The 118,425-nt window shown below is 34.2% G+C and overlaps 12 protein-coding genes across 22 annotated transcripts; 5 read left to right on the top strand and 7 right to left on the bottom strand.

Moving 5' to 3' along the window:
* Positions 1-1,207: 1,207 nt before the first annotated feature.
* On the bottom strand, positions 1,208-5,015 carry LOC105178131 (Leucine-rich receptor-like protein kinase family protein). Its single transcript, XM_011101504.3, has one exon. It carries the CDS (start codon positions 4,734-4,736, stop codon positions 1,410-1,412), a length of 3,327 nt encoding a protein of 1,108 aa, XP_011099806.1. The 5' UTR covers positions 4,737-5,015; the 3' UTR covers positions 1,208-1,409.
* Positions 5,016-11,955: 6,940 nt separating this feature from the next.
* On the top strand, positions 11,956-19,885 carry LOC105178130 (Chaperone DnaJ-domain superfamily protein). The gene is made up of 7 exons (XM_011101503.3): positions 11,956-12,278; positions 13,677-13,706; positions 14,964-15,062; positions 16,001-16,103; positions 17,706-17,991; positions 18,124-18,178; positions 19,580-19,885. Exons 1-7 carry the CDS (start codon positions 12,138-12,140, stop codon positions 19,652-19,654), a joined length of 789 nt encoding a protein of 262 aa, XP_011099805.1. The 5' UTR covers positions 11,956-12,137; the 3' UTR covers positions 19,655-19,885.
* Positions 19,886-25,564: 5,679 nt separating this feature from the next.
* Positions 25,565-26,359, bottom strand: LOC105178129 (uncharacterized). Its single transcript, XM_011101502.3, has one exon. It carries the CDS (start codon positions 26,280-26,282, stop codon positions 25,707-25,709), a length of 576 nt encoding a protein of 191 aa, XP_011099804.1. The 5' UTR covers positions 26,283-26,359; the 3' UTR covers positions 25,565-25,706.
* A 2,447-nt stretch (positions 26,360-28,806) lies between these two features.
* Positions 28,807-31,439, bottom strand: LOC105178128 (trihelix transcription factor DF1). Its single transcript, XM_011101501.3, has 2 exons — positions 30,888-31,439; positions 28,807-30,489 (listed from the first exon to the last, which is right to left on the bottom strand). Exons 1-2 carry the CDS (start codon positions 31,130-31,132, stop codon positions 29,160-29,162), a joined length of 1,575 nt encoding a protein of 524 aa, XP_011099803.1. The 5' UTR covers positions 31,133-31,439; the 3' UTR covers positions 28,807-29,159.
* Positions 31,440-36,499: 5,060 nt separating this feature from the next.
* LOC105178127 (BolA-like family protein) lies at positions 36,500-38,321 on the top strand. The gene is made up of 3 exons (XM_011101500.3): positions 36,500-36,659; positions 37,818-37,840; positions 37,927-38,321. Exons 1-3 carry the CDS (start codon positions 36,597-36,599, stop codon positions 38,117-38,119), a joined length of 279 nt encoding a protein of 92 aa, XP_011099802.1. The 5' UTR covers positions 36,500-36,596; the 3' UTR covers positions 38,120-38,321.
* Positions 38,322-38,857: 536 nt separating this feature from the next.
* Positions 38,858-41,333, top strand: LOC105178126 (Plastid-lipid associated protein PAP / fibrillin family protein). Of its 2 annotated transcripts, none has more exons than XR_016067441.1 (7): positions 38,858-39,304; positions 39,676-39,791; positions 39,855-39,977; positions 40,284-40,382; positions 40,478-40,534; positions 40,706-40,779; positions 41,090-41,108. XR_016067441.1 is itself a non-coding variant. In XM_011101499.3 (7 exons), the coding sequence occupies exons 1-7, from the start codon at positions 39,034-39,036 to the stop codon at positions 41,172-41,174; spliced, it is 813 nt and encodes a 270-aa protein (XP_011099801.1). In that variant the 5' UTR covers positions 38,868-39,033; the 3' UTR covers positions 41,175-41,333. The 2 variants fall into 2 exon arrangements, 1 of the variants encoding a protein (XP_011099801.1); XM_011101499.3 differs by having other exon boundaries at positions 38,868-39,304; positions 40,478-40,522; positions 41,090-41,333.
* Positions 41,334-44,305: 2,972 nt separating this feature from the next.
* LOC105178384 (pre-mRNA-splicing factor ISY1-like protein) lies at positions 44,306-47,668 on the bottom strand. Of its 3 annotated transcripts, XR_016067163.1 has the most exons (5): positions 47,081-47,668; positions 46,157-46,598; positions 45,031-45,130; positions 44,825-44,888; positions 44,306-44,749 (listed from the first exon to the last, which is right to left on the bottom strand). XR_016067163.1 is itself a non-coding variant. In XM_020699144.2 (3 exons), the coding sequence occupies exons 1-2, from the start codon at positions 47,542-47,544 to the stop codon at positions 46,160-46,162; spliced, it is 903 nt and encodes a 300-aa protein (XP_020554803.2). In that variant the 5' UTR covers positions 47,545-47,665; the 3' UTR covers positions 44,306-44,749; positions 46,157-46,159. The 3 variants fall into 3 exon arrangements, 1 of the variants encoding a protein (XP_020554803.2); XR_016067164.1 differs by lacking the exon at positions 45,031-45,130; XM_020699144.2 differs by lacking the exons at positions 44,825-44,888; positions 45,031-45,130 and having other exon boundaries at positions 47,081-47,665.
* Positions 47,669-50,566: 2,898 nt separating this feature from the next.
* Positions 50,567-56,027, top strand: CARA (carbamoyl phosphate synthetase A). The gene is made up of 10 exons (XM_011101497.3): positions 50,567-50,795; positions 50,956-51,088; positions 53,213-53,301; positions 53,380-53,440; positions 53,662-53,729; positions 53,826-53,954; positions 54,047-54,156; positions 54,255-54,602; positions 54,883-55,048; positions 55,603-56,027. Exons 1-10 carry the CDS (start codon positions 50,666-50,668, stop codon positions 55,650-55,652), a joined length of 1,284 nt encoding a protein of 427 aa, XP_011099799.1. The 5' UTR covers positions 50,567-50,665; the 3' UTR covers positions 55,653-56,027.
* Positions 56,028-57,885: 1,858 nt separating this feature from the next.
* LOC105178124 (actin-1) lies at positions 57,886-60,680 on the bottom strand. The gene is made up of 5 exons (XM_011101496.3): positions 60,461-60,680; positions 59,699-59,768; positions 59,209-59,602; positions 58,504-59,117; positions 57,886-58,407 (listed from the first exon to the last, which is right to left on the bottom strand). The coding sequence occupies exons 2-5, from the start codon at positions 59,756-59,758 to the stop codon at positions 58,342-58,344; spliced, it is 1,134 nt and encodes a 377-aa protein (XP_011099798.1). The 5' UTR covers positions 59,759-59,768; positions 60,461-60,680; the 3' UTR covers positions 57,886-58,341.
* Positions 60,681-65,669: 4,989 nt separating this feature from the next.
* On the top strand, positions 65,670-83,380 carry LOC105178123 (Trimeric LpxA-like enzyme). Its single transcript, XM_011101495.3, has 15 exons — positions 65,670-65,971; positions 66,523-66,753; positions 67,270-67,584; positions 69,573-69,680; positions 71,743-71,932; positions 72,879-73,141; positions 74,042-74,171; positions 75,918-75,997; positions 77,005-77,250; positions 77,332-77,408; positions 78,037-78,128; positions 78,963-79,045; positions 79,510-79,581; positions 82,708-82,833; positions 83,003-83,380. Exons 1-15 carry the CDS (start codon positions 65,831-65,833, stop codon positions 83,030-83,032), a joined length of 2,184 nt encoding a protein of 727 aa, XP_011099797.1. The 5' UTR covers positions 65,670-65,830; the 3' UTR covers positions 83,033-83,380.
* Positions 83,381-83,642: 262 nt separating this feature from the next.
* UBP26 (ubiquitin-specific protease 26) lies at positions 83,643-99,391 on the bottom strand. Of its 3 annotated transcripts, none has more exons than XM_011101494.3 (14): positions 99,000-99,336; positions 97,872-98,468; positions 96,602-96,857; positions 95,294-96,048; positions 94,733-94,841; positions 92,892-93,073; positions 91,944-92,228; positions 91,655-91,859; positions 91,252-91,323; positions 90,746-90,973; positions 89,853-90,116; positions 87,370-87,511; positions 86,225-86,403; positions 83,643-84,100 (listed from the first exon to the last, which is right to left on the bottom strand). In XM_011101494.3, the coding sequence occupies exons 1-13, from the start codon at positions 99,083-99,085 to the stop codon at positions 86,291-86,293; spliced, it is 3,294 nt and encodes a 1,097-aa protein (XP_011099796.2). In that variant the 5' UTR covers positions 99,086-99,336; the 3' UTR covers positions 83,643-84,100; positions 86,225-86,290. The 3 variants fall into 3 exon arrangements, with proteins under 3 accessions (XP_011099796.2, XP_011099795.2, XP_020554752.2); XM_011101493.3 differs by lacking the exon at positions 83,643-84,100 and adding an exon at positions 84,867-85,157 and having other exon boundaries at positions 99,000-99,337; XM_020699093.2 differs by lacking the exons at positions 83,643-84,100; positions 86,225-86,403 and adding an exon at positions 88,817-88,928 and having other exon boundaries at positions 87,376-87,511; positions 99,000-99,391.
* A 2,048-nt stretch (positions 99,392-101,439) lies between these two features.
* Positions 101,440-109,111, bottom strand: LOC105178120 (Autophagy-related protein 13). 6 transcript variants are annotated; one of them, XR_016067362.1, is made up of 4 exons: positions 107,159-109,110; positions 106,895-107,079; positions 103,984-104,089; positions 102,052-102,188 (listed from the first exon to the last, which is right to left on the bottom strand). XR_016067362.1 is itself a non-coding variant. In XM_011101491.3 (3 exons), exons 1-3 carry the CDS (start codon positions 108,548-108,550, stop codon positions 101,839-101,841), a joined length of 1,932 nt encoding a protein of 643 aa, XP_011099793.1. In that variant the 5' UTR covers positions 108,551-109,107; the 3' UTR covers positions 101,440-101,838. The 6 variants fall into 6 exon arrangements, 4 of the variants coding, with proteins under 4 accessions (XP_011099793.1, XP_088741109.1, XP_020554653.1 ...); XR_849103.3 differs by having other exon boundaries at positions 102,060-102,193; XM_011101491.3 differs by lacking the exon at positions 103,984-104,089 and having other exon boundaries at positions 101,440-102,193; positions 107,159-109,107.
* Between the last annotated feature and the right edge of the window lie 9,314 nt (positions 109,112-118,425).

Consider the following 118,425-nt stretch of genomic DNA (forward strand, 5'->3'; position numbering starts at 1 on the left):
CTTTCTGTCTAGAAATTACATAATTATTTTTTATTAAAAAAATATTTATAATTATATCAAATTTTAAAAAATGTAGATGTAATTTACCCTTAATCAATATTAGGGCAAAAGATTACAAATTGAAATTTTAGGGCCAAAGTTTTAGGAAAAAACACAAGCCCTAAAACCTTTATAAACAGTAGGGAGATGCTAACCTATTTTGCTTCAAAAAAACTCCAATACTTTAAAGGATAAATCTCTATTATTTAGGGGTAAGTCATAAGTTAGTTATTTGTAGAGGACCATATTACTTTAAAACAACTACTAACTATCAATTAAAATTTCATATAAATTAAATTTTGAAATAATCTCATTAAAGATAAGATTAAATACACTCTGTACATTGGAATTATGATCATTGTTGTAAATACATCTTGAACTATGAAATGTAATAAAATGGCCCTCATCATCCCCATCTACTACGGCAATGGGGTTTGCGTGTTTTTTATTCTTGCACTAGTTATTGACTATTATAAATTATAAGGGTAAATTACAATAAACTCCATGACTAGACATATTTTGAATAAGGTAAAAAATAAAATACAAATATTTTTCTATATTTTGTTTGGGGAAATTTCAATGTTATTCATGTCATCCATCAAGTTTGGAATCTGCATGCAAAATTAATGTGGTAATTGGAGCAGGCATGATCCTGAGACAAAATTTGTTGGTGTGTTGTAAAGGTAGTAATTAAGGGATTCAATGTATATTTAACACAAAAATAGATAAATAAACATGAATCAAGAAAGCAGCATATTACATGAAACTGGCCATCAAAAGGACCCCTTCATTCGGCATGCCGTCCTCACACTGTCCCCCTCACTCAGCAATCATTGATGATCTCCGACACACAGAGAGGAGAGAGAGGGGGGGGGGGGGGGGCTGACCTACAGCATTAACGGCTACTTTTTGAGTACCCCAAAAGATGCCCCCACTCCACTTTCAACCATTAAACAGTGTGCAGCCACGTGACTCCACCACATCACTGCCTGAAACTGTAGATCTTGTCCGAATCATTGACTCAAAGCTACTCTCTTTCCACTCTTCATTACTACATCAAAAGTCTGAACACATTTACTTCACTCTCCCCCATGCTCAGCAAACACCCCGCCCGGCACGCCCACTCATCTAACTACCATCAAGATCAGAACATGAAAACGCCAAAGTATATACTCCAAAGACAAATAATCTTTTTCCAAAGAAAAAAGAAAATAAATCAAACACTGGGAGACCAATGCATCCGGCGAGCTAATTAACCGGTCTAAAAAAAGAACTGTTTTCTTGATTTTTTTCACTTTTTTGGTTCCTAACAAGAAATGGAAACAAAATGACTGTAAACAAGCTCCGGTTTACTAATTCGGGTTGGTGGGTCAGGCGGGAGAAGGCTGGGATGTGGGATCGGCGGATGAGGGGATGTCCGGCCCTACCCTGCAGCCCTCCAGCATGAACACAATATCAGCCATTGTGGGCCGGTCTAGCGGGTCGGGTGCAGTGCAGAGCAACCCCACTTTGATCCCCAGCAAGAACTCTTCCCATTCTGATGATTCAGGGTCCAGTTCAAGAAGCCCGGGCTCCAGCAGCTCCGAGATTTGACCTCTTTGTAATTGCCTTTTCACCCATTTTACGATGTCTTCGTCTTGAGTGAACATGACTGGCTTTTTCCCAGTTAGGAGTTCTAGTAGAACGATCCCGAAGCTGTAGACATCTGATTCTCTTGTGACTTCGTGCGTTAGCATTGCTTCCGGTGATATATAGCCTAGAGTTCCGACTGATCTTGAGGTTGATGGTTCAGCCGGGGCAGCCACTGTGAGCTTGTCTAGCCCAAAATCAGATAAATGGGCTTCAAAGTCTGCGTCGAAGAGCACATTTTGGGGCTTAACATCACCGTGCACCATTGAGGCTGCATGGAGGAAAGCTAGGCCACGAGCAATGCCAAGCGCGATGAGGTGACGCATTGGCCAGTTCAGGATATGGCCATCTTGGTGCGATGCTTCTTGCAACAATGTAGCAAGGTTTCCGTTGGGCATGTAGTCATAGACGAGGAGTCTAAGGTCCGGTGGTCCAGCATAGTATCCACGAAGAACCGTTAAGTTTCTGTGCTTCACTCGGCCCAGCGATTCGGCTTCTTTTCTAAATGTGTTCAAGTTTAGAGAACCATTAGGAAGCCTGAGGATTGCTAGCACCATTCCGTCATTGTAACACGCCTTGAAGACTACACCATGTCGGGTTCTGCTTAGCACGTTCTCTTCATCAAACTGCCTCGTTGCGTCGATTGTTTCTGCTAATGTGATCTTGTTGTTGAACATAATAAGCTTTGGTCCCCCATTTTCGCTGCTGCCACGGCCTCCACTGGTCCTTGAACTGGCCCGAGCAGGACTCTGCTTCTTTTCCCCTGCAGTGCTTTTTTGCACCTTCTCACGCCACCTCAAGAAGCTATAAGTGTAGAAGCAGCAACATGATAGCATAAGAAGAATTCCACTAGCAGATACAGCAATGAACAGGATCAGCCTGTTTCTCCGGTTTTCATTACCGATTTCCTCGCATTTTCTGTCTAATGGCTTCCCACACAAGCCCTGATTACCAATGAAAGATGATTGATTGTTGAACCTAGAGCCTAAGACTATTGGAATTTCACCTTCTAAATTGTTGTTAGACACATTGAAGCTGACCAAACTAGAAATTGAAGACAGAGTAGCAGGAATCGTTCCCTTCAAATGGTTTGAGTCGAGTGAAAGAGAAGTTAAAGAGGAACAATTGGAAAGTTCTTCTGGAATTTGACCTGTGAGATTGTTCCTCCCCAAATCAAGCACCCTCAAACGCAAGAGGCGCGAAAGATCAACAGGAATTTGGCCACTCAAAGAATTCGAGTGAAGATCTATAACTCCAAGAGACGAACAATTCCCTAGCTCTGGAGGAACAGAGCCAGATATGTGATTATTAGACAAAGACAGAACATCTAATGACTTCAAGAAGCCAAACGTCGGCGATATGTGACCGGAAAATGAATTGAAAGAAAGATTCAAATACCGCAGCCCCAATAAGCTACTCAAACCTTCAGGAACTTCCCCCGACAACATGTTCTCCTGCAATCCAATCACTTGCAGATTAGGCAAGCCCACAAGATTAGAAGGTAATTCCCCCGATAGATTCTGTTTACTCAAGTCAAGAGCTGTCAGCATAAACAAACTCCCAATATTTTCCGGGATAGCACCCGAAAATCCATTGCCACTAAGATTCAAGACTGTGAGGTGCTTCAAATTCCCAATGCTTGTTGGAATAGCCCCAGAAAGCTTGTTTCCACTTAGATCCAATGTACTTAAATTGCTCAAAACCATCAATTCCTCGGGCAAGATTCCAGTCAACCCATTGCCTTTCAAATTCAGGCTTTCAAGTGCTGTTAGATTCCCAAAACTCGGCATAACAGGACCCGAAAAGTTATTCCCACCAAGAGATAAAACCTTCAAATTGATCAGCTCGATCATAAATGCAGGAATCACACCAGAGAATAAATTTCCCTCCAGATCAAGAATTGTTAAATTCCTACAGTTCTTGATGTCAGCTGGAACTAATCCACTGAATGAATTGTTTGCCAATTTCAGCTCTTCCAATTGCTGCAAATTCCCAATCTCACTCGGAATCGTACCAGAAAACAAATTTCCAGAAAGATCAATCGATGTTAATGTAGAAACATTAGTCAAAAACAATGGAAACCCACCAGAAATATGATTGTTCTGAAGATCCAAATCCTGCATTACACTAAAACACATAACAGACTTGGGCATACCAATGCCCGTGAAAGCATTGAAACCCAGCTGAACTATCCGAATCGATGGCGGATAATCAGATACGTTACAAAACAAAGACCCGGGCACCGGCCCGGATAAATTATTGTGCGATAAAGAAACAACCTGAAGCTTCGGCAGCGCGCCAATCGCGGCCGGCACCACTCCACCGATTTTATTGCCCTCGGCGCTGAAATGCACGAGCGAAGTACAGTCCGCCAGAGCAGATGGCAATGTGCCTTCTAAACTGTTGTAGTCTAACCACAGATACTCAAGATTCGCAAGCTCCCCTAGAGTTGGGGGAATCTCGCCGGAAATCTGGTTATACGACAGGTTGATGAGTTGCAACTGGGACCCACTCGAAATGTTTCTTGGTATTTCGCCGGAAAATGCGTTCGACGAAAGGTCCAAGAACCGGAGATTCTGGGGCAGGTCTCCGGGGATTTCTCCGGAGAGGCGGTTGCTGGCGACATTAAAGACTAAAAGGCTAGTAAGATTGGAGATCTCCGGAGAGAGGCTTCCGGAAAATGAGTTATACTGGAGAAAAACCGAGTGGAGGAGCGTGCACCGGAAGAGGGACGAAGGGATGGTGCCATTGATGAAATTGGAGCGGAGGTTGAGCTTCCGCAGCATGCGCAGATTACCAATTTGGGGAGACAGACTGCCGCTGAGCTGGAGGTGAGGGAGCCGAAGCTCGCTGACCCGACCGCCATAGCAGCCGACACCCCTCCAGTCGCAGGGAGCCGACGGCGTGGAAGTGTCCCAGCCGCTAAACACGCCAAGCGGGTCGTGAAGGCTCATCTTAATATTAGTCAAGGCTTGGATCTCAGCTTCAGTATCTGCGTTCAGCTCCCCCCACGTTAACAAGGGCGCGGCGGAGATTAACACCAGGAACAAGAAAGCAGCGGCGGCCATTTACACCTATCCAACAAAGTCCAAATGCAACAAACAGTATCTCATATTAGTCTAATGGCTGGTAGCGGTGGAGCTTACGGAGACTGCGCCAGAACAGCAAGTCAACGAGGGGCAGCAAGAACTGATAGCAGAGGAGGAGGAGAGAGGGACTGCCATAAGGAGCGCCACTGTTGGGAGGCCAGTAGTCAGTGTAAGTATAGAAGGAGTGTGTGTTGTGTGTGAAAACAGTTGGGGGGAGGGGGGGTGGAACACTTTCCGAAGGAGGGGGCATATGGGGGATGGGCTGGCAACTTTTAACCTTATTACACTACATATGCGTTTAATCATTGGCCCTCTCTTTAGTTTATCTTTGACCCCTCTCTCTCTCTCCTCTTCAATCTCTTTTTTCCCCCCATTTCCTCCTACTCTACTTTTTAGGGTTTCTGATGAATTTTGGATTGTTGATTTAGGGTTGTAAAATAATTTATTTTGTAAAAATGAAAAAAAAAATTCCTATCCAAACAAAATTTTCAATCAATTTTGGAAAAGGATAAACATTATTAATAATCAAAATAATTGTGTAAATAATTAAATACATCTAGTAACCGTAGATGTTCATATTCATATTTTATTTCGTTTGTGTTTTTATTTTTGATTTTTAATTTTTGAAACAGTGATTAGAATGCAAACATATTTGTCATTCTTATTGAAATTATTTAATTCAACACAACAGTTCATTTTAAACACAATCTTATTACTAATCGAAACCTACTCTCATTTTAAATAAAAATCTATACAAAATTAAAAATACATAATTTTCACTAAAAACTGAAAAATGAATATGTATATTAACTGACAATTTTTTTTTATCTCGTCGCTGTATCGATTTTTATAGTTTTAATAGTGCGACATACATCTGCATAAAAATTGTCAGAAGCAATAATTAATGAGAAAAAATGGGCAAAATATTTTTTTAGTCCCGTAAAATAAGGGTAGAATTTATTTTGGTACCACAACTATGGCAGGTATCGCTTTTAGCTCCATCAAACTCATAATCACGTATTTTTAGTCCCAAAAAATCAAATGCGTTGTGGTTTTGGGACTAAAAAAGGTGTTGTTTGGAATTAAAAATGCTTTGTAATTTTGGGAGTAAAAAGATGTGATTTTGAGTTTTATATAACTAAAAGCATCACCTGTCATAATTGTGGTATTAAAAAAAATTTATCCTTTCTTTATGGGACTAAATAAATATTTATACATAAAAGATTATGTTATAACCGTTGCTATTAAATGATTAACGACACATGTATAGTAAACAAATTAGCGACAATGAATATAATTATCACTATATTTGTGTTATATGTGAGTTGTTACTGTAAATGTATCATTTTAATTATCAATACCATAATTTTATATCCAATTTTGTCACTAATTATTATAATATAATGAATCAAAATTATTATTATCATTATTTAATAATAATTTTAAAATAATTTTATTAGAAACACGACGTATAGATTTCGACAACTACAGTTGATACTTTAATTGCGACAACTTCATAACAACAAAGAATAAAGGAAAAAGCCCAAGTTTGATGCTGACAAAGATTTTGAGTCAACATTTGTGCATCTCTTCCCCAGTCAAATATAAGAGGTTGATTTGATTGTACTCTTTTCTGCAAAACCAATCTCACAAACAAACTATTAGACTGCATTGAACAAAAGGATTTGTATTTGAGGGGAAAAAATAATGTTGCATTTATAGTTTCAGGGGTGTCATCGGCACGGATTTGGGTGGATTTGGGATCCGTCTTGCCAACTAGGGAGGGATCCAGAATCCGCCCCACTCCAATTATTTTTAAGCCCTGCCCATCTCGTTCGGTCCCGGTACAATGCCCATCAGAGTAGGTCTAATCCGATAGATTCAGTTATTTTTATTTTTTTATTTGTTCTATAAATATATATAAAAAAATTAACAATCAATTATAAATAAAATTATTCATGACCTAATTCAAATATTTAAATCCAAATATTTAACTCAAATACAAATAAAATTATTCATAACGAAACAATCCAAACAATTCATACAAATAAAAATGATGGTTATTTGTTGGCTTCTTGGGTCTATAAGTCAAACAAAAGGGAAAACTTGGGTGTAACAATCCACACACAATTCAAATTGCTGGACCATCAAATTTAAATATTGGACCCAATCACGTGATGCCAAATGTGACCAGTTCTTTTTTTTTAAAACATTATTGTTATTATATTTTTATAGACAAAGATGAGGATTTTTTATTTATTTCTTTCGGCGGCAGCACGCTTCTCTACTTGGTGACATATTTAAAATGTGTTGCACAATCCAAAGTTGAAAACTTTTCAAATTGTATTTTAGTTGAAGAATTTGAGAGTTCAAAATTTGAATTTATTATAAAGTTTGTTGAGTTGAATTGGATGGGATGCTCATTAAATAGGTTAAATTTGTGTTTCGAATTAAATTTTTTTTTTTCAGAGAAAACGATGATATTTAAATAATTTATGAAAATTTAGTTTAACAACATTAGCACAAGTATTGCGAAACCAAGTTAAGATCTGATCATTCTTACCAATCCATTTTCTGAAAGATCTGATCATTCTTCATCTTCTCCGTCTTTCTTGGAAAGTTTTGGAATCTCAGCGGTAACAATTCGCTATAATAGCCTCCCTTTCAAGAAACTATAAATTTTTTGTTCGATAAATATAAATTTGTGCCCATAAATCATAGTTTGACCCATCAAATATCACGTTAATGGATTTAGGAGTATTTTCAATAGAATTCATAGCAAACGATGAAATGCAGCTACCTTTGTAGACCCATGGAGTGAATTTGGTTTGCATATAACTTGGAATGAGATAGGCTAAGGAGGCAAGGGACCCCTACAATTGAAGTGGATTTCCCCGTTTCCAATCCGCCACCCAAAACCAGCTACCAACAGCTCCCTTGTATGCTGAAGGAAGCGCCAAGTGAAAGATGGGGACTGGCCCCTCTCTGCTGCCAAAAAAACCCAAGTTTGAGAAGGATTTTTTCTGAAAGATTCTGTGAAGCAGACTATTAGGGTGCATACCTACTATGAGCGTCATTGAAAAATTTAAAATTTATTATAATAAATGATCAATTGAAATTATAATAAGGAAAAGTATTATTTTAATCCGCTAAGTATGCCTAATTTTAATTTTAGTCCAATAACTATGTCTATTTTTTTTAGATCCAGTAACTTACGAAATTGCTTATTTTTAATCATTTGGCATATTTTCGGACAATTTTACCCATATGAGTGCATATGGACTAAAATGGGCATTTCAAAAGTTGCATAGGGGTAAAATTGTCCGAAATCTGCCAGAGGACTAGAAGTATACTTCATAAGTTACTGGACCTAAACAAAAATGGACATAATTATTGGACTAAAATTAAAATTAAGCATACTTAGCGGACTAAAATAATACTTCTCCCATTATAATATATTGAAACTTGAACAGAGTAAATTAGAGCCCATTATAGTATTTAAGAGCAATTTATATTAATTAAGAAATTAAGTACGTAATAGTAATTGTCAAAATGATTAAATAAACTAGAAAAAAGAAAAAAAAAGGATAAAAGAAGGGGGATAGCATGTGGCCACCCTCATGACAGCTTCAACTCCATCTCTTATATATATATATATATATATATATATATATATGTGTGTGTGTGTGTGTGTGTATGTTACCTCACAAATCGTACAAACCAATTTCACACATCTGCACATATTTTCGGCGAAGAACGGTGGTAACGAATTTAATTTATATAAATATATTATCTAATTAATTTATTTATTAAAATAATTTATATTGATCGATTATATATACATGCAAAATAAATACTATTATGTTATTCTAATTAACAATAAGCTTAGATAAAATTGGATTAAATTTAATTTTTGAGTTCATATAATTGCATGAAATTAATTTTCTAAAGAAATTTGATTGAGTAGTTAATTTAACACAAGTTGGAAAATTGAAGGGTATTTTTTTTTTTTTTGGTATTATAATTTGGTGTAGTGGTTTTATAATAATTCTAAAGAAGTTGTGGCTAAGGAGAGTGGGTAAAATTGAATTAACTTAAAAAGTATTTTAGTGAAACATAATTTTTGATATAAATGATATAAAAATCACCTTTTTATATCTATAAGTCTACTTCTCTTTATAATTAACAGCATATATGAAGTTGGCTATGTCAATTTTTATAGAGGCAAATTGAATTTAGCCCTAAATTTAACCATGTGGACAAGACATCATCTATGATCCAAATATTATGCTAAACATAATCAGAATATTAATCAAGAGAAAAGCATTCATGTATTTAAAATACAAAAACTAATTAATACGTACCAAAATTCAAAAATTTATATCTATACTGTTACCAAAAAAAAAAAAAAAAATTTGTCGTACTAATTTTTGAATACATAAATTTACCCTATAATTCATTTCCTCCCTTCAAAGAAAAAATTGGTCAAAATAATAATTTCAATATCTTTTCAATAGTCTCACAATTGTAATTTTGGTTCCCTTAAACGCTCCTCTCACCTCACTTTACGTTTTTTTTGGTCTCACAAACTTCTTTCTTTCTCATCTCCTCACACCACGATTGTTTATCTTTACAAATTTCATTTTCTCTTCACCTCACACACGACAACAATTCGTATAGTAAAAAGAAATAAAATTTATCGAATCCCTGACCATTGCTTTCATTAAAAAAAATGTAAAAAGAAAACTTGGAATATCACAATATCAACGAGTATACCACTCAAGCCACATACTCATAATAAACCCTAAAACTAAACCTCATGGACATGCTCCGACCGAGGCCGAACGAGAGGTTCCTCCAAATCCGAGTTCTTGGCATGGTGTGGCTTCAAACACCCAATCCACTTAGCCCAAATCGCCACCATCACAAAATAAGCTGCAAAGCCGACCACGGCGAATGTGACCCTCAACATATCCACAGTTACTTCGTCGGAGATAGCCGTCATCTCCACTCCAACCAGCACCATCCACGCCGAAAGGAGGCAGGCGATCGTAAGAAAGATGAGAACGATCATTTCGAGTACCATTTTCCCACACTCTGGCTCTGATAACCCTAATTGTTTCTCCATGTCTGGCTAGCTGGATGTTGTGTTTTTCTGAAAGATGTATGACGGCGTGATCAGTTTGACGTATATGTAGGGAGAGGAAGAGGGTTTTGGGTGGCGAGTTTGAGTTACGTTGTTGTTGTTGAAGTTGGGATGGGGTTTTACTTTGAAAATTTGCATATAGTTGGAATCCTTTTGTTTTTTTTTTTAGGGATAATATGAGATTTTGAATTAGGGGTAAAAAGGGATCTGCACAATAATTTAATTTAATAAAATATTTATTTATTTTGAGTTTTAGCTGAAGAAAAAAAAATATTTATCTATTAGTTTGGTTGTTCACACAATTAATGGACACATACGTTGCGTATGTACTTGTCATCTATTTTTCACTGAAACTTGAATTTCACACTAAATGTGTCGATTTTTTTTGACTGATTAAAAGTATTAAAGCCCCATCCCATAAGATTAAAAATGAAAATTTACAATTAAAATATCAATTAAGTTAATTATTTTATACTTAGAATTAATTTTAATAAAATTTTAAATACAAAAAAAATGTAATTGATAATGAATATATCAGTATTATACTTGTCAATTGGGCGTGAACCCTCCAAATTCGGAGCAAGAAGGGGAATTGGATGTTTGTTTTTCAAAATACTAAGATTCCTATGTCGATTTTATAGAAGCAAATTGAATTTAACCTTTCTTTAGCACTATTTATATGAATAAGGCATTTTATGTTATTAAGGTTGAAAAATAAATTAAATTATTCAATATTCGAATTAAAATTGATCAATAAAAGATTTTTTAAACTTAATTTAATTTGTTAAATTTAATAAATTAAACTTGAACAAAATTTTATATTTAATAAACTCAATTGTTTGATTATGTTTGTGTGGAAACAATAAAAATATAGCTAAAAACATCAAATAAATTATTCGAGTTCAGCTCTCATTTGATCCAATTAAAACTCGTTTGAACTCGATTAAATCAATAACTAAATTAAATTAAAATATAATTTCTAAAACTTGACGACACTGTTTCAAACAAATTTGAACAATTATATATTTGACTCCACTTGAATCATTTACAGCCCTATATATATGCAATCCAACCCAAGTATCAAGAACAACTTATTTAATTATGCTACCACAACAAACATAATCAAAAAGAAAGTAAAAACCAAAAAAGGAAAAAGCCCACTACGAATATCATAATATCAACGACTACTACTCAAACCACATACTCAAAAACCCTAAAACTAGACCTCTTGGACGTGCTCCGGCTGTGGTTGAACGAGATGTTCCTCCAAATCCGGCGTGTTCTTGGCATCGCCCGGGTTCACCGTATCAAGCTTGTTATAATCAGCAAAAGCTATCAACTCAAGAAGAGACAAGGTTACGATCACGTAGTACAGCACCCTCAACATAACCATAGTTGCGCTGAGTCTGTGTGTTCTCATCCTCCACTCGATCACCATTTCCCACACCGTAATGACGTTGAGCATCCCGAAAAGGACGAGAGGGAGTGCTTGACCTGCCACTAGTTGTAAACGTCTCGGCCATTTTGGTAACTCTGTTTTCTCCATGTCTGGCTGTGCTGTTACCGCTGGTATATAGAAAGAGGAATAGGGTTTGAAGAGTCGTAGTTGGGCCATAGGGTATTGTCGTTGTGAACTTCTATCACAATTACACAACCTATATATCCTTTCTTTTAGGATAATATGAAATTTCAAACTAAATAATTTTATTAGAAAAATTACATATTAGATTTTTGTTAAGGAAAAAAAAAAAAGTTCCACTTCAAGTAAGAAAAAATTCTATAATTATATTAATATAATTTTTACTAATCATTCACGACATATTATTATTAATGTATTAAAAATAATTATATTAATATATTTTTTTTTTACTAATAAAAAAATAAATAACTCGCGCTTTAATCCTATAAATAGTTTATACCAATCGGTTTATTGGATCCGAATGCAATCCAACCCACTCAATTGATCCAATGAAAAAATGGGCAAAAACCCAATTCGCCCAACCCGACCGCTCGCCAAGCCTGGCTCGTTGCGAAGAGGCCAGTTAACCCAAAATATTTTCCATTTCTGGTGAATAACCAAAAGATCGCCCCTTTCTCCGCAGTTCTCTGCTCTTCCCAATTCTCTCCTCCGTCCACTATATATATATGCCCCGTAGTTGGAAATTCACTGATCAATATTACATTTTTCATCTTTTTGTTGTCTGCTTATCTATATCGGCGGTGTAGATTCTATTATGCAAGTTTTACCGAGATGGCGAAACGTTTTGATCCTCAAGAACACCATTGCTCAATCGACAAGTATAATGACAACCCATATGGCTTCGTTCCATTCAACTGATGCTGTCTTTGAGAAATGGAAAAACAAGTTCAGCTTTGTAAGATTCTTTTCTTGGTTTTGCTTTCGCCCCTGTTTTTCTTAAGTTATATAAATGTTGGATATATATATATGTGTGTATGTATGTTTGAACTTGCTTGTTTTAATATTTTGCAGATTTTCTTTCTTGTGTATGTATACTTTGGGTCTTGTTTGTTTTTGTAATTTCGGATTGTAGTAATCTCGAAGGAAATCGGTTGTTATGGTTGGTGGAATGTTATAGATGTTGGCATGATATGCCAGGCACTTTTGGGGAACATTTGATTTATATTAACAAGAAATAATCTTGGGTAGTAAGAATGAACTAAATCTATATGGTTGAGGAATGCTATTTAATGGTTTATAGTGAGGTGTTTGTAAAGCCCTTTTTAGCTTGGCGCTGGAGTTACAATTGGGACATTGCTATTTGGAAATTGTTTGTATATTGAAGTAATTGACTGAAACGCTATTGGTTTTAATGATATTTAGTTGAAAAAGAGAAGCAATATATTGTCTAACTGTGATAGAAGTGTATGGTGGATACACATGGGAGGTAGTGAAAGGATTTTGGTGTTTATTGATATTCATTGAGAACTGATTACAGAATGATTTGGCATTTTTCCTAGTTGTGTTATGTCAAAGTTATTCTACTTGCAAGTACATGATGTGTTGTTGATTCAATTAAAACAAATTCAAAATTAAGCAAGTGCTTGACTCAATTTGGATGTAGGCGAAGCCTGTTTTATACAGTACACTTTAACATGCCAGTTACCATGTTGACCACTGGCAACCACAGAGTCAATTAGTCTTTGACTCTTTGGCCTACAAATGATAATGTAGTCTTGATCTATCAAATATTCCTTCTAGTGACAGGGGTATTGTTAAAGCTGAAATGACAAGAGATCTCATTATTACATTTTCTTGTGTTTGTATAGTTTTGCTTAATCATAAATTAAAAGGCGGACGAGGTGCAGCACGTAGCATTGGGGGCATGATGATAGGATTCTATGCCACAGCGGGGTGTTTGTGTTTGTATAAGTATGATAAGTTTTAGAACCTTGTATATTTCCATCATCAGTTTTTATTACTGAATGTCTTTCATATAGTCCAAAGAGCTGTGTTCCCATTCGTTTCCCCAACCCCCCCACCCAGGGAAAAGGAAACAAAAAGAATAATACATATACATAACTCTTGTATGGTTAAGATATGGTTCTTCATTTGACATGCAACGTCGAACAAATCATTCTGAAACATTGTCAATAGTGGGAACTTTTCTGGAATTTATTAGTCTTGTGAAACTTTGTGATGACAATATCGAGTTTATTCTTGCTTGTGATGGTTATTTGGTAGTTGATCCTTTTGGGCTGTTATACATGTTTGTTTCTAAATGTAGCGGTTTAACAACTGAAACGTGCTGCAGGATGTAAGAGGAGAGCAACAACCATCAAAGGTAAAGAAGTTACATTAATTTTTTTATATTGATTGTATTACTGAACGTTGCTTGTGGAGTAAGTGTTTGTTGCACAATCCCACGTTAAACACAGCTAAGACTTTGTAAAACTTGTCCTTGGTGGTTTCCATAAATCCTCCCCTACCCCTTTGCTTTGTTGAGTGGCATTTCTCAAGTAAAATAGTTTAATAACCTTATTCCATATGATTTTCATCACCTTTTTCCTGAGAGTTCGCCATTTCATATTTATATTAATTGTCAATTGTCTTTACTGGGCCCCATCTTGTAGAAAATAGACATGTAATATTATCTGGTTTAAAGATGCTCCCACTCTCGTTCTTGCTCCTAATAATTCGTATCTCTCTCAAACTCCTGAATTTGTGTTTGGCAATGGTTTCCTTCTAGATTCATCACTAAAACAGCATTCTTGAAGTACATACAGTCTTTCAGAGAAATAAGTTGCTTGTGTAGTCACTATTCTAGGCATAAATGTAAATTGATTCTACAAGCTCTAAGTTGTCTCTCAATTGATCTCTCACAGTGAATTGTTTGTTGATTCTTTCGCTTAATATCTTGACAATTAGTGCAATTGCAAATATGTCAACCTTGTATTTGTGAAAACCAACCAACTTGTCTGATATATTCTTGACTGAACTGATTTCTCTGATGATTCTTTTGCAGCTAAGAACTCCAACTTATCCAAAACACTTGTACACCTCAAGCGCAATCCATTTGCTCAAAAGGCCTTATCATGTTGTTTTATCTCTCTTTAAACTTCATCTTCCTCTGGAACATAATTTTATGAAAGACCAAAGATGTCCCTAGTCTTCCTAAAGTTTAGCGACTTCCTCTACCCCAGTACTTCTGCTATGCTCTTCACTAAATTGCATCTGCACCTCTCTTTAACCTGCCTGTCCTAATTAACACTTTGCTGGGGTAGGTTGTGTTGTTACTTGTTTGTACTCTAACGTCACCCATTCTGTCTGGAGCAGAATACTCGTTATATCTCAATTGATACGAGTTTAGTTGAATTCAGACTGATAAAGGCAAAACTTGCTCTGAATCCCCATTGTGGACATGATTCTTACATTTTTCTGCTAACCTTAGACTATAGTTGATGATGTGTATATCGTATTTTGTAGTTTTCTGATGACACATAACTCTTTGTAGTCTGTGAAACAATTGCATACATTTAAGATAAATTTGCTTTATTGCTAAACCTTATGGAAGTTTTCTGACATCGGAATATTCATTCAGAATTATATAAGATATGCAGTACGGCAGAAGCGCGCTGACACTAAGAGAGCTCTTAAAAGCATACTCTTCAACGGGGGGTGCTCAACATCAAGAGATGAGGTCTGCATTTACTATGTCTATATTTGGATACATGGGTGACTTCTTGCAGCATTTTATTTTCTGGTGTGCTATATTTGTATGTAAACGTAAATGTATGCATACTCATGTGCAGATCTACATTTGCACCATGTACATTGTGCTCATGGATTTCTTTTTGTACAATTTAAACTTGATCCTAACTCCAGATTGTTAATGAGCATTAATTACTTCTGTTTTCTCTCCAAGCTGTAGGGGTCTAGACAATGAGAGCTTGCTGTGAAATCAAGTTATCTTCATTTCAATCAGTAATAGTTGTACTACTGAACACACTTCAAAAAAACAAAACATCTTTCTCTTCCATGAGGTGTACCCAGATTCGGAGTTCACCATCAAAACAGTTTGTGCTTTTCCCTTGTTTCCAAGTTTCCCTACTGATCAGCTGCATGTGTCAACCAATGAAATAAATAATTTAACAACTCTACTGAACATAAAGTGTATTTTTCAGGGGTTACACCGATTATACAAGGCCCACGAGAAACACAGTGGAGTATTAAAGAATGAATATTACATTTGTTTTTTTTCTTTTTCTCTCCCTTCTTAACATGAAGCCTAAGCTTTAGAGGTAGCTGATTATACCTCTGTAGTTCTGCTTCATTTTTTCTGATTGATTTATGTTGTCTTTGTCATATATACGAAAGGAGTATATGCAGTGAATATTGGAATTTTTAACTGTTGAGATGCTCCAAAACATAGCCTTCTTCTTCACAGGCTTTCCTAATTCCCTTAATTTCATGGTTGTTCTGATGTTGATGGAAATATTTGAAGTCAGTTCTGTTGATTTTGAAGTTTCCATTATAAATCGTTCTTGTTAGATATAGCTTTCTATTTATTGTTCCCTCCCTCCCCCATTTTGGATTACTAACACGTGCTGTTTTGCCTTATCCATTGTCTACATGTAGTCATTTGCAAAGATAGAAGCAGACTACGCAGATCAGTTAAACAAGAAGTCTCGAATAAAGTCTGCTCGTCAAGCTAAGAGAGCTTGCCACAAGAAATTGAAACGTAAGTTTCTCTTCAAAGCTTGAATTCTTGCAACCAAAATCTCTTTTTCATATAATCTGCACTGTGTTGCCTGCTAAGTCCATCTCCTTGCAATTTCAAAGGTCACGGCTTTAGAAAACAAAAAGAAATCCTTTTGTTTGTTCCCTTTCTGAACATTTGTGAAATCACATTGAAAGATCAACTTCTTAAAGTTTGTTGCCTAAGATGTAAAGGAGAGTAATTATGTTGAAAACTGAGTCATTTCCATCTGAGTATGAAATGTGCCACTTAGATTATCATGTATCCTTATTTTGTTTTCTTTGCAATGTACTACTAAAAAAAATGTGTTTAAGCGACTCCATATTCTAATTAGCTTTAATTAGAATATTTATTCTTCTTTTTGAGGGAAAACTTGAACATATAACTTTTGGCATTTGAAAGGAGTGGCGAAGGTCATAACTTGCAGGAATGTATCTCAGTGAGTTTGTTCCATTTCTTTAACCCCATTGGGCACTAAGGTCATCCTAGTTTGGAAACTTCTACTGGGAAAGTTGGGTTTCGGCAAGCTATAGCCTGAGAGGAAGGAGAAAAGGTATCTTGAGACCTTGAGTGAGTCGATGAGTTTTTGAAGCTTGGGATCATAATTCTCTGAACAAAGCCAGTTAGACTTGGGGATGTGTGTGTACATCTTTCAGATGTCTAAAGAATTCAGAAAATAGAGAAAGAATTGGGAGAAATTAAACAAGAATGGTTTTGTCACGTTCATCCCTATGGTCAAGTTTGGAAGTTATATTGTTTAAAGATGATCACAAAGCATATTAGCAATTTGTTGGATAAATGTTATAATCTCCTTAATAGAAATTTGTAGAAAATGCCCCACAGAATGATATTAGTTGTTTTCAAATGATATATATAAGATTTACTTCACCTGCTGCTAATATTTATTCAAAATGTATGGAAGGATGATGATTTACAATCTGTTTTCTTTTTATGTGGTGGTTTATTAGTTACAAGGCTTCTTAATAGTAGAGCACTGAGAGCAGGTAACTTATATATGAAATCATAGACCTGCCAGCAAGAAGGGGTCAATCAATTTACACACTGCGTCATACATTAGTTAGTGAAACAAGATAACCATTGCTCTTAAGGCTTATGTATTTTGAATTGTATAATTTGCATACTGGAATCGCATATAACTTGCACATAAAATCGCACAGTTGCCAGGAAGAAATGGGCAATTCAACTTAAGACATCTTTTCGAATTTTACTTTTCATTTATTCTTAGTCATGGCTGCAAAGTGCAACCTGTGATGATCTATTTTTCTGAAGATGCCATACCCATGAATCCGTGCATATGTTTTCAATTCCATGCCACATTGTGCATTGGTTGGAATTACCAATTTTATCATCATCATCATAGTTGCCCAGTAGTTGTTTTAATCCATTTTAGAATCCAAAAGTTAACAAACTGATACTATCACTGAAATGCTTATTTCTCTGCTGCATGTTCTTGGTATAATGAAGTCAAATTTCCTCTATTGTGATGATTTTACCTTATCATCCTCCGAATATTTTTCCTGGAACATTAATATTTTGGTCTCTTCTTTTTGGGCTGAATTTCAGGTAAGCATCGGAAAGAGAATATGTTTGAAGATTATGATGAGAATCCTGAGAGAATATTTCGTGCTACATTTGGGAAACAGGGCTTCACTTGGACATTCAGGCCGTCGGAAATGGGATTTGATTGGACAGGAAATTTTGGTTGGGGTGGTTGTAGATTTAACGAACAGGACAGTAAAAGTAGGACAGAATCTGATGCAGGGTCTTTCATTCTAGGAACATATGCTGATAGAAAAATCCTTGGTTTACCAACAGCTGGTCCTTTGAAAATTGAAGACGTCAAGGCTGCGTAAGTACTTTTCTGGCTTGCTTGTTGTATATAACCATTAAATATGTAGGATGGTGGTCGATTAGAAAGCTTGCAATCATGATAGCTAATCTTCTTGATGTAACAACTGATGGCAATTGTCTTCCGCTGCAGCTTTCGCTTGTCAGCGTTGAAGTGGCATCCTGATAAGCATCAAGGTTCTTCACGGGTAAGTTATTTCCCTTTTAATTTCTCCTCTAATTAACTGGTGTTTCTGTCATCACGGTCATGGTAACAATCAGTTGCATATTAACACTGTAATAAGCACTTGATGCAGCTTCATGTTAAGTTTATTAGTTCAGGACTTCGTGTATATTTTTTTCATCTCAACAATGTTTGGACCTTGCCCATTAGTGGATGTTTGATTCCTCTTTCATAGTTTTGACAGTCAAACAGATGGTAAAATGACAATGGATATCTTTTTGTTGGATTTGAGCAGAAAAGTAGAACGTTGAGAAGATCCAAATCTGATGAGTAAATCACGTGCTATTTTGCTGAGTGATGTTTCTTAGTTTGTGGTTAAGTTTGGTAATTTGACTTCTACGAGTATCCTCACTAGTTGGTCCATGTTTTTTATGTTACCACAATTCACCATAGGGCAGAAAGGAAACGAGATAGTCTTCTTTAATTACTCAGTCTATGGAAATAATTGTGGAATTGTTCAGAATACAAAAGAGCTGAAGCAGCACATTTTATAATGAAAATCGAAACAGGATACAATTCCATCTGAAATAGAAAATGGTGCAGTTAGATCTGTGATCCCTTCCATTTTCATTCCATCTCAATTTCAAGAGTCTCTTTTGTGACCACAGTAGTGTGATTTTAGTTTACTTACCTCTTCTCTTTCTTGTAGCTTCCCTATTGAATATTGAGAACAACAGTTTCAACAGTGAAAAGAAAAAAAATAATTGTTTTATATCAAGGCACAACTTCCAAAAATACAGTTTTGTCCATTTTGCATCGCATGCAATACCTATTGAGTTACGTCGTTATTCAGTTTGCATCTGTTTTCAGGAATTGAATTCTCAAGAACTCAAATTCTTGTAATTGTACAAGAAAAGCTCAGTGTCTTTTTGCTTCTTATCACATAACTGATAGATATACTTGCTTTAAGAGATCTTAGTGCCTTGAACAATATTAATCTTTTTGAGATTATGAATAGTTGGCGTGTCAAACCCATTTAAATTTTGGAACCCATTCCACCATGTTTTCATTTGCTACAATATTCGTATATTCTTGCTCTACTCCCTCAATTGTAACATCTTAAATCTTCTTTGCTCAAAATATCTTCTACATAAAATGGTCATTCTTTGGTCAAGTTTTATACATACTTAAGCTGTGAAATCAAATGTCTTTAGTTCATGTGAACTACAAGTTAACATACTTGCTTGAGTCGCTTCCATCTACATTTGTTATAACGTATTGTAAATGCTCATGTTTTGTTTAATATTATGTCAATACTCTTGATATGAGTGGATTTTGGTATTTAAACCCATGGGTTTCACCCCCATTCATATTCTATAATTCAAGGAAACCCGCTTTTGCTTGACATGTAATTTTGATTTTACAGGCAGATGCTGAGGAGAAATTCAAGCATTGCGTCAACGCATACAAATCACTGTGCGATGCTTTTTCTACGTCTTAGCTTATCTTTCTTTTAACATCAGGAATCAATATTCTTTCTGCAGATGTCAACTTTCTTATCCTCCTCTACCATGTTTTAGGGTTTTCTTACTCTACTGTAAATTTTTCTGTCTAAAAACATGTATTTCATTGTTGGATACACACACCATTATAATACAGTTTAATGATGTCTGCCGAAAAATGGTAAGAAAGGAAACAGCAAAGCAAGAAAACTGTGCTCATCTTATCCTAATTTTGTCTACTTCAAAAGCAAACTTCAGTTTCAGCTTTCTTTTCATACGCATCCCTTCCTATTCATGTGCACAGGATTAGGATTCAAACCCGAGATTCAGGTCTGTCTGTTTATGCTTTATATTTTTCGTTATTAGTTTCGGATGCAGTAATTAAAGTCAAAATATGTTTGTTTATACAGATTTTCATTGTAAAAATATACTGGCTTGACACAACAGTTCAATGTAAAATACAATTTTATTGCTTAATCCAACCATATTCTCATTTTTGGGTATTGTACTTTTCAATTTGTCAATCTGATAAATATGCGTTTATGATCGCTTTTTGGTGTTTGGAACTCGAAATATCAGTAGTAATAGAATGTAAATAGTCGTTTAAAATTTAGTTTTGCAAAATACAATTGAAAAAGACAACATTTTCATCGTAGAAGTTTGTCTTACAACCCTTTACGGAAAGATGGAAGAAATATGTCAAAGTTGAGAGAACTTGCAAAGGAAACTTGTCGAGGCATAACCGAAATTGGGTTAAATACAATTTACCTCTTCTAAAATTAGAAAAATGTAGGAAGAAATAAAAATTACAGAAAACTTCCTTGATATTGAAGTCGTCTCGGAGGGTCATTTTTTAAATGTCATGTGGTTTTTTTATATCTTTTTTAATTTCACAAGGTAATTGCATTCAACCCACAGGAAAATTTACCCAAAGGTTTCATGACAAGCAATAGAGTGATGTCTGGGACATGAAGAGATGACCAGTTATTTGTACTAGTATTCAGACACACTCCTTGTCTGTGCAAAATTTAGAAAAAATAGTATTTATATCTTCGGTTATAATTAATAATATATTTATGAAGAAAAAGTTTATTATGTTTATCAAAATCAATGTACTTCTTTAAAACTAGGGTAAATTATATTTTGTCATTTTAACTATGTCCACTTTTATATTGTGGCGTCTGAACCTTTTTTTTGTGTCAACTTACCATTTCAATTTTGTGAAATTTGCACTTTATCATATATGATCATTTTTTCTATTTTTTCTGAAAAAAAATCACATGCTGCGCATATATGAAAAATATTACATCATAACCCTTAAATATCACATGTGCACTACATTTGAGGAAATAATATGGTAAAAAAATAGTTATAAATGGCAAAGTGCAAAATATCATAAAGCTGAAATGGTAAATTGATTCAAAAAAAAAAAAATTAGATGCCAAAATATAAAAACAATCATAGTTCGGATGACAAAATATAATTAACCTTTAAAGTTATTAAATTTCTAATTTTATACATTATCATGAACGAGATAAAAAAAAGAGAGAGAGAGAGAGAGAAAAGGAATTAAAATTTTAAAAGATGTGAAACGACAAATAAAAATAAAAAAATAAAAATATATCTGAATGATTGCAGTAACATGTTAATTAAATTACCTCTTGAATCTTTATGATCTAAAAGAAGAATTTGAGTATGGATGGTTGAAATTACATAAAAATATCTTTTATAATTTTAAAAAATTGGTGTCGTGGTATAAGTAACTACTATTTGTGAGTAAAAATAGATTTTTTTTTTGTTACTAGCCGTTGTGGCATGTCCTCCCTGCATGAATATAATAAATAATTGTTTATACTTTAAATATATTATAAATAAGAATAAAATATATAAACCAATACATCACATTTAAAAAATAAATAAAAATATACTAATTGAGCTAAATTTGGTAGCTAATTGCATGCGGAAAGTCAACAAAATGGATAGCTACCAAATAGAGTAATTATAATTAAAGTTGTGACTTTAATTATGATTAAGTGAAAGTTAAGGCAATGGTTATCAATAATATAATCAAAAAAATTCAAAATTTTGTACAGATTAATTAATTATAATTTAAATTACATTTAAAAAATTAACTATGCGTAAAATTTCGATTCAATGATTTCGAATTATTAATTTTTTAATTTATTTATGCATTTATTTACATAATTAAATAGTTTTATATGTATCATCATCTCAGTTGCAAGAAAATAAAAAGAAATAACACTACCAACTAATATTAAAAATATATGATTACCTATAGTCGATTTTCAATTTAAATATAAAATTCATTTAGAAATGATAATAAATAGGGGATGTAATTTAAATATGTCAAATGCATTGAAAGTTATAACATATGAAATTAATGCCTACTTACCAAACAGAGTATATTTATAATTAAAAAAATTCAAAATTCTAAGAATTCAGAATTTGGTCAAAATTGCTCGATTTTAATCCCTTCAAATATATATATATATATTAACAAAAATATCCAACTCATCAAAAAAATTAATTACAATAAATAACCATATGTTAAAATTGAAAAATGAATAATTTGAGGGTAGAGGGGTTCCCTACAAAGCATTCATAATAATTATCAACACCAAACATTTATTACACTATCAATACTTTGTTGTATTATTATCCACAATCAATAAAGTGTCACACCTCATCCTATCAATTTCAATTACTCATATTCTAAAAATCTCCGCAAAAAAATATATATATAAAGAAAGAAATAATTGCAATACTCAAAATTTGGCTTCAATTAGTTCTGAAAATGTAATTTTGGTATTTTGGTATTTTTATCTTTATTTTCTTAGGATTGCAAAATAATCTTGTAATATTTTAACATTTCGTAATTTTGGTCCTTTAAGTGCCGGATTTTGCAAAAATCACTGAAACAAAAATGTCAGAGTCGCAAGGGCCACATGATTTATTCTGACAATTTTTGCAAAATTCGGCACGAAAAAATAAAAATAGCGAAATATCTAAAAGTTATAGAACTAGTTGGAAAATTTCTACATATTCATGATTGTTCAAAATCAATTTCTACTAAAATAATTGTGTGTGCAAAAGTAATGAATCACAATCAATGGATCCCTACAGAATCATTTAGTTCTGAATGTAATGTTGAAACAAATTGTTCTACGGGGTAAAGTATTGGATCCACACTCGTTGGATATGAATTGTATTTCTAATGGCTGTAAATTAAAATTTGTGCTAAATAATTATTATTAATTATGATAAAATAAAATGAATGCAAAAATTTACTTGTCCATCATGAAAAATTCATTTTATTATTATATTTTAATATTCATTTGTAATTTTTTAAAAATTCAAAATATTTTATACATTTATTTGGGAGTATATATTTATACCAAGGTTATGTTATGCGTAAGTACTTAATAAATTTATGTACATTTTCTATATGTATATTAATTATGTTACCACTAAACTAATATTAGACATATGATAAAAATAATATTAAGTTGTATATTCCTAACATAGTAATTTCATGTAAATTTATGCTTTGTAATTTTATAATTAATTAATTATTATTATCATTATTATTATATATTCTTATTTTTATATTAGTAATTGATTTTTTAATATTATCTAATAATTAAAGAAAATTAGGATTATTTTTTATCATATGCAAAATAATTTGCATTTGTCAATCTAACATAATTAATAAATATTCTAAAATAATTATTATTTTAATCATTAACAAAAAAATATTTCTTTTAACAAGTTCGAACTTGAAATTATGTACTCGAGCTCGAGCTCAAGGCTGAAATTTTTTGCCGAGCTCGACTTGAATTCGACTTATTTATACCACTATTGAACATGCGTAAAAAAATAAAAATTTTAATATATTTATTCGATTAAATAACAAAAAAGTAAGATAAATTTAATAATCAATCAAAATTAATAAAATAAATTACCTTAATGTACATAAATAAGAAATTAATAGTAAAAATATATTTAAGGGCATTTTAGATAATTAAATTTTTTCAATTATAGTAGTTATTTGGAGCCAAATCTCGGTGAAGTTATTTTAAAAATGCAGAAAAAAAAATTAGAGATTTGATGTTGTTGGAAAAGTTTTAAAACTCTAAGTGGCACCGCGTTTTGTTAACGCGGTGCCATAATTTTGATTTAAATTTTTTTTTATGTCACCGCCATAATGAACTGCGGTGACATGTTTTTATTTTCTTGGTGTTTTAATTATATGGATACAACTTTATCCATATGACGTTTTTTTTGTTTTCAACATGTCACCGCAGTTTATTACCGCGGTGACATAAAAAAAAATTAAATCACAATTGTGGCACCGCATAAACAAAATGCAGTGCCACTTAGATTTTTTAAAACTTTTCCAACAACATCAAATCTCTAATTTTCTTTTTTTTCGCATTTTTAAAATAATTTTACCCTTAGCGCAGTGTCACAGACAATAAAAGCGCTGAAAAGTCGACTGTCACCGCGCTTCTTCAACGCAGTGTGACAGTCAATTATTTTTTTTAATATGAGCCACACCGGTGGCTCATTCTTTTTTTTTTTAAATATAGTGAGCCACCGTGGTCAGCAATCGCGGTGGCTCATTACAAAAAAAAAAAAAATTTAAAAATTATGTCACCGCGATTTATTACTGCAGTGACATATTAATTTTTTTTTAAAAACAAAATATAAGGCACCGCGTTTCGTAAATGCGATGCCACTTAGATTTTTAAGAATTCCACAACAGCACCAAATTTCTAATATATTTGTTTTTCATATTTTTTAAATAATTTCCCCCCAAATCTCTCTTTAATAAATAATATAGACAAACTACTTAGTTGGAACTTTTTTAAGACCAATAAATATAATTCATTTGTTATATAAATCATCAATATTCTTTAACCACACACTAATATATATATTTTTTTTTCCGTTTAATTAGGTCAAATCCAATCAGACCCAATTTAAGTAGTATTTGCAGAAACTTCTACTTTTGGAAAAGTAATTTTTATAAAAAAAGTTGAAAGTTGTAGAAGAATCAAAAGTGGATAGTGTTGGTCGAAAAAATAAAAAGTAGACAAAAACTATATTAGATAGTGTTTGAAAAAAAATCACTTTTTTAAAATAAACTTAATTGATTAAAAACCATTAAAATCACTTTTGCTTATATGGGTATTTGTTATTTGTCAATAATAATAATTTTTTCAAAAGAAATAATAAATTTTATTTTAATTAGTTTAGTTCATATTTAATTTTTCTGAAACATTAATAGAAAAAGTGAATATTTAGCTTAATAATGATCCCACTAATTAAGTAATATAATTGTTGATTAATAGACAACAATTAAACTTGCACAAATGCAAACAAAAAAAATCATTTTATTAATTAATCATAGCCATCTAATTTATATTTTCTAATAATAAACGAATAATATAATTAGATAATATAGCAAATAAAGTATAAAATTATAAAATATTTAATATGTGAAAATATAAATTTGATTATTGTTAAATTATTTTAAAATTTCAATATCAACTTTTAAATATAAAATTATAAAAAAAATAATAAAATTGAATTAAAATTAATATAATGAGGATAAAATAATAAAAAATAAAAAATGAATTTATTTACAAAAATAGTAATCTTTTGATCTAAAAGCATTTTTTTTTAACAATTTCAAAAATAAAAATCCACATTTCAAACACCTTAACAGTATTTTTTTAGAATTAGAAGCTAAAAAGTGCTTTTATGAAACAGTCCTATTATACTTGTACTGTGAACCCAACAACCAATAGGAAAATTCCCACAATTAAATCTACAATCTCATTTTTTACTTCAAGAAGCGCATATAAACAAGACAAGAAAAGGAATTAAAATAAAAATATTTTCTTCAAAAAATGAAGAACCCATCACCGTAAAAGCACGAAAATCATGAACAAATCAAAAGATCCACTACAAACCCACCAAGAATTTGAAAAAAAAAAAAAAAGAATATACCAAATCTGATTTCTACTAGAAACAGAGAAGAACAACAGAGGAGGAGACCATGAACCCGTAAATCAAGATCAAGAACCCAAAATACAGAGCCCAATTCCTCTTGAACTTACCGAAATAGCTCTCCGGCGGCTCCTGATAATGAATCTCCAGCTCCTCCCCCATCTCATCCACCACGCCCCCGCTGCTCAGCCGCACCTTCAGCTGCCTCAGCCTCTCCGTCGCCAGCCCTAGGGTTAGCTTGTGGCAGCGCCGCTGGTACTTGAACCCGTTGATGCAGCGGAGGGTTTGAGCCACCGACACGTAGAAGATGAGGTGGGCCAGTGAGAGCAGCCCAATCGGAACCCAGCAATGGCGGCACTGCAGCCGAGGAGACTGCGTCTGCCCCAAAAACACCAGGGCCAGGAAGAGGAAGAAGAGATGGAAGAGCTTCCATAGCTCCTTTTTTTGGAGGTCGACAGCTCGTTTTTTCTCCAGGGTTTTCTCGAAATGGAGCTGGATTATGGTGTTGAGGGCTTGGAGGGCGGTTTCCTTGGGGATCAAGTTGTGGTGGTGGTGGTGGTGGCTGGTGGCGGGGTGGTCGTACTCCGCCATTGGAGTGCGTGAACTCCGGAGTAGAAGTGACAGTGGTAGCAGAGTAGAGAGAGAGAGAGAGAGAGAGAGAGGGTTTTTAAATTGGGATGGTACTAATTTCCAAATAATATATATTTTAATATAAAATATTATATCATATAACAGCTTTTCTATTTAAATTTGGATTTTTCTTGGAACAAATATACTTAAATTCCTTTCTCTCAATTATTTTTTTTATTTTTCTTGGACATTTTTAAATAACAAAAAATATGAAAATTTTATGGTTTGTATTTTATCCAAGGGGCAATTTGGTCAAAACAAAAAAAGGTAAATTTCACACAATTTTATTTAGGGATAATTACACCCATCTTCTCAGATTTGATGTAATTGCGCATAAACTCCATGTGATTTGAGAAATTATATTTAGCATCCATGAAGTTTGCTTGTATCTAACAAATTAGTTTCTACGTTAGTCAAAATTTATTAAACTTGTTAATATTAATAAAAAAAACTAAATAATTTTTTTTATTATTATTTTGATAATTTTTAGCAAATTCAATGAATTTTGACTAATTGATGGACTTATTTATTTGACGAAAACAAATCTCAGGGCTGCTAGATGTAATTTCTCAAATTACAAAAAATTTACATATAATTATACCGATCTTTATAAAATGGGATTGTAATTATCCCTTTTATATGTGAAGAAAATATAATGCATGATCATTAAACATTTAGAATTTGAAAAGGAAGTATTTGCATGCGAAGCAGTCCATCTTTTAAGAGATTGGGAAGGAAATTTCATTACAATTAGCATTGGATATGCCATGAACAATAAGGCTCAATTTTGGGTTCGTCTTTAAATTGCACAAACACATGAAATATGTGATCTTGCAATTGAATCTAATTCCATCTCTCTAATGTATTGACGTGACAGTTTCTGAATTGAGCAAACTTAAATTTTGGAGAATTTCTTCGAAATTGTCAGAAATTTTTGTCGCAAATTGATTGAATTGACATCACTCTCCTTGATAAATGAGAGAGATCGAATTCAAAATCAATTTATCCTCGACCCCTACTCCCATTGTACTAAAAGAAAAATAAATATGGAATATACCTAATATAATAGTCATTACATAGGTCCGGATCTAACATGTCTCTTGAATCAATGGATCCCTCGACCTGAATACATTGTATCAATCCCAATGTTCTAAATGGGGTTGGAACCTGACCTTTTTTTGTGTGTGGACGTATTTTTATTTGAATGCACCTGAAATTAAGTGGAATATGCATAAAACAATAGGATGCATATTAAAATAAGAAGCATTAAACTTGAACACCATCTTCAAAAGTTGTACAGTCCAGCAAGATGGGCCCTAATAACAGTGGTAAAGGGAGCACATTTAGATTAAAGAATTTAAACTCTATCAGCCCAACTCACTTGGACTTTACCATCTCCACAAGTAATTTATCCTCTGGGAGGGAGTGGGGTAGTGGATGCACCTTATTTTACGTGTGGTTTTAATTGATTTTTAGAAATTAAGTATTATTTTTACATTTAAATATATATAGTATTTGTAATAATATATATTTTTATTAAATATAATATAAAAATATCATTTCACTTCATTTATTTCTTATATATGTATTGACTTCATTTAGTGTTTAAATAAATATGAATAACAATTGTGTTCACTTTACCCCATATATGGAAAGTAATAAAAGTACAAAACAATTATTAATTTTTTCATTCATAAACGGTTACTTTTGTTCAATGATTATAATTCGAAAATAATTTTTCATTACAATTAGATCATTTTGATCGTGTATATATATATATAACACTATCCCTACCCCTTATAAGTATAATTATATGGGAATGTTAAATGATGGTAAAAAATAGAAACTTATATAACTTTTTTGCTAACGAACATTTTTTCTAACCATAATGAAAGCAGGTCAGATATAAACAAAGAATTGTTGGAGAAGGTCTAAATATAATATTGAAACTTCTTCGGAACAAAATGTAATTTCGTATTTTCAGAGGAATCTAGGTGTAACTAACCATTTCTTTTGTTGAATTGATTATTTAATGAATTATCAACAACCACCTAAATCAGCATTTCTTAGCTAGTAATAATTTATTTATTCAATTGAATTATTGTTACTTAAATTAATCGGACATGCCCAAACAGATCAGGGAATTATTCAATTTTTGTTGATTTCATAAATCAATTAGCACCATTTTCACATTTGGTCTGATCCATCTTACAAAACCTTTAGATGCCTGATGCCTCCATATCCATCCTCTGTTGAAATTCAAGGGGCTGGACTTTCTCCCTGACAGTTGATCAGCGTATGAAAACTCCACCCAATACACATACTCAGAATGAAAAAGGAGAGATAAAAAATGATTACCAGGAACATGGGCTGAAGAATCAAACAGAGATATGTAACCAGAAGTCAAGAATTCAACCATGCTTCATAGGAATAATGCAACGACAAAGGCGGAAAAATTTAGCAATCTCAGTTTACTCCAGGCATATAAATGAATTTATCCAAGTCACCCTTTATTCAGATATAATTACTGATGATGATTTATCATTATTAGTACAAGCAAACTCAACAAACAGCTAGTAACTATAACAAACAGTGTGAATCAAACCGGTATCAAAAGCGAAAAAGGGGCGATATAATTCTCCGCACGACTATTTCCAGAGCCAGCATCAGTTGAAGATACGCATTGGGTTGGTGCTGCTTCAAATGCTGAGCTTTATGTATCATATGTATCCCTCACTCATTGCACAAAAATCTGACCTCCATTTCTTAGGAAACCTTGAATAATTTCCAAGATATCATCCACTTTCGAGTTCAAGAAAGAACTTCAGGATTATCTCCTCACTCCAGGGTAGCCACCGAAGACAGGTTATTAGCAACAATCTGGTAACCATCTCCACTGTCATCATCTTGTTCATCCTCTGCATCATCTTCTTGGTTTTGATGATCACTGTCTCCATATTCTCCTATCGACTGTTGTGGTTGTTGCTGCTGTTGGTGTTGGCCCATCATTTGCATCAAAATTTGTTCGGGCTGCAGGTTACAACCACCATTATCTGAGTTGTGTTCAGATTTCTTGGACTTCTTTGCATAAAGAGACTCGAGCATGTTAAAATATGGGCATGTTTTCGAATCCTGGGGCCTCTTCTTGTTGCTCTCTCTTACTCTCTTATAGTACTTGTTTATATTCTCCCATTTTTCTTTACACCGCTTAGCACTTCTATCGTAACCAAGCTTCTTCATACAAGTTGAGACTTCCTCCCACAATGGCCCTTTTGGTCCACTATCTTGGTATTTCAAATCAAGATCAGTTTTAAGCATAATCAAAGCTTCAACTTCTGCTTTCGGCCATCGTGAAGAACTCGTCTGAATAGCAATCTCACCAGCACTATGATCTTGTTTGTCAGCGTGCATAGAAGTTTCGCCAACACCATTATCTTGTGAATAACCTTGTTGTTTCTCCAAAATATTTTCTTGTTTATCAGAAGGTTTGTCAAACAATGGAGTCAGAATTTCTGACATCTGCAATGGGAGCGTCTGCTGTGTTATCTTTTGCAAGAAAGCAAGCACCGCTGCATCCTTAGCCGCTGTAATTGCTCTTTCTTGGGCTAAAAACTCTTGTTCTCTCTTTATTCTAGCCATTTCTTGCACTTTCCATGCTTCTTCTCTAGCTATTCGATCTTTCTCACATTTTTCTATGGCTTCTAAAAACTTGTTTTGCAAATCCTCTTGCTTTTGCAAGACATCCTTCATCAACCTCTCAAAATAGTCTACTAGTTTCCTCTTTTTCCTAACACTCCCTTCGGAATCTTTCCCCGAGGAGGACGCAGTGGATGTGGAGGCAGACATGAATTCAGCATTGGGATCTTGATTTGAACAAGGAATAGTAAAATCTTGACTAGAACTTATGGGCTTCGCCATCACTGATGTTGTCGGAGTTGACGTTGCTATTGCTGCCGTTTCCATTGCATATGAAGGAATTTGGTTCAAGGGAGTTGATGGAACCGAGAAGTGGCCATCCAAAAGCTCTAATTGCTCAAAAAACCTATAGTTTTTTCCATTCTGCCGACTGGATCTGCCATCTTTGGTTCTCTTGTGATACTTATAGATGTTTTCGAATTTCTCTTTGCATTTCTTGGCGCTTCGATGGAATCCAAGCTCACCTAATTTCCTGATAACAACAAATCATAAACTACATTGACTCTCCTCTTCTCGGCTTTAGCTAATCCATAAATGAGATCAATAGAAGTACAACACACAGATGCTTTGAACAACCCATCCATTTCAATTAAACAAAGAAAATTGGCCAAAACCCACAAATCGAAAAGGCCAGCCAACTCAAGTAATACAAGTGAAGTCAACAAAATTACCACAGATACAATGAATCAAACAGCTGAAAGGCAAAAACCAAATCACTCAACCTTTACAGCAAAGCTAGTTGTTTAATACCATAACTGCCAATTCAAAACATGAAAAGCAAATTCAACCAAAACAGAAATTAAACCAGAAGAAGGAAAAAAGAAAAAAAACCAAAAGGGGTGACAAGAAAAAGCGAAATGAAAACGACACCTGGAAACTTCATCCCAGAGAGGAGCTTTAAGAGTGGAATCACGAAATGCTAGGTCCATATCAGACCTTATCTTCAGCAAAGCTAAAGTTTCCTCACGCGGCCACCGATTCCCAGCTGAATTCCGGTCACCCTCATCACCAGCACCGGCGCTGCCGCCCTCATTCCTGAGCTCCACCGCCACCCCATCTGAACCTGAGCCACCACCACCGCCAGAATTCTCCAAGAAAACTGAACTATCCAACATCACTTCAACAACTTAACTCGCCCAGTAAAGCTCAAAAATCCTCCAAGGTGAAAACTGAAATCCAACTTTTCAAACTTTTCATTTATTTTTATCCCACCAAATTTCTTTGGTGAAGAATTTTTTCTTTTTTAGCAGTTAAGGTAAAAATATTGTCTGGGTTTTTTTCTTGTTTGGGACTGGTTTGAATTTCTGAGTTTTAGTTTTTTCTTTCCCAATTTAACCACATTTTTTTATGGATTCTTTTATTCTTTTCAGTCTCTGTCTCTCTCTCCTCTGTCTCTCTCTCTTCCCCATCAAAAATATGAAATATTTAAACAAAAAGTGGGGTGGTGAAGTTAGGGTTTCTTTGGGTGGGATAAAGATAAGAGAGGGCAATGTTCAAGTAGGGTCCAAGATAGATAACACCAATGACATGTAACAAATCTATTGGTCCAAAAAGTGCAATTTTCAAATTCTCATTTATTTGACTTTTCATCCAGCCAATCAAATCTTCAAGTATGGAAGCAACTTTCGTGTGACCATTTTGGGATATTAGGAAAAGTTGAAGGTCAAAAAAGAGAGGTTGGAAATTGGACATGGATTTTAGGCTTTCAACCATATAAGACGTCGGCAATAGCTCCTATTTTTGTGACGAAAATAAATTATAAAAAAAGTCATAGTTCAATAATAGTAAAAATTAGTAGTATTTAAAAATAGAAAGAACACAAAAAACAATATAAAAAATATTTCAATATTTATAATTTTATCAGAATTTGATAAAGAGTTATTTAACTTTTTCTTATTTAAATTAGCTTAATTTAGACGGTAAAAATATAATACTCGTAAATTAAAAATAATTTCTTCAATATCGGTGAGCCCTAACTCAATCGTCAAAAGTTGAAGCCCCAAAACTATTTACGGACTATTATTCTATTTCAATAATAGTTGTTATGTTATTTTAATAGTAGATATTATTAAATAACATTATCTCGTATTAATATTTAATATATAATATTATAATTATTAATAATTATTATAAATTTATTTTTAAAAAAATAATTCATAAATTTCAATATAAAAACTTATTTTGAATAATAAAATAATTATAATAAAGGGTTGCAAATTCACCCTGAAAAGGATAGAGATGATAAATAGTAGCAAGTTGTAATTTGTATGGTTGTGTTTGAAAGCTAATATTAAATTCCAATGTTTGGCCCACAATTCAATTTTCAAAGTTTTCTTTTTGTATTTTCCCACTAGCTATGTTTTGTTTGCCTCTTTTTTGCTATAACCAAATTTCAAATTCAAAAAATTCAAAAAAAAAAAAATGAATTGTATCTGCACTTCGGCATCAATTAAAAGAATCGGTATGGCTCGAGATTTGGCAAAAATATAATAAAAGCGTAAAAATAAATATATTTAAATTCTTAATTGAAAGGAAAATAGTATCATAATTAATTTTAGAAAAATGATTATAGTGTTTGAATTTAGAATTTTATAATTAAATCTTGAAATTAATCTTATCCTTAACGTCGACGAATGAATTAAGAAATTATTTGACAAGCGCGATGGATAATAAGATGAAAAATAATTAAAAATAATATTACAAACTACATATCCTATAGTTTTTTTCAAAACGTGATTTCGATAAAATTTAATTCCGAAAGAAATTATCAAAAATTGGATCAAATGGTACAAAAAATTAAACTCATTATAGAATTAAACGTTTTTTTATTCATTAGATATATATATATATACGCATATTTTTTTATTCATTAGATATATATATATACGCATACCACGAATATCCCACGCACCCCGCAATTTTCATTACCAATGCAGGTATTAATACAACAATAAGTAAGTAACAATCTACAAATAATTATGGCATATCAAACAATTATTCTGTCATTATTAATTTTAAAAAGAGGCATATTCATGTGTTTTGTAAATTCTTTTTAATGAAATAATTAAAATATATGAATGCATCATACGTGAATTAATAATTAGCACCACAAAATTGGTTGGTTGGTAGGTGAATAACAATTATTTTGGTAAATCAAAGTTTGTACTTACATGGAATTATTAATTTAAAATACTAATTTTTGAGATCTGAGATCTAAATCTTTAGGTTAAGCTTTAAAAAATTAGTACTCAACCACATTTGTTGGGGTCTAAGTCACAAATGTGCATTTAACCTCTTCATATTTTAAACCCACCTGATATGGAGATCAGATTTATCAAATGTGTGGATATTTGTCTTACTTTATGTAAATTTTATTATAATTTATTTTATAATTCTTTATTTCGATGATGTATTGTTATCGTTTCTACTCAAAAATCAATTTCATCTTCTGTTCAGTTAACGTATAAAAACTACGGACGCAACAGGCTTTTTTAAAATGGAATAAATGATGTAATATTTATAAGCACGACATGCACATATCGAACGAAATAAAAGATACAATAAAATTTGAAATAAAAAATTTCGATAAGCCAAATATGTAATCCCAGAAAAGAAATGATTATCTCGATACCAAAAATTTATACAAAATCATTATTTAATTTATGAGTGAACGTCGATTCAACTTAATTAATCCATAGTATTTTTAGACGAACTTTTAAAAATTAATGGATTTTAAATTCTTCCCTAAATAGTCTAATTCAATTTTTTTTAAAAAGAAAATAGTGGATAAAATTAATTAAGATAAGGTAATGATTAGGGCATAATTAGTGAAATGGTTGGGAAAATGTATACGTAATGTAAGGAAAGGAAAGCATGTCTTTTTCACATTATTATTATTATTATTCCCAAAGAGTAAAGCATTTAACCCCTTCCATTATTTCAGGAGAGGCGGTGAGAAGGGAAAAAATCTAGCTGTGCTCTGCCCCACACGGTAATGGTAAGCCCTACTGTTGATTGGGACCACCCAATTCTTTTTCACTTCTTCCCATTTGCCATTATCTCTTCTTTTTTCCTTTCCCTTTATTTTTTTTTGTTTTTTTTAACGTGGAAGTAAATTTTAATTTTGTTTTAGGTAAATTAGTTGGTTCGTTGTTTTGAAATATATTGTTGATGATTTTATCCGATATAATGCTAAAATTATGAATGTAGTATATTATTTGGCTGGTTTTATCGTATTATGATTATTTGTTATTACTGTATTTTAGAGATAAAGTCTACGTGCCAGATAAATCAATAAAGTTGGGTTGCGAATTTGATGGCGACTATGAAAATAACTTCTAATGGTTGATCTGAAACATTTTAAGTCGAGAACCCTCGAGAATGGATATTAAGGGGTTCGATAGAGACTTACCCTAAGTGATGCATTCATGTAATGAGTGTCGTGTTTCATTGACGACAGACATGTAATGTCTAAAGATTTTCATATATAATTGTTAGATCAGTAAGTATTAAAGAAATTAAAATTAAATAATAAAAGAAGGATAAATTTTGAGGCAAGCTCACGTGGCTGCCCACCCACTTAGCCACTAATAGTGGTGATGGATATAAGTAATTAAATTTGTAGTCACTACACACTGTTAATACAAAATGTGAAAGAAAGCTTTGTACTGCATTTTAACACCATTTTCATATGCTTCCAATGTTTGACGTTTCAAAATAGATGAGAAATTAACACATTAAACTATTTGCCGTGTTTGGTTTTATTTTTTACTTATTTTGGTGTGTTCAGTGAAAATAGAGAGAAAAAAATAAAGATAAATAAGTATGTGTATCTTTTGATTTATTTTTGAAGATATATAAAATAAGTATGGTATGTTTGATGTTGGTTAGTGAGAGACAAAAAGTAATGTTCATTGTCGAATCATGTCTCTTTTATATATATTTATTTATGTGCGTATGAGTATGTATATAATTCCTTTAGTTTTAGGGTCTACAGGGCCTATAATTACTGTACATTTATTTGAACCAAAACAAATGAGACATTATTTCAAAATATCTCAAAACACCACAAGAATCCCCAAAACAAATCAGGCCAACACATGTATTTTTCAGACATGGGCCAAAACTGAAACCAAATACTATGATTAATTTTTATATGTTATATTGTTCGGTTGGTAAATTTATTAAACATAATTTTTACTATTTGAGTTCATGTTTAATCAAAAAAGTTAATAAATTTGATTATATATAAATTTGTGATTAGTGAAGTATTTGAATTAAGGATGTTATGGCTAATTAATTAAATTACTTAATTTATTAGATGTAGTTATTATTATAATTGACTTATTCTAGTTAATCTATTTCCAGGTATTTAATTATATGTATGGGATTTAGTTATTTGTTATAATAGTGAGGAGGTGATGAAAAACTAATAGAAATATTATAAAGTTATATTTGAAAAAAATTTGAGATTTTTAGATAATTTAATCCAAAATTGTTATTAAGAATGGTAGCTCTAAAAAAATGAGGGGTTTAAGGAAATAAATTTCTATATTTAACCTTTTGTTTGATCAGCTTAACTGCTTCAGTATGTTCATTAGTCCATTCTGGTAGATTCTTTTTAAGTCTATGCTGTATTTTGAGCAAGATTCTTATTTTAATTAATTAAAAATAATTTTAGATAATTATAATAATTATTATATTTAAATCAATCTATAACTTATAATTATTATAATTTCGTAATATTTATATTAATATAGATATCTAAATTTGAAAAATATAATTTAGTAATATTTTATGTATTTTGATATTTAATATAAATATATTTAAGGATAAAAGAGTTTGTATTTTTACAAGAGATGAAAATGAAAATAGAAATTTAAGAAAAAAGTCAAATTTAACCATTGTAAAATTTATTTATCTATCTTTTAAAAGATACTCTTTTTGTGTTTTAGCAACTTTGGTACTAACTAAACATATCATTCCAAAAATTCACTCACTTTCCTAAGTAAACTAATCCATTAAATAATCTGAATTTATTTCATATTCAACAACATCCTTTTATATTTTTATACTTATTAATTTATTTAATTTTAATTAATATCATTATTTTTATTTATTTATTTTTATATTTTAGAATAAATTATTTATACTCAATAACAAAATTAAGTATTTAAACAATCTGGAATCTGGATTGATTGAGATTTTATAAACAAGTTTTAAATTATTATTTAAGTCTGACTAAACGTGTAAGTATTTATCTTACGTACTGTGAGTAATTAATTTATTATAATGGGAGTGTATTAATTAAATTATTTATTTTTTAATTTATTAATATTTATATTAATCAACGTTTGATTAAAAAAAATAAAAAATAGATTCCAAAGATGAAGATTCTTGGCAAGAGAAGTGGATTCTGGGCTGAAAAGGATAAGTGGGCCTCTTCAACTTCTTTATGGGTACTTCTTGCGGGCTCTTCTCATTTCGGGTCTAGCTTTTCACCACAGAATCTTGATTTCAACGCTTAAAACCCACGCAGGCTTCAGCTTGCTGCACCCCGGCACCAACAGCAATACAGAGATGGCGGTGACCAGGCAGCATGTTGAAGCGACCCTAAAATCGAAGCTCAATCCTTCTCATCTTGTAATGTCTCGTTTTTGTTTTTGTTTTTGTTTTTGTTTTCGTTTTCTGTGACATGTTCATGCTGGTGACTGATTGATTCTGGAAATTTCCGTTTTTGTGGTTTTTGAAACGGGAAGATTACTGCGAATTATTCATGACGGGGTTTCTGTTGATCGTTAATTTTCGCTGTTTTTTTGTCTGGGGTTGCGACATTTGGTTTGTTTTGGAGCTTTTTAGTTGCCTTTTCTACTTGTGGTTTGATGAGGTTGGGGCAAGTGTTGATCACTTTGTGTTGGGAGTAAGGATCTTCTTCGTTTTTGATCTCTTTGGGTGTGTGTATGTGGAAGAGGGAGAAAGAGAGATGTTTTTCACTATAGGAGAACACCGTTTGAGATTAGGGAAGGATATGACCTGCATAGAGGTCGGTAATCTTTCATCTTGTTAGCATGGAATTATCCTGCTGGACCTTGTACTTGGCGGAGTTAAATGCTGCCAAAAGATTTATTTCATGTGGACTGGGAATTATTCTTAACTTATTCAAGATCAATGTGTGTTAATAAATTTGTAAATCATATGGCCATCGCCAAAGATTAGTTCACTAGTTTAATGCCGGCTTTCTGAGTTGGAGGGTTTTCTATGTGAAACTATGTTTTGATACTCAGGGAGCGGGTTATATGAGGGATGCTAAGACTTGAAAGCAGTGATTATGGTTCTATCTTTCCCTAGCTTCATTGATAGAGGAGTTACTGTTCAGCTTAGAGCTTAACTATGTTTCACATTTGATACCGTGAATATTTATGCTGGATTTGTAATTGTCGGCTCCATACATTGTATGCAGAATCGTCCATTCAATGCTGCAAGTATCACTCTTGAATTAATGTTCTGAGTATGAGGTTGTTTCTTAAGCGAATAGCAAAGTTTAGGCATTAGCTTGCAGAGAGCTTCATTAGAGTTAAAGGGCTTTAGTTAATCTGTGGGGATAAAAAAGAGAGCTGTTTAGAGCCCACTTCAAGAGATATTACTATCTGCTTATGCTGTTGCCACCCTTGAGATGTTCTCTTCATCTTTTAATTGAACTTATGTTCTAAAAAATGAGTCGATCTAGTGGATATTTTGCATGTTCTAGCTCCTGATTTTTCTTCTCTATTTTCATGTTCTGGTCTGCTGCATCAATTTCAGGATGTTGTCGACACGTCTGGGGGGTAAGTTCATATCTTTACACCATTTACCTGGAGCTTTTATAATGATTCAGACTGTTAAATGTCATCAAAACCTATCTTGTTATCAGATGTGGTGCGAGTTTCTCTATTGAGATCGTAACAGAACAATTTGAAGGAAAACGACTGCTGGAGAGGCATAGAATGGTAAATGCTGCATTAGTGGAGGAGTTGAAACAAATTCATGCTCTTTCGATAACAAAGGCCCTGACCCCTGAGCAGTGGAAACAACAAGAGGATAAAAACTCGCAAGCATCTGCTTGAATATGATTCACTTGATAAACCTATTACGCATTTAGCATGTTGCTCTGATTTCTCTGTTTCATGCTTCGTAATGTAAGTTTGTGTTTCAAATCCTAACTGGAACTGCTACTATACTATCAGAGACCGTGTTTGCAATTTCCCATGCGTTTCATATTGCGGGATGAGCATAAATTCTGAGAATGAAAACAATGTCTCTTCATCAGCTTGGTTTACAGTTGGCAAGTCATTTGGCATCTGGTTCTAAATACTCTGACACATGCGCTTGAGATCTATATACTCTACGAGAAAATGTCACTGTAATGTTGGATGGACATGCAATTCATACCTCCTCATTGGATTGAGGAGGGCATGCGTTGTATCTATGAAATCTTGTAACTTGCATTAAAAACAAAAAGAAAAAAGATCTGAGTTATATGGGCCCCATATGAACCAATCGTGCACAAATGAATCAAGATTGTTGAGGAATTCTTTCAAGATTACTACATGATTAGCTGTTGTTTGTGCTACTATGATCCATAATTCCATCTTGATTAGGCTGTTTGTGTTACTGTGATCCAAAAATTCCAACTTTTTTCATCTAGATTGTGGCTGTTACTTCAACTTTAGGTGATAAATGGTAAAGAATTTCTTTCTGCAGTGGGTTAGTAAGTAATCAATTCATGTCATATGTGTTGGGAAACAAATCATTTTTATCCATAACGAGCGGTAGGGAAAGGATATTTGATAAATAAATAAAATCTCAACAAATAAAAAATTCAATCCTTTATAGCATAACATACACATACAGTCATCTCTGTCGTTGCACAAACAAATAAATAAGAGAGAGCAATAATGTGGTAATGATATAAACTAGAGAAACAAAAAGGCAAGAAAGCAACAACATTGATATAATCTTGGTAGCAAGGTGTGGAGTAATGGGCAGCAGAAAGCTTATCCAACCATCAATCCCAGCTTCCCACGTGCTCCCTCCCAATCCCACCACCGTTAAGATGATGAAACTTCAACCGGCCAATCACAGCAATCCCATTAGATTTGGATTTTGGTCGCATTCTTGTGTGAGAGCTGCAGAAAAGAGCTGTGAGTTATTAGGTGGTGGTGCTGCTGCTGCTGAGGAGGAGGTGATAACAGTAGAAGGTTATAGAACTGCAGCCCAAATCAAAGAAACTCTTTTTGCTGCGCTACAGGGTATCAACACTCTCATTTCTTGCTTTTTTGTTGTATTATATTTATCTATATATAAATATTAACATTTGTAATTATATATTACAAAAATTTCATCCCGACCTCCCTCCTCACCGCCATCTCCCCCTCCCTACCCATCGTCGGCGTCACCCTCATCAGAACTGTGGATCCGAATGAAGTAAATTCTACAGTATTGATTTACTCCCTAAATTTGGACCTTATTGGACGGTTTATCGGTAAATATCATTTTATAATAAAAAATAAAAAATGCGCGTGTAAGTAGGTTTTTGCACATTTCACCTAGTGGTAAATTGCATTTCACCCTATTTTTATTACTTGTTTCTTGGAATTTTGCTGAAGGAGTTGCATTGCAGGCATTAACAGAGGCATATTTGGAGTCCCATCAGCAAAGAAAGCTGAAATTGAAGAATTGGTTGAGCTTCTGGAGTCCCAAAATCCCACTCCTAAACCAACACAGTGTTTGGAGAAGGTGCTTTTCTTGGCATGTGGAGTTAGTGTTGAAGTTGCTGTTTTTTTAATACGAGTATTGCAGGTAGCTGGATCTTGGAAGCTCATCTATAGCACCATTACTATTCTGGGCTCTAAAAGAACTAAGCTGGGATTGAGAGATTTTATCACCTTGGGAGATTTTTTCCAGTCAATTAATGTTGCTGAGGTATTCGTGTTCTTGTTGGTTGGCATGATCCCGTTTATGTTATGCCTGCTGTTTAATGTTTACATCCTGAGAAATGTGTGTGTATGTGTGTTGCATGTTCAAATCATTGTGTACAGATAGAAGTTGTTGGAACAATCTATATTCATTTTTTCCCGTTTCTTCTTAGTCCCTCAACAAGATAGTAAATCTCCATCATAAAACATTGTTGTTGAAGTTCAATTATTGTACTCAAGAATCGGAAATCGTATGTAATCTGCTGTGTTCTTTCACTACTAACGTTCCAGCATTTTATGATGGCAAATGGAGGGTAAAGCAGTTAACATGATCAAGTTCAGTGCCAAAGGTCTGAATCTGCTGAGTGGACAGTTAACAATCGATGCTTCGTTCAAGATTGCCTCAGAATCAGTAAGCTATACTTCATACATTTCTTCTCACGTTACAATGAAGAAAAGTAGAGAGGATGACAAGTTTCATTCCTTTTGATGTTCAAAACTGTGTAGCGAGTTGACATCAGCTACAACAAGTCAGTGATCACTCCAGAACAGGTATGAGAAAAGGCATGTATTCTGATAATCCATCAGTTATCATCCAAAAAAGCAAATGTGAAAAAATGCAACAAAATCAACTAACAATAATCAACCTAGTGGGAGGTTTAGCTGGATCACTTCTTGTTCTGACTGTCAAGCTGACATCGTTCATGCTTTTACTATGTTTCTTGATTGCTACAGTTGATGAACGTTTTCCGCAAAAACTATGACCTTCTTCTTGGCATCTTCAATCCTGATGGCTGGCTTGAGATCACGTAACTACATTCATCTTGTACATAATAGAATTACCTTTGTTCTGAACTTTTTGGAGTTGATGGATTTGGATTTGGAGGAAAAATTTCAAATGATATTATATTAAAAGAATTTGAAATCTATTACTGTTCAATAAAACATAGTTCAAATTTAGATTGAAAATTTTGAAATCCCTGTTGAACTCTAACCAAACAAATGTGACGGATTAATTACTATAGATTTGAAATATATGACTTCAAATCCATCAACCCAAATAAAATCTTACGAAATCTTTATATCATTGTCTGATAATCCGCTGTTTCGTCATAACAGGTACGTAGACGATTCCTTGAGAATCGGCAGAGATGACAAAGGAAATATGTTCATCTTAGAGAGACTAGAGGATGATAAGCCCTGAAAGATTTTGGTGACTCCCAATGAATTTGGTCTGAATTATTTGTTGTGGTTAGCCAATTTTACAAGCATCCCATTTGAATGTAGAACCATAATAATGCATTTTGTTACAGCTATGTTGAGTGGAAAGCAAGAGCTGAAGCTTCTTTTTATGAGTAAAGCATTCTTATGTTGTGCTATCAAAAGGAACTTTGATACACAATTTGTAAGAACTTCTGCTTTACATGATGAACTCAAAGCAACATGATTAATAATTGAATCATTCGTATCCAATTTTTAAAGAATTGGCTAAACTCCATTTTACCCTTGTGTTTCCGTCCCTCTATTTTTTAAAAAATAAGTTAAAAATTCTTTTGTATTTTAATAAATTTAGCAAAAAACTTCCTTTCCATTGGAAACTAACGCAAGGTGGGGTGCACGGGCTTGAAGTGCATTTGGGTTAAATATTTTTATTAATTATATTATTTTTTATAAATAATATTTATATTTAAATTAGTATTGTCTGTAATTAAAAAAAAAATAAATCCAATATATATCAAACAAAATAGTTAATTAAATATCTAATAATTATTATAATTATCTGAAATTATTCTTAATTAACTAAATTATATATTTAATGAATATAATTAAATAGAATTTTGTTTAAGAAAATATTGGGGGAGATGGCCGGCGCCCACTTTCTTTTGTTTGGGCGACATCGCCCCTATTTGCACGGGCGGGTGGGGGTGGAGGGGGAGGTGGGAGTAGGGTTTCTTTTTTATATAATATAAAATAATAATTTCTTTTTTTATATATTATTTTAATTATTTATATATAATATAAATAAAATAATTTATTGAATTCAAATCGTTTGTTTTCTTTTTAAAAATCTAATGATTGATATAAATTGATTAAATTCGACGATTATTATATAATTAAAGAAGAGGGGCAATTAAGTCATATGAAAATAAATTAACATCGTTAAGTCAATTAAGGGAGAGGGGCAAATAAACTACGTTTAACAAAATAAAGGGATTTTTTTTCCTAGTTTTAAAATATATAGTATTGTTTTTAGCCGAATTTCTAAAACACAAGGGGATTTTATGCTATTTAGCCTAAAGAATTCGACATTGGCAGAATAATTTGCTTTTTTGGAATGAATTCTCACATCAGAATCTATAGGTATTTAAGAAAAGGGCTAATTACACTTAGATCGTCGCTCAAAATGCTGAATTACACTTTTTCTAAAAAAAGTTTAACCACTAGCACAAGGTAACAATGATGAACATTTCAAACGAACTACTTTGATCCCAGATGAGTGAAATGTAATCAAGGAAGAAGTTTCTAAACGACGAATGCAAGCCTACAACAACAATTTTTATTAACCGTAAAAGATAGATGGGGTCCAAAAATTACTGAAATAGAAGGCATACGAAGCAGAAATAAATTTAAACATGAGAGAATTAGTTACAAGTACAACGTTGGCAAGCAGGGCTGTAGGAAGGAGGAGTTAGACGACCCAACATAGAGAACAAGGGGGATTTGATGATTTTTTAACATTTTTCGATGACATTCTTTTTGTAATTTTTTAATAATATTATTTAAATTATTTTACGGTCTGTCCTTTAAGCTCCAAAGAGAAAAGAGAGATGGTGGATACCTTTGTTGGGAGGAGAAAGCGGTTTTCCCGAAGACAATGGTGAGGAATACAGTAGCTATAAGGGATGACCTTCGACATCTCCGACACAACGGACATGTAGGAAGATGTCAAGACGGGCATCTTTATTGGCCGATGCACTTGATAGATGGACATTCGTTTACATAAGAACCGAAAACTAGACACAATCAGTCCATGCATTGAAGCACTGACTGTGAGATGCCTGGTTTGTAATGCATCTGAGGAGCTTCATGATCCCACTACAAGAAGGATGTCCCTTTACATATCACATCTCAACTGGGCGTGTATATTTCTGGGCTTTCACAGTTTTGGTGTGCTTGAATGGGTCGAATGGTTAGCTAGTCAGTCTTGAATGGTTGTTGTACAGGGCTGGGGATCATCTCCTTTTTGCTAAGTTCAGATGTATGCTGGATGATTATGTGCATACTGCTACCTGTGTTTTGAGTTGATGATGCCTAATTTCGACTTGGGTATTGCTAAACTAGTGATGATGGATGCATTATTCTACGCCGCTTGGGAAGTTTTGGGCCAACTAGACCACCCTCCATACATCTTTTGTGACAACTTTCTGCTTCAGAAGCTGTTATGCTATACTACCTACTAAAATGATGCATCATATAAAAGTGCCAAATTCATAGGATCTGGTGCTTGTTGGTTTGCCTCCATCAGTTTTTCTTTGTCATGATTCTTGTTGATTCTAAAACATGTAGTTCTAGTGGTGATTTATAAATGTAGATGCAGTTTGACGCGTTGCGGGTTCGATTTTGCTATGTTTCCCGTAGTTAAGTAGGTTAATTGCTTCATCTTTTATTTGCAATTTATGGTGTTGATGCCTGTGGGATCGTTCCTCTAGTTTTTGATTGTCAAAAAGGCTTGGCTTCTATATTTGACCTAGGCTGATTGTTGAAAAGCCTTGGATGGTCACAGAAAATATATATTCAGATTGACACAAGCCATGCGGACTGACAGATTCATTCACACAATACAGCAAATTAGAAATATAGACACCACACAGATTCATACAGAATCCAAATAATATATCTTATGAAATTGGGGAGTTTCAATTTCCATTTTCCTCTGTTAATTTAGGACAATGAGCAGGCAATTTGTACATTGTGTATTAAATTTATGGCCCAGTTCCTAGTTATGTAACCATTTAATGTTATCAAGCTAAGACTTTTCACTAGTAAGCGATAATGTTTGACTTGTGAGCTGAGGAATAATGGTAAGGAATTAGAGTAACCAAACACCATACAAATCAGATTCTTACTATAAGAGCCATAATATCACAATCTGTTTACACTTAAAACGGAGTTCGCTGATTGCTTTCATTTAATCAACTGCAAATTTGGCCTATATTCTAAGGCCGAAGCATTGGATATCAGAATTTTTATCTCTAAAGCTAGATTATATCCGAAGGGCAGGCCCATTCCTGCCTTTCCCAATAAACTAAACAATTCTTCCAAATCCCACAAGGATAACCATATGATATATTTTATATCTGATAAGATAGAATCCGGAGAAAGGATAATGGCTTATCCCCCTTGAGTCACAATTGGGAAGGTGAAACTGAAAGGCCAGTCGATAGGATGCACAGTAGTTTCACCAATCATATCTTGTCTTGTGCATACCAGATTACAGATTCACTATCACAACGGCATCCATTATCAGGCTACTATGGGTTTCATTACATACACAAAATTTGAATTCATTGACAGGTGCATGAACATTTTTAGTGCCTGCAACCCTCGCATGCCATGTTTGTGGTGCACCGTCTTCACAGCCTGCAAGAATAAGATCTACATTATCACATTCCTCTACTCTTGCCGTCATGCTGTGCCTCATGAGTACTACATGGAGAAGTTGCGCCATTGCATCGACACTTTTAGATGTGTCATTCTTGGTTTCACAATCTTGTCATCCTGAAAGAATTCACATACTTGATTAATTGAAACAGTTGAGTTGAAAAAACTGCCGAACTTGGCTCGAGTGCATACCCCCTCCAGCCGCCTCTAGATAACTCAAGTAACCAATGGAACCACAGAGAGCAGGTCTAGAGAACTGCATTGCAAATAATGATTACATCTCCAGCAGAGATGTGTGTTGGATTTGAAAAAAATCTAGATAGGTAGGGGAGTATCAATAAATGTTGAGATTCATTAGGATTATTTTTATATATTTCAGCATGCAGAAAAAGTCTCACCATCATTTTGTGGTTTTAACCTGAAGTCATCCAAGTGAGCAATAGGCTACGGGACCATCAATTAGAAATCACAATTAGATCTAAATATTGTCTGCCATGCCTGTCAATCAATGAACCTGTGAATAGTAAACTCAATTTTGACCCTAAAGTAGAAGACCGAAAAAGTTATATGCATGCAATTTACCGTAACAAGACTACAATTCTATTAATCGAGAACAATCTTGAACTAAATGTTCAGTCCCATATGCATCAGAATCTATAAAGGCCTCTAAACCAATTTCTGTAAAAAATCAGGTCTCTAATTAATAGGAATATTGATGCCAACTGACATTAAAAATCATGGTTCTACTAAACCCCTAAACAAATAAAGGAAACCCAAGCACATTTTATTCTCCATGAAAGAGTACCATTAAGGGTTTGGTATCATTTGAAACTGATTTAAGCTCCTACATGTCGAGAGCTAATATTAGGAAAAGCAAGGAGAAAAGAAATTAAAAAAGGAAAAAAGCATTGCTGGGTGCTTATCCGGACAAAAATTTCCTCATTTGTGACTTGTTAAAACAATGTAGAAACAAAATCCTCAAATTATATATAAAAGAAACAAAACATCTTGTTACTTCCACAAATAATAAGACAGCACAACCTAGTAAGAATAGTCCTCAAACCCACTGAAGGTATTTTTTGCCCAATTGTGGAATAAATGATGGCTAATAATCTATTGTTGGAGGCATACCATAGAAATTGCAAAAAATTTCACATGAAAGGAGAGATGATCTCATATGCCACACATAAAATAGAGCATATCATAATTACATGCACATTTTCAACCATCAGTTCCCAAAGTGATAAAACGTTAGTCAAGATATGAACAAGAGATGGGCATGTACTCCAGAAAAAGAAATTGTGCCTATATACTCCACTGAAAGGTCAATTTATCCTTGGATTTTCAGTGGCGCTCTTCAATAATCATGAGGAAACGCAGATCGTGGGCGTGAGCCATGTAGTGGCAATAGTTGACATATAATGAGAAGGAGAAAAATAGCTTTTCTATTCTAACAATTAAAGAAGTGCACATTGAAGAAAATACATACAAGACACATTTAATTTAACTGAACGGTCAGCATACCATCTAATGCTGAATATTAAGCAAGGTCTTTGCTTCAATTAGATCCTCCAACAACTCATTGCTTGTATATTTGCTTAACATTTCCTGCTTCTTTTTCTCAAGCACCTTCTTCTTTATCTCCTCCTCATCTGGCAGTGGCACATGTGCAACAAATTCCTTTTCCTTCTCCTTTTCCTCTCTCTCCCTTTCCTTTCTCCTTTCTTCCTCCACCACATCCTCTTCCTCTTCAAATAGAATCTTTGATGCAGCACCCACCTCTGCCACCTCCCCACTCTTTACAGCCCTCCTTGCTTCCTTCTTTATCTTCTCCATCTCCATCCAATCTGCCAGAGCTGCAGCCCTCATCTTCTGCTCTGCGGGTCCTTCTAGTTTCTCCAATATTCCATCCTCGTCATCCCTATAACCGTAATAACTTGCATCGATTCGTTTGTATATATCGTACCTACAAAATAATTTGTCAAAACTACATTAGGACAAACCTGGACACAAAGTCAAGAAAATAAAGAGAGGATCTATCAGCCCCTCTTACCAATTAATCATACTTATTGTCACTTGAAACAAACCAGTTATCCACATCTAGAAAACCTAGCAAAAACTACAAAATCTGCACGAAGTAAGAAATTTTAATATTAAGAATGTTGCCAGCCAAGGAAAGTCAAAAACCTAAAACATTCACTACATAAATAACTAATCACCGACTCCCAACCCTTCTCACAGTAAAACAAAAACAGCATCCGGGATAATTCCGATCCAAAATCCACGAGGCCATAACCTCATCCACCTCGCCCAATATTCAAAGAAAAAACAAACACACAGGAAACTCCACTGACTCGTTCTAACAGAAACCCTTGTTTCTCATCAGCACAGTCATTAAATCCTCCATTACCATTAAACGGAAAATGACAAACATAGAACCACGATTACCTTGTGCGCCTCTTCCGCAACTCGGGTGGCTTCTCGAACAACTCCCTGACACCAGGCAACTTCTTCGCCGCACCAAAGTACCTGTACCCCGGCCCCCTACCCCCGGGATTGGGCACATCTACAATATTACCATCCAAATCAGTCATCTTCGCCGAATGCTTCGTATAGTTCGGTCCACCTAGCTCCACAATACGCCGTTCCCAATGCGTCTTCTCTCGAATCAATTTGTTGATCTCATCGTTCAGGTCGCGGAGGCGATGCTCGCCGAGACCTTCGTTCTGGATTTCAGCCACTTTACGACCTATTTCCCGCATAATTTGCTGGCGCCACTTGTCCGCCTCCGCCAAGTCGCGGCACTCGGAGGCGAGGTATGGGCGCCGCTCCTTGGGTTTCTTCTTCTCCTCCGATTTCATGGCGATGAAACGGTTCAGCATGGACTGCGCTTTCTCTTCGTTACGAGCCATGGCGGAAGAATTGAGGTCGAATTAGGGTTTCCTTTGGTGAGGGAATAAAACCCTGGTCTGGAGGTTTGCAGATTAGGGGAACAGAGAATGGAACTATGTTTCCGAGAACGAAAAAGAGTATAATGTATTGGGAACGAGGGCACAAAAGTCTCCCTAACGACGTCGCTTCATTGGGACATTTAACCTGCCAAGATTTGTGAGAGATGAGAATAAACAAATTTATTACCAAAAAAAGAAAAAGAAAATTATACTAACCCAATGCATATAATAGATAGTTTTTTTATATTTTAATATATAAAATTAATATATTATATTACAAAGAGAAAAAAAATAATTTATCAAGTAATATAAAATTTAAAATATCGAACAAGTTAGCTATTTTACAATTCAATGGCATTTTTTACTTTACAAAAAATTAGTGTAGTGGTATTTCGTTTGTGGGTGTGGAGGGTCTTTCATTTTTATTTTAGTTCAGATTTTACGTGAGAAAATTAATTTTTATCATGTATATATAATATATTAAATGTGACAATAAAAATATTGGATAAAAATAAGAACATCGGGAAAAATAAAAAATAATAATAAAAAATCTGAGAGTGAGTAAAGTAAATGATCCATAAATGTTCTTTTGAAATGAGCATTTTTACATTTTCATATAAAAATATTTTAAGAAATTATAAAAAAAAGTAAAATATATAATCAAAAAAGTATTTTAATCAATTCATCACAAAAGTTGAATAAAAATGTAAAACAGACTAACGGAATGAGCTCGTCGTTAGACGGATGTTAGAATTATAAGATATTTATAATTTTTCAAATGACTTATGGTATTTATAATTATGTCAAATTTTTTAAACAATGACTGTAATTTAGGACCCCCAATCTCATTAGTTTATTTTCAATTAAATCCACAAGGTCAGTTGGCATGTTAATTTTCACAAATATTACTAGGGTAATTACAACTACGTCTCCATTGTGGTTTGAAATAATTATAAATACTTTTTATTATTTGATAAATTATAAATATCTATTTTCAAATAAAAAATAAATATATAGTCCTTAAATGGTAAGGTATAAATTACTTTCTTAAAATATTGTTCTTTATTTTTTAAAAAAATATCTAAAAATATAAAAAAAAAATTGAGAATGAGTAAAATAAATAATCCATAATACATATTAGTCTATAAAAATATTTTAATTTTTTAAAAAATATATAAAATCATTATTTATATTCCAAAATATCTTTTCGATCAGTTAATCAAAAAAATTGCATGAAAACATTGGAGGCTAACGAAACGAGCTGTTAAAATCATATGAATATTTGTAATTTTTCAAACAACATGGAGGTATTTTTGAAAAAAGGCCATCCACAATCACAAACTACGGCTAATGACACAGCAACACTAATTTTTTTGAGAAGCCCAAAATGTCCTTCATAACATAACCAACTTATTTAACTTTCCAAATTTTACATTAATCGATAAATTTATTTTTATTTTCTTGCTTTTTTTTAATATAATGTATTAACTTATACTTAACACTTTTATTTATAATATATTTATTAAAAAATAATTTATTATATAAATACAAAACATTATGCCACGACGGCTAGTTATACACCAAAAACGAGAAGATGTTTCTTGCCTTTCCACTAGTTTCCACTGGAGATAAACAGGTTAAATGCAAATTAATATGTAAAATTAGCAAATAACTCTCCATAAAAAAATAAAATAATAAATTACTCCACATATTTTGAAAAATGAAGCAAATTATCCTATTATCTAAACTATTAATAAGGGATAATTTACTTTATTTTTTAAAATACATAGGACAATTTGTTAATTTTTTTATATAAATTTATCTGCTCATTTATTATATCATATAGGATAAATTACATTTTTTTTTCGGAAATAAATCAATCCACATCCACTTAGTTGAAGGCCTGAAGCAGTCTTCGGCCTCACAACGGTCCGGACTATACTCCGGATCAGAATTTCTTCCAATTTCTAACTCTATCTAATAAAGATTTGCATGTATATATATTTATAATTCTCTCTAATTCAAATATAATATCTATATTTTTTATAAGAAAAACATATTGTCAATATATAAATTCGAAAACATCTCAAATTGAATAGGGGAAGAAATATTTTATCATCTGAATTATGATGTGTGTTTTTTTTATACTTTTTTTCGCTTAAATTATTTTTTGATAATTTTTGTCATCCATAATACCCAAGATTTGTGCATTGTCATATCATTTAATTGAAAAGTGATCACATGCTCCGCAAATGCTATATTTTAAAGACAAAAATATTAATTCAAGACAATAAATCATTTTTGATTGAAAAATTACATGAGCTACAAGTGGAGAGGATGAAATTATCCATAAAAAATAATAAATTTGGCGTTTTGCCCTTCAAAATAACTTTTTTCATGCATTTAAAATGAAATTGTTGTATATTTTAGATGGTAAAGTTTAAAGAAAAATATCTTAGGTGAAAAAGTGTGGGCGATAATGCCTATTGATAAAGTTGAGGCCCTATGATTTTAAGGTCATGATTTTCAACCTTACTAACATGTGAGATGTTATTTTATTTTAATAGTAATTGTTATTATGCTTTAATAGTTGACGTTAATTAATATAATTATCTGATATTGATAATTAATACATAATTGTTATAATTGTTGGTTGTTATTATATAAGTATTAAATATTGATATTTTTAATCGATTTATTCAATAAATAGTTTATTAATTTTATTTTAAAAAGAATATGAAAATACGGTAGTCCAGATGACAAAAATATATTTTTCCCCCAATTAAATGTGATATGGCTTTTACTTTCAAAATTTTAAAATTAAATTTATAGTTTTCTTTATTCAACTTATTTTTTAAAACTCTAAGAGCAAAATCAAACTAATTTATTGTTTAATTTCCAAATTCTTTACAAAATATCCATTTTTGTTAATTTCCCCATACATAAATCTCACTCTCTCTCCCTCTCATGTGTCAGTAGAAATCCCTAGCCGCTTGCCCCCCCCCCCCCCGCCTTCCTCTATTGGAAAACCTAGACCCAGACTCAGCTAGAGGTTCTCAGCTCACTGTACTGCTACATTTCCATGAATTGTGCTTTGGGGATGGCTGTCACTCAGTTTCCGCCTTGCTTTACACTGAATACGCCGAAAGTCCGGCTCTTCACCGTCAATTGCCAATCCGTTTCTCCAGCTGCATCCGGGATGTCTTCCACTGGTATGTGCGTTGGTTCGTACGTATGCATGTATGTGTGTGTATATTTGGGTCCGGAATATTGTGGGAGTTCAATTTTGTGGGTTTTTTTTTTTTTGCTTTTAAGTGATGTTTGTTGTTGCTTGTTTGGTGTGTAATTTTGTTTGGAAAAAATGGGTTTTAGGATTGGTGGAAAAGCCATGGAAGGTGTCAGATGCAAGGCTGGTGCTGGAGGATGGTTCTGTGTGGCGGGCGAAGTCGTTTGGTGCTTCTGGAACCCAAGTTGGTGAAGTGGTTTTTAATACATCATTAACGGGGTAATTTATTTTTTTACTTGTTCTGGTGTTGTTTCATTCCTTCTTCCTTTTTGTGTAATATTCTTCCTTATGTTTTAATTTCCTCCTCCGTATGTTGCATAATCCTTGATAGTTAATTAGCTTTTGCACGCTGTTTCTTGTTCGAGATTTTGCCAATGGTTGCAATTGCATGATTTCCGCATGGATTGTGTGATTAATTGATCAAACATCGAAGACTAGAAGTTGAGTTTACAATGAAAATTCTTTGTACAAGCAAAGAGTTGAATATGAGGTAGGAGTTGATAAGACAGCACGTAGACATGGATCTGAAGTAGCTCTTGCATTTCTTCGATTTTCTTTCTTTCTTGATTTGTTTCTCCTGTTTATTTCACGAGGTGGTGTCGATCAGTGTGATGTGTGATACCTCTTAGCTAATAGAACTGGTAAATATAAAATGCTGGTTGCATGAAAGCTAGGTGGAGGTGGTTAGGAGATTCAAGTTATGAATTCTCACAACTGATCATGGGGACTTATCTACACACATATCCAAAAAAAGAAGCAATCTCACACACTGTTTAACTGGGTTATACACAGAAAAAGGTGCATGATAGAGATGTGGATCTTCTATCATTTCGCATTTTGATCAGGTTCCTTCTCTCTGTTCCCTCTCCTTCATCTTTCGTTACATTCATTTAGAAGAAAATAAAATCCAGAACAATAATAAACACCAATCGAATGAAAAGAAACAAAGAAAGAAGTACGTTATAAACATAGTTGATTTTTCCTCTCAGAGGCTCTGTGATTTGGAAAACTATTTCATACAGACATTTTGGTTTCAGGGTCAGTAATATTGGAGCTGAAACATATAAGAGAACTCACAAAAGGACAAAATAGAGCATGTGGTGAAGATGAGAGTACTGCAATGGTTCAAATGAATATCTCTTGGAAAGAACTCTTTAAAAAGTTAGATTAAGTTTTTTGTTTGTGATGTTAGAAAATGCATCATTTTTGGATTATGATTTGTTTGAAAAAAGGAATTCGTATTACAAGTGTTTGTAGGCCCTTCATTATAAGATGAGCACTTGTGCTGAAGTAGGTATTGCCCTTTTGCTCAGTTGTACAAAGTTCTACAGAGTAATCTGTTTGGGATCATCGACTTTATGTTTCTAACTAATAGACCTTTATGCAAGCTTTTCTGGTTAAAGAGTAATCAACTGATACTCCAACTCTCCAACTAAAAGAAATGTTAAGATCTTACCCTTTTATCAAATACAGAGAGAAGGTTCTGTTCAGGGACAATAGTTTCATTCTTTTGAAGGTCAAAGAAATTGAGGATTTGTCCTGAAGTATGTGTCTCAAATCCAAACCCTTAACAGAGCTAAATTAGGATCAAGTCTAATATATTTGTGCGACAGGAACTGTTTGCTGAAGCATGCATGGCTCCTGCTGGTCATCATGTAATTGCATGACAATGCTGAATGGCTTGAAAAGCTTGCTTCCTGTTATGGCTTTTGTGTATTACAGAAAACCTGCCTCAAAGAACCATTTGGAGTTCCTTTTAGTAGTTCAGATTGCATATTAGTGAACTCAATTTTACAAAATCAATTTACTTTAGACTTACTAAAAACTTTAGACCAACCAAAATAAGGTCATGGGATAAGCCCAATACTCTTACTACCTACCTGAGATTCTAATAAAAATCACTCATATCAAAATTGAATAAGAAACAGAGCTGCTAAAAGACAATAGAAATAATAACAGTTTAATAACTTTGAAGCACATAAAAAGTAAACCTCTAAGAATATGAATTTTTAATATTTCAAAAGTAGACTGAATCTTAGCATCTTATTGACCAGAGGTCTTTTTCCAGGTAATTGTTATTGCCAATTTTGCACCTGGTGGGTCCATAACCCTAAGCATGCATTCACCTCAATCATGTGAATATGTTTCCCTTATTATGTTTAAGAGGGAAAACATTTAAGTCAATGGTTGGTTACATTGAAAAATATACGTAAGTCATAATTGAATCCTGAGTCTAGGAAAAGGGCATTGTTGCAGACAAGGTTTTGGTGACATAAGACTTGTGCTTGTACCTCTCTGATTCTTTGTGGTTCAGTATCAAAGTTTCATTTCCTTGCATCACAGGTACCAAGAGATCCTTACAGATCCTAGTTATGCTGGCCAATTTGTCCTGATGACTAACCCACACATTGGAAATACTGGTGTCAATTTTGGTAGGTGGATTGGGTGTTTTATATTTGGCAAACTTTAGTCTGGAAAGGGTTCTAACTTGGCGTGCTTTTTTTTGGCAGATGATGAAGAATCGAAGCAATGCTTTCTAGCAGGACTGGTTATCCGAAGTTTGAGTATTAGGTTATCCCTTTTGAGACTTTGGGTTTTAGCCATCATTTCCTTAAACTTTTAAAGCTTCCCTTCATGTGGCTTTGGCTTTTCACTTTTCATCATTCTTTTTACTTTTTTTCTTTTAAAACTTCCCATCATGTGACTTTGGGTTTTTCTAACCATGCATGTTTCTTCTTGTTACTCCTCCCTTGCATTTTCGTCTTGTATATTTACTGCAAAATGCTTTGCAGCACCTCAAATTGGAGATGCACAGAAACACTTGGAGAGTATTTGGCATCCAGGAACATTATGGGAATATGTAAGTGTTAATTTCATATGTCATTCTTCTTTTGCAAATAGCAGCACTCAATGGCAAGTCGATCATTTCTGATTGTCTTGTTCTGTTGTGCTGCAGATGATGTCGACACTCGTGCTATTACCCGTAGATTGAGAGAAGATGGCAGCCTTATTGGTGTATTGAGCACTGAAGAATCTAAAACAGATGACGAACTTCTGAAAGTGTCTCGAACTTGGGATATAGTTGGTAATTTGCCTCAAGAAAAGATTGTTAACAGATAATACAGGTCAAAATTTATGGCATGAGAAAAATGACTGGCTTTATTATAAATTGTACAGGGGTGGACTTGATAAGTGGTGTCACCTGCAAGGCTCCTTATGAATGGGTTGATAGAACAGGTTCAGAATGGGAGTTTAACTTAAACGGAAGAAATGAAGAGACTTTTCAAGTTAGTGTCACATGTTGAGTATTATTGCTCTAAAGATGAATGCTTGCAGATTTGGAGTAAATTATCGTTTTATTCTTATTTTTTATTTTTTGATGAAGGTTGTTGCATATGATTTTGGTATCAAGCATAATATACTCCGACGCCTGGCATCCTATGGCTGTAAAATCACTGTGGTTCCTTCAACGTGGCCTGCGTCTGAAACCCTGAAGATGAAACCAGATGGTGTACTTTTCAGCAATGGTCCAGGAGACCCATCAGCAGTCCCTTATGCAGTTGAAGCTGTCAAAGAAATAATCGGAAAAGTTCCTGTTTTTGGTATCTGCATGGGTCACCAATTGCTTGGTCAAGCACTAGGGGGTAAAACCTTCAAGATGAAATTTGGTCACCATGGAGGAAATCATCCTGTTCGTAATATTCGAAATGGTCGTGTTGAGATCAGTGCTCAGGTTTGTTCATCCACAGGGTATTCTTTGTTTAACCTTTATCTGGTATAGAAGAAGTATGTTGACTGGCGCTATACTCGATGCTCATTGCTTTTATTTGTTTCCATGAGTTTGTGTAAACTTATGGTGAAGATTAAAGTAAAAAAGATGACGAACATAATTGAAATCTGGATCTTCTTGTAACTTCACCGTTTTCGCTTTTCCTCTGGCCTTCTTTTTCGTGGGGTTTTGACACTTCTACTAATAATTTTGCTTTAAAGTGATCCTAATTCATCTTCTGCAGAATCACAATTATGCTGTTGACCCTGAATCACTTCCTGAAGGTGTAGAGGTGACTCATGTCAATCTCAATGATGGAAGCTGTGCTGGTCTTGCATTTCCTCAGCAAAAGCTCATGTCGCTTCAATACCATCCTGAAGCTTCCCCTGGACCCCATGACTCAGATCTTGGTATGGTTTTCATTTATTGAACCAGTTCCGACCTTCACTTCATATATGGATGCATGAATATTTTTGCTCACCACTTTGCTGCTTCAAAATTTGCACGCCAAACATGATCCACACTATTCATATACCTTATTTATGTCAAGTTTTCTTGTGAAAGGGATACACAAGTTTGCTTGTTTGTATTATTTATGACTTTGACAAATTGAAATTCAGCTTTAACCATTACCTATCTCAAGAGTGGCTGGCTGATAGCTGAATCCTAGTCCATGAGACTGTTTAAGCCAAGAAAGATTGGACTAGTCTCAACCTCCATTTTTTAATGTTATTCTCTTGGAGAAAAACCATATTGGGAACATCAGCTAAACCTGTGGTCTTTAAACTGACAGTAGGCTCTGGGAACACTGTCATCTATGTCTTAGACATGACCATTACTATTATAGGAATTGCTAAGTTGTGAAGTGCTAATGAATGTTCTTGGCAAAGTTATTATTTTTCTTTTTTAAATTTATGAACTTTTATATGCCTATTGCCATACTAATTAAACTATTCTATCACAGTATTTGGTGAATTCATTGAACTAATGAAGCAAGAAAGGCAGAGAACATAATGAAATATGGCACCAGTGTCTGTCAACGGTTGATAGCTCGATCGGAGTGATGGCTGCTGATAAGTGTGAATGTCGCATCAGGTGCTCAAGATTGAGGCCACTTGGAAATATATTTGCTGCATTGGGGTCTTTCAGTGTTTATTTTGTCATGCTAATCTAAATAAAGAGACTTCGTTGAGTGCTCCGTCCATAGGTTTAGAAAAGCTAAAAATATAAGAAAATGTTGAAATTAAGTTTCTTTAGTTACTTTCTTCGATGAGTCTCCAAATATTTTCTTTATATCTCTAGCATCATTTTGTTGCAGAAGTAGGGAGAATTGTATTCCTGTTGAAATGTCTCAGAAATTTAGATATATGGAACGTAGAATTAGCAGCACCATACCTCCAACACAAATATAATAAACTTACACCAATCCCACTTTCTAACTATCCTAACTACTGGACATGGTCATTGACATTTCGCAACCAAGAGGGCCTAACTACTTATACATAATCGTAGGAGAAATTGCAATTTTAGTTTCATAGGATAGGGGATGTTGAACTTTTATAATTCCGTATTTTATGATACTAATATTTTTTATCTCATAGAAATAAAAAAACGTGGCCGACATAGTCTTATACACTCATTTTATGTGATTAAATCTGTTATGCTTTGGGACAATATTTGTAATGTTTTTTAATCCTGTGAGATAAAAAATATTGAGTTGCAATATTGGGCGATCAAAAGAGCAAAACATTCTTGTAATGATTATAAGGGTATTAAATATCAAGTAATATTTTTTTTGCATATTTTATTTTTTCATCCCCACTTATACTACCACTAAATCTTATCCTTTTTTAAAAGAAAAGTTGAAGAATTTTTGATAAAATAAGATCATAAAATTTATAACACATCACTCATGATAAATTTTAATTAAATTGAAGAAAATTGAGCTGATTTGTAAAGACTCTGAAAATAAGTTTGGAACTCCCAATTTTTTTTTTTCAGAAATGCTTGTAAGTTTCTAACATCCTATTTTGGATCTTATACGATCTTTCTTTTAAAAAAATATCAAATGCTATACGACATCTTATAAAATATTTTAAAAAACTTATAAGTTCACCGACAAATCCGTAACCATATAAAGCAGTGAGTACAATCCAACTAACAAATTATGTTTGGTTTATAACAGAAAGAGAAGAAAATTAAAGATATGATAGAATAATAATCCAATATCAACTGCAACACCTCATGAAGAGACAATAATCCAAGAGTAAGGTAATATCAAATAAAGAAATCCGTGCATATTAATCTTTCTTTTAACTATAAATCAAATAGATCAATTAAATTACCGCCACTTTCAATACAAAAGCAATTGCTCAAGTGTCCATATATGGGTCATAACTGCAAAACATTTAGGAGCAATTACATTTACATCCTTGAATCTATGTTTTACACATATTATCCTGATTTTTGCCAATTATAAAAATTACCCCTTACAACTAAAAAGTGTAGGTACTTTGTATAATATATTGACATTTTTAAGGGTGTGTGTGTGTTATTTTCAAAAGGTAGGAATAATTTGCGTAAATAATATTGATATTTATAGTAGATGTATGGTGCAGTTTTTCAAAAAGTAGGGATCATTTGTTGTTATGTTGATTTATGCTACATACATGTCTTTATATCCACTATAAATAGGCTACTCTATAAATGGGTGAAGGATTTTCGATCTCACTTTAGTATACACAATAGTGTCACCCCTATCCATGTATAGCATACATATGCACTTTTAAATTGCAATTTAATTTAATTATATATTCTGATTTTGAAAAAGATATACACCTCAATCACATATTAATGTACTGTAATACTAAATAGTATAATAGAATGATCCAACTACAATATTATGTTACTAAGTCCTATTTTCTAAAGAGATCAAAGTAGATTAGTAACTGAGATTTTCATTTTTACATGTATTCTCGTTGAAAATATATGGATTTGCACCATAATTCAATATAAACATAATTCCATTAATCAATCTATAAAAAAATTTATTTTCATACGAAAACCTATATAAAATTAAAAAACCATATTTTGTACTTAAAAGTGAAAATGAAAACATAAACAAACAGGCCTGCTCTGCATCTAACATGCGCTAAGTGGTGATATAGAAATGTCCAAGACAAGCCGGTCTTGTCTTAAGCATAAGGTAGAGAGATAAGACACTTAATTTAGATAAAAAGAAAAACCATCAGTTGAATATTTAGTCACAATTTATACCATGGAATTTCAAGTATAAGTTTTACAAACTACCATAAACATAGTAGTTTCTCATACAACAAATAAAACATAATTGTTTTTAAGCCGGGCAACTAAAATATGAAATCTAACAAAAAAGAAATAGAAAACGTAAAATGGGAAATACTACAATTACTTTCAAACTATAATGACCTATCGCCGATAGAAGTCCAAGACGATATGTCAAGAAAAGAAAGTAATTACATACTCATAATCCATAAACAATAAGAATGTGAAACTATTTTAGTCGAGACATGATGACACATTATGGTTACGTTGTGGCGTCCATGACAATCCCATCTACAAACTTCTCCACTTCAAGCAAATGGAATTTTCTTCAAACATAGCATGAAAATCTTACCAAGGGATTGACGACAAGTAATACTCACCGTGAATGCTTAACAACATCTTAGAAGCATTTTCTGTGGACAATTGATGGACCAGACTCGTCATATTCGCCCTTTGAAATCCACATCTATTTTAGAGTACACAAGCATGTTAACAATAATCATGTAACTTCGATAAAATTTAAAGAATGAAAGAGTTGAACATAATAGAAGTACGAAATAACCTGTTGGAAGGTGCTGAGGGATGCAAGAATGGATCCTCCAATCCAAACACTGTATTTTCTCTCTGGTGGTGCAACAACTTTGATCTTCATGCTGCTAGGAGCCAAGGCGGTGATTTCCTTACTCATACGATCAGCAATTCCAGTGAACATTGTCGAACCACCACTGAGCACGATGTTACCATATAGATCCTTCCTGATATCAACATCGCATTTCATGATGGAGTTGTAGGTAGTCTCGTGAATTCCAGCAGCTTCCATTCCAATGAAAGAAGGTTGAAAGAGAACTTCCGGACAGCGGAATCTCTCAGCCCCTATTGTAATAACTTGTCCATCTGGTAACTCATAATTCTTCTCAACCGACGAACTAGTCTTGGCAGTCTCAAGCTCCTGTTCATAGTCAAGAGCGATATAAGAAAGCTTCTCCTTCATGTCGCGAACAATTTCTCGTTCCGCAGATGTAGTGAACATGTAACCTCTCTCAGTTAGAATCTTCATGAGATAGTCTGTGAGGTCACGCCCAGCGAGATCCAAACGAAGAATGGCATGTGGTAGTGAGTAACCCTCATAAATTGGCACAGTATGGCTCACACCATCACCAGAATCCAACACAATACCTATTAACAAAATTACACATTGATAAGCTTTTGAGTATAAATGTTCAAACATATTAAGAATGAGACAGTAAGTATCAATTCATACACTCACCTGTTGTACGACCACTAGCATAAAGAGACAAAACTGCTTGAATAGCGACATACATTGCAGGAGCATTGAACGTCTCAAACATGATTTGGGTCATTTTCTCTCTGTTGGCCTTAGGGTTGAGAGGTGCCTCAGTAAGAAGCACAGGATGCTCCTCGGGAGCAACACGAAGCTCATTGTAAAAAGTATGATGCCAGATCTTCTCCATGTCGTCCCAGTTGCTAACTATCCCGTGCTCAATGGGATATTTTAGGGTCAAAATACCTCTTTTAGATTGAGCTTCATCACCGACATAGGCATCCTTTTGCCCCATCCCAACCATAACACCAGTATGTCGGGGTCGACCGACAATACTTGGGAAAACTGCTCTAGGAGCATCATCACCAGCAAATCCAGCCTGAACGTAAAATAAAAGGCAAAAATAGTGAACACTAACTTTGAAACATTTTTATGGGCAAAATCACTTCAATAGGATTTGTGAATGTGTACTAACCTTCACCATTCCAGTTCCATTATCACAAACAAGAGGTTGGATATCTTCAGTGTCGGCCATTTTCTATAAACTGCAGACATACTAATTTTAGAATATATAGAATAATAATTGGCAAATATTATAAACAAACATAACACATGCTATGGATGATAACTTCATAAGGATACACACAAGTCCTCAAATGAGCAATTGATTTAGAACCAAATTGTAAAAAACTACAACACTAGAAACAAACACACACTTAGAATATGCGTCCACAAGGAAGAAAGCATTATTGCAATGATCAGGAAGGATCTTTATAGTTCATTCGGTGGTAATAAAATTAATTTCACTTATCCTTTCTCTAAAAAGTTAATTTAAATTTCACTAGGATCAATACTTTTTTAATAAAAATAAAATACAAATCAACAAATTAAAACACTACATTAAATTAATCGAGAAGTACAAGCAAGAATTTTAGACATTGAAAAGCCACATTTCACATACATCAAATATCTTTGGCATCGGGAAAATCACATTAAATGCAATAATTCCAATTCCATACACAAATTAGTAAAATCATCGTGAAAACATCAAATCAATCAGGTACTCAAATGAATCAATAATCCTGATGATTATCAAATATCATCCATTCATCTAACAATTCACAACAAATGCCATACACACAGATAGATTCCAGATCTCATCATCTCGATTCAAAATAAACGAAATCTAGCTATAACTAGTAATAAGATAAATCTAGAACAATAAAACACAAATTACCTTAAATTGAATAGAAACCTGGTCAAGAGAGCAAGAAAAACTACAGTAGATCAAGAAAAATCAATCTCCGATGAGACAAATGCTTGGCTCCCCAACACTTTTCAGCTTTGTTTTTCCTTTATTTCTATTCCTCTCCTTCTTTCTCTGCTGGCTTATTGGAATGCCAGAGGAGGAGAAATCAATTAGGTAGGAAGGCGAGAGGAGATCTGTCTATTTATAGAAGGTCACGCATTTGAACTTTGAATTTCAAATTTGAATTTATATTTTTTTCCTTCTTTTTTCAGGGTAATGATTATGCCAGAGCGAATTTCCAGATGTCAGAGAAACAATATCGAAGTTTACAAAAATATCCTCAAAACAATGTAAGGCTACAACACTACAAGCAACGTTGCAATCTCATTAGATAAAGTGCAAAGGTTGTTCAAAATGTTCATACAAGTCTATGTAAAAAAATAAAATATTATTTTAGTTTTTGGGTTTTTTTTAAAAAGAAGCACACTGACTTTGGTAATTTCCTTCTTTTCAAAAGACTCAAAAAATAAAATAATATTTTTGATATCTTAAGTTCTTAACATGCCTTTTCATATGCAAACTCTGCACGTGAAATAATTTTTTTTCATAAATTAGTGCCATGAGATTCAAACATAAGGCTTCTTGGTTGGCGTGACTCTCATACAATGTTAAACGACCACCTCATCTAAAAATTTAATTGTGAGATAGGAGAATCATTTTAATATCAATATATTAACACGGCCCCTTTCCGCGCAAACTCTATACGATAAGCAATGAGGTTTGAACTCATGGCTTCTTGTTTGATCTGGCTCTGATACCATACCAAACGACTATCTCATTTAAAATTTTAAGTTGTTAAAGAGGACAATCATTTTAATATCAATATGTTGACACGCTCACTTCACGTGCAAACACTACATGTGAAATAAATGAGTGATAATGAGATTCAAATCGAAACTTTTTATTTATTTGACTCTAATATCACATCAAACGATTGTCTCATCTAAAAATTTAAATTGTTATAAATCAGAATTATGTTAATATTAATATTTTAACACTTTAAGTTTATAGTTAAATTTGGAAATTAGCTCATATTATTGCGTTCGAAAAATCTTGACAGTATTTGGAGAGACATCGACGGCTATAAACAGAAATATTTTAATCGATTAGTAATTGATAGAATAAAAGGGATGCTTAGAAGCCATGGAGAGAGCGGTGGTGGTGATGGAAGAAATAAGGGGTGGTGGTGGATAGAGACGACATTCTTTTCTTATTTCTTTTAAATATTTTTGAGGTTATGTTGAGAAATAAATTCAATTTATCAAGTCATCATTCCGTTCTTGCGTTAGAGATCTCTTTAATATTGCACCTAAGGTCTAGTTTAGTTGATGAAATTGAGGTCATGGGCTCGAGCCCCATCTTGTGTGTTTTTTGATCTACTTTAGTAATAGTTTTTTGCCTACTGTAATATTGATTGTTGGTTAGTTATACATATTTGATATTGACAATTTACGATAAAAAGTACGTGGCAAGAAATGAGCTGTCTACTCAGTAAGTAAAACTAATCAGTCTATATATACACACAGGCAATAGGTCACGTACTGTGCTCTCACATCAACTAACAAATATTCATCACATATCAACAACAGATATAATAGTACAGACCCAAAACTGAAAATCAATCCACAACATAATAGTCGACATTATCGTTTATTATCTAAGGGTCCTACTTATTCTAATTGGAGTACATCAACCAATGATTTTGTCGGCCATCATCATCTCAGTCAATGTCATATATAGTGATATCCCCATACTCTCTATCCCAGTGTATAACAATATCAGCACAGGATATCACAACAAATTTGGCATCCCCACACCATCCCAGTGTGTAGCTAACGACACAGGATATTTCCTGCTACCCGAAATATATTGGTATCATACGCGCCATCGTACCTAACTTAATTTATTTATTTTTTATATTACGTCATCAATCACATCATCATTAATGACATTATTGTAAACCATTGACTCCCAACTAGGTAAGCACCATCTTTTATTTCAACTCACAACAGCAATATCACCAACTTTATTATTCAATTTTCTATAATAACTATTTTCTGATTAATAACGTTTTCATTCGATTTCATTCAACAATCACTTATACAAAACTTCCGTGCAATACAAACACATGTAACACGTAATAACAATTTCATCGATATTAAAATAACTCAACAGATATTCGACGATCATATATATATAAACAATCAATATACTTTATTCACATATATAAATATAAATTCAAATTAATGGTCGAATAAATAAGCACCCTATAAATCTAATACTACACACACACACACACACATATATATATATATATATAAATCAATTAGGTATACTTACTTCAAATCTCAAAATGATTCCGTTAATCCCAATAGCTGCTCAATCCTCTACTTTATCTTCACCTCCTATAATAAAGTATTATCCGTATATTCTATATATAAAGAATATCGTAAATGACCAAATAAGATATTAAATAATATTCGTATCTTTTCCCCAGTCTTTTAATATTTTATTTATATAAAACATTTGTTCCATTTTCCTAAAAAATAACTAAACTTTCTAATCTTCTCAAGTATATATTTAATTTGTCAACTAACTCATAAGAATTTATTTAATCAAATCCCGTATATATTTATAACTATCATTTTTAATAACATTCATAAATTAGATTATCATTAAAAACCTCATTTTTTCATTTTAATAATATAATATTTCTTAAACATTATTTTAGAAATATTTTTATGAATTTTCTATCGATTCCTTGCCACTATATAATTTAATTAAACCCCCCAATATATAGAAATACATATTTGGTTAATAAACGCTGGGATTGCGTAAATTAACTATTGTACTATTTAAATCTAATAAATTTAATGATTTCATCAACCAACTATATCATTTCTATATAAAATGTGATATTTAATTTAACATTAATTTAAATTAGTTAAACTCGTAAAATATTGTGGTTAAGTGAACGCGCGCGCGTGTGTGTGTGAGGCAAATTGCAAACCAATGTACATATATATAAATATATAATGATGTATGGGTGGGTGAGGCGGTTGGTGGCATGATGATGCTCACTTCTTTTTTTTTTTATATTATTTTTATTTTATTTAATCTTTTCAATAATTACTATTATATCCTATTTAATTTTTTAATTAATATAATTTGTTCTCAAATATTATAATGAATTTCAATTTAGTCCGTTCAAGTTTTATTATATTTCAATTATGATATATAATTTATTTATAATTAAATTAAATTTTTTAATAGTTACTAATTAATCTCTCGATTATGTGTAAAATCCTAAGGACGTCACAAATTTACCCCCTTATAGGGAGGTGTGTAATGCACTCGTCCCTCTTGACGGTGCGCATGAGTTGTTTAAGAATAAATATTATTTTTATATAATAATTATATATAAAATTTATTAATAATTATAATATATATAAAAAATATTTTTTAAACAGTAAAAATACTAATTTTTATATAAAATATATAATATTTTTAATAACATATATTTTTTAATTTAAAAACAAAAAGAACCTAACCCCGCCCCCGTCATCGGCCCCCGCCCCTTTCCCTTCAGTTCACTGCCACAACATCCACGCCCGTCGCCGCCCTCCACTTAGCCAACGCTCTCTTCACCACCACGCCATTGGCCCACCCCTTCCTCCGCCCAGATCAGCGCCATTCCCTTCTTCCACCCAAATCAGTGCCCCTCCCCTCCCCCCCAACCCCTTATGCTCAGATCCGCCCTCTCCTACCGGTCTCTCTGTCTATATATAACTATATATATAGTTTTTATTATAAAATATAAAATCAAATTAATTGTATATAATTTTATTTTTATTAATTAAAATTTAAACCGTTGATTTGAAATAGATAAAATCTACATCATTGATTTATGAGTTAAATTTAGACCGTAGATTGATCAAAATCCAACGGTTGTTAAATAAGGACATAAATATTATTTTAAGTTTTAAATTAAAAAATAAAAAAGCGCGCGTGTGATTCACTTGCTCTTATAAGGGGGTAAATTTGTTGTTTTATTTTTCGCAGGGGATAAATTGTTCATTCTCATTAACACAGGGGAGGAATAGCATTTAATCCCAAAATCAACAGAGTTTCGAATGAAGTCATACTTCAGTGGTATTTTATCCAATTGTTTCTCGTTTGCAATATCGTTTTGAGAATGAGACATGATTGTGGTTGCGTTCTTGAACTTATGTAGGCTGTTGATTATTCATCAATTGGGCAATCTAGAGGTCTTTGTCCTTGACGATCTTTTGAAGATAGTAGCTTGGCCATTTCTGCAAGTAGTTCCTCCACTATGATTGCTTCAATGATCATGGCAAGGAAGGTAGCAAAAGGAGTATATTTTAAGTTGATCTTAGTAGAATTTGTCGAGTTCGAACCATTACAAGGAGTTAAGTCAATGATCTTGTTCCTAGTAGAGGATTGACCAGCAATAGTGACGTCGACGACGTTCTTTTCATTTATGGTGACTTGATCCTTCTTAGGTGCTATTGAGCGCGTCGGAGTGATGACTTGAACTTTAATATAGGATGAAGAGATGAGGGACGGGTATTGTCCCATTGGGCGAGCTACAATTTGTCCACTCAAATTTCGAGTTTGCAAAAAAATAATTACAAGATTAGAAATATATGGACAAAAATGAAACTTTATAAATATAATTAAAAAGTATTACAATCTTGAGAGTGAAGATCGTCCCCCTTATTCTTCACTCTGACTTTCGATTCAAGGGATTGAAACTTATTATTGGATATAGATGCGTAATCTCCCTATTCTTCAGTTCAAATTTTGAATTGAGTTCAAATACAATTTATCCTCCCATAATTTTGTAAATAAGCAATTTATTCCCCTATATATTTGAAAAAAAATACTTTATCCTTTTGTATTTTTCAAAAATTAAGTGAAAGAACCCCAAGTGGGTATCGTGCATTTCACGCACCTTGTTTTCTTTCATTGTTTATTTTTTAATTATAAAATTGCATTACGTGATAGGAGAAATTTCAAGTGAAAAGTTCTGGGTTGGTATGCCTATTTCTGAAAATTCTGGGGTGGATTTTGCAATTTACAAAAATTAAGGACCATACGAAAATAAGGCCGGTCGGAAAATTGGAGGGTTTTAGCAGCAGAGATGGGTTTCATGTCAACGAGAGTAGCTTAAAACAAAACCAGCTTTTTTCGCAAGGAGCAGGTTCCGTAAATCTCTCGCTTAACGTAACACCAAATAGGACTGTCCACCGCCTACGGCGGCGCGCGGCGGGGAAAATGGTGGCGAAGAAGGGGAACAGAGGTGGAGTGGGAGGTGAGGATGCAGAAGAGGAACTGACGCGTGTCCCTCTACAGGCCATCCTATTGGCCGATAGTTTTGCCACACTCTTCCGCCCGATTACTCTCGAGCGCCCTAAAGTATGACTCCCACTTTCTGTATTTTAGGATGACACGCTTGAATCGACAAATGGTCATTTTTTTTAAAATTATTTCGCCATAAATTTCTTTTTTGTATTTTCTATATTTTCTAACCATGTATTGTTTTTGCTCTTTGTATTTCAGTGTTTTGTTTGATCTCAAATTGATTACTAGAATTGGTTAAAGACTATGGAATGAGCTTGCACTGAATTACAGTATAAGGTTTTAAGTTTACTGAATGTAGTGCAACTGTTTTCAATGCTCGACCAAGTGAATTTGCGTTGTAAGGGTATGATGGGTTTCATAATCAATGGAGAATAATACTTTAGGCAACACAGCGAACTGTGTGATACCTATGGCTGTAAATGTAGATTTTTTGTGTAATTTGTTGGGGTTCGTATGCACATATGGATGCGGTCATGCTCTGTTAGTACATTATTTTGTTATTGTTGCTAGCTAGAAACTTGTTCGTGTTAGTTGATTGTGAACAGGGAGGTTCTTCGATTCACTCGCGCTTGTTTCCTCTGTTGATTTGTTGTGTATATGTAAAGGTACTGTTGCCACTGGTTAATGCGCCTATGATTGACTATACCTTAGCGTGGCTTGAATCTGCTGGAGTTGAAGAAGTTTTTGTATTTTGCTGCGCTCATTCCAAACAAGTGATTGACTATTTGGAAAATTCCAAATGGTTTGGCCAACCTAGCTTTTCTGTCACTACAATAGAATCATACAATGCAACTAGTGCTGGAGATGCTCTGAGATTGATATATGAAAGACATGTGGTATGTTGTCCTCTACGCTTCTAACTTTTATTTTTGAATTTTTGATCCTTTACGATTTATCTATCATAGGAGTAAAAATTGTGTATATGTTCTTCATTTCCTTTTTTATATCAAATCCTTCAATGGAAGTTTGGTTCGACTTTTGACTTCGCTAAAAAATAACTTTTTGTTGGTTATTTTTGTTAAGTATGGCAATAATAGACATGCTTTCTGGATAATTAGAAGTGCCATGCTAAAACCAATAATCAAAATATCTGAAGTGAATTTAAAGTAAGGATAGTTGTATTTGGTTCTGGAAAGTGTGTAAGGATGAATGATAACCTTTTATGCCAATACTAGATGAGATTTGGAAGAGATGACGAGATTGCATCATCTTGCACCATGTGTCTTTATAGGAAATATTTCATCTCTTCATACTAGCCTATTTTAAAGGGAAATAATGTTTCTATGCTACTCATGCTTATGCTTTATTAAGTTTAAAACAAGCTAACTTTACTGTGTTTTTTCACTTTGAAGATACGTGGAGATTTCATCCTTGTTACTGGAGATACCGTGAGCAATATGTCACTTACACAAGCACTTAAAGAACACAAGGAGAGAAGGAGAAAGGATAGTAATGCAGTAATGACCATGGTCATTAAACAGTCAAAGCCATCTCCAATAACCCATCAATCTCGTCTTGGAACGGAGGAGCTTTTCATGGCAATTGATCCCAATACTAAGCAGCTCCTGTATTATGAGGATAAGGCTGATACTTTGAAAGGGACAGTTTCTCTGGACAAAGCATTGCTGATTGATAATTCTTCTATATCTCTTCACAATGATAAGCAGGTTCCAGTCTCTTTTTTTTTTTTTTCAAAAGTTGTTTAAGCTTATATTTCTGCACTTTACCCTGTGAACTTCTTAATTCTTCCCCGGAAAAGGATATAAATGAAAGAAATAAAGGGAAGATGTTTTCTGTCACATAAGTCATGGAAGTTTTTGGCTATGGAATGGCAAGTCCTATCTCTTGGAATCTTTCTTATTACAATAGACTAGCAGAGAAACAAAACCTGGCTTTAGAAGTTTTAAATCAATACCTCTCTTTACTTTTCCCCTCCCGTCTCCCTGTTTCCCTCCATCTCTATCTGTGGGTGTGGATTTCTCTATCTGCACTTATTCTTTCCATTCCTTCATGCTGCAATGTTTTTGAGGTTTGAAACTGCTAAAAAATGATAATTACATGAAGAAGCAGTCAAATATTCCAAGTACGAAAACGAGGAGAAGAGCCATTGAGCTTTCTGATACCAAATCCACAACAGCTTTCGAGATTCTCTGTCTTTCAAACTTATTCTAGCTGCTCGCAGTTATCAAACATGGTCTAGGAATAAAAGCCAGAACTCTTGATGTCTGGTACAATAAAAAAGATATAACGTTGTTAGCAACTGAGGAATTAATGGCGCTAATGCATGATAGTTCTGGAAGCACCTTAAGTCATTATTTCTTAATTAAAATTTTGTCAATTGAGTGTATAGCTTTTCGACTTGGTTTTTTCTGAGCTTCACCTCACCTTTGTCACACCCTTGATCACCTCCCTTTCTAGACTGTATTGGTGCTGCTTCAAGGAGAGAGAGATGCTTATGTAAATATTGGCCATAACTTGCACATGTGTCTCCTTTGGCGGCTAAGAAACTGCCACCTTTCACATCCCATTAAAATATATGGTTGACTAGACATTTGATTCAATTTTGGCATTCTGAGCACAATCTTGATAGGAAGTGTCTTTTTGCTACAAGTCTTTCAGTTTAACCCCAACAGAAGAGGGTTTGGATAATTCTGAGAGATCACAGTCTCGAGAGAGTGCATAAAGTGAATCATCATTGCGAAATGAGGTCTGTACAAGTCAATGGGATGCACTACATGACTAGTGCTGGGGAAGCTATGTCAAATATTAGCTTTTTACAGGAATCAGTTATGTAATGACTTCAGACCAGAATAAAGGCCAAAGGAAGAGGGAGGATGTCTTGTTTATTGTTATGGATTTGTTTCGGTGAGTTAGAGGTCTATGAAGCTCCAGAGCTGCAGACTCTAGAAAATCTGCCCAGAGAAGATCTAATTACGTACCTGTGGACATACATTTTCTTAGAGGTTGCAAAAGAGCCCAAAGACAGTGAACAGGATGTTTTGTCTGTAGTAATCTGTTATGGATCTGTTTTGAAGATTTTTAGAGGTTTACTAGCTGTGGAGGCGCACACTCTTGAAAATCTGCCTAGAGAAGCTTGTAGTAGCTTCAGAAAAAAACTATTTAAAATGACTTGGCGTCTGAAAGATCATTAGTAATTTCCTAAAATTTGGGAATTTTTTATATGAATCTTCTCTGGTATAAGTTTAAAATGATTTAAACAACCAATGCATCATCACCTTTGTGGTACTTGGGAGCATTTGTTGTTACATCTTTAAAGTACATTGTGCTGCTATTAGCTATCTCTGGTGTTGATCTTCCATTTTATCAACACAAGGTCAGGTCTTCGTGGCTATTGGAGTTAGTTGGATGCTAATGTCATTTTAGTTGCGTGGTTTTTGGTGAGAGCATCTTAAAGAGTATAAAAAAAAAGCCAATATCTCTGTCCATAAAGCTAGGTCCATCGGTGTTATTCTTGATACACACATTCTTGCCCTTGTAGCTTGTGATGCTGTACAATCCTTTACTTATTCTGTGCATTTCTCTAATTATTTTTTGTTAAGTGGTGGTTCCAAAAGATTCTTTCGCTAAAACCTGTTCTCAGATGTTCCAAATGAATAATATATATGATTATTTCCGGTGTCTATGTTATCTGCAGGATTGCTATATTGACATATGCTGCCCAGAGGTTCTCAGCCTTTTCACGGACAATTTTGACTATCAGCATTTACGTCGTCACTTTGTCAAGGGGTTACTTGTTGATGATGTAAGTATTAGTAGACCATCTTTTAGGTCACTTGGAGAAACTAATTCACATTTCACTCACTCAACTCTAATCTAGGCACCAGAACTTCAGGATGAAGTAATACCATATCACTGTAGATTAAAAAATTTAATATTCTTTTTCCTACAATTATCATAATAAACTTGCATATAATTGTGTTTGTAGCATATATGCACTCGTATGTGGAATTTAAAAATATGACACCTCTAGATTGCTTGAAAAGGTGTTTCAGGTGTCTTGAATTTTGTTATTATTAGCTTAAGAAGAAACATTGTTTCACATGTGAGAAATTTCAGTGGTGATATAGTGTATCGTCAGCCTATTTTTGGATGAGAAACATTTTTGCTAGGTTTGTTTTCCTTCCATGAGCATTTCTTCCATTTCAGGAAGTATCAAACTTGGGGGTTTGATAAGTGTTACGTCTCAGTTTTGCATAAATCCCCATTTTAGTTTGTATAGATCACCATAAGTTTGGGTAAACAATGGCAGCTCGCTCTCCCAAGTTGCACTGTGACCACTTCGGCATGGTACAGAGCTGAACTTAACTAAAAGGACAAGATGAAACCAACAAGAATAATAAAAAACATAAGTTGTTGAATGACAGCCAAAACCAGAACATCAAAGAACCCCCATTTTCATCTGTCTCTAATAGTCAGCCACTGTTGCAGTCCGTCGTGCCACAGTTAGAATATTCAACGGAGTTGCCTCTAATTCTATTCTTGGTGCTAGTTCAATATGCAGACCTTCCAAGTTTCGCATCTGCTGGATGTGAAATTCATCATGGTCTTCATGCTCCTCTTCATTGTTCGTGAATCGCAATGCTTTGTTCCACGCACGCCCCTTCAGTTTACCATGTTTGCTGTCATAGACCCATAGTTTCTGGTGACGTCAAGTTGTTACATGTTCGTTCTTCATTGTTTTGATTATTCCATTGCCATCTCGTCCTCCTCATTGCCATTCAGACCCACTCCATCCTATATCTGTCATTGTTGGCCATCTTATTGTTGATTGTTTATTCTTCATTGTTGCACCAAGTTTGGTTGCTGCCGTTTTCTTACAGGCATTACAGATACTAACACGTCCTACTTGTGCTGCTGTAACTGCCAGTGGTAAGCGCCATAACTTTTGCTGCTGTTGCTCATTTTGATGCAATAGCAAGTTTGCTGGATAGATTGCTTTTATCAGGTTCCACAGCCATTGATCTCAACTAGGGTTCCAATTTTGCTCTGTAAATTATTTGGAATCAGTTAGGTTATTGCTGTCTCTGTTGTTGGTCTTTTCTGGATAGGCCCAAAGTTGTCGGAACTATTTGTTCAGTATTAGGTTTTGGGATCCGTACTCAGCTTCCATATGCTTGGGCAGTTTCAATTTGTAAATACTTTCATGTGAGCTGGTAGTCCAGCTGAAAAGAAGAAAATTCAAATTCATTTAAAAGAGAAGCTACCGAGCAGACCTAATTTGTTTGATGATGGGAGTATGGATTCATATTTCTGCGTGCTGGTAACTTTCTAGTTGTTAGATAGTCTTGCTCGGTTTTGTTATACCTGTGGTGTTATATATTGTTGTTGTTGGCTAGCTCGTCCCATTTTGGACCATAACTCAGTTGTTCAAACTAGTTTTTGATTTCACTATTGTTGTTGGTTTGCATGTCGCGTTTGTGCCTATAGCTGATTAACATCATTGTTGCCGCTAATGGATCTCAATTTTGTTTTATTTAGAGTTGTCTCTGTATTGTTCTCGACTGTGAATTTTTCCTGCAAGTTGCAGCATCATCTCTATTTTGTGTTTTTAAGTTGGTGTTGTTTGCTTCGTTGCTTTTTAAGTCAATGTTTCTTCAGTTGTTTCTTTATCAAGCTTGAAGCATGGCATCCTCCGTCTTGAGCTAGTGGTATAATTTGGTAATTGTTTTATCTCTCTACTTTGTAGAAAAGCTGCACTAAGGTTGAGTAGTGAATGACAAATGCTGCCAAATTAGATTTTCCTTCTTTTTCCCCTTTAGCATGTGTTTTTATTGATTACATCTAATTATCTTTAATTGTTTCAGATTATGGGTTACAAAATTTTTACCCATGAAATTCATTCAAGTTATGCAGCAAGGATTGATAATTATCGGAGCTATGACGCCGTCAGCAAGGATATAATCCAGAGGTGGACTTATCCTTTGGTTCCTGACGTTCAGTTTTTTGGGAATTGTGTGACAAAGCTTGAAAGACAGGGAACATATCGAGCCTCAGGTGAAAAAAACTGAACTATGCGAAATTCATCTTACACTTGTATTTAGCTGTATAGGTTCGGTTGCTAGATACTTTTCTGCATGGAGTGGTGGAGTAGTGAAAGAAGTTTTTTTCCTATAAAGTAATGCTACTTAAACTGAAGGACACTCATTGGTTTATTTGCTGGTTAATTTTTCACCAGATGTATTGTAATAGGTTGGATGAAGCAATAGAGTTTTACATGTTCTGGTGGTTCTCAATGAAATAAGAATTTCATATCTTATGAATGCTACTAGACTGGGATGCAGTGTTCTGGTGGTTCTCAATGAAATAAGAATTTCATATCTTATGAAGACTACTAGACTTGGATGCAGATACAAATAGAAGTAATTTGGATAATCTTGTGCTTGTCTCTTATAAGGGAACTCATTGGAATATTCAACACTGTAAAATTTTGACCCCACAATCTTGTAAACATGATGGAAGTGTGAAAATAACTTGAGAAGTCGTGAAGAGCTGAATAAAATGTTTAAAAAGACTTTCAAATTTGAATCATATTCTATTTTTCAATAAATAGAAAAATGTTAGTTTCTTTTGCTATAAAGAAACTATGGAAAAGACTTTTCTTCTTTAAAAGACTGGGTTTACTTTGTGTAGCCTTGTGTCTTCTACATATAACCATAATGTTCTTTTATTATTTACTTTTTATTTTTTTTGTGGAGATACTTTGGTGGTATGAACACCACGTTGTTTCAAGTATAATATGTATGCACAGAGTATTGTTGAATACCCACCTTTAGCAGCTTACCTCTTTCTAGTGGTGTAACCTTACTGCATCATCTCCACATTGAGTTGACAAACTCCTACTAGTAACATCTCATGATTGACAAACTCATACAAGTACCATCTCATGATTGTATTATGTACTTTATACATTCTTTATAATGCTCTTTGCTTAATTTGACAGACATAGGGCTATCACGTTCCGCAAAAATTGGCCCTTTTACTGTTATTGGAAGTGGCACGACAATTGGGAACTACACAGAAGTGGCAAATTCTGTCATCGGAGAAGGTTGTATTATTGGATCAAACGTTTCAATCGATGGGTGCTATATTTGGGACAAAGTTACTATTGAGGATGGCTGTAAATTAAAGCATGCAATAGTGTGTGATGGAGTAGTCATGAAGTCTGGAGCAATTCTGGAAGCTGGTGTTGTTTTGTCTTTCAAGGTATTCCTTTCTAAAGTACTTAAAAGACTAATTATCTTTTCCTTTAAGTGTCATTTCATTTTCTTTGCGGTTTTCATGTTAATTATTGAGTTTTGCTTTTGGACTTGAATGGAAGTTTAATCTGTGGTTATCACTGTTATATGAGACACTGTCAGATACTTATGTTTAATCTGTAAAATTTTTAGTCTGACAAGATGTTCTGAGTTCAGATTGAGAAAAAAATTCTACCTCTCTAGGCACTCTCCTTGTGAATTATTTCAAATGGTCTAAACTTCCTATGATAAAAATTACATGGTTTCATCTCATGGACTCATAGTCTTTTGTCGGTAATTGCTAGACTTATGCAATTCATGCAGAAATCATTAATTTCAGTATACAATCAGATATGTTTGCCAGACACTGAAGATCCCCCATGAACACATCTATGACTATTACCAATGAAAGTTTGAGTTTTAAAAATCGCACTGTGCTAGAACACAAAACATGCTAAAGCCCCGAGCAAGCTTGATTGATATCGAGTTTTTAATGTGTAAGACTGTTGCTTGGTTTTTCCAAGACTCTTTATTAATTTCCTTATGGGGTAAAAACATTCATATTCCATTTTAGAAAAGGGAGGAAGCTTCAACAAAGTAGTAGATTGTCTGTACAAACCATCACTGTCATAGCTACTTTATAGATTTTAAAGTGCAGATGCCATGCCATGCAATTGATTTTTACTATGCTTGGAGATATTACAGGCTGTAGTCACTATTAAACTTACATGACATGAGAAAAGTTCTACAAAAGTGAGTGCAGCTGAATTTTTCTGACTCCATTTGTGTTTACAAAACATGTACATAGTCATGGCGTGTGGTTTGTCCGGCTCAAGTTTATATCATCTCATTTTCTGAAGCTGTGCAGGTCATAATTGGGCAACAATTTGCTGTTCCCGCATACTCGAAAGTTTCTCTATTTCAACAGCCTGTCACACAAGACAGTGATGAAGAACTGGAATATGCTGATAACAGCAGTGGGAACATAGAAATTGCATGTAACTTCTGAAACCTTTAAGATATCTTACTCCTTTCTGTTTAGTCATATTTACCATCATCACGATATTGAGTTGTTGTGAATTTTAAATGCTATACTCACTTAGTTGTTTGGGGTGCAATATTTGGTTGAATGTGTTACTATGTCATCATTTTGTATGTTATATCAGATCTTTCACCTTTTTGGATCTATTGTCATAAACTGACCTCCTCTCGTTGTGGAGATAGAAAATTAGTGGTGACTTGATGTACGTAGTTAAAAAAATGCTATAAATTTTAACAGTGGGATGTGCAAGTTTAGTTTAGCATCAATGCATCACTGAAAATGAAAATTGATTTTGACATGGCTACATAGGCTCCTCATTCTTAAATTTAGCAAACACGTCTTGGAATGCTCTGGCTATCTTCAAACTGGACTTGGGAAAGTAGTGAAAAAGCAATGATGCTTTAGAGAAGGGACTCTGTTGCTATGGGTATGAATTGGTGAATGAAAAGGTTTGACTATTGAAGCTTATTAATGGAGTTGTGATGTGATTTGTACTTTAAAGTGAGAAGTGCACAACACATTTGAAACATTGTTTCCTTTTATTTGTGCTTGATGTAGTGAAATTACTTTCTAGATAAGAAAATCTGATGGACTGATATCATTGAGCTTGTTGGTAAAGGTCCACAGATGTATCTGAATGTTTTTATATTTGTCATAGGCATGGAATAATTCTAGCCCCTTGAAATATAGATATATCTCATTGCATCCTTGAAGCAGGGAAGATTTTCAACACTCAGTCATCAATGCTAAATTTGTGGCCTTCTTCTCTATCTACTGGTTATACCTAGGTGTGAAACTCAACGTATTATGTTCGTATATTATTATTTGTAAATCTTGTAATAAATTTTGGCATTAGAGCAACGTTTTAGAAACTGGTTGAGTAAATTGAATCTAATTAATTTAATTAACTTTTCTTCCAATATTTTGACCAAGTACATTATTCCAACTTGACACTTGCTCGCCCCTTTATAGGTGCAAAAATATTGGAAAAAATGGACTTTTGAAGTCAAATTCATTTTTTGGTAGTGAGAATGTCACTATCATTTTCCTTTTTCTGATTCAGAAAACTATGTGTAGTTGAAAAAAACGTTTGCACGAATTTAAGATTTTAAATATTTTATTCTGGAGCACTTATTCTATTTTCATTGTTACTGCATGTGTGGATAAATAGATGGATAAGATCTTGACTTCTTTGCTGAAAATACAGCCACTGCACTTGTTTCCTTCTTTGCTGAAAAATGCAGCTACCAGTATACTGGTCACTGCCAAAAATTGTACACCCAGGCACTGGCTTTCTATCAGTTGCCAACGGCTGTGTGCATTCCCCTGCTAATGCCATCTGTATCAAGGAAACCCTTCTTGGGCCTGTAAACTGAACCAGAACACTGCCCACATTTAATTGATGAGCTGCCTGTTGCTTGTGTGCTCTTCAGCATCTTTTTATTTGATGTGCGGGGGGGGGGGGGTGTTAAAAGAAAGACAGAGGTACTACATTCTATTCTCTCCTGGTTTTATATAGTAAAATGAAGAGAGCAGTAGTATTTTAGTTGTGCCATAGTGAATATGGAGTTGAGTGGAAAATATTTCAGTAACATTAAGGACCAATTTGTAGATATTATTTTGTCTTCAGCTATTGAAATATTTTCAGCTGGAGTCGAAGTTTCATGTATACAGTTCTTACTTTATATTCGTTGTTGTGCAGCAATACCTAATACACCTGAAAAGTTGGAGGAGGATTTGACAACCGAGTTATCTGATTCACAAATACAGGCTGCATCTGAGGTCCTTTCTTTATTCCACATTGATTTTCTTCTTTCCTTACAAGTGTAAGCAGCTGAAGATGGCCTTAAATTTTACGTACTCCACGTCTAATAGAATCTAATCTTCAAAACAGTTCTCTTTTTTTCCTGTTTCTGTTGAGAATACAATATTAGCGTTCTAGCTTTCAGAGTTTGTAGTTTCTTAATCAGCTATGCTATTCTAAATATTTTATAAATAAAAAAGTGAAAAGCTGCACACAGACGTGCATGAAATACAAAAATAAAATATATGTAGGAAGTTCATTGGCACGTACAGAGTTGATTCCCTCATTTTTACATAATTTTGGTAAATGAAGACAGTTATATCACATGCAAGACTCAGTGTGAAATACAGCCATATTTAGTCTCCTTAAGCCTCCCACTTCAGCTACTGGCGTATCCTGTGTCAAACTCTAAGCTGGAGCAACCTTCTAGCCTTCCTGATATATAAAGCTTTTGGTGCTTTTTGGACGGTGCATCACTTCAAGATCAGTTCCCCTTCTTGGAAATATCTGGGTGCTACTTCCTAATTGAAGTGTTAGAAGGGAGCCACACCAACCCAAAAGGGCTAGAGGGTAGGAAGCTGACAGGTGTTGAATATATGCATTTATTAGCTGCTCAATTGATTGAATCAGCTGTTCACATTACTATTACTTATAGGATGTTAGTTAATGTTTGGAGAATGAATTATATTGTCTTGAGTCTGCATCAGTTAAGAAAGAATGATGGCAAAAACTTCACCAAATGATATTTACTCTACAGATTGCATGGATTCACTGATAGGAACTGAATGCTATTTGTTCTCTGTCAAAAGCATTGCTTCTATAGCCTTGTGCCTTAAGATTATACCTTTGTAGTGTGTGCTGAGCCCCTGATTCAAATCTATATATACTTCCTAGCCATGAAATGGGGACGGTTATCTGATTGAAATCATGATATGAAGCTGTATTAGAAGATTGGTTATGTACGCCTTTGTAAATTATTGACCAGGTTGGCAATGGGGGGGCTGGTTTCATTTGGTCAGTCAGTGAGGGAGGGCATGAAGAAGGATGGAGGCATTCAGTGGCACCAATACCTGCAGATCGACTTGTTGAAATTATCAAAAATGCGACTGATGAACTGGAGATATCAAATGAAGATGGCAATATTCTTCCACCCTCAGGAGAGCTTGAACCTGGTTCTGTTAATGATTCTGATGAAGATGTCAGAGATGATTTTGCCCACTTTGAAAAGGAGGTGCATGCTCATGATAATGCTTAGCATAAATGTATGGTGTTAGAATCCCATAAGCCCTTTCTGTTTTATTTTTTGTTTCAGGTTGAGGCAACTTTTCTAAGGGCCGTGCACGAAAACATCAAAGAAGACCATGTAGTTTTAGAAGTAAATTCACTGCGGTAGGATGTTGCTGTTACCTCTCTGCCCTTTTGTTTTTCATCTTATTATAGCTGTGCGGATGTTCTTATATTAAGAGTCACTATTTCAACTTCATGATGATGGGGAAAACAACATGTATTTGCTAAAGATGAAGATTTCTAATTCTAAACACATGTGCATAGTACAGATGAAGGTAACTAACTCATGAGGTAAAGGTAACTGCAAATGCTATGCCTCTGTTTTCCAGTGATGGAGTGTTGTCATAGCCCGTGACATTGTTTTTACCCAGTGAAACCTATTAAAAATAAGCTTTCATCTCTTCAACAAGCTCCTTCGGATATTATCTCCTTGGCACTTGACTTTTTTTCCCTCAAGTTTGAGCAATGCTCTCCTTCATGTTTGGCCTTTTCTAGTACCTTTTAATTTCTTCAGTTGAAACATGTATAAATATCATTGTAAATTATATATTTCTCGTGGTTTCAGGCTAAACATGCTCAATTCTACCTACATAATTCCATTCCTTTTGTTTCTTTTAAGCCCTACATAACATCCTTAATATTCTTTCTGATAATGATATACTTCGATAGAACTTATCTAATGTACTCCCTGAGTTTCTTCCTCATAGTCCTTATCTCTTTTATGCCTCAGGTTGTCATACAACCTGACTTCCAGTGATTGTGCTGGTGCATTATTCTACGCGATGATGAAGTTGGCATTGGATACTCCACATGGTTCACCTGGTGAGGTTTCCTTTACTGGAGTCGATCTTTCTTTCATATGGAGATCTTTATTCTGATGCCAAAAACCATTTCAGAAATCAAACTTCTTTGGTATATGAGCATAAAGGTAATTGTTCAAAAGCTCCAATGCAAACCATGCTGCAATAACTGTGATATTAGTTGACCATGGCCTGGGCTCCAAAACTTCAACTTCAAAAAGTAATCAATCTCAGATAGACCTCTTTTGCGGACTGGATGTGCTAGCACCAAGTGTTGCCTCTTTCTTGCCCAGATGTGAATCTTTTATCTAATGGTGTGGTTTTTACCATAAAGCTAGAGGCATTGAGGTCTTTGAGAATTGGTATGAAGGAGTATTTAGAGAAAGATGACTTGATGGTTGTTTGCCATTGATTTTGAACTGTTTGTGCAAGTTATATAGTCATGCTAGTCACATGTATTCACAATCTGTTTGTGCAAGTTATATAGTCATGCTAGTCACATGTATTTGTCTTTGTGGTGTTTTTAAGTTGCTTGTGTTTCCCTCGAGTTCTTTTTGTTATGTCGATTGAATTGTAACCAAGCTTGAATGTGTCTGTTCTGTCTTGAGGGTGAGTGTTGATCATGGAGTGGTCTATCTCCTTCATAAACTTACCCAATAGTGAAACGCATTAAAATTATATAATCAATTTAACTAAAGACCTTTTATATCCTTGGATTGATGAAATCCCTGGAAATCACCCAGTTGTATGTTGCAAGTTTTTCTTAAGAATGTATTTTTCTGTATAATTGGATCTAGAAAATTTGCAGTAGTTCCCTTTTTGATTTGCATAATGAAGTTTTGATACTTTCTTGCAGGCGAACTTGTCAAAACTGTTGCTAGCGTGATTGCGAAATGGAAAAAGCTTTTGAAGTATTACTTGCCTAGCCTCGACGAAGAGGTTGGTATATGGACATGTTGATATTTTTACTGACAGGTCATTTATATTCCTCTTAATCCAATTTGACCTATTTGGGGCCAAACGATATATCCCAGGGGGCTGGATGACCACCATTGCGAGAACTCTACATGAATCTTGCACAGTTCTAATTCTAAGTTTGATTATTTTGCATCATGCGCCAAAATATTTCTGTATCTGCCCCATGTTCATTTGCTATGATTTCCCAAATGTTCTTATCTTTGTCTTGAAAGTAGTTAGTTGCAATAAAGACTGGAGCGCTTGAGGATTCTGCATTTCTAGTTAAATCATCAATTCCAGTCAAATAGTCGATTGTTTAGTTCAATTTTCGACATCTTTGATGCTTCTTTGGAATTTGAACTATAAGCATCCTGCTGCAGTCAAGATTCTCAATGGTGCTGTAATTAGTAATAAGTGTTGTAATTCAGTTTCTTGAATCATTACAGATAGAGGTGATCCTGAAATTTGAAGAAATGTGTCTAGAGTCGACAAAGGAATACTCTTCACTGTTTGTGCAGGTAAATTGATATTATTGCATTTGGTCTTTTTCATAACTTTGTTGGTGTCAGTCATGCAAATTAAAATTATTTCGAAACTTTGAGTGCATAACATGCTTCTTGTTTGATTCTCTAGTTTTATCTTGCTGCAACTCATAAATAGCTTCTAATCAACCAATTGCCTGTAACATATAAATATGGAAAACAGAAATGGGTATTACCTAAATTCCATGTTGACTTTTGTGCTTACAGAATCAACTAAAAAATAATCTTCTTGCAGTTATACGTTCATGTTTAAGCTCTCTTTGTGTTCTTGTAAGTTGACAATCATTTCCGTAAAAGATGTGCGTGAAGCAAAGAACAAAAATTTCATGCTAGACTATTGAAATGAAAAGGCAAGTACGCAACGAAGAAAATGGTCCTGAAGAAAACTTGTTTTAACCTTGTTTTTAGTGATTTTTTTTTTGCATTTTTCTTCCTCCTAAAAAAATTATTATTAAATATATTTAATTAAATATTAAAATACTAAAAAGTATATAAAATTTAAAATGGAAAAATTAAATTAAAAATCACATTATAAAGATTTATATACTAAAATTCATTTTTCAAATTTAAATATTCATATGAATATAAATGTTAATCAATTATAAATTCTATATTATTAACTAATTAAATTATTATCTAGTTTAAATACCAAATTATATTAAATTTAGTTTAAATTACCATTATGTGTATTTAGATAAAAATATGGTATTATTTTTAAATTTGAAATAAATTAAATTATTTTTCTTAATTTTTGAAAAACAAAATAAGTTAACAAAACTGTTGCCCAGATTGCAACAGGTGGGTGGCGGGGGGGTTCCCCAGGGGGTGTAAAGTTTATTAAATTTATCTTTTTAAAACAATAATTTTATTTTGTCATAACTCATATTTTGCATATAATATATATCCAAAATTTGTTAAATCTAGGCTCTTAATCTTTTATAAAATTAAGATCTAACGGTTGAGATGAATTGATTAGATCCTACGGTTTTTATGCATTCAAAAAAAGATCCAATGGGCATTAAAATAAGTATTAATATATAATAGGTTATGTATATAGCGGTCAACTGATAAAAAAATTAACGGCATTACTTGCATTTAATGGAGAGGGGATGTAAGCTACATTTGAAAAAACAAAAGGGGTTTTATACCTATTTTAGACACGGGAGGGCTTTAACTGAGATTTTAAAACATGGGGGTTTTATGCAATTTGATCCAAAAATTAAGAGTGCTTCTGGTAGTTTTTTATTAGATCCTATTATTAGAATCAGTAACCCTCAATGTCAACCCACATAGCAGACGTTCAAATAGCACACAAACACCCGGGATACTGAAACCCATAATTACATGCATAATATGCACGTAATTTATAAATCAAAGCGTCCAAATTATTCACGCAGCTGCCACATGATTATTGATTGGACGTCGTGCCATGATTTCCTCTTAATTTGAACTTTTGACACAAAAGTGTGGGTGATAAGAACAAGTGACACCAGGCCAAGCACGTTATATTATTATGTGCAGGGTGTAAGGACAATTTGTCTATTGGGGACTCCTATAAAAGCTACACTAATGCCCCTAATGTACAGCATGGAAAACAATTGTTGTCACCAATTTGTCTCTCTCATTTGTCCTTCTAAAAATACCTCAAACACCAAATTCTTTCAGTCGCACACCCCCAGTGTCTTTTAACTAAAGAACAAATTCTAAAACTAGGGAATTGCACTTTCCTATTAATTTAAAATACATTCCTGTTTCTCATGGGCTATATGAAGATGGTAACAAATATCTTCACATTCTTGTATAGTGCGAAGGTAAATCCAAACACACAACGTGAGGTTCTTTGACTTCACACACCCAGATTGATCCCAATCCCTCCACCCCAATATCCAATCTGCAAACTGTCAAATGGCAACCATGGAGGTATATGCACATGCACTTAATGCCGATGCCAAGGAAATGGCATCAAGGTTAATAAAGGACCGCAAAATGAGGGACACTGGTTGGTTTCTATGTTGTATTGGAGGCATTGGTGTCGCTTATATAGGTGTCCCCGATATACAAATACCCCCTCAGGTTGCACGTAATGATATTGTTGTGTAGGCTGCGCTTGGTGTCATGTCTTGTCTCCTATCACATGCGCTTTTGTGTCAGACTCATACGGTCAAATTCAGCAAGAGGAAATGATGATGCATGGTCCAATCATCTGGTGGCTACGTGTATAGTTTGTGATATTTGGATTATAAGTTACATGCATGTAATTATGGATTTCATTACCCCGACATGTCCATAATGAGAGGGAGGAGGATCTGCCTACAGTTGGTACCCCACTCGGATACTCAGGCGTTGGTAGTCCATGATTCAAGGCCCTTGGTTATGAATGATTCTTGCCATCGATGAGGGAGGTGTTCCTTTGTGTGTAGAGTGTCCGTTGTAGATATTATCTGCCAGAAGACTACTTGACTTCCATGTCAGTGTTATACCTATCGACAAGAGTACATATTATCTGCCTTTGATAAAGGAGGTGTTCTCTTATGTGAGCGTTGTTAAGTAGTCTCGTAAACATTCATCATGTGAGATTCAACTCGTTGCCGATCAATGTCGATGTTTCAACTAATGTGGAAAGTATAATCAAGTTCAGCAGAGTCATCACTTATGTTGCATAATTGAGAAGATTGTTAAACATAAAGAAGTTGTGTATAAAGTGTGTATTTAGACATAAATACACATGATAGTCATAAGAAAACATATCCTAAGTCGTGGACCCTAATGCGGGTATATGAGAAAGATGTTTTTGGCTGATAACCTGAAAGAATTTGGTGCTCGCGGCAATTTTACAAGGATAAAATGAGAGACACCAATGCTCCCAATACAGTGCGTAGAAAACAATCGTAAAATTTTTTTACAGTAGCAATATACATTATGAAGTAAGATTCCAAGTATTTTTGTACCTCGACTTAGTGCCATTATGGGTGTTACAATATTGAGTCTCATGACATGAATGGTCAATGACTTTGATTACAGAATTATACACCATTTTCTATCTTTTGTGTAACTACTGTTAATTGCCTTGTAATCTCTCGTTTAATCTGGATTACTTTCTAGGTTTTGCATCTTCTCTACGATAAAGATATTCTACAAGAAGATGCAATACTCAATTGGGCAGCAGAAAAGGAAGAGGCAGATGAGTCGGATAAACTTTTCCTTAAGCAGGCAGAGAAATTTATCCAGGTTGGGAACACTTTAACTTCTTTTATGCTGTCAGACTTGTGGAATGTGAATAGCATACCATTTAAAAATTAGAACTTCTATAAAGCATTGAAGAGGTTAACTTGGAAATCTCTGTGGATACTGCATAGCATAGACAAATTCTTATTTAAAAATGTGGCGTTTGCTGCAGTGGCTGAACGAGGCATCTGAAGAAGAGTGAGGGAAGATTGAGTTGATAATACAATTCTACATGCAGATAGCCGTGTATTTGGGAAGTGCAGGGTGATGAAGAATTGGTATAATATTCTGAATATGGATGGATCTGCTTCCCAACACCGACTAACTTGGGAAACTACAATCCCCTAACTTTCTGCACTGTTATCAGTTTAGTAACTGATACAAAGTTGTAGTTTCTTGTTGTGTGGTTGGTATCAGTGAATACACTTCGCCATACAGTGAAATTGATTTGCCTGCCCTTCAGTGAAATGGATCTGCCATTGTTTCTAACGTTTCGACAATAAATCATGATCTTCAAGACGACTCTGGAAGATCTTCATTTGTCTCACAACTTTTCTTGTTTCTCTTGAACCTGATTGGCATTTGACGTCCTTTCCATTAATGAATGTTGGTACATTAATTAGTCATGTGGGGAACATTAATTGCTCGTGCTCCACTGCAGTAAAAGCAATTACTATTATTGAGGATTACATTGAAATTTGGCACAACTCAAGAGTAGAAAATGCCACGGTTGCATTCCCAGTGATGTCCACCCTAAGAAGTTAGGCTGATTCTGGGCAAGTTCAAAGGAGCCTCTTGAGGATTTTGGTATCTTGTGTCAGACAAAAACTACAATACATATATATTAATACATTCATCTCAGTCGCTCCAGTATATTGAGTACCCCTTGAGGGTGCAACATTCTTTATGTCAGGTCAACTATTTAAATATACTAACACAACACAACTCTAAAAATACAATGAGCAGCCCAAACGATCGTTTTCATTATTTTTGCCCCTACTACATACGGAGATATACAAAAATGCCGCACTGAATAGGGACTCTGAACAAAACCCTGCCCTCGAAGTAGTAGATAAGGCAGCCAAGATAAGAAGGAACACACTTGGGCTAAATCCAAAGCACACCATTCCACAAGGGAATCTACAACCAGGCATGATGTAACAATCCGTGGTCACATCCTACACAAACGGGAGACTATGTACATACATAAACCTCTACACATTTGCACAACTACAGCCACTTGCCCATCTCCTTGCAATCAAAATCGCAGCTGAACAAAATGTCAAAAGAGAAGTGTAATCAGGGAAACATAAACTTAGGCCATACACAACTCAGCAGAGACATTAAGGATATCATTTTGCTAAGGTAAACATATTAAAAGTTTGACTGTATAGCCTCAATTCATTCAGACAGATACCATAGATGCACCTATTGTGGATGCTATCTTGAGATGGGACAAATTGAAGGTCTCGATACATTGAGACGTTTGATTGGTATTTATCTCGATGCATAAGCCTTCAATTTTCACTATAAAATTATCTTCTGATAGTAAGCCCTGCTAGAAGGATCAAGATAAGTAAAGAGTAATCCTCCAGTTCAATAGGTCTCAAGTCAGCTCTATCTAAAACTTTCCTGCATACAGTGTGCTGTTTCCAGCCAGCAATCGTCTGAAAAGGAGAAAGCAGTGCGTCCAAAATCTTTACAATTCTTAGAAGCAGTATAAGCCAGGTTTAAACAAGACTGTCAATCTTTAATTTACATAAGCCCGTATTCCTAATAAAACTGTGAGCTATTCCAACTAAAAACCCTCTTTACATATTCCAGATGTCTTTTGGAAGATTACATAATCTCAAGGATTAAGCCATGGTCAATTATATGATGACTCATCAGCTTTCAACAAAAACAGTGTTAAAATAACCAGAAAAGGCCAAGGCAAAAAGTATACAACATAAAACTCATAAATCTTAAAGGTAATACAACCTGCAACTGATCAGATTAAATCAAGCACAGGTTAGTCATAATTGCATGTCTAAAACTTGTAGAAAGATTCCACAATGTAATATTATTACCATAAAAGAGAATGTGATATGCATGAACGCCTAGCAATCTAACCATTAAGACGATACACTTTCCATTTAAAAGTGCAGAAAGCCTACAAGAGCATTTTTTCTTTTCCCCCCGGATGGACGTTGACAGATTACAAATTACAGAAGCCAAATATGGTATTAATCTTAAGGGTAAATTACATCTGCACCTACTAAGGTTTAGCATAATTACTGAATACCGTATTTCTTGACTTCCATCACACTTCGTGAAGCTTGTAAAACCTTAAAAAACACAACAGAAAGGTGGAGTAAACATTAACATCCCCATGGAGCTCCAGCAAAGCTATAGGAGAGAAATAATGTTGAATTTGTAGTGATGCAGATGACTTTGCCATAAAATATAATCCACCATTTCACGTGCACAAGTAGATATTTTAATAAAGAAAACAATGACAAGCAGTGTTCTTGTAGCATTCTTAATGATCAAGATCTTGATTGATATAAGATCAATAATTCATATGTTAATAGATTTAAGGGTAAACTACACCCACACCCCCTCAAATTTAGCTTAATTAGACTGAAAACTACAATTGCCCCACTCGAGGTTGTTATGTCTTATATGTAACTTTACTCAATAAAGGTTCTAGCTAGGGGTGGCAATTAAGTCAAGCCGGCTCGCAAGCTAGCTCGACTAAAGCTCAGCTCTATTTGAGCTCGAGCCAACATATTGTTGTAAGCTCACGAGCCGACTGGCCAGCTTTTTTCTATAGTATACATGTATGAAAATAAAAAAATATATATATATACATATATATTTATAAAATGTTTGATCTACAATGTTAAATCAAATAAGATGAACCAGTGCTTTATGTCAAAATGCAGACCATTAAGAATGCTACAGAACAACCTCCTTGTATGCATGTGAAAGAGACTCACATCCACCAGCCACATGATCATTTTTCAATCTGTAGAAAATGGTGAAAAACGAAAGAATCTTCCAGCTTCCAAGAATTGCTTTTGGAAGATCACACATTTATATAGTGTCAGGCCTAGATCGTAGTAAAGCGCAATGGCTTTTCATAACAATAAGGGGGTGGGTAAATGTATGCATAAAAAATTAAGGATGAGCTTCAAGACTCGAAAACAAAGCATAAGAAGAAGCACGAGCAAATTGGCAAAACATACTCTTCTATTGACACAGATGAAATATGAGTCCAGTTGAAACTAACAATTACTGTCTTCAATTGTGTCCAAGAGTGCTAGCTCCCAATAAATAACAAATAATGTGTGGTGTTCAAGTTCATGAAAAACAAAAAGGGATTAGACTCAATGTAAAATTATATTCTCACCTTCAAAATGATGGCAAAATGTTCTTTACGTCTAGATCCCAAAGTAACAACAGATCCATGTTCCCATTAGTTTGAACATGCTTCAGAGATGGCCTGGGATGAAATTGTTGATGCCAGAAGTGTACCACGAAAACCCTCTTCTGCCTTTTGCAAGTCCAAATTTGGGTCCAAAAGCTCATCTGCAGATAAATAAATGAGACAGGCCCAGAAATTTTCAAAGATAGAAAATATATTCAGGGCTTCCAACTTATTCCCTGGATTAGGACCACTCAACTGAACAAAGGAAATAAAGAAAGAAGTTGAAAATCTAGAATCATTTGATAGCCAGCAAACAGCAATTTCATGTGTCCTGAAGCTGAAGCCACCTACTAATTTTACTTTTTAAGCAGGACCAGGGATAAAACACAGGAAAAAAGAAAATCATGAAGCAAAGACAATAATGGAAAATACAACCAATATAGACATACAAAGGATGAGAAACAACATTAAAGAAAATAAACCAAATACATATTAGAGCTAGCAACATTCAGCATAAAAGACTAATGTACCTCCATGATAAATCTTTAAAACTAAAAGAAATGAACAATTTCCTTTCCACCAATAGATGTAAATAGTGGAACAATTAACTCATTCGTGGGGATAGTCAGTTACAAGTCTCATCCATGGTAGATTTCCAAGGTCAGAGATATTAAATTATTTATATTGTATTAGCTTTTTCAACATAATACAGATGGGACAACTTTGTTAATTTGTTTGAAGTCTCTTATCAGAAAACCATTTTTTTCCTATGCAAAAACACTTAAAACCAATTAAGTGCAAGCATATACTTTCTTTCTTTGGTTTGATTACCTCATGTTGGACATTAGGACCAAACACAAGTGTTGGTCAACCTCAGAACTATCCGTGATTTGATAATGCATCTCATCCAGCTTAAGCTTGAAAAGAATCATCATTTCCAAATTACCTTAAAGAGAACCTCTAACATGAAATCATATGCAAGAAGATCATGCCATACTCAACTAGGAAACAGAAGGCAGCAACAACCAGAAGGTCTATAAAATGTTAAAAAGTACATTGGAGTTATAATAACAGTGGAGTCACTATGCTAAGCAATTTAGAAATACTAGAATGTCACTACGTCGTACCAGCAATATCACGATTCTCATGAATCTTAGAATCAGTCACCCATAGGATGTCTCCAGGAAAAATATTCACATCAGCAAGACAAGCTGTTTCCCCATCGATTATGTTGGGACCTTTGTGGAGTACCTGGTTTTCCTTAACAACCTACGGAAAGAGAAGAAAAACCATCATGCAGAGTTCATTGTCAACCAGTTTGTTGGTGTTTTTTGGTCTGTATCCCTAAGGATTGAAACAAGGAGTTAAAACTATTTGACAGACTTGTTCTTTCTTTTCCAATAACAACCACCAACTGCCATGCAATTGCTTGTGCCTGGCCAAGCCAGGTAAGATTGAAATCTTACCATAGCGAATTGATAGAAAAAACACAATCAATGAAAGGAGTTCTGACAAGTTTCCAGACCATTCAGAAGTTTGGAAGCTAGAGTGCCTTTAATGAGGCTTAGACAGAGTCCTCACCAAACAATTTTAGCCAAGTTCAGCCAAGCTTGGCTCTTTTTCTTCCTGACACCTTTACAACAGAAATTTTGTAGGTGTAGTCCCCCAACCCACTGACCCCTTCTTCCCGTCTCCAACCTCCCCCTTGGTTTATGGAGGTATCCTGAATCTCAATCCCAATATCAGTTACTAGTCAGAGCCCATCAAGCCAATACATCTTACAAGAAGAGACATTTTTTATTCAGGTGACGTGCTCCATTGGTGATTATCAGAATCAGCAAATAGTCCCAGAATTTCACAATAGCATCTTCCCAATCTCAAAGCCAACAGACCAAGAGCCAAGGATACATTTTGCCCTTTCAATTCCCCAAATCCATCTTCTTCTCCAATGTTTCATCATTTTACATATTCAAGACTCAAAACTATATAAACCTGAAAAATATTATCGACATGAATATTTTAGGGCTTTGCCTGCTTCCTGTGGTGTTTAGCTAATGGATGTGGTTGAATTCTTAGCAGGCGTTCAGACGAGGATCAAGAAAGATAGATAAATGGATAGGTATAGTTTTAACTAAAATTAGTAAAAGCAAAGAAGGTTTATTTTTTCAATTTTAACAACATTAGTGCTTTTGCATGAAAAAACAGAGGCAAATTTGTTTTCCAGGGACTTCTCATTCCCAGGAATGAAACCAAACATTTAAGGCCTTTTGGAATTTTGTTCCTTCAGAATGCACTCCCTCTTTCCCCAAAAGATAAAACCCCTAATTATACTGAACATATACATATTCAAACTATTACATCATTAATATGAGTACATATACATCTTTTAATCATTATTTGATATAAATACATATTTTTCAATTATAACGTTAATAAATGGCATGTAATAATAGAAAAACTTGATATGATTCAAAAAACTTGTTATGAAATAATATCTAAAATAGAAAATGTCTACTGGAAATTAAACAAAAAACAGTAAATATCACATCAGGCATGTCTAGAACAGAAACCAACATAATTTCATCCTCCACGCATTCACCGGTATACTCCCTGAAATACATTTCCCCAAAATACCCCAGCATGATACCAAACACAGCCAAACTTGCTGATTTGTGTCATTTGGATCCTATCAAAGATAAGATAAATCAAGAAATGGCAATATCAGGAAAAAGTTGATCATCAAAGAAGTTTTCATTGTCTCAAACAATTGTGTGTGTAGTATGCAACACTTGAAAGTATAAAGCAACAATACCACTAAAAGAATCATAAACAATTAAAAGTTGTATTTACAACTAAGCTCCACAAAGTTTTAATACAAAAAAAAGAGTTAGAGTGAATGTAAAATTAAAAGGATATGACCAATAATACAAAATGCCAAAATGAACTTTGTTGTATTATCCTGAATGATTTTTTACCTTCCCAAACATAAACAGAGTCGCTGACTCGCTAAAGCAACATAAAATCTAAGAGACCAAGAACCTTTCAGTCAACCTGAAAAGTCAATCTCTTGATTATCATTTCTGTTTTCTGCCACTGATACTTTAATCGACAACGTCTGCAACCTAAATCCTACAAACGTTGAAGGTAATATTTTCCTAAAGAAAATACTCACTAGATAAGAAACCTCATTTATGGTACTAGTCTACATCAAGAAAAAAATTATTATCTTTCAGTACCAACATGTTGACCTTCCAATCTGTCACAATTATGGGCTAGGTTTATTTAGCCATTATGATAAATGCAAGATAAGCTGCTATGATATATGATATTTTCACGGCCCTCTTGCTCAAACGACTTTTTGGGGCAAAGAGACTGGTGTCCGTTTTGAGCTCCCAATCTAAATAACTGATGTTACTGATCCACTTATTTTCACTTGAACACACATCTTATGGGCTATCCTTCTTAACATGGGACTTGATTGATTCAATTCCTAGTCATCCTGATAACTATCACCAATAAACAATCATACGAACAGCCAAAGGCAAACATCAGACGTAAGAAAAGAGAAGTTAACATAGTAAATATCCATGCAACATAATAAACATCATACCCCAAATGATTCCCATATCATCATTTTCAGCTGGTAAATGGATGTCGATCCAGAAACATTCAAATTTACAGAGTTCCCATAAGTTGCCTTCTTTGACCGCTTGGATGTTCGGCGGCTTGGATCTGAAATGCTACCTGAAGCATCCAAGATCGATTTTGGAGGTTCCTTTCCACGAATTAAACAAACACATATGTCCTCGTTGGTATAATTAAGTTTCTTCATCAATTCAGAGCTTTCCCTTTCACCAATACACTCTTCACAAACCTAGACAGAAAGAAAGCAAATTAATTACATCTAGATATGCCAGAATAGAGTGGATAAAATATCAGTGGGAGGGGTACCTAGCCAAAGGCAATTCCTCTGAAAGACACTACACACTAACATGAAAGACTTGCAGTGATCTGAAAAATTACTTCCATAAAAAGAACAGGCAGAGCTACGAGGAAACCGCCCTGAGGCTTGTTGAACTACTCTATCTTACGACCTAGTACATCTTTGATTTTGGCACATGGACAGAGTCATTTAGCACAGCGCATAGTAGCAAACAGACAGTTTGAAGAAATCATTTTGCCTGTAGCACGGCATTTTGCAAGACCAATTCTGATGTAACATTGACTTTGTCCGACCTTACCAGCCTTTAGATGCTGAGAATTTAGAATATGTAACAGACAATTAGAATAGGTCTGCAGAAAATAAGAGCTGCTACAATTATTTTGTTATTTTCAAAAGGCAAGTATTCTGTTTGGTAGGAACCCAGAGGTCCATATGGGCATACCATATTATTGTATCTAAATAAGATAGACAGGACTTGGTCTAACTAAGCAAGGGGAAGACATCGGCAATTTATCTCCTACTATAAGGTTAACTGTGGAAAGCTGAGACTCAAAATTTACCTGAGGAGAAGTCTTAACAATAGCTCTTCTGGACAAGCTGACATTAACTTCATCAGACATACTTAATTGCTCCTCAGAAATGGGCATATCTGGGTAAGACCCAATAATATTATCTTCCACAGCATTATTGATCTCGATTCTGGCAGAAATACATTTTGACTCTGTACCACCCCATTCTTCACAGAGCAACCGCCAATCATCCTCAGCAATGAGTGTCAGTCCACCTGTCTAAAGTAGAAAATGGTAAAAAGGAAATATGACATTAGAGTATTCAGGCAGGAGTCTGCAACTAGAAAGATTTGAAACGTTTGACAATTTATGGAGCCTATTTTGAATCAGATAACAAAGTCTAGTTAGCAAAATCTCCAACGGAGACTCAAGTATCTCGGTGAGCTATGTCCATCCAATGTAAAAAATGCAAGAATAAAAAGGCATAAGGATGAAAGGCTAGGGGAAGGATGGATGATTAATGGAAGAAGCTTGAGGAAATTGTAGAACAGACTTACAGTGGCTGACTTTTGAAAAATAAGTTCACGCTTCCAGACAAGCTCCGGAGGCTTCTCAAGTAGTTTACAGTGCTGATACACAGAGGACAGAGTCAGAAACACATATTAGAGACAACCTCAGATTATAAAAGGAGAAAAGAATCTGGTGAACAATTCATTCACAACGCTCTATCCTATTCCTATTCACAAAAGCTGCCAACCGGAAACATCATGTAGATATAACCATGGAAATTTTAAGCAAAGCGATAACCAAAGGTTCATTCCTTCCAAGACATAAATTATCAATCTTCAATAAAGGCTCTCGACAGCAATTAGAACCAAAAATACCCAGTGCTGAAGAAGATATTAATCAAACTTAATAGGTAGAATTGTAGCAAAAACCACCAAAAAGATCAGGGGCGACCTTTTCACATAGCAGCACATCAACAACAGCATTCAGAGTATCAAGGTCCGCAGAATAAGCATTTTTTCCACTGGAATTCACATAACTTCTCCATTTTGCAAGCCAGGATGAGGGCAATAAATAGTATTTGGTATCCGGATAAAGAGCTATATTTTTATTCATGGCTAATTTTTCATGACTCTGCCTCTGCTTCAACTTGAACTCTCTGCAGCAAACAGTTCTAAGTAAAGCAAAAATCCTTACTTAAAAGGTATGTCACTTGCCAACGAAGTAAACATTCTAAAATAACCTTAAATTGTCTTCTGAGGATGCAGCTTCTGTAAGTTCAACACTGCATAAAGCACATGGCTCAGAGTCGGAGGGGAAAGCTGAACAGCCCACAGGGTCATCAGGCTTCACTGTCATAGCAGTTTGATGTATAAAATCCCAAAGAGTTTCAGGCACCAGCACACGTTTAGCACCAGGAGCTAGTTCAGGCATGAGTTCCCCATGGGGACATCTAAGTGAAGCTGTTGGTCCAGAATCAGCATCACATGGTAAGTCTATGTTCTTCCTACGCAGCCACTGCTGCAACCTACAAAGCACAAAATTAATTACAGCTGCAATTAAAAAATAAGGTCAAGATTTCCACCAAGAAATCAGTTCTGTTTTGCTTAAATTGAATCACGCATCCAAGCAGAAGAATAAGATACACCAAAAGGCAAGATGCCTAGAGAAGTGCTCTGGTGAACTCCTGAAAGAATGAAAAGAAACCATCAAGAGAATTCCTGAGATCCCCAACCTCTAAGAGGAGATAGCCAGAAGAATTTAGAACTGTCGCCTTTTCTTTCTTTTCTGTAGTGGCACAAACATGCAAAGAATTCTTGCTCTGGCATACTAATACATTGACCAGGCTTGCTTAAGGTCTAGCTTTTTCTTTTCTTAAGCTCATAGCTTAACATCAAAAAACCATTTACTTTAACTCTTCTATCCAAGTCAATGACTATAATTTTGTGACCAAGTACCTTTTTTCTTAAATTTTCTTCTTTTCAGAATAAATCCACCATAAAAACAATTCAAGCAGCACAACGTTATGTGATTTGTAAAACATAAATATTCACAATTGACAGAGGACAAGTAATCACAATGACATCTTTGCATCCTTAAAAGTAACTCATGTAGAAGATCAGACAAAGAGAAAAGAAAATTAGGATTAAGGTAGAGAAACCATCAACATTTTTCTGTACATAGTTCATACCACGACTTAGATATATAGTACAACTTGCCATCTAAAGGCTCCCCAGCTAGTGCTGCTTCTGCAAGTTCTTTCATCAATGATCTCTGGTCCCTATAAATATGTGCACGCACCACATTGCGACCCATCTCAAAGATGCAATCAATGCAATAGGCATCCTTGGCCAATGTTGGACCTCCATCGTACTTGTCATAAGAATCACACAAACATTATCAAGAATAAATATATATGCCACAATACGTACAAGCCAGGCAAGAAACTATTAAAATGCCTGAACCAAGTGATTATGATGATGACGATATTATCTTCAACAGCATCACAGCATAGATGCACACAAATCAACAAATATCTGTTTTTTTTTTTTTTTTGCTATCTTGCACAGAGCAAGATGGCCTAATCATTTCAAATAATGAAAAGCTTATAATTCTCAGAATTTGTACCACTGCCATCAGCTACTAGCTTATCCAGCCTCAATACCTCATTCCACAAAAACCTATTAAGTATCAGATTTAGTTCTGCCTTATTAAGGTTTAATTGCAGTCATCTATTGGACTCTTGTCAATCACAACACCAGTCATAGAGTTGAGCCAGTGGGTATAGCTCCATATTGTTGCAAAATTATCCTTTTGTGATTCAAAGAGATCATGTTAATATGGTTGCAGTTTGCGCTGATCAAGGTTTTGAGAGGATATCTGTGAGTAATCAACATAACAACCCTTTAAAATTTATTAGGGGTATTAAACAACATAATCTTGGTCTTTGGTACTTAAGACCCTTTCAGTGAGGAAAGGGCTTGCTACCCAACCAAACAGATAAACGTCTGATTCGTCTCTATTCATTGAACTTGGAACACCATCTAAATGTCCTCCTGAGTAGACACAACGACATATGCATTTGGAATCTTCAGAATCTTCTCCAACACAAAGTACACATTTCTTTTTTGCTTGACTTTAGCATGGTCAACGAAATCTATCACCTACCTAAATGAAATCATTTGTAAGATTTTATGGTAAGAGGTAATAGAAAAACAATCCATGATATTAATCCTGCCTCTGTGTTATTCTACTTGCAGATGTATGTGTGATATAAGTTCTTATGACAAGAATTCACGTAATTGATTATATTACAAAATCAAATTTACAATTTTTGCTTGCTCCATTTTCTGAGTTACTATTCTTGGCATCATATTGGTAGTGGCAATAATACAAGATACATCAATATTTTACGAGTAAATTTGGACAGAAATGCATCCTTCTTTGAGTACCCTACACTTTTTTGGACGCAAATCACCATTTCTATGAAATCTAATATTGTTAGACTAACACGTTCGCAGAATCTAGTTAGATTGGCAGATTCTTTAAAAGAAATAGAAATTTCATGGAGAAAATGAAAATATTAAGCGGTTGTAAATTATTTATTTTTACTGTAAACAATCTTAAGCACCTCCATTCCACTTAATTTATAATAACAACAAAACAAGCTTAGAGGGATTTGTTCGAAAGATAAATTTGCAAACACAGATTACCCTAGAGAGCAGAGTCAAAGGGAATCCTCCAAAAGAAGAATTTTTCATGACACAAAAGAAGCAGAAAGCAGAAGAGCAATAAAAGATATTACTCTCAAGATCAGCAAATGAAGAAAATGAAAAGATTTCAGATGTATTATTTCAGGGAGGTGGTTAGAACCATGAGAGGGACCAATATTCCAGAAAAGATAGAATTACTGGTGCCAAATTATATTTGCAAATTTATGGCAGCAAAGATCAAAATCTTTTGAGCTGATATGTTAAAAGGATATCTCACACTTGGTCAAATATCATACATAAGGAACCGCATAGGAAATACCTTGGAAGTTAATGCAGTCCATGCTTCAGCTGACAAACGTTTCATGTAGTTAATCTTTGAAACTGGCACCTTGCCATGGAAGCACTGTATAGAGGTGTTGTCTATAGTCCTGCAGAAATGACTTGTTTTATCCTCATTTGTCCCCTTTAGACACAACTAAAGAGTTATTATGAAATCTCAGGCAAACATACTCCAAATGCCATCTAGAGATCCTGAATAAAGCTCAGGTAGTACAAAATTAAAGTGTTTATAGAGTAACTCCACCCTTCTGCAAGACAACTGACCCTTGACATTACTATGAAATTAAATCTTGATTGTAACTTTAAAGTAGTCTACATCCACAACATAGGGTAAACGCCCACCAATTAAAACAATTCTGAATAAAGCATAAATCATACAAGGAATAAAGTGGGATAATTGAATGCAAACCGTGGATCCTCATTGAGTGGGAGATTTCAGGAAAAGGTGAAATGCGGATGCATTAAAAAAGAGAAGTGCTTCCAAATCAGTGAGACAACTAATGCTTTACAAGGCTAAAGAGAAAATAGAATTTTCACTTACAATGGAGTCACACTGTCTGCCCATTGTCGCAGCCACTCAGTAGAAATCCAGAAGTATGGCTTCTCAAGAGACAGAACTGGAGCTTCAGAAAGGATAGAACGCACCTCATGCCGCCGCTTCATAATGCAACTTAGCTCAAATTCCTTTTTTAACTTGTATTGTTCACAGGAATCAAGGAATATTGAGTTAAGCATATCTACATCCTTCAAAAGATGGTAGGGAAGAGGACTATCAATTTCTTGTGAAATTACAGAACCATCTATTTCCATTTTATCTTCACCAGACTGTGCAGCAATTTTTGCACCATAAACCTTTGATCGACAAACATACATTAACATATATGCATCACTGGACGAAAATGTTTGTACATGATTAACACCATTTGAATCTGAGGATTGCAGCACGTTGGTATCTACATGATTCCCCTCCACAACAAGATCCACCTGTTTCGTAGATGACGGGCAGTCAACTGGCCCATTTTGCCCACCTTTAGCAGCAGGAGTTGACACAGTAGACCCAAATGGCTGTCGACCCAAGTTTGAGACATGTTCATCATCAAATTCCCACCACTCACCACTGTTTTCATCCTTTATATGGGCTGTATAGTGCCCACTGTTGACAGCAGAACCCTTATGTATCAAGACAGCAGCCAAATCATATATATAGTCCAATTCAGAACAATCAGATAACCTTCGTGCCATGTTAAGTTCTCCGGGAAAAGAAAACACTGAAGTGATCTTTTTCTTAGTGGTTGTCTGCATATAGAACCAAAGTAACACGTAAATATAGTTGACAGATGAGCATGCCAAAAATGCAGTTCTCTTTGCAACTGCAACTTCTCCATTGTATGGTTGATAGGTCCTACTTGCCAAACATTATGCAAGAATGACCCTTATATATATATATATATATATATATATATAAGAGGAAAATAAGCACTTCTAACTCAAGCCAACTAATGTTGAGAAGGCATTGGACAGACGGAAACACCTTATTAGTGTTCAAAATGAAAGAGAAGCAACCAGTAACAGCTAGATGACGAGGTTGGTTTGAATATTTTTGTACGAAATAAGACTGAGATCCAACAAATTTTACACATACAGATTTGCTAAATTGCTATGTAACCCCACCAAGAGAGGTGTATATTTCGAGCAGAACAAAATGGCAAATGCCAGGATAAATTTCATGTTAAATATTAGGAACAGCAACCTAAAGGTGATAGAAGATGGTATTCAGTAAAAGAGATTATATGACTTCAGGAAAAAGTAGAAACAGCAGATATAACTTATGAGTAAATAGATCAATTACATTTGGAAGGAAAACACAACGCTTGAGCTGAAAATTTAGCACAGCAGGCAGCGATCGCAATTTAATGCTACGGGTGGCATCAACCCGAGTAGCACAAGCATCGCAATAATATTGATTGTCTCCTTGAAGCTCCTCTATGCTTAGGTAATCATCCAAACTCTCATCTAGACTCTTCAAACCTTTAACATTCAACTCCAGTTCATAGAAGTCCTCAATTTTTGAAGAAGCTTCAGACTCATTTCCACATTTTGAGCACCTATATAATTCAAAAGGAAAATATAATGTTCTTCCATTTCACAAGAAAATTAAAAGTATTAAGAATTAGTTGGCAACAAAAAGTCTTTACTCCATAGAAATTTAAAGTCCATTACACTAAGAACGTAGTGATCCTTACGTACCAAACTAAATAACAATGCTCCGGAGAAATCAACACAAATTAAAGAAATGAATGGCTGAGACAATTAATGGTGGATGCAAAGAGTTGAGTGGACGTTTAATGGATGAAGTAAGACAATTTATGCAAACACAAGCAATGCAGAAGTACAATAAAATGTGGAATTATCTACAGCATTTCCAAACATCATGCTACTGCACCATGGTCAAGAAAATTTGCAGAAGGGCCTCTCACAAAAATGTCTATGCCACGCTCAAAGTCCTGCATATTTCTAGGTCCTATTCCTGAATTTCTATTCGAAGTAGGGGGAGAAGACGAAGACAAAGAGAGTAAGTCATTTCTGGCCACAAGTGCATACTAATTTAGAACCTAATTAATCAAGAAACTTCTTGTTGACAAGCATTTCAAAAGATCACAGTTATACCTTGATAGCGTGCGGTTATTTGAACCATAAAGAAGAACTGGCATGTCTAACTGAAAAAAGGTAGACCTCAGAACCACTATAATAAGAATGGAAATTACAATTTAGTCTTTCAAATGGATAGACTTTGGTGTATCACCGGTGGCTTGAATGCAACCATCAATCAGATGCGTTGGCCCGAATTTTTCTGTTCCACTCTCTTACCTTTCTAACAGCTAATTGCATTCTAAATAAAAATATTCAAAACTTCCCATTCTAAAATTTATGGCAACTAACACATTTAGTTTGCAGTTTAAACTTTTATTAGAACCTCCGAGTCTATAGGCCATATTCGTGCATGAAATGATCATACTTCAACTTATGGCACCATCTCCACCGATAAATGCAAGGTCAAGAAGAAAGTAATGACATCATCGGGGCACATATGCAAACGGATAAAAGGAAGTACGTCTTACCTAGTCACATGAGAGACCCCTCCGCGGAAAAGGTCTTGTACAATAGTTCTGGCCTTGGGGACTTTCGACTGGCTCAAGCATCGTTCAAGCAAAGAAAAGAGCAAGGTGAGAAACTCGTGGCTGTCCTGCTGAACACCATTATCTAGTTCCAGGGTCTGGATAAATGGTGCTGAATCCACAAAGGCCATCTTACTAGAATGCAGCTGTGCAAAAAGTCTTAGAAGGTTATTTAAAACAGGCTCCCCACCTAAAACTTCAGGTTCAACAGAGAAAACACCTTCCCTAAATGATTTATTCATGTACAGGCATTGCAATATGCTGTTAGCATAGCAAGTTGCACCAAGATTTGTTAGTCCTGCCGGTGTGTTGGAGGATGCCCGGAGATCATGGGATGGATCAGGACCAAGGGAATTTACAATTTCAGAGGTCTTCTGCCACAAACCAGATTTTCTACTTCCATTGGGCGGTGGGATCAGCCCACAAAAGCAATTGGGGTTGTCCTTGGTGTTTACTCGACATCCTTGACAAACAGGCTTCCAAATCATGTACAGCTGATTTACGTGGTCTTCAGTTACCTCTCCATTTAAAAGAATCTTCCTACATTCCAAATATAAATTCTTTATGAACGAAAAAGTTAACATTACCAAATTAAATGCATTCCTTCAATTTAGGCGTCATAATAAATTCAACTGCAGTTCTGCTTCACGGAAAAAGAAAGTTCTTCTTCGTGGAGTACTTTTTTTCTTCTTTCTCATTCAGTAAACCATCACACAATTTACATAATCTATACTCCTTAATCACGGAACAGGCAGTCAATGCAGCTTTCAATATTAGCAAAAGAAGCACAGAGAAAAATAGGAAAATAGCAAACTCTAGCCGAGCTACCAATTCCAGTTGAGAACTAAACAGAAACGTCAGAGGAAGACCTCAAACGACCCATATTACAAGTTCCTCAAAGAAACCCTGAACGAAATCTCCCATCATAATCACCCGACACAAAATACTAGCACACTTCAAATAAATCCACAAACGAACTAAACCGTATCACAATCAACAATCACATAAAAAAATCTTACCACAAAAATTACACGATACAGGACAATCGCCAACGCGGAAAATAAAAGGTACCTAAAAATTTCGAAGCTGGTCTCAGCATTGTCGTCAGTTCTACTCCTCTTATTCTTACTCCTCGTCGTCGGTCGGTGATGCCCCATCTTTCTTATTCTTCAATCCCCCCAACACAATCACAAACAAAAATCCCCAAACTTCCAACTATCGCACCGGAAATTCCCTCCAAATTCAGCCGATCAGCAACGACGCCTTGTCGATCCACCGTACTCGAAGCGATCGAGAGAGAGAGAGAGAGAGAAAGAGGTTTTTGGCAGTACACTTTTTTGTTTATTTTTAGGGCTCTCATTTATTTATATATTTTCAATATAATTTCTGTACTCACACTTTGATTTATTTATGAGATGTTTATATATATAATAAAAATAAAATAATAAATAAAAATGCATAAGATATTTGGAGGGTGCGCGGGGTGACTTTCGATTTTCCCTCTTCTTTTTCCCCGCTGACGGAAGGAGGGAAAAAAAGCGAGGGAGAGGATTGGATAGGTGTCCCTACCCTACCTGGTCTATGCAGACTTCGTCATCCGACGGTTGGACTTCGACATGGTCACATACGTGCCCTATTTTTGGATTACATTTGAGTGCTTTCATAAACGCTTTATTACACTTCAACCTCTTCAAAAACTGTAATTCCATTTGTAGCCCTTCGAACTTTAGTAATTATATATTTAAATCCCATCTACAAATTATTTCTATTGGAGGGTAGATTTCGTTCTGATCTCCGATATTTGATTTCAACTTTAAAATAATTCTTGTATTTCTCAATTAGTTACCTTCCATGAGTAAGATTCTTATATTACTCCTATAGAACTTTTCCAAAAATCATCTTAGTCATCTACTTTATATTTTTAATTGCAATTTGACCCCTTGTATATAAATTAAAAAATATAACTGGTTTAATTGAAGGAATGGTGATTATTCAAATATAATTTGATCATACGACATATTCACATAATTGTTGTGAATTTAATCAACGTATTTCAAATAAAAAAAATATTTGAATAAATAAGTTGGAGAAAAAAGTTTGAATCAAAAACTAGAGCCAAAAATATTTAAACAAAAATGGTTAGCTAAAATGATTTTCTATTAAAAAGAAATAGTTTTATAAAGGTAATATTAAAAAATCACCTTTTGGAGAGACTAATTTGAAGTGAATTTAATAGATATTGATTATTTTGAAGGTAAAATCAAATGTCAAATACTAAACTAAATTTTACCCAAATTTTCGACAATGTTGGCACGAACAAAAGCTTTAAGCAATCTTTTCATGTTGTCCCCAATTCATCGAACATAAGATTTTACTATCTGAGGTCACTTTGAAAGAAATACTTGTCCAAACAATACATATATTTATCTACTGCACAAATACTTTTTAATCTGATGCCATCTCGTGCAAATATGATAGATCTACCCTTGATATCTCTATTGTTTAATTGATTTGAGTATTTCAAGGTTTAGATCTTACTGCATCTTTGAGTTTGGAATCTTTATCACATTTCCCTTTTGATGTATGAGAGGTATTGGTCTGAATGCTTCCTTGGTAAGCTCCTGCTAGGATTTGGATGTTCTAGGGATATTTATTTGATTTATCTTGAAATCTATAACTCTGGGCTTCAGATTTGTAAGATTATTGTAAAAATCTAAATGAATCTTTAGAATCTCGTCCATTTTTTATTTCAAGAGCTCTATTTTCGTATGTATATGGATTAATCTATGTTCATAGTCTTGAACTGTATTTTTATTTCTCTTAAATCTTAAAAAATTTTTAGGTATACAACTTGAACTCTTTCCAATCAGTTATTTTAATCACAATCTTAAGAACTGTGTTTTAGAAAATTTACCGCATTGTTGATATTCTACCCTCGCTTGTAGTCATTTTTCACAGCATTTCTTGGTAGTCCCTCGCAAATGTTGTATTTCCGCATTCATTCATCACTCTCTTTTTCTGTAAGAAGTTCCCAATTGTCAACTTAATTAATATGTTCTATTGACAAGGTCAATCTTCTTGAAAAATTTTGTGAAAATATTTTAATATTCTGTATTTCCACAATTTAAAAATATTCTCTATTTTCATTCTAGCGGCATCTTTAAAAAATCTCCTCTGTTAGTAATTAAAATATCAATATGCAATATAAATAAGTATTTTTTCAATAAAACTTATGCTATGATATCATTTTAAATGATCATAGGAAACAAAATGCAAATAACAATAAAAATAAACTAAATGCTCATTTTAAAGTTATAAAGAGGTAAAATTGTTCATAATTTAGTCAGAAAGTTACGAGACTAAATCTGACAGTGCTAAAGGACTAAAATTACAACATCCCAGACTTGCGGAGCCAATTCTATCATCCCCCAAAACTGGTTAATGAAGTGATTAGACATTTTTAGAATCCTCATTTCATCTTACCAAAAATGTTGGCGGGAACTATCAAAACTTTAAACTGAAATACAAGCCAATCATGCAAATATTGGCTCCTTCAACTTATATTTGTATATATACAGTATATACAGCACTGGTGCATTACACACTTTGACCAACCTTAAAAAAGTTCTATACACAAACCATCATATCTGTATATATTTGCTTGAATCAAGCCCTTAAAGCAACATCTCAGTTAGCTTGGATACTAAACAGCCCTCACTTCAAAAGAGTAAAAAATATGCTCAAAAGATATATACAGAAGGAAACTGGAGATATCACCCGAATCTTGAGAAATACTAATAGGACCCTCAGCACTGCAAATCAATGCTGCACAAATCTTCAACACATAGCAACTGTAAATTCTCATTTATCCTTGCACAATCAATCCTCTTAGGCAAAAGCAACAAATTGTCTATGCCTGAGAAATTTTACTTTGCATAATCAGCAAGTCTTTCATTTCTCTATACCCCCGGAGCTCCTCCAGTGCATCAGCTGTAGTCTTGGATGCAATAAGCCCGGAGGACGAAAGATTCGAAGTAGGCTCTTCAGAAGTCTCATTAGTATCTTGCATGCAGCTCCTCAGAGTGTGAAGTTTGGAACCCTGTGGAAGTTGAGTGGTAACAGAAATGTCTTGACGAAGCGGCGGTGCTTTCTTCAGCATATGAACAAGAGCACCCACTGCAGCATCTTGTGATTTTTTAACAGGAAAGATCCCACCAGGCTCATGGGGTATGGATGAATGTCCTGGCAGATCAAAAGAGCCTGGTCTGACAGCATGACGGGGGACATATCAGTTTGTTTTCAAACATGGTGAGCTTGAGATAATAACAGCCAATAATTCAATCTGCCGAGACAGAAAATTATGAAGAGAGATCTAAAACCTAGTTAAAGCAAGGCATACAAGTACACTGTAGATGCACGCTGACATGTTTCGAACAGGACATCCATACTAGTATAATTAAATCACAGCTAAAATCCCAAACAAGGATGTCTATAGGTTTTCCAAACCTACAAAACCAACATAACAATTCAAAGCATCATTTCGACCCAAGGTTTCCCCACTAATAAGCATCAGCTTTTACTAATTCATGCAAGCTATTATGTGTTCCGTCATCAATAACAACAGTTATGTAACCAGCTAAGCTATTATGTCTTCCATCCATCAAGAAATTCCAGATGTAAGCTATTGATAAGAAGGATCATATAGCCGAGCATCTCATGTTCCAAACAATTCTAGATATAGCATACAGACCACAAGTAAGGTCGAACTATTGGGAAAAGCCTCGAAAACCTTGCAGAAGCACAAAGTTGACTGAAATTTATAAGAACCACCATTGGAATGCACCCAAAGAAAGGCGTCAAAAGTCTAGACAACAATGGATTTTCACAATGGCACTCTTTTGTAAGAAAAAAATACCACAGCATTGGATATCAGCGAAATGACTGCATGATTAGTTAATATCAGATACAATGAAGACCAAATGGCAGACACCACTCTGCCACAGGGGTTAAGATTGTTAATCAGTCTGCATAGCGTTTGTAGTTCACATGGACTAAAGCAGTGAGGATACAAGCAAAAATCATAGCTCAAAAATTGGTTTTCCCTCTGTCCAAGAGCTTTCTCACTTCTTACAACTCACCAAACTTTTTCAAAGGCAAGGAGACGTCTATCATCAGTTATTCATATGACTAACCACAATAATAGACTTCTATTCAATTCAGAGAAAGCCAGCAAACAAGAAAGCCTGTAGATTATAAGTTTGAGACATCAATGTTCATGAGTTTCATTCCCTTCGGATTAAACTCAACTCTTAGCAAACTTTATATAAACAATAACATAAATCACCATAAAATGTTCATCCCAGGACTAATTTAGTTAACCCTTAGACATAAGGTTTTACAAAGCTATCGTTTTGCCCAGAGCTTGTAGTGAAGAATGGCAGCAGCAACAATATACTAATCATTACAAGATATCCGAGCATGGCAATCGAGCAGGGTACACTGGCTTTGCCTTGGACGGGTTCAGGGCTAAGTAAACACGTTCAAGGGTCGTTTCTGGTAAGAACTGGATTGAGTTCAGGACAGTCATCGGTTTTGGCCCCGTCCCAGTAGAACCAGGTCCAATAATATATATTTATAACTAATTTATTTAGGATTTTGAACTTTTTTCCAATACAGGTATTTACAAAGCAAATTGTATTTAACATAATAATAGCCTGTTGGAAATATACAAACAATAAGCCTAATTTGTCTTCCCTAATACTATATAACTGGTTGCGCAAGCCAGACCGTCTGGACCTAATGCGGGTTTGGGAAGGTCAGGGTTTGAGGTGGCTTGAGTTTGGTTTGAAGTCCTAGTACTTGGTGGGTCTCCCGAAACTCGCCCCATTACCATCCCTAGATATCCCCCACCTTTAATAGAAATTGTAAACTTCAGCAAGAAGAACACTAGGAGTATACAACTATTGATACACAAATCAAGAAGGGAAAGATTAAGAGTGCCAAATGCAGAAAAACTGTTGAGGCAGATAAAACACCTGAAAAGTGAATAACTCACATCTGGAGAACAATATAATTCAAGTAAAATATTTTTTGCTAGACAGCCAGAGGTTGATCCAAAGCTTATTACAAGCTAGACACTGGAAATGACGAAGGCTCTGTATCTGGAGTTCCAGAATGAAAAGTTAGAAGAAGATAAAAAGGTAACCACCTCAGCATGTTATCAGCCAAGAGAATGGAACAGATGGTGAACCGGAAAGCATAAGGCAATGCAACAAGCCATGATTCAAACTAAACGGGTTGCAATATAGCACTTTTCTCTCAGCATATGCTCAGATTTAAAAATTTTAGTTAAACCTATAAAGCATCAAATTGCAAACACTCTGGATATGAAAGATAAATCTATACAGGTTCTTTTAGGTGGTGATGCATGATTAAATAGCAATGTAAATGTTGAGGAATACTTCCAAATGCAAAGGACTTTTAGATGGCTCTGGAATAATGTCCATTTCAAATGGCACACATTCAAGCACAGCAAACATACAGGAAAATTAGCAAACAAACAGTCAATTAAGGGGTAAGGCAACTCAGGCACATGTCAAACTATTCCTCCTCTACAGCTCTAAAGGATGATAATATCTTCAGGCAATGAAATGATAGCATTGCCCTACTGGGGCAAATTTTAGAAGTTTCTTATTGATGATAGCGAAAACAATGATGCTACCTACTATATTGAGCATGAGCCGTACAGGATTGGAACTGCAAGTCAGAAAGTAACAAATAAGAACGGAGTTGCCACATACATTTCTTAAAGAGCCAAATCTATCCTCACAGAATCAAACACTATACTGTGCTACTCTGGATATTTAGGCTAGAGTAACGTTAGAATTTCTCTGGTAGATAATGAATTGCCGAATCCCGTAACATATTTACGTTATACGAAGTAGTAGCAACTCTAATGTATCACAAGCGCAGAATTGATGATATCAACTGACTAGGGAAACAGATCAGACATATCATAGGAAATATTTTCTTCATTCACCATCAGATTTCTGTAGAAGATGCTCCATCTGCAACTGCAAGCATAATGTATGAAAAACATGAGCTGACGACCTCTCTGAACCTATCGTTTATCTCCTCTTGTTTCCAATATCACAAACTCTCCCTAGTCAGAATATTGTAACCAAATTGACTTACAACCTCTCTGAACCTAATAGTTAAACTACGGTTGTGACATGTGAAACTAATATATTCATGTGAGATTGGCAGCTCAAAATTTAAATCACAGATTCTCCCTAATCATATCAGCAGCACAAACAATTCCATCGAACGTGTGTATTAGACCATCTTCCTTACCATTTTATTAATTCGTAAGTTACACAATGTAGCATTAAGAAATATATCTATTTATGATATGGGTTTCAAATGCCACAATGGTTGATACTAATATTTGACCCTGTACAACATCATGCTGAAGGAGAATCTTTTATTTCGAAGTAGTGTCGCATGTAATCATAATCTTTTTAACATTCCATCATAACTTTAGAGTCTTAGATCACTGTCAAGTGACCTGCCTTCTACAAGCCATTTGTTTTTAGCTTTGGATTTAAAATGTGTTGGTATATTATTTTGCTCACCCACATGTTCTGGCAGTTTATGAATTACTGATTTGCATTAGCTCTGCATACTCACCCGGAATCTATCAAGATATTAAAATGCCACAATGGTAGATACTAATACTTGACCCTATACAACATCATGCTGAAGGAGAATCTTTTTTTCGAAGTAGTGTCACATGTAATCATAATCTTTTTAACATTCCATCATAACTTTAGAGTCTTAGGCCACTGTCAAGTGACCTGCTTTCTACAAGCCATTTGTTTTTAGCTTTGGATTTAAAATGTGTTGGTATATAATTTTGTTAATCCACATCTTCTGGCAGTTTATGAATTATTCATTTGCATAAACTCTGCATACTCACCCTGAATCTATCAAGATACATTTTAGAACCAAGAAAAGAACACACATAATCATGCCCCCCCCCCAACCAAAAAGAGAAGTGAAGAAGGAAATGTCGTTTTTAATGAGCATAAACCAGATCTCAAGTTCCTTCAGATTTAGCAGTCCAATTAAGCGTACTCTATGATTATTGCCATGCATACTGCAGGATTATTCATTCTGATGCCCGAAAACTATGAATTTGCCTCTAAATATCCAAGACTGCACAGTACTAGTCATATTGCCACATCAATCTCCTCCAATATCAGTTGAACAATGTTTAACTCCAGAATTGAATAAAACCATGTAGAATTGCAGCAGAAACTTTCATGGTCAAATGCATAGATGGTAATGTTTTGGTTTTTATGCATCTTCTAAATATCCAAGTTAATAAAACCTCATAACTTTCTATACTCCTTTCAACATATAAACTCCTTGGATGATGATTTATAGATATATTCTGATAGCAACAGACATAAACCCACAAGATGCAATACATAATTCACCAAACAACTTTCTTCAAACGGATATTGTAAGTTCTCCAAGCACCCTTCACTACCAGTCTATTTGAGGAGAGCTAGTGAAGTTTGGCGAAATGAATCTGAAAGGACACCGATGGGGCATGCCACTAGAAAGCTTGACTTCTGCCCTCCTATGAAAGTTATCAAAGAGTTATAAGTATTTTCATATCCTGTCCATATGCCTTTTCCAAGGCACACTTATTCAGTTTTCCTGTTTGATGAAAGCATCACAATTTCAGTAATAATTATGTTAATTCTCAAAGACCAACATGTTTTCTCACCCTCAATTTTTTTTTCATATAACCTATAGAGAAGGCCAGTTACCATAATCCAAAGACTACAAATACAGGACAACAGACAAGAGTAACATGCGGTAAAAACATTGGTTAAACACCAAGTATTTGTAGGCTTATGAATGTTAATTTCCATTAAAGTGGGTTGCATGATTACCTGGAACCTGGATCTACCATGTCATCCTCATCTACAATAAATGGTCCAGAAAACTCAGAATCATCATAATCGTCCTGAAATGATAGCCTACTTGAGCTTCTAGAAAAAGATTTTGATGGCGAGCTGTTTGTTGATGGTTTCACACCCAGCATCTTTCCTGGCTCATCCTTGCTGAAAGAGAACAACTGCAGCAGACAAGCACTGCTAACTAAAATACTCATCAGGGTGCCAAGAGATATTACATACACTTGATTGAAATGATACCTTGTCAACTGTTGAGCTGGTTTGGTGAAGTCCTGGGTGTGCAGCATGCTTAGAAACAGTAAAGCGAGTACCTTTCATGGGAGGTGAAGGAAGCATCAGTTGGTTGTTTGGCAGTGAAGGCATGCTAGAAAGCCTAGATGCTGGTATGCTAACAGGAGCACTTTCAGACCGTAAAAGAGCCTTAGTTATATTACCACCAGAAACATAGGTGGGTGGTGGTGGTGATGGAGATGGAGACGGTGAAAACACAGGGGAAGGCGAATACTCATCATAACTTGGATTTTTCATATGAGCTGCAGGTGTTTCATCATGTAAATGCCGAGGTAAACCTGCTGGAGGAAGACGGTGGGAACGCTGTTTTGACAATGAGGCATGAGATTCTGAATATGTGGGTGAAGGTGACGGATTCATTGAAGGCGGTGATGCTCTATACAAGTCATAACTCCAACTGTGACGCCTACCAAATGGAGATGAAGATGGGGAGCTTTGTGATACAGGAACAGATGGGAACCTTTTCAATGGTTCTGCCATGGGACTCCCCACATATTCTGGAATGATTTGTGGTGATATAGGGGTTGAAGGCTCCGAACTCACATCCAATACTGATGAGCGATACAAGACTGAGAGGCAAAGCCTACCACAAGAAGTGTCTACTGGAGTAAATACGAATCGCTGCATATCTGCCTCTTCTCTATGGGTGAATGGTTCAACAAAAGATGAAACCCGGTGGCCAAGATTATACAACCGAATTTGCGCAGACGAAATGAGATCACGGAATAACTTATAAGCAGGCAAAAGTCTAACGGTGGCATACAAGGACCTTAATAATAGTATGGACTTCTTGTACAATGCATGAGAGCTTGTTGAACTCGACCTCTTACTCCCAGATGAACCACCCCCATTCCCACTACTCTTCTTACTCTCATACTGCAAAACCCACCTCTCAATGATCTTTTCATTCTTCGCCTCACACCCACATTCATCATTATCCGAACCATAATAATAACGCTCTTTCCCGGATGAATTCCGTGCAAGTCCTCTTTTAGGAGAGAAACTTGAGGGGTCCCAATCATTTGGCCTCTGCATTAAAATGACATCAACAATCATTGGCTCCAGATTACTCTGCCGCCAAAAGTCAATATTCTCTAAGGCAGCAGGACAATCCCTCAGAGCTAGATTAAACCACTTGTCCCTTGGCTTAAAACTTGAGGAGGAAGGCGATGAGGAAGGGGATGGGGAGGATAAAACTTGCTCGCCGCTGTAATTATTACGTGATGAAACATACGGGGACCGCGATTCCAGTATTATGTGAAGGCTTTTCGCAAAAAATTCTGTAATTATCTGTTCCATTTTGGCAGGTTCTGAATGAGTGTTCCCATGAGAAGACGCCATAGATTCTTACAACCCAAACAATTAATTAGCCAGAAACAGACAAAGCAACTCCAATCCCACTAAGAACCCAGAATTCTAAACGGCACTCCGCACCAAATTTAAGCTAAATCAAGCAAAAGAAAACACGCAGGGCATCGAACCATTAAACAATATCAAAACCCACCACAGGGAACGAAAAGTCTGGCCCTAAAATTAATCAAGTGGATGAACAGCGATAGACTCATATACCAAAGAAGGACAAAGTAGAAGAGTTGGCTCACTGACTGCTTCAGAGTGGGTTGCTTGCTCGCAAGGAATTCAAAATCGGCTCAAAGGTATTCCCGTCTCTTCACGTCTCCGTCAGCTATCTACTTGTGGTTTATATGCGTCTACAATCTACATACAGATATCTATATATACAGTACCCAAAATTTCTAGGAATCTAAACGACAAAGACTTTAGAGAGAAGAAGCGGAGGAGAAGTTGAAGTGGTTCCTTAAGAGGCAGAAAATGAGAGGATTTTGCCTTTTCTTGTTTTCTCTATTTAATCACTCCTGTTCGGTTTGGATTTGAGAGAGAGAGAGAGAGAGAGTTGTCTCCGGTTACTCGGTGTGCAATACTAATTGTTTTTTACAGCGGGTGTGTAATTCTAATCTGGGGGCGTAAATCTCGCGTTGATAATTACTTGTGTGATTTTTTTGTCTACTGTATAGGGCACATTGAGCCAGTTTTGCATCACCCCCATGCCCCACCCTAATATTTTAAATCTAATTAATGATTCGTTAATATATGTGATGCGAGCAAAAAAATATTAGTGCTTCATTTAATTATGATATAAAATAGTAAAATAAAATATTAAAAAATAAAAGAGCGTAAATGAGCGACGAAGAGAGAATTATTGCTCGTTTTGCTTATATAAATAAAAAGTTGATATTAAAACAAAATTCTTAATATAAAATTATAATATTCCCTTCAACTAAAACGGTAGCATGATGGTGAAAATTGGAGCATTTAGGCTCAAAAAGTAGAAAACATCAAAATATGTCCTCTCCCGTTTGGGGAACTATTCTATTTATAGACCATCATAAGTTGGTTGGAAAATATCACAAATTCTTAAAGTATGATATCAAAATTGTTAGATAATGTTGGATCCCCTTAGATTCGATATAGAGTCTCAAGCGGTTGGAGGATATCTCAAATACAGGGAATCCAATTAGAGGATCCCTTGGATTCGAGGGAGGCGGTTGGAGTCTTTCATAGAGGTTGAGGATACGCCTTCCTGTAGCGATTGTCCAAGCTTTTAGGCTTTGTTTGATTTCATTTTCAGCTGGTCTTTGGGATGAGCCAAAGCATGCCAAATGTTTGCTCTAATGCAGATACGCAGTTTCTAGGTGTTCTTCTCTCATTTAGCATAAATACTTATATATATACACACTGAGATATATATATATATATATAGAAGAAATATGATTTTACAATGAATAGTGGATTATGTCTCCAAAAATGCAATATTAAACATGCAACATGTATATATATATATATATGTATAATGAACAATGACTTTTGTCTCACAAAATAGAACACCAAACATACAACACTTAGTTAAAATTATATCTAAAAATAAATCCTAATATAGACTTATTTATCTCTGTTTTTCTCTATCCATATAAAAAAAATACAACAAAACACTCATAAAATAAATCCAAATACTATGTTAGGGTTTATAAGTTACTTATCTCTATAGGCGCCACGTGTCTTTGAAGTGACTATTGGCCGTTATATGATTTTGTGAGGTGTGACTCCAAAAATCTTATGTGGATGCTATACAGGTCACCAGTGGACGCCATGTGATGATATTTAACTAAAACAACTACGTGACCAATAAGTGCATGAGACCAAAAATACTACTTTTTAAAAGTTATGTGAACAAAAAACGAGAGTATCATAATCAATAAGACAAATAGTATAAAAGTCCTAATGGCCACATGCTAAGCATGTGCCCTTTTTCAGTTAAGATGTCTAACGAAATAGATGCTATGTGACGAGAAATGCGACTTAAATTTTTAAAAATTACATAACTAAAAACGAGAATCTCATAAAAAATGAGATTGAAAGTGAAAAAACTCTAAATTATATGATCAAAAGTGATATTTCCCCCTCTGAATGTACAAGGTACAATTTGAGTTAACTTGTTTAATAATTTAGACAACTCAACATTTGCTGTGTTGAAATAGTATAGTACAAGGCTAGTGGAGCAAAAGTTGGCATCACACCATACTTTGTGGCCAACTGGAATGGGCGGATTGAGAGGGTTTTGTTGATCATTTTCTATACTGTATTCTTTTGAAATAATAAATTAAACTCTACATTCCATAGATTTTACACAACACATACTAAATATAATTGAAGTTTTATTTTAGGGTAACATTCAATTTGCCCCCTAAACTATTTTTAATGTAATATTTACTCCCTAAATAAATAAATATAACACTTACCCCTAAAGTTAAATTCATGGACAATATTGCTCTTATATATATATATGTATATATAATTCAAAGAGTTTATTTTTTAAAAATAATTTTACATTTTAAGTTTAATTAAATTTTTTATTGAAACAATATCTTTTAATTATAATAAAGTAAGATTTAATCAATGAATTAAATAGTCAAATTTTATTATATTTTACAGGTTCAAAGTGAAGTAATGAATTAATACAATAACTACACAAAAATAAATTCATAAAATGTTTTTATTAATTTGGTTATAAAAATTAAGTTATTAACTATTACAAAATTCGTTGGTAATAGCGATGACTTCAAACTAGCAGAAATGTCTGTCGCAATTAAATTATTTTTTCTTTTTGAACAAAATGTATAAAACCCCCTTGTGTTTTAAAAAGTCTGTAAAAAGCACCCCCTTATTATGAGAATAGGTTAAAAGCCCCCCTGTGTTTTGTAAAACTCAGCTCAATCGCCCCCTGTCCGTTAAATCCAACTAACGGTGTTAATTTTTTAAAAAATGACCGTTATACCCACTTATTATATATTATTTCTTATATTAATGACCGTTGGATCTTCTTTGATCAAATACCGATCGTTAGATCTAATCAATTAATCTCAACCTTTAGATTTTTAAAAAATAAAAAGTCTAGATTCAACAAATTATTTAACTTATATTATATATAAATAATTTTAAAAATTTATAAATATATTATTATTATATATTTAAAAAAAAAAATTACTACCCACCCTACCCCCATAGCCCCCCCCCCACCCCCGGCTTCCCCTTCCCCGCTTCAATTTCGTCGCCGACGGACAAAAGTTTATTAAAATTATTGTATCTTCATAAATTCTTTACCAAATGGAGTGAGTCCGGTCTCGTTAGAATCGTTTTGAAGAGACGAGTCTAATGGTGGTGGTTTGAGACCGAGATTCGATCGGACGAAGACGAATCGATGGAAAATATGTTCAGAGATCGTGACTTGAGCCCACTCTCTATGATTGACGAAAACTCAAATTGAAGGTATGTAAATGTTCATATTGAAGATAGGATTCGAATAGTACCATTGGCCGTTGAAAATTCGTCCGGACGGCGAAATAAGTTTCCGGCGAAAAAGGGGCGAAAATCCCCACTTTTTTTTAATTTGTTAATTAATTTTAATTATATTAGTTAAAATATAATTTAGTTAATTAAGAATATTTTAAATAATTATAATAATTAAATATTTTGGCTAATTAATAATAATTATTGTAATTAAATATATATTTTAATTAATTAAAAATATTAGTTAGATTTAATAATTAAAAAATACAAAATTATTTGAATTTAAATATAATTTAATTTAATATTTTAATTTAAATTTAATTTATTTTTTAAGGTGAGAAATGACAAAAATAATACATAAAACAAGCAAAAAACCCCTTTATATGTTATATAGACCCATATAGGGGTACTTTGGTCCAAAAAATCATTAAATATCAACCTAAACCGCAGAAAAAGACTGCCAAACGCAGCATACACACGTCTTCTCCACTTCCCGTTAATTGCTAACAGAATGGGGGTTTTTTGCTGACTAAAACAAAACAGGAGGGGGGTTTTAGCCTATTCTGAAAATAGGGGGTGCTTTTTGTAGACTTTTTAAAATATAGGGAATTTTTATGCATTTTGTCCTTTCTTTTTGTAGTGACATAAACACGCATACATATATATATATATATGAGTGGGATTGTTTTTCCAAGAAGAGAGTGTGTTCTTAAAGACAAATGCCCTTGAGAAAACATTACAGTTGCGACGAAATGGATCAACTGCAGAGAAGATTTAATATGAACAAAATCTACAAAGCCCTTTGTTCTAAGTTCCATTTTGTACTAAACTGATCTCTTAGTAAATTGGATTGTGGAGGTGACAATGAAATGAGGTAGTTTCTGGTTCTTATGTTTGAGATGTGCAAATGCATTCACCATTCCTACCACCCTCATCACTCTAATTTTACTTGAAGTCACTCTTTAACTCTCTCTCTCTTCCCTTTCTCTCTCATTAATTAAATATGATGGGCTATATGAGTCATTCTTGCAAAAGGATCAAACTACCTCCCCATAAAAGTAAAATATTCAAATAGGATCAAAATCTACATGCTTTTGGCCAAGTTGGGTTTCGCCCTGACTGAGTTGATCAGATAACCAGGAGCAAATATCATTGATCACTCTGTATTTCAGAGTTCGAGATAATGCTACGCGGATCTGTAATAGGGATATCTGGTCTTACAAGTATCCACAATTATTTTAGGCCATGGTACGATATTTATTACTTTCAGTCTTGTATTATAAGCTTTTCTTTCGATTTCATGAACTATCTTAAGCATACGAGGATTTTGTTGGGGACTATCTAGTGAGCCTGACGATCTCTTTCTTTTTTAGGCGCCCCAACGCCTGATCTAAACTACCCTCGGGATATCTCAGCACCCGACCCGATCCAAAATGTGTTATTGTTCTTATTTTTTTCTTTGAGATGTCATGAAACAAGCCATAATTTTCTAAAATGCACAGTATGTTTTCATTTAAAACAGTGATTTGACAATATCAACTTACAACAACTATTTTTAAATATTATATCGTAAAATCATAGAAAGCTCGATCTCATTTTTTCTTTTAAACTTTTATTAAATTTGTATCAGATCGTACTAGATGGATGGTTTGGATAGGGAGTGTGTTATTTACTCCTGATCATGACCATGCTCTTTAAAATTTCAACCCAACCCACTTAATTTTGGGTTGGGCTGAGTTTAATATTTTTAATACAAAATCAATATAATTTTATTTAAATAAACTTAAATAGATTATGAGTTCTAAATAAATTTTGATGGGTTTTAAATGCGTTTTTCATATTTAATTTTTTATTAGTCAACCAAAAGTTATTTTTAATAATATAATAAAATTAATCAAACATATAAGTATAATCATGAATTCGCTGTATTTCAATAATTGCAAATGGATAGCTCCCCCACCGAATTTGGAGAGATTTAACTCTATCCACCGGTTTGGGGGGGTTGCCTATAAGTAGCAGGCCCCCTCAACCATAAAGGTACTACAACAAAAATTACCATTAGTTACAATATTAATGGTTTGGTTAAAAATCATAATAAATAATTATTATTAACCATAGATTAAATAAATTGATGCAAAAAAATAAGCTTTTTCATAATGAAAAAAATTATTTACCACAACTAAAAATCATGGTAAAAATATTTAAACCATGAGAAATATTTTAGTCACCTTAGTAAAAATCAAGGACAACAATCATTGTGTAGCCGTGATCAATGACTATTTGTTATGAAAATTTAATATTAACTATAACAATTAACCATAATAAATGTTATAATTTTTTGGAAAAGAAATCTTTAATTTTTACACTCCCGTACTTAACCTCGCACTCCAGTACATTTACTCGCTTTATTGCTTTTCGATTTTATTCATTGGAATGCTAATTTTAGCATCAAATTGTCACCAATCTTTTGCAGATTCTTATTCCTAAAATCTTGCAAACTAATGTCTCAAAAAACCTCAAATTGGACCATTTGAACTGACATTATTTTGCTGAGATCAACTCCCATAATTCGTCCTAGGTAATTATGAGGTTTCCGTACAATTATCAGATATATGGAACCATGCACACTATCTACGTTATCTGATGTGTTTTTGTGCTTACCAGAAAGTCAAAAGTCGAAATATACAATGGAATGCAAGAAATAAGGAGTCTGACGTGTTCTTTTTCTTCAGCAAATACCTATTTATGTCAACAGGAAAATGATTTTCCACTAAGTCCGAATGCCCCATGTAATGATAAGTATTCAATTTCTGAGTAGGGAGCAGTTGGGCAGGATGATATATTGCAAACTTTTTTAAATTATTATATATATTTGTTATGTAATTTTTATCTAATTGTCCTCTGTTAAGTGAAACATTCAATTTACCCCCTGTTATAGGGGAAACGAGCAAAGCCCCATGTGAAAAACAGAATAACAAATTGTTCTCTGTGTTTTAAAAAATAAAACAAATTAGGTAGGAGGTATAATTTACTTCATTTTTCAAAATACAATAGGGTAAATTGCATCTAACCCGAGTAAATCAGTAGTTCATTATCTCATACACTCCAAAATATTATCAGCTTTTTCGAAAAGAGCACATAAAGAACTCATAGAGTTTAGAGTATGGATATGGATGAAGATACATGTTACTTTCTCTTAACAGACGAATGACTCATAGTCGAATTTAAAAGGAGGTTAGATCCATTCGTGATTCGAGACATGTTGAAATGAATTCATTCATAATGCAAGATACATCAAAAGAGATGTATTCATAATTCAAATCTTACAATATCTATAAAATTGATATTTCGCTGCTCGCATCAATTTATATTTTTATGTGGCAGCTATTTGTAATAATTTGGGCAGGGTATTGAAAGTGGTCATATGATTTGAGTTGTATGAATAAAAAGTATAATTACATCTCCCCATTAACGTGATTTTTCACAAGCTTTTAATTCAAGCTTGGAAGTGGTCCAACTCCTCCCACTTACACTTGTGGTAAAGTTCTGGAGAAGGTGGCAATCATGGTTCCATCATGTCAATAGAGCGTACGGCTAAGTACAACCTAGGATCCTCAGAATCCATCCCTATTTGTGTTTTTTTTTTTTTTTTTTGTTCCAAGTTGTCGTACACTTTTATTTTAATAGTACATGTGTATGCAACATTATCCTTCCTCGCTTCTCCCAATGTAAATTTCTACTGTTTCCAAATCCATCCATTAGTTTTTGTTTTTGGATTAGCACAAATTCTAAAATACAACTTTGTATAATTAAATTATTAGATACTTCTACATTTGAGTATTCATGAAACAAAAAAGGAAAATGAAAATGGATGTCATATTTACTATGAAAAATAATATTAGTAATAAAATATTAGGTAATAGTTTTAAAATTATTATCAAAGATATATTTTAAGTGATAATAATTTTGATATTAGTGACAAGAATCGTACATTAAGTTTTCTCTATAAACCATTAGTGGTAATGACAAATTAGCGGCACAATAATTATGTTTATTATCACTAAATATGTGTACTTAATTGGAATTAAAAACATTTTACTCTCTATGTTATTTTTAATGTTAAAAAAATTATCCTATAATAGAAAAATAGCAAAAAAAACTCCAATGATATTAAAAATATAGCAAAATGCCCCTCTAGAATAAAAATCGCGTACACGCCTGTTATGTGGCTATTTTACCTCAATTTGTCTATCAATGACAGAATTGTCTCTTATTTAATAAAATATATATTAATAGTTTTATATGTATAATATATATTATTTATTTTATATGTAAATATTTATACATGTGAATATACACATTATAAGTGGGTTTACAGGTCAGAGGAACGGAAGAGGTGCGGCGACGGTGTAAGGGATTTGTTTGTTGAAATTGGTTGGGGGGTGGGGGGCAAAGGTGGAGGGTTGGGGTCTTGGGGGGTTTTCTTGCTGAACTATCTGGGGAGGGAAGATGGTGCTGGGGGCGAAGAGGGGGAGGCAAAGGTGGTGGTCGGCCGCGTTTTGGGGGCGAAGGAGGTGGTCGACGACGGTCATGGGGAAGGGAAGAAGACGGTGTTGGGGGCGAAGGGGCGCGGCGCGAATGAGGTGCCGTGGCGACGGGAGGAAGATGGTGCGGTGGACGCAGAAGCAGGTGGGAAGATGGGGATGGTGGCTGCACCAAGGGGCGGGAAGGGGGCACTGCTGTGTTGGTGGGTGAACGGGAGAAGGTGGGTTTGCTTGGTCGGCGGCGTGCTCGTCGAAGGTGGGGGGTGGGGATGTATATTTTATTAAAATATATTTATGTATTATTATTGAATATATATTTTACTTATAAATATATAATTTTATAAGATAAAAAATATTAATTTTTATCAATAAAATCTGACCATAATTTTAATCAGGTAAGATATGATAGTTTATAATTAAGGATATAAATATAATTATTTAATTAAAAATTTAAAAAAAAACCGACGTGTGTGTCGCACTTTTATTCATGTTCAATGATATATTTTTAAGATTATAGGGTTTTTTTTTTGTCATTTTTTCTATTACAGAGAGATTTTTTGAATATTAAAAATAACACAAGGGGAAAAAATGCATTTAACCTTACTGAATTGTTTATAATGACAACTTATATATAATTCCGTTATAGTTAAGTAAATATTGTCACTATTAAAAATTATGAAAATTATTGTAGTAATAATATGAAATTCTTATCACTTAATACGTATAATTAATGGATAATTTTAATATTATTACTTAATTTTTCATCACTAAAATTTTCTCACTTTTTTTTTGTGTTGTAATTTTAGTCCTGTAAATACAAAAGATTGCAATTCTAATTTTATTAAAATTAATTTTGACAATCTGATTATACAATTAAAAAATTGACAATTTGAGGCTAATTCTGCCCCTATAGCCCCAAATTAACAAATCACGTGCACAACACATGCCTATTTTAGCCCACTTATGAATTTTCAACTAGAATTGCCATCAAATTGACATTTTTTTTTAATTGTAGGACCAAATTATCAAAATTAATTTTAATAGGACCGAAATTGCTACCCCTAATACTTACATGACTAAATTTATCCTCACTATAACAAAATATAATATTAATGATAAAACATTATATAATAATTTAAAATTTTCCGCTAAAAATATATTTTATGTGACATTAATTTTAATCTTGTCACGATATAATTATTAATGACAATAATTATACATTAAATTGTCATTATAGACAATTTTCTTATATTCTCATTATATTGTTACTATATAACATGTATCACTAATTAAGATAATTTTATGAACAATTTCTTGTCATTAATTATACCTAGTTGTGATACTTACATGGGATAGAAAATTATTTTCATTTAATATATATATATATATATATATATATATTTACTAGTAATATTAATGTCATCATTTAAAAAAAAGAAAGGGTATGCTATTGCTGATAAGGCAACTCTACATGTTTACTTTAAAGATGGGATCAATAAAAAATATGATTGAAGTTGTATTACACGTGTGGTATGATTATTTAATAAAATTATTTTTATTTATTTTATTGTATTGAAAATGTGATTGAGATAAGTGATCATATAATATATTGTTTACTCTATGCGATTATTTTAAGTGATATTAGGCAAAATTCCCAAATTGACCCTATTTTTTTAATTTTTAGAATCCCAAACAAGCGCAAGTTAGTAATATGTATAAATAGTAGAGGCTAAATGAGTAAAATGGTGTTTCGGGCACTAATTGCCAATATGAATTATTCGCCAGAACCACCTTTATCATACAAATAAC

The sequence above is a fragment of the Sesamum indicum genome, linkage group LG9 (genome assembly GCF_026168435.1).
Source record: "Sesamum indicum cultivar Baizhima isolate 11 linkage group LG9, ASM2616843v1, whole genome shotgun sequence".
Classification (NCBI taxonomy): domain Eukaryota; kingdom Viridiplantae; phylum Streptophyta; class Magnoliopsida; order Lamiales; family Pedaliaceae; genus Sesamum; species Sesamum indicum.

What these genes read in the sequence shown, in the direction of transcription:
- LOC105178120 (XM_011101491.3), bottom strand. Translation starts at nt 108,550, where the DNA reads ATGGCGTCTTCTCATGGGAACACTCATTCAGAACCTGCCAAAATGGAA. An exon ending in CCAGCTCAACAGTTGACAAG is followed by an intron (nt 107,080 to 107,158) that starts GTATCATTTCAA and finishes TGTCTGCTGCAG; the next exon opens with TTGTTCTCTTTCAGCAAGGA. An exon ending in ATGGTAGATCCAGGTTCCAG is followed by an intron (nt 102,194 to 106,894) that starts GTAATCATGCAA and finishes TCATGCTGTCAG; the next exon opens with ACCAGGCTCTTTTGATCTGC.
- LOC105178384 (XM_020699144.2), bottom strand. Translation starts at nt 47,544, where the DNA reads ATGGCTCGTAACGAAGAGAAAGCGCAGTCCATGCTGAACCGTTTCATC. An exon ending in TTGCGGAAGAGGCGCACAAG is followed by an intron (nt 46,599 to 47,080) that starts GTAATCGTGGTT and finishes ATTATTTTGTAG; the next exon opens with GTACGATATATACAAACGAA.
- CARA (XM_011101497.3), top strand. Translation starts at nt 50,666, where the DNA reads ATGAATTGTGCTTTGGGGATGGCTGTCACTCAGTTTCCGCCTTGCTTT. An exon ending in CAGGAACATTATGGGAATAT is followed by an intron (nt 53,730 to 53,825) that starts GTAAGTGTTAAT and finishes GTTGTGCTGCAG; the next exon opens with ATGATGTCGACACTCGTGCT. An exon ending in GTGTTGAGATCAGTGCTCAG is followed by an intron (nt 54,603 to 54,882) that starts GTTTGTTCATCC and finishes CATCTTCTGCAG; the next exon opens with AATCACAATTATGCTGTTGA.
- LOC105178124 (XM_011101496.3), bottom strand. Translation starts at nt 59,758, where the DNA reads ATGGCCGACACTGAAGATATCCAACCTCTTGTTTGTGATAATGGAACT. An exon ending in ATGGAACTGGAATGGTGAAG is followed by an intron (nt 59,603 to 59,698) that starts GTTAGTACACAT and finishes TTTTACGTTCAG; the next exon opens with GCTGGATTTGCTGGTGATGA. An exon ending in CCCTCAGCACCTTCCAACAG is followed by an intron (nt 58,408 to 58,503) that starts GTTATTTCGTAC and finishes ACTCTAAAATAG; the next exon opens with ATGTGGATTTCAAAGGGCGA.
- LOC105178131 (XM_011101504.3), bottom strand. Translation starts at nt 4,736, where the DNA reads ATGGCCGCCGCTGCTTTCTTGTTCCTGGTGTTAATCTCCGCCGCGCCC.
- LOC105178127 (XM_011101500.3), top strand. Translation starts at nt 36,597, where the DNA reads ATGGCGGTGACCAGGCAGCATGTTGAAGCGACCCTAAAATCGAAGCTC. An exon ending in AGCTCAATCCTTCTCATCTT is followed by an intron (nt 36,660 to 37,817) that starts GTAATGTCTCGT and finishes CATCAATTTCAG; the next exon opens with GATGTTGTCGACACGTCTGG. An exon ending in GTTGTCGACACGTCTGGGGG is followed by an intron (nt 37,841 to 37,926) that starts GTAAGTTCATAT and finishes TCTTGTTATCAG; the next exon opens with ATGTGGTGCGAGTTTCTCTA.
- LOC105178129 (XM_011101502.3), bottom strand. Translation starts at nt 26,282, where the DNA reads ATGGCGGAGTACGACCACCCCGCCACCAGCCACCACCACCACCACCAC.
- LOC105178130 (XM_011101503.3), top strand. Translation starts at nt 12,138, where the DNA reads ATGCAAGTTTTACCGAGATGGCGAAACGTTTTGATCCTCAAGAACACC. An exon ending in ATTGAAGACGTCAAGGCTGC is followed by an intron (nt 17,992 to 18,123) that starts GTAAGTACTTTT and finishes CTTCCGCTGCAG; the next exon opens with CTTTCGCTTGTCAGCGTTGA. An exon ending in AGCATCAAGGTTCTTCACGG is followed by an intron (nt 18,179 to 19,579) that starts GTAAGTTATTTC and finishes TTGATTTTACAG; the next exon opens with GCAGATGCTGAGGAGAAATT.
- LOC105178128 (XM_011101501.3), bottom strand. Translation starts at nt 31,132, where the DNA reads ATGTTGGATAGTTCAGTTTTCTTGGAGAATTCTGGCGGTGGTGGTGGC. An exon ending in CTCTGGGATGAAGTTTCCAG is followed by an intron (nt 30,490 to 30,887) that starts GTGTCGTTTTCA and finishes TGTTGTTATCAG; the next exon opens with GAAATTAGGTGAGCTTGGAT.
- LOC105178123 (XM_011101495.3), top strand. Translation starts at nt 65,831, where the DNA reads ATGGTGGCGAAGAAGGGGAACAGAGGTGGAGTGGGAGGTGAGGATGCA. An exon ending in TGATATATGAAAGACATGTG is followed by an intron (nt 66,754 to 67,269) that starts GTATGTTGTCCT and finishes TTCACTTTGAAG; the next exon opens with ATACGTGGAGATTTCATCCT. An exon ending in TACTCCACATGGTTCACCTG is followed by an intron (nt 78,129 to 78,962) that starts GTGAGGTTTCCT and finishes ACTTTCTTGCAG; the next exon opens with GCGAACTTGTCAAAACTGTT.
- LOC105178126 (XM_011101499.3), top strand. Translation starts at nt 39,034, where the DNA reads ATGGGCAGCAGAAAGCTTATCCAACCATCAATCCCAGCTTCCCACGTG. An exon ending in TCTTTTTGCTGCGCTACAGG is followed by an intron (nt 39,305 to 39,675) that starts GTATCAACACTC and finishes GTTGCATTGCAG; the next exon opens with GCATTAACAGAGGCATATTT. An exon ending in GATGGCTGGCTTGAGATCAC is followed by an intron (nt 40,780 to 41,089) that starts GTAACTACATTC and finishes TCGTCATAACAG; the next exon opens with GTACGTAGACGATTCCTTGA.
- UBP26 (XM_011101494.3), bottom strand. Translation starts at nt 99,085, where the DNA reads ATGGGGCATCACCGACCGACGACGAGGAGTAAGAATAAGAGGAGTAGA. An exon ending in GCAGACAGTGTGACTCCATT is followed by an intron (nt 94,842 to 95,293) that starts GTAAGTGAAAAT and finishes TCATTTCTGCAG; the next exon opens with GACTATAGACAACACCTCTA. An exon ending in TGATATGGGAATCATTTGGG is followed by an intron (nt 87,512 to 89,852) that starts GTATGATGTTTA and finishes CTCTTTCCGTAG; the next exon opens with GTTGTTAAGGAAAACCAGGT.